This window comes from Erpetoichthys calabaricus, chromosome 9, assembly GCF_900747795.2.
Source record: "Erpetoichthys calabaricus chromosome 9, fErpCal1.3, whole genome shotgun sequence".
Taxonomy (NCBI): Eukaryota; Metazoa; Chordata; class Cladistia; order Polypteriformes; family Polypteridae; genus Erpetoichthys; species Erpetoichthys calabaricus.
The window spans coordinates 38313825-38450587 of NC_041402.2; the positions used below are offsets into that span (position 1 = coordinate 38313825).

Here is a 136763-nt window from a genome sequence, read left to right on the forward strand (position 1 = left end):
TTGGAGGAAACAGCCCAGACATGCTGGATTCTGGAACCTGCTTTTCTTTCATAAAAAATATCGATAACACTACTTCCATTTTAATGAAAGCCAAATCGCGTGGAGAGGAAGACTGAGCACATTTGTGCAAAGCCAATGGGGTATTTCCACCCTTTCAACATAACTGCTGCCTTTGTAGTTTCAAGGGGCTCATACTGTTCTCTGTCAGTAGTGCAGCAACTCTGGAAGAATTTAGTCTATCTTTGTAGAGGAAAAGAAAAATCACAAAAACAGAGCAAAGAAAATTTCCAGGGAGTGCTGCTGCCCATAGCTTTGTTTGCTGAAGAGCAAAACCTCTTCAGAATTAAAATGAGAATAGTGTCATTGGTTTGTTTAATTAGTTCAGCTATGACTGCTGCTAACTTTCTCTGATCGGTCCATTAATAACAGCCTAACCCTCCTGAGCCACTGTTAACACTTTGCGGCCATTTGCATATAGTTAACAGAAGTTACTGCAGAGATCAAAACTGACCATAACCCCAGAGGGCCTGGTGCACATTAACAAGGCAGGCATACTACTGACTTGTCCAGAATGTAGTTTGGTATCCACTGGCGAGAACAAACAAGAAAACTGGTAGGAAAGCAGCCTAGGCAATGGGGCAGTCAAACAGGCAGACAACAGGTCGTAACCCCGATTCAGAAAACAAAGCACCTAATTCAGGATTGCTAATAAAGATATAATGTTGGAAAAATGTTAGGACCAGAGATCCCACAATGAATCACATCACTGATAACCGTGTGTAAAAATGGTACACATCACGGTGTCACCCATGCAGGTCTGTCATGATCACGAAAATTTTATTGAGAATTAATTTTCATAAAAATAATTGTAGCTAACAGTTTGTCTTTTTCAATTTTTTACTCCAATGTAATGTAAGTAGAACAAGTCAATTCCATAAATTTGTTTAATATGGACAAGCCACCAACTCAACAGGCTGAGGATTCTAACTTTCCATTATAGCTTTCTGGTTCATTGGTATAACAGATAAAGGAGCATGGATGGAACAAAGTATATTGAAAGACACAAAAACTAAAAATTCAAGTGTAGCCAGATGATATGTGAGGTGTCAAATGTGCAGCATCCATTCTCCTGTTCTTCTCTCTCTTCTTCCAGTTCTAGCCTGTTATGATCGAGTTTTCTATTTAATTTTTCTTTGTATTTTTCTTTTCCTGTGTGTGTTTTTCTATCATAGAAATGTTGATTATGGAGTAAGTTTTTAGGTTTGACTTTTGTTTGGCTTTATGAAAATAATATTATGCAGTTTTATCACCATATTTTACTCTAACAGTCATTCCCATTTTTATATGTTTCCCAGAATCATATGGCATGTGATGTCATCTGAGCGATGGGATAAAAAGTCATTGCAAATGCACTGTGCCTATCTGAAATTGCAGAACTAATCTGTGCTTCTTTTTAACATAATCAATGACCAAATGGCTACATTTCTGTTACTGTTCATAAAATCAGCCCATTCTAAAGTCCCCAAGTAACCAGAAGTAGATGGCTTTGTCCTTGTATTTTGGTAATCATTTATCAGTTCTAGAAATTGGAAGACATAGATGAGAATATTCATTAAAACTAGGGGGCTCTACCCCCTGCTCACTTCGCTCGCCAACCCCCAGGTGGGTGCTACGCGCTAGCCACTTCACAGATCTGCCGCTCACGCATGGTGAAGTGGATGTACAATTGATGTGAAATAACAGATTGTTATTTCATGAGAATTGTTACATATGCATAATAGAACTAACTATTTTACATTACAGCGAGTAATTAACCATAGTTAAAAAGAGTAAAACATAATAAACTGAAAGAAAATTATGTTTCATGTTGCGTTAGAGGTATTTGTTTCGTTATACGTTTTTGTTCTGTTTGGCTTTGAAATTAACACGCAAATACTTTTTAAACTTACACTTTTACTGTAAAACTTCAGTAAAAACAATTTTTTTTATTAACTTTTCGTCAATAGCGCATTGAATTTTGATTCCGTGTTTGGACTTACATTGTGACAACGCAACGTATAACAGCCCGTGAGTGAATATTGTTTCTTTCTCTCTAATAAATAAACCGACTTTTTTCGAATGTTTGTCCCTGTGATTTGTTAATTGTCATAGCAAAAGCTATTCTAAAGGGAAACTGTAAACATTTTAATACAAATGGCATATCAAGTTCTCCTTTGGTGTCTAATGTTATATGAGGAAGATGTACTACTTTACCTTTCTTTTCGCCTGTTAAAATTTTACATGTTAGAATTGTTCAACCAATTTTGAATACAACTAATCTTGTCCTATTACATAGCCCATCACTCAGAAATAAATTACACAATAACATTACGATACAGCCTTCTTTTAACAGTAATTCGGCCAGTGTTAACAGTTGTCGATATTCTTTGGGATATTGTAAGTAAATGTTTTCATCTTGCGCACCATCACCACCAACTGTTTCAGCATAGTCTACTGATACACATTTAACCAATTTGCTGTGTAACCAATCCTCAATTTTTGCGTTAATTTGTTTGACTTCATTGTTTCTCTGTGCTAGGATTGCCCGTGTACTCATTTCTTTTGTCAATAACCCTTCGGGATCAAACTGTTCAATAAGATTTGGACATAATAAGTCTTCTTTTATATTTAAAGTGAGGAAGATGTAAAAATTTATAAGAGCTGAGAGAGCAGGAACTGTGTCTGACAAAAGCATTCACACAAATGAGAGGTGTGTGGCCCGTGGGCATGTTTGGAAATGGTTGTGAGGAGGATGGGACTTGAAAAAATCTCTTGGAAACAGTTTCGTCTTGTCTTAAGATTTTCTGTTATAATAGAGAGACATTATTTTTTTAATTATCTCAACCCATATAATTCAATATTAACATCAAGACACAGGAGACAATCCAGAAATGGGTGCCAGTCTATCACAGTGAGTCTGTCCATGTCATTAAATGTAACATCTTAATTAACTGCTGCATTCCTTTACTACATCATAAGAACATGATAAAACGGGTTGTGGCATAAAATGTCATGTTATTTTCCAACCCACTTATTCCAGACCAGGGTCATACTGGGGGCTACAGCCTATCCCAGCTAGCATAAGGCACAAAGCAAGAACAATCCCTGGACATGGCGCCAGTCCATCACAAGGCAGTCTGTTGCATGAAATGAAGCACAGTATTAAGCACAGTAATGAAATGTAGATGGTTCTCAGTTCTATTTAAGCCAAACTAAATGAAGTGACTAAAATCTTGAGGTTTGTTTCGATTTTTTGTCTTACGTTTTCTAATAATGTTGATCAGTGAAATACACCAAAGCATTTTTTTCACAGCGAATTTGCTAAGTTCACTGGTGACCTTGTACACTGAACGTTTCCCTGAAATTGCACAATGCAGCCAGCTTTGGCAAGCTTTTTTTCCAGTGCCCCGTGATACTTTGCAAGTCCAGTGTGACATCACAGAACTGTAGCAGCCAATGTTGTATGGGAAAGGGTATGTAACGCTGATCCCTTGCATCACAAGCTCAGAGTCTTCCAGTAGAAACAAGTCCTAAGCTGCAGAACAGAGAGCAGAGGCTTATACCCAGATGTGGCCTATGTGCAACTCTTCTTGTTTCACATCCTCCAGTACCCAACCTGTTAAGAGTAAAGTGCCAGTCTTCCATCAAACACCCTAAAGCAAACAGCACCAGCAATGAACCAAATCTGAACAGGGTAGCCGTCCATTGGAATCAGAATCAGAATTCAGTTTATTGGCCAGGTACACTAATGTATACTAGGAATTTGTCTTGATAGTATTAGTGTAACATACAAGCACAACATTTAATATATTTTAAGATAAAATATTAAATTATAAAATATGATGCAGCATTCAAGGGCAATGCAAAAAATAAAGGGATAGTAGGATTAAATATCCAGGCAGTCTAGTATGCGGGTATACAGAGATACTGAGTAAAAGGTCAGACCTGAATAATAAGAATAACTACACGTGGATAAAAACTCTTTAGGTGATGTGTTGTTTTAGCTTTCACTGCACAAAGACGTTTGTTGGAGGTGAAGTCTTTGGAACAGGTGTTGCTCTGGGTGAGTCAGATCAGCAATGACCTCTGCAGGTCACTTCCCTATCCTGGACTCATATAGGACTTAAATGTGAGGTAAGGAACAGCCTATGATCTTTCCACTGGCTCTGATGATGCACTGCAAATTGGCCTTAGTCTGAACATAGGCAGTGCCAAACAGACAGTTATAGTCGAGATCAGAAAGAACTTGATTATGGTTGTATAGAATTGAACCGATATTGCTTGAGGAAGATTAAATTTCCTCAGCTGATGCAAAAAGAACATTCTCTGAAGGGCTTTCTTAAAAAAACATGTGATGTTATTGTCCCACTTAAGGTTTTGTGACAACACAGTGCCCAGAAACGTAAAACGTAAAACATTCTGTCATCCCACCGTCTGAGCCATTTATAAAAAGTGATAGATGAGCAAGTGACTGTTTCCTGAAATCTATGATCAACTCCTGAGTTTTTGGAATGTTAAGGACCAAATTATTATGGCTGGACCGCAATGTCAGACTTTCTACCTCTTGTCTGTATGTGGACTCATCATTGTTTGAAATGAGGCCTATTAGTGTGATGTTATCTGCATATTTAAGTCATTTGTATGAAGTGAGAAGAGTAATGGGGAAAGGACACATCCCTGTGGTGCACCAGTACTTAAGGGTACATGGTAGAACTCCATCATGAAGACACACATAGAGCTCATTTAGCATCACAAATTAACCTTGGATTTGAACTAAGGTTACTGCCAAATAAAGTAGCAGCACAAAGCACTGTGCCACCATGAATACTTTCATTTTACCAAATCCAGGATCAATAGTGAAAATCTACTTTACCTCTGCCAGTCTCAGAAGGAGAAGAAGAAGGACAACAACATTTATTTCTATGGCTCATTTTCATACAAACAATGTAGCTCAAAGTGCTGTACTAGATGTCAAAGAGAAAGTTACAAGAAAAGAAAAACAAGTAGGATTAGACAATTATATTAATGAACAATTGACAAAGGAAAAACAAATCTATATGATCTTATACAACAGATATATAACTAGTAGTAGAGTAGCATCTTTATATACAATATACAAGTCTCTAAAGATAAATCCAATGATAAGGTCAGATGGCTGGGAGAACAAAAAAAAAAACAAAACAAAACTCTGGTTAAGCTGGAGAAAAAAGCAAAATCTGTAGGGGTTCCAAGGCCAAAAAACTGTCCGCCCCTACTGGACATTCCACCTAAAAGAAATGTTCTGAAGTCATCCCTGTATGTTTCCAGGTTTAATATGAAAGGATTTGATGAAGTTGGTCTCGTGGAAAGCTGGGCCACCTACCTTCATTCCAGTATCATAGGTGGCTGCACGATACCTTGTTCAGGTGGTGGTGGTGCCACAAAAATTTGTCACTATGCCCCTCTCAAAATTGATTCATTATGATTGAGTTTGTACGGGTAGACTTTGCAAGTGGCTGGAATCCCATCTAGGCTTAGTTCAAGCCTTCACTTGATGCAGCCAAGATATGCTTTAAATTCATAAAACCCTGAATTGGACAAAGTAAGTTAAAAAATTCATGGATTGCTGAAAATGGAAAGTCCAACAATACAGCCCAGCGGGCAATGCTGCATTTTGGGACAGATTCACAAGACCCTGAAATGGAAAAAGAAAGCCCATTAAAATGAGTCCTAAAAATGGCAAGTCTAATAAGGTACAATGCAATAGAACCCAAAGACTCATTCCAAACCAACAAGTGTACATTATTAGATTGAGCTGAATGTAACAAAAACAGCATCAACAATTAGACAATTTATTTTTAAGGCCTTATTTTTAATCTGTTCAGTTGCACACACAAAGACAGGGTAATAAAATCTATAAATTTAACAGAAACCAACCCGCCAGATATTTATAGCATTAACCATAAACGCCAAAGCCACATGTGTTTTCCCCACCAATCAAAATACAATAATGGTCTACTTACATGACCAATGAAGAAATGAGTTCTCATCTGCTTACAGCAGCTGGAGGCTGAACTGAGACCAACAGTTTATTGAATTTAAATAGGCACATGTTAAAGGGAACAAAATTGGACAGAACAAACCAAGGAATCTTTATTTGAAATGTTATTTTTACATGTGTTCTTGCTTACACACATGCAAGAGAAGAAAACAAAAGAACCAAAAAATGTAAAATAGCATATTTGTCCATAATCAGATGTTCCGATTTAACCCTGGAATTCTGGTCTGCCACATTGTGCCTAAGAGTCCCAGCATTTACTGAAGGTAAGCTGAGGGTGTACTACCCGAAACAAATGTATTAAAAAAAAACAGTTTTGCTCATAGTCCTACTGTTTTCACAAACTCCAGAATAATAAATCTTGTATTCATGACTTTTTATGTCTCTTTCAAAAACATCCTCCCACTGTTGCATTTTGAAAAGTGCCCTGCAGGTTCAAATGGATAAGCTAATGGAAGTGTAAATGGATTCAGTAAACAAGTCCGTCTCTAGCCATCCATCCATCTATTTTCTTACTTGCTTATTCAGTTCTCAGTTACTGTCAGTTTTCCCATGATTGATACATGACTCTAAATCTGTTTTTATTCAAATGATTAGACAAGATTGGTTTATAAAAACAGGCCTGTCAAAATGTACTTTTATTTTAATGCCCATTAATATCTGAATACTTGTGTTATCTTTTCTCATAAGAGTCAATGCTGTAAGGAAAGCAGCATGGTGGCACAGTGGTTACTGTAAAAGTGTTGACATTATAAGGCAGGTTAACATATTTCAATTGTATAATCTGTGAGTTTTTCCATTTCTGCCCATCCACCAGTTTCCAAACTCATTTAGTCCATTACAAGGCCATGAACAATCATAACCAACCATGGAAGACCATATTTATACACACATTATTATCAGCCTTGTCTGAATTCCTTCAGAATATGGGAGGAAGCAGGAGTACTATGAGAATTCTCAACTCACTTTAATGTACTTACTGTATATGTTTCAACAAAGCTGAAACTAATCTTGGTCACTAAAAATGGTAGCCAACACAGTGTCCACCTGCCTAAAAATATGCCAGATCTTTTCCAGGCTGTGTATATATAAAATGTGTACAGTACACAGTACACGATAGACAAATGAATGTACCCAAAACTAACATGTTTATCTCAAGAAATGGACCAGAATGTTCAGTACCTTCACTGGGCAAACTATTAGGAACACCTGTACACCTGCTTGTCCATGAAATTATCTAATCAGCCAATCATGTGGCAGCAGTGCAATACAAAAAATCATTCAGATCCAAGACAGAAGATGATGATGATGATCACATCAAACGCCAGAATGGGAGAAAAAAAGTGACCTCAGTGATTTTGACTGTGGAGTAATTGTTGGTGCCACGGAGCACCTGGAACACACCCAGGTGCATTATGAAAAGGGCCACCTCACTCCATTCGAGGAGCCAGAGTTGGGAGGTAGAAGACAGAGCTTGTGGAAGAGGAGTGGAGGTGGCAGAAGAGAACAGAAAGCTGAGGCTTCACTGGACACAGACTCATCAAAACTAGACAGGTGAAGACTGGAAAACATAGCCAGGTCTGATAAATCTCAATCTCTGCTGAAGCACACAGATGGTAGGATCAGGAGTTGATGCCAAAGGCATAAATCCATGCACCCAACCTACCTTGTGTTAACAGTCAAGGCTGGTGGTGGTGGTGTAATGCCAGGGAAAATGTTTTCTTAGCAAACTATGGACATGCTAATACCAACCAATCATTACCTGAATGCCACAGCCTGTCTGAGCATTGTTGCTGACCAGGTGTATCTCTTCATGCCACAATTTACCCATCATCTACTGGCTACTTCAAGCGTGATAATGCACTGTGTCAACTTAAGCTGGTTTCATGAACATTGACTTCATTGTTCTTCAGTGGCTTTCCCAGTCACCGGATCTGAACCTTTCAGATGTGGTAGAATGAGAGATTATCAGCATAAATGTGCAGATGACAAATCTGGACCAGACATCATCATGGACAAGAATCTCAAAGGAATGTGTCCAACATCTTGTGGAATCCATGCCACAAATAACTGAGGCCATGTTGAGAGCAAAAGTAGGCTATTCCCAATATTAGTATAGCTGCTCAGTGACTGTATGAAGATTTTTTTCATATACATCTACTCAGAAGAATATTTGGGTGCACACAAGCTCAAAAGTAGTGGGACACAAAAAATGGAAAACCAAAATGAAGGGTGCAATGAAAGATTTTTCAGGAAATTTCAGAAAAAGACTCAAGGCCGAGAAATTCTTTCATAGCAGAGAGCAGTTGCAGTGTGTTAAATGAAGTGAATTCCAGCACGTCTGCCGGTGAAATCCTAACCCACATTTTCACATGCTGTATAATGCCATCCGAAACTGCACATTTTCTCAATGTAATAGTTATCTTTGTGATTATATGTTACAAATTGCTCCTTACTATTATAAAAGATTTCATGCAGGTGGCAAATCAAGGAGGGAGATTAAAGGGCAAAATGATTTGAATCACTTTCTAAATAACATTTAAACACCATCCGTGCAAACATCCCAATTTATAAGCCTTGAAATATATCATTATTGGGATAATACCATAGATGAATTACTTTGCATACACTTCCAGTCAGGGGGTGACCCAGCAATATCCAAGATGACACCTCTCTGAAGCCTGAAGAATTCGTTTTCATTTTCCAACTCAGCTCGTCTAATCAACATGCCTTATTGTGACAAAGAGTTCATTGTTGCTGTTCAAATTGCTATTACCACCAAGCCCAGCGATTAAGAAAAGAGAGCCAGAGTCAGCGAACAGGAACTTCAGCCTGGTAACATGAAATTTAAAATGAAGTACATAAATTAAATGTATCATTATATAGGGAAATTAATAACATTGACAAATCACATTGTCATTTTTTACAACCATTAAAAATGTGATTGCAACTGGCCTAAAATATGAATTAAGTTAATTGCACATTTTGCACGAAGCTTCTACAAGACATGTTATAATAAACCATGAGAACAACAAATAGCATTTCTAGGTATGTAATATAAAGTTACAGTGCAGTAATGCAACTGCACATTTGAGGGAAAAGCATTGGAATTATCTTACATTATTACATTTTTCATTAATTTTTGAAGTACTGTAAATCTACTGCATACATGCTAAATTATCTCTGCTGCACATTAACAATATACATCAACTATTTTATTTTACTGAATGTGTTTTAAGTAGTAGTTAGTAACCCAGCCACAGGGGATGCACAAACCAGTGTGTTTCTTTGTGCCGGTCCCAAGCTCGGATAAATGGGGAGGGTTACATCAGGAAGGGCATCCGGTGTAAAATTTTGCCATATCAATATGTGGACAACAATACAAATTTCCATACTGGATCGGTCGAGCCCCAGGTTAACAACGACCGCCATCAGTACTGTTAGCCAACAGGGTGCTGGTGGAAATTGGGCTACTGTTGGGCGAAGAAGAAGAAGGAGAAGAAGAGGATAGAGACGTGTCCGTAGGCAGGAGGAGAGGAGGAAAGTAAAGAGAGTGGAACTGAGGGTAGGAACCTTGACTGTTGGCAGTATGACTGGTAAGGGGAGAGAGTTAGCAGATATGATGGAGAGATGAGAGATGCTGGGTATATTAGGAGAAGGATGCTAAGGATAGAGCTGCCAGGGAAAAGGAAAAGAGGAAGGCCTAAGCGAAGGTTTATGGATGTGGTGAGAGAGGACATGCAGGTGATGGGTGTAACAGAGCAAGATGCAGAAGACAGACAGATATGGAAGAAGATGATCTGCTGTGGCAACCCCTAACGAGAGCAGCCGAAATAAGAAGAAGAAGTTTTAAGTGGTAGTTAGTGCTACTGCCTGACAGTCGTGGGTGCACATCCTGCACTGTGGTGCTGCCTGTGAGGAGTTTTTATGTTCTCTCTGTGTCTGTTTGGGGTTTTATCATTGACTTCAGGAAGGTCAAGCCTACTCTGCCCCCAGTTCTGATGCTGAAGATGTAGAGGTGGTGAAGACATACAAATACCTCAGGGTGCATCGGAACGACAAGCTTGAGTGGAGTACCAGCACAGAGACTGTATACAGAAAGGGTCAGAGTCACCTCTGTTTTCTGAGTAGGCTGAGGTCATTTGGTCCATGACGGCTACTCTTATATGTTTTCTACCAGTCTGTAGTGGCCAGTGTTATTTTTTATGTGATAGTGTGCTGGGAAAATTGCATTAACACAACTGTTGCCAACAGACTAAATAAGCTGACTAAAAAGGTTGTTTCAATCTTGGGAGTCTGGCCAGAGGTCACTCAGGACGCTGCTTACTATCCTGGAAAATACCTCTCACCCCCTGTATGAGGTTTTGTCTAAACAGAGGAGCACCTTCAATAGTAGACTAAGGCAACTGCGGTGCTCCAAGGAGAGCTATGTGAGATTGTTTCTCCTCTCACATATCAGGCTCTATAAAGAGTCACCTCTCGGAAGAGGTGGTCTTGTTCCCTGTGTGCTGAATGGTACTGAACTAATCTAGCAGACATCTTAACAGATAATGATGCTACGTCCAATATTGTGTGCCAATGACCGACATCCTGTACTGTGAAATTGTTACAGATAAGTATGTGCAATTGGAATCACTTTACACCTAGTAAATATACACACTTTGTTAATCTACTTATCGATAAATCTTGTTATATGTGTATTTTTGCTTTGTTAGCATTATGAGAATTTTTGTTATATGAATATTTGTGTTTTTTTGTCTGCTGCTGTAATCCTGCAATTTCCTTTGGGATTCTATCTATATATCTGTAATAGAAGAAAAAAATAATGATTGAAATTATTCATACATTCACTAAATTGATTTGTACTGTTGTACTGTACTTTGCATATTGTCTTATGCAAAACAGTTAATAGCACTATGTTAATCTTTATTTATACAAAAATATATGTATATGTGGGCGGCACGATGGCGCAGTGGGTAGCGCTGCTGCCTCGCAGTTGGGTGATCTGGGGACCTGGGTTCACTTCCCGGGTCCTCCCTGCGTGGAGTTTGCATGTTCTCCCCGTGTCTGCGTGGGTTTCCTCCGGGCGCTCCGGTTTCCTCCCACAGTCCAAAGACATGCAGGTTAGGTGGATTGGCGATTCTAAATTGGCCCTAGTGTGTGCTTGGTGTGTGGGTGTGTTTGTGTGTGTCCTGCGGTGGGTTGGCACCCTGCCCAGGATTGGTTCCTGCCTTGTGCCCTGTGTTGGCTGGGATTGGCTCCAGCAGACCCCCGTGACCCTGTGTTCGGATTCAGCGGGTTGGAAAATGGATGGATGGATATGTATATGTACTAGCAGTCCCCCGTGGCTCCACCCATGTAGTAGTGAAACAGGACAAACTTTAAAAATCAATAAAAAAAAATGTCATTCTGGCCAAGCAGAAGGTAGGTACACTCCAATGTCATATTTTGGCACTGTATCTGATCGTGTTCAGGTCTGATGGGAGAGTGTCCCCCACATGGGGAGAAAAGCACATGGCTGTGATATCTCTGGCAATCAGCAGCTACCCGCTAAAACACATGGAGATCTGATCTCTATTTCAAAAACGTGAAACGTTACTCCTTAACGACTTGTAGATGATTATGTCTGTTGAACAAACAGGTATCTCTAGCTAAACAGAGGCAAGGCACACCCCAACACGTGGTGAGAGGTAGAGCGACTCAAACGGAGTCCATCCCCCTCCCCACAGTCCAGTGCCACTTTCTCAGATTTGCAGAAAAATAAATCGTTACCGCAGGCTAACTATGCTACTTAACGTGATGAGAGAAGTCGCAAAATCAACTGGAATGTTCAAGCAAATTATAGAAAAAAAACCCGATCTAAATCCATTAAGTAGTTCTCTCGTGAAAAGTGGACAGACAGACAGACAGACAGATGTTGGATCTTAAATACAGATAGATAGATAGATAGATAGATAGATAGATAGATAGATAGATAGATAGATAGATAGATAGATAGATAGATAGATAGATAGATAGATAGATAGATAGATAGATAGATATTGCTATTTTCTTGCATTTGCATTCATGTGCAACAGTAGAATCTTGTCAGTAGACTCTTAGGAATACCAAAACTAGTAAAATCAAACTACTTTTTCCAGTCTTTACAGGACAGAGCAAAGTGCATTAAGTAGACACTTTACTAAAGAACATCCGCCCTAAAGTGCATTGGTTACCCATTGGCCATTAAAACAGGTCTGCTTTGATCAGACAGCAGACTCAAGAAGTTGTCAAAAGTGCAGCAAAGGGTGAATCTAATGTATCCAATACACCACAACAAATCAGATCAGAAGTGTGTGCAGAACCGGTACTGGTCAATATCTGTTTGGTTCTATAAAAAATAGAAATAGATGTGCACAGTCTGGAATCACCACTAAAAGTGCTTGAAAAGACGTCTTTGTGAAAACATCCATATTAGTTTAAATTTAAAGGAAGGGGATTTCATTTTTTCCCAGTGCCTGCCTGGTTTTCCTCCACGTGCTCAAGTTTCCTCTCAAAATCCAAAGACTTGATAGTTAGGGGCCCTAGCGTGTATGTCGGTGACTGTGTGTTTATCCTGAGACGGATGCCTTGTGCCTTGTGCCTTGTGCCCAGTGACTGCTGGCATTGGCTCCAGCTGCCTCACATCCTGCCCTGGATAAGTGGGTTAGGAAGATGCATAGATGGATGGATTGGTTTTCATTTTTATTTATTTATATCAATAAAAAATTAACAAAGGAAAAACAATTCAATCTTTATATTAACTGAAAGTACTGCATGTTTCATGTCCATCAGGATTATCCATGTTCTAGCTGAAAACAAATTATAGATCACAAATTAAAACAAGGGAAAAACGAGTCTGGCAACATGCCAGACTAAAATGAACAATAACATTTATATTTTATTTATGTTGTTTTTAAGCCACTTATAAACCAGATTCTTAAAAGTAGATAACATGCTGCAATTGGTGATTATCAGTGTTTCAAGATGAGAAACAAAACATACAATGAAAATGCCTGGTAATCCCACATGTAAATTAAATGTTTCTGCTCACTTATTATCATGGTGTAATAGCCATAAAGCTAAGTGTTTTTTTTCACTATTTAAAGACAAGCATTGGGTACCTATAGAACCTTTACACATTAATCATTATAAAGAACAAAAAATAAGTGCTGTTTGAAAGTATCACAGACTGCAGGGGCTGTACGAAAATCAGGGCATAAATGTAAATGACAACAGATGTTACTTTGTGTTTTGTCAGATTAGTAATCATTAATGGACAACCACTCTTAATTGACATTATCAAGGAACACTGATTTATAAGACAAGAGTAAAATACTGATTTTACAATAAAAAACAGTAGATGACTCCAAGGCTACACGCTTCTCTAGACCAAAATTTTCAAAGATCAACCTTTTATTGGCTTAAGTGTCAGCTTGGATAAAGCATTGCAGGTTCTCGGAAAAATAATCATGACTGTCTTGTTACTAGAGGATTGGATATTGGGTCAGCAGATGTATTTTGGATGGGTGCTGCTTCTTAAATGATTTAGCACTCTGATCTGAGTACATCAAAAGCAATTTCATACATCAGTGACAATCAGTAACCAATTTCTCTGCAATCTTTATTTTGCATTACATGTTGTCATTATCCAACAGCAAATGAAATATTTCACTCAGATATGTGTGTACAGTGTATGTGTATGCATGTACAGTATTCAGTATATATATATAATATACATATGAGTAAATATACATATATATGTTTTCAGTATCTAGGTGTAAATATTTATATATACACCGTATTTGATAATATACATATTTATGGACGGTTATACATGTAGCATGTATATGTAAATAAATACGTACTAATGAACATTCTACACATCTAGTGTGTGTATATATAATATATACTTCATATACAGTATGTGTATATAGATTTATAAGTGAGTATTAGACTTCATATGTATGCATGTATAATGTATATGGTTGTAATATACAGTACAGTATATGCATACATATATACATTCACATATGTATACATACATATTGTTCTCACACACATTAATCAGACATTTATAAATAAACAAGAAGTACAAAAATAATGCATTGAATTTTACTTACTGATATTAGTCTTGTTATTCAACCATATTTGAATAACACAAAACACTTGTATTCCACTGGAATTGTGGGATTAATCTTACTGAGACTTAAAACATACAGATGGTCAGACAGAAAAAATTAGAAAAATATGAAAAATTACTACATTCTGCTTGTATAATATGAAATATGATTCATCTACTATGAAGATTATAGCTTGATGTATTACTGTACTTAGGAAGGAGACAAAGTTAATTTCTTTTTAGGCCAAATGTTGATATGAGGCCCAAGGAAGAATAATAATTCTTTTGAGAACCGCATAAATGAGGCCCCAGCCGGCGACTTTTTTCTGGTGCTTTAATGAGAAAGGTTTCTTCATGCTAACCCATTATGCTGTTGTGTGAAGTGCAATGAAGTGAAATGAAATTCCTCAGAAATAGGCATTAATACACTAATACAGAATGTGTGAAAGAAGAATTTTCACTTTCTTTATACAGTGTATACTATATATAAGTCTATTACCATAGAATGGGTAATAATGAATGTTAAATGTTAAAGCATTCTTGAACAAACACGTGAAAGTTTTAATGCAAAATATTTACAGATTACGGTAGTGTTGTAGGTACTGGCCAGATTGGCACCTGCCTTGTGCCCAGCACTGCTGTGATAGGCGCTGGACCTTATGACCCTGAGCCGCATTCAGTAACCAATGAAAAAATTAGCATTAGTTGGAAAAACGTCAGCCTTGTGACCATGAATTGGATTAAGCAGGATTCATAATGAACAAATGGATGAAAAAGTCAGGCTTCTGACACTATAAAGTAAAATGTTTTTAAAAGTGTGAATGAAAAATGAGATTCATTTGTATTGGATTAAGATGAAAGGGCAGTATGGCTGAAAATGGTGCGGGGCACATACTGTACAAGTAAATAATGCCTACTTGAAAACATTCTTAAACAGATGGCTGAATGGTGTCAAGCTCATCTATGTTTCTTATACATTTACATATAATTCAGAAATTATTATATTATTGCTCAAAGTTTTAAAGCTTAACAGATTGCACTAAATATATAAGCGAAGGTACAGAACAGGTTTCCTAGCTTACTGTGTGCATCTAATTAGGCATTAATTTGTTATTTGATGGCATAATGTACATTCATTCTTTGTAATTATTTTATGCCATTATGTTTTTGCCCAAAGCATATTTCTACCTCCAGAGAACTCAGCCGATCAGATTCAGAGGTGAGGACAGAGCCCACCACCTTAGGATTTGCAGTACATCATCTTAGCCACTAGGGGGCACACTGCGTGCAATTTGAAAAAACATCATCTTGGTATAATCAAGTCTATGTGGGAAAATATATGTGAGCCACACAAGATACTTCATGTATCTGAACACCGTGAGGTCATGCGTCATGTATTCACAAGAGCTAAAAGGTGTGCGTTATATTGGTGTCTTGTATGTAATTTATTTTGACCTTTTCATGCAATTATTTCTCCGTTTTGTGCACTCTTATAAGGCTGAGTTGAAAAAAAAATTCACGCACAATGTTGGTGACACTGTGGTAGCGCTGCTGCTTCACAGTAAGGAGACCAAGGTTTGTGTCCCAGGTCGTCCCAGTATGGAGTTTGCATATTTTTTCCTGTGTCTTGTGTGGGTTTTAATCCCACTGTCCAAAGACATACAAGTTAGGTGAAATGGCGACGCTAAATTGGCCATACTGGCTGTGTGTTCACCCTGCAATGGATTGGCACCTTGTCCAGGGCTTGTTCCTGCCTTGCAACCTGTGCTAGCTAGAATAGGCTCCAATTCCCTCAGCAACCCTGGTCTGGATTAAGTAGGTAAGAAAATAGTGTGAGATGACATATGATGTTATTTCTGGTTATGACTTTATGTAATGATTTTAGTATTTTTATTTTTGCTGTTTTATTGCCATTGCGTATGTTTATCATTGCATAGCCCGTGATGTCATAGAGGTGACCGGATAAAACATCACTAGTTAGGACATGTCTCTGTCCAAGATTGTGGACATCACCCTTGTTCCATGCAATTCAAAATTCTAATTTTGTTTGTAGTTTGGAAATATGTTTTTGTTTTGTTTTTTGACTTTGATGTTTACTTCATGCTGTACTACAGTTTTGGTGGTTGAAATACTGAACTCCTGGTTATGAGATTTGCTTGTCCTTTCACAATATCTCTTCTCCAGATCCCTTATCTCATTTTTGTGCTGTTTAATCACCTTAGCCTAACAGTCTGATGGTCATTCAAAACGTCACCAGTAATTGTTAACCAGGAAACTGTTGTACCTTTTCCATGGTAATCAAATTACCTTGTATTTGTGTTTGAATTAATGCAATGTTTGTATGGTGGAAGAAAGTGAACCCCACTTTGATGGACAAGGATGGACGGGCACCCTGGCCGGGACGGATGTTGTTGCTTTACCTGGCTGGGAGTCCACCATTACGGATGGCCAGCCAAGACAGATCAGAATTCCGATTAAGGATGGGTGCTGCTCCCTGACTCAATGGCGAGGCATGAACAGCAAATGGACATAGGGGGGTTTCTTCTGAACAGCAACTGTTCCCCCAGTATGCTAGGTGGTAGGGATGCTCAGATCAGGTTTTTTAAGGATGGTACCGATCACAGATTTTCATGTTACTTGATCGGCCGATTACAGTTTTTTTCTTTATCCCTTTAAAATACATTCCTGCATAGCCAGATGCACAGAAGCCTTATGCCCTATATTAAAGTGGATTTCTGTAATTAAATTATAGACTACAGGTGTTAACTAGTAATTTTTTATTAAAAAAATGAAATTCTGTAGGCTTATTTTTCAGTGAACATAAAATACTAAAATAAATAAAATTTCCTTAAAATAAATAATTTAATAACATACAGTATGTACAAAAATTTTTAATCATAATACTGTGGAAATGGCATAAAAGAAAATAAAATGCTTCTCATAATTACAAGCTGTCATATTCTTTCATTTTTTTCTATAATGTATCTGAAACAAGGCTTAATTAAAAAAGTAGTTTTCACCATTTCTCTAACAACAAATATATATATATACTAGGGGGTTCCCTCAACTTGCTTTGCTCGCCAACCCCCCTGGCCTGCGCTATGCACCAGCCACTTCGCGTCTCTGTCACTCACATTGTGAACAGGGGGGCTGAACGCACCAAAAGCAGACATGGTCGTTCCTCCAAAATCCCCTCTTAAACGGTGATACATTGGGAAACAAATACAGGGTTTTTTTTTTACCTCCTCTTTGATTGATCAGCTGCTGCTGCTGCTGTGCCGTGTGATCTGCATCTCGCGTGCGCTTCGAACATTTAAAAGCCTGTACAGCAGCTGTTCTACTCTTTGTTTTTTATTTCCAACCCCAGGCGTAGTTTAATCTTTTGGCACCAAGTCTCATCTCGCGGGACGTGGGTTCTTGATATTTTTTAGTTTATCATTTACAAACAGAATAAGAATCTGAAAATCTAACAACATCACATTAAAGTTTGATAAATTCTGAAAAGAATGACACCAAACATATATACTGTATGTAGGTTTTAAAATGAGCCCGATTTAAAGTGTGACAAAAAATGTGGCATAAAAACGTCACATAAAATCATTGCACAAAATCGTTGCACTTTTAGGCTTAGAATTTTATATACAGTATATAGGTTTTAATCATTTTAAATCATTAATTGCACTACAGCTTTTTGCTGTTAAAATATACATTTACTTTATTTATACAGGTGTGTTTTTTTCTTCAGTGTATAAGCTAGTCATTCGTAATTCTCAAGGTGTAATTATAAAATATGGATTACCATTTTAATTACGTAGTACTTGTTTCTTACTAAAATGTAAGCTGTATGATACACAGCAACAAATAATAAAAAGTAAAAATCTTCTTTAAAAAAGCCTATTGTTTACTAAGCAGCAATTTCAAATTTGTTTTTATATTTTACTTTTTCCAAATAAAAGTGTAAGCTTTGGTATTTTAAATAAGCTCACTGTTCAAACACAAGCAGTGTCCATTTTAATTTAAAAAACAAAATAAAGATCCAAATTCCTCAAAGTAGCTTTTCTTGCCGTTTGTCTGTTGGCACAGGACGACTTCTCCGATTACTTTTCTTCAGTTTATTACTCCACTTTGTTTAACGCAAAGGCTGTTGTTCACTCAAACCTCAACTCCCTGTTGTTTGTTTACACTGCAGGAAGTTTACTGCAAAAGAAAAAAAGAGGCTGCGTGCTGGCTCATCTACCATATTACCTCGCATAAAGGAGCACTGCAACTCTATTACCATAAGGCTTAGAAAAGTATGGACTGAAAATATCGGTTTTGGTAATCAACCTTTTTTCCGATCACTGGTCTAGTCTTTTTTTTAGTGAAAACTGGCCTTTTCTGAATGGTGGCCGATCAATCAGTGGCAGTGGTCCTCTGGCATGCCTCTTGTTTGGACTCCCACATAGGGTTACACAGGAAATGTACTTTCAGAAGGTGGCTGTGTTGGGTTACCTGGTGGCTGCCACGGGCCACCGCCAAGAGAGACCCCCCTAGTTTTATGGCCGTAGTTAAAGGGTGCAGTGCTCTGGCGCCAGAAGTACTCCCAGATCCAGCCTTACCTGGATAGTCGGAATCAGGAGGACTCAAAGTCCTGTGGGCAAAACTTGCTTCAAAGAAAGGGGAGTAGGAAGAGGAAACAACAAGGAATTTGTGAGTGTACTGAATCTGAAAAGATTTCTGCAAATTAAATATTAATTTAAATCCGGAACTTGTGTCAGTGCAGTTGTTTCTGAGGTTTAAGGGTCTGAAGTGTCCCCTTCAGGTCACATGACTTTATTTATTTATTTATTTATTTATTTTGGTCTGCTCTAATATCATCTAGGTATTATTTTCAGAAGTGCCACTTCTCATCTCAGGTCATGATAGTGCTGATGTCTCAGATACAAAGGTTCTACGTTATATACTACAAGAAACATGGTTAATGCAAAGAATTAGCACACTGCGGGGAGGTGAAAATTTTCAGCTGCTAAATTAAAAAATATCAGTCTATATTTCTATATAGTTTAATTGTTTTGTCATTTGTTGCTACATTAAATGGTGTATGGTGTATGTAAATGGTTGCTGCATTAAACGTAGCTGTTGTGGACAAGTCTGTTCAGGATGTATTTCACTTTATTACCAAAGACTCTTTGTATAAGATAAGACACACTGACTGGTGTTAGAAGGAGCACTAGACCACTGCTTACAGTCCACCATATTACAGTGTATTACTTTTGTGAATTTATTTAAAACTGCGATCTTTAGGGCATCCTAGCAGTGCAGCAGTTCTCACAGAGACAAGTTTAAGAACTCTGGGGGTCCTCCAAGCTTACCTAAATCTCTCAAGTCCTGACAAGGTAAAATTTATGACCATTATTTTAGTGCAAAGTCTTAGTAATGATTAACAAAATCTACAGGGAGGCTTTCCTCAACTCAAACCCTTTATTTTAACTTTGTAAAAAACAGATAATATACCTAAAACAACACAAAAAATAAAACATTTCTATAGAAAACAGAAAAATAATAACAATAGAATAAACTCAATTTTAAACAACTAAATGAGTACAAGTAAAAAAGTAAATAAAATACAAAATAAACATAGGATGCACATGGTAATTAAAATAAATGCAAATTACACTTTCTAATATATAAAAAGTGCACATAATAGAAACAAAAATAGCTCCTAAAGGTTTTACTGTAACTTTCAGAAGAGCTCTTTTATTACTTTGGCTGCAGCAAACGCAGCCACTGTGTCCTCTATATCCAAAGATCTCCGAACACTGAACTGTACTGAAATTAGAGCTAAGGCTGAAAGCCTCTCCCTGGCACATGGTAGATCTCAAGTAAGATTTAATCAGCTTTAAAGATGAAAAACTTCTCTCACCAGAGGCAACAGCAATAGGAAGAGTCAGGAGGAAAACACTGACAGATTCAATTGCTTTTTATCTCCAAATAAGTTCTCAGTTATTCTACTCTGTAGCTGTAAAACACTCCGTCCATTCCCTGTGTGAAATCTGCATGTTCTCTCGCTGTCTCTGTGTGTTTTTTTTTCCAATGATAATCTTGTCTCCATCCACATCCTGAAGATGTTCACGTTAGAATAAGTAGTAATTATAATCTGGCCTATGTGTCAGTGTTAATTGCGATAGACTGGCATATCACACATTGCCTTGTGTTAGTGCTGCCAGGGTAGACTCCAGCCCCCCACCACAGGTCTAAACTGGATTAAGCATGTTTGATATCTAGCAGCTTAGGATATGAAATAGAAAGGAGAAACTGAGATGGCGAGCATGGCTGATCTTATGAAAAAAAATCCATGTTTTTACTGTAATGAATGTACTGTACACCATCTTGGCAGATCTGCTTTGGTAACTCCTAAACCTCACATGTCTAGCACTGTGTTTACGACAAGGAAAAGACAGAAAAATATAAACATCAGTGGTGTTAGAGAGCTCTTGGGTTTAAAACTGGAGATGATTACAGGTACTCACCATGACTTTCACCAAAGCCTAAAGATTATTATTCTGGACATCAGGGCTAACCATGGAGCATACCGTGCATGGACCATAACATACTGTAGCATTTCTGTATCCCATTCAGTAAGTGTCCTTTTCCCTAGTCCTTAATTAATAGATAATTTAATTCTCCTAGTAACCCCAAATAGGAGAAAAACAAGCTTCTACAAGTGACAAATGAACAGAAATTTATCCTTCCATTTTCCATCCAAATCAAGGTCATAGAAAACATGTCAGGATCTAGTGCCAAATCTTGTACAAACTATGTAATAAAGTTCTCTTTGAGTGTTATCATCTTTATATCACAGAATTAGTGCTTTATTACAATATGGGATATCACTCATAACAATAAGCCCAGCGTACTATTATAATGCGTACAAATGCTTAGGATTTACAGCATTTCCATTTCCAGGAAAAGCTAGTGACTAGGAGGTAGCGAGGGGTCCACATGTGGAAAAGAGATTATCAAGCGTAGCCCCAATCCCATATTGGATCCATCTGTTGGGTCCTTAGATGCGTAGTCTCCTGCAATGTATTGTACTTCCCATCAAATCAAATTACTATGGCACTGTGTTCTCCTGTAAAGTAGATTAACTGGATTTACCTGGACCATAACATGCAGCTGTAGTCTCTCACTCCTGCATTGCATTAAAGGATTCTGTAAAGTTGTGAAGAAAGAGTTGATAAATTTGGGGGATCATAGGATCAACTCTCTTTGCAGACTAGGGAATTCTTTTTAACTATCTTCACACTAAAAGCAAATCTCAGAAGAGGGTATCAGCCCAGATTACTATAAATTATTCTGAATGTAAGCTGAATGTAAAATTTGAAGTATGACAAATAAAAACCTTATTTCCAGTCTGATTTGTCCAACAGCAGTCTAATGATAAGATACATAAAGCACTCTCCACGGAATTGAACGCAGCCTGACCAGCAGGTGAAGTAACACTGAATCAGTGCAGGCACACGCCTAGAGGGTACTACTGGATTGTACAGATTTTATCAGCAGGAAGCACCATGGCACAGCAGTTAGAAATACTGCTGTGCAGCTCCAAGGATCTTTGGTTAATTTCTGGCTTAGGTATTGTCTGTGTGGAGTTTATAGGCTCTCACTGTGCTCTCAAAAATCCTATCTGAGTATTTCAATGTTCTGCCGCATATCAAGAATTATTAATATTATTTATTTATTTAGCAGAAGCTTTTATCCAGGATCACTTACAAAGCAAGTTATAATATATTGTCACGCGTGTGTGCTTGGAAAACAGTTTAAGGGTTCTGATGATAGTAATTTCCTATCGAAGCAGGGGTGGCACTGTTATATGATGTCTTCTCTCTTTCTCCCTCTGAAGAACAGATGCATTAAATGGCCAAGTTCCAGCTTACTTGTCTGAACTTATCATGGCTTACAAACCAGAGCACACATTAAGATCTCAAGATGCCGGTCTGCTTATGATTCCAAGGATTAATAAAATAACAGTGGGGGGTTGAGCTTTTAGTTACAGGTCCCCTAAACTGTGAAATGGTCTGCCTGCTACTATAAGAGATGCCCCTTCGGTCTCAGCTTTAAAATCCCGGCTGAGGACTCACAACTTCAGTTTAGCATATCCTGACTAGAGCTGCTGATTAACTGTACAGACTGCATCTCTGTTCTTAGTCATTAGCACTAAAATATAAGTAACATGATAGTTCTAATTTGTTACTAACTCTCACCTATTCTGTTTCTCTTCTCGGTACTCAAATGTGGCACTTGGTGCCATGGCCCACCTGCCAAGTTGTTTTGCCTGCCTAAGGTAAAGTCATCCCTGATGGAGGATTGTAGGAATCATGAGAATGAGGGGTCCTTTCATCGGATTGGCTGGCCCAACACTGTCACCCGTGGAATGGCCAAATGGGGGAGGCAGCTTGATGGATGATATCTCCAGGAGTCTAAAATTATCCAAATCTTATTATGTGATATTATCTACTGTTAAATTCTGCTCCGTACTTCTAAAAAATTTTTATTTTTTATTTTTTATTGAGGATTTGTTCTGTTCTGTGTATTGTATTGTATTGACCCCCTTCTTTTGACACCCACTGCACGCCCAACCTACCTGGAAAGGGGTCTCTCTTTGAACTGCCTTTCCCAAGGTTTCTTCCATTTTTCCCTACTAGGTTTTTTTGGGAGTTTTTCCTTGTCTTCTTAGAGAGTCAAGGCTGGGGGGCTGTCAAGAGGCAGGGCCTGTTAAAGCCCATTGCGGCACTTCTTGTGTGATTTTGGGCTGTACAAAAATAAACTGTATTGTATTGTATTGTATTGTATTGTATTGTATTGTATTGTATTGTAAGATTGACGACCATTTCCACCTCTGGTGTCCACCCTCCTGAACCCTCTCCTTCCTTCCTGGAACCTATAAGACTGGAATCTGTGCCATTTTTACCAGTTTTCTGTTGGACCTGCATCTGAAAAGACGTTTCTATTACAGTATGTTTGTATAAAAGATTGAGTATTCCTTTTGCACCAAACCATTTTCTGTGTCGGCTCTCTCCTCTTACAACATACAAAAATGAAGGTAGAAGCATCAAAGCAACACAGAGCAAGTTAAAAAAGCAAGCACAAGGGAATTGGACTACTACATAATTATGCCCACAACTAGCCTAAGACAAACATGAGTATCTTAAACTCTTTGTGAGTATGACAGCAGCTATCCTGCTATAGAGATGCTAAGCAGATCTGTAATATTTAATGAAAAGATGCATTTTTAAAAAGATGCCTAAACAAATGTAAATTGGGTGCAGTACAAATAAAGGGAGATCATTCCATAGCTTTGGAGTAAGAATGGATAAACACTGTTCAGTCTTGGCACGTCTGGCAAAAGGAGGAACGGTCAGTAATAAGGCAGAGGGATGAATGGAGAGACCAAGGATTGGAGATATTGAAGAGCAGACCTGATCAGATCACTGTAAGTCAGGGCAAGAGTTTTCAACTGGATCCTTGCAGCAGCAGGAAGCCAGTAGAGAGACTGAAGCAGATGAGTAGTAGGAATGAAATGGGGAACCGAGAACACCAGACAAGCAGCTGCATTCTGAAAGAGCTGGAGAGGTCTGAGAGCAACATAACACACAAAACATCCATATTACTAACCGAGAATACACCAGATATGGACGCAGGGACACGGCGATGGGACCATGAGACATACTGCGTAGGCGCGCGTCTCATAAACCGCAAGCGAAGTCATATCCACTGCGAATGAAGGAGTCACAGCCCAAGAACGAAAGAGCTCAACTAACGTGAATGAGAAATGAAGCAACAACGCGCCCATAGCTACCACTAACGACACAACCACACAAAAAAGAGGATTCTGCGCTGCACCCCAGAGTCAAATGTGAGAGGCTACGGAGGCCCCACAGGTCCACAAAGATAGTACGAAAGGTGCAGGCTTCACCGCCAAATTGTGAGTGGCACTACTGCAGAGTGAAGTTAGGAATAATGTGCTGCTTGGGATTGTACAAACCGCTGAACGCTTTACACCAAATTCAAACACAATACAGCTCAACAATACAAACACGAGCCCGCCTGGATAAGATCAATGAACGCAGACGCCTACAACACGCGTCTGACACTGCGGAAGCAAAGCAGGCACGGGTTCAAAACGAACGACCTCGACTGACGGATATACAAACACGAGCCTGCCTGGATAAAAGCAATGAACGCAGGCATCTACAACGCGCGTCTTGAAATACCGCGGGCAAAGCGGGCACAGCTCCAAAATGAACGAGCTCGACTAATGTATTTCAGGATACCCAACGCCAGGGGTAGGCGAGCGAAGCGAGCAGGGGGCGGAGCCCCCTTGTTTATATATAAAGCACATTTTCATACAAAAGATGAAGCTCAAAGTATTTTACAGGATGAAGGAAGAGAAAAAAAGAAACAAAAAAAATATAAAAATAAAATTAGGCAATACTAATTAACATAGAATAAAAGTAATGTCCAATGGCCAGGGAGGACAGAAAAAACAAAAAAAAAAACTCCAGATGGCTGGAGAAAAAACAAAATCTGCAGGGGTACCAGGGCCGCGAGACCACCCAGCCCCCTCTAGGCATTCTACCTAACATAAATGATCTCAATCAGTCCTCATGGTTTTCAGGTTTCACGTGGAAGAATTAGACGATGATGGTCATGTGGACCTCTGGCCTTCAATCCATCAACATAGGGACTGCATGGTGCTTCAGCAGCTGAAGGAATCCCACCAGGAGACAGTTTAAATAGCAGAGCAGAGAGAGAACCAGTGTCTGAACAAAGAATTGCAGGGCATAATTAGAGAGGAAGGGTTGAATCCACTGGATATTATGAAGAAAGACACGACAGGACTGGGTCATTGAAGATATACGTTCGATGAATGAGAGTGATGAGTCCAAAATCAAACCAAGATTCCTGACCGTGACTGATGGTGAAAGGGTGACATCTCCAAAGGCAATGCTTAAAGACAAATCTGTGGAAGGAGAATCAGAGGGCAAGTACAAGATATCTGACTGTGAAAGGTTAAGTTTAAAAATATGTGCTTGTTAAGTTTCCTTTGCATCTAGTACTTCTATGATTTGCACAGAGTTCAATACAAGCTGAACGTAGATGAATGAGTAAAGATGTTATTATAGCTTTTCAACATAATTTGAATTCTGTGATCTTTACATTTTGAACAGTAGTTAATGCATAAAGCTTAGAAAAAAGGAAAGAAAAGAAGAAGCAGCACTAATTCACAAGTAATGCAGTCTATTGCAGTGATTTGTTAATATGAGGTCCAGTTAATTAAAACCAAAAAGAGGTAAAGGAAGGCAAACCCTTTGTTTTATACTGTATAGTACCCTTCCTTACTAAACAAATTTCTGTGACATTTTGGCTAAGGCTTTATACTCTAAATGTCAAGGTGGCCAGTTTAATTCCTGTCACTGCATGACCTTGAGCGAGTCACTTAACCCGACTGCAAACCACTTATAAAATATTCATGTAAAGAACTGTACTTTGTCCTGTATTATGTCACCTTGGAATGGCATTCATTATGTTATAAGGCTATTTAGTTTGTTTGCTTTAATGATATAGCAAAACAGCTTACATGGTTCTGAGGGCCACAGAGAAATATGCAATCAGAAGCTTTACACAAGGGATGTCTGCTTACAAGCAAGAGTATAAAATCCTCATAGGCTGTTAAACAGAAACTTAAAGGTGAAACCTAAACAAGCAGCTTTGTGGTTTAGAGTTCATTACACTAGCCTAACGCCTTTAGTGAGGATGTGTAACTATGGGAAATAGTGGCAGCTAAACAGTCTTGGCGATGTATCTAAACTTGCAAAATATGCAAAAAGGAAAACAAAAGTGATTTAATCTCAGATAACCCTAAGTGGAGTCATATTGGGCATTACCAAGCTCTCATATTTGAGTATGTAATTCTAAATACAGTATGCATCTATAGGCTCCAACTACTCCATGACCTATCTCGATGGATCAGTCTGTGGTATGCTAAGGAAACTACTTTATGCAAAAAAAAAAAACTGTTAACCATTCAGTTGTCTTAGAGCCTAAATGGCCACTAGATGGCAGGATTCCTTGCCTGTGGAAGTACTATTCCAGAAGTAGCTCTTTGAAATTCACTAAAATGAATTATTACATTTACAGTACATAGCACTTTTCTGTCCTTCTCAAAGCATTTTACATAGACAGTAGGGAATCACTTCTACTAGCACCAATGTATAGCATCCACCTGGATGATATGACGGCAGCCATTCATGCACCGGTACTCTTACCACACATTAGCTATTAGGATGGCACCAGTTATTTTTGAAGCACATTGTCTCCGTCATGGCACTGGTTCATTGGGCTCCACACGCAGACCACAGGGTAAGTGCCCCCTCCTGACCTCACCAACGCTTCTTCCAGCAGCAACAGAAGCTTTTTCTAGACAGTTCATGCTGTCTGTTTATGACTCATGTGAGTGCCCAAATAGAGTGGATTACCTAAAGGCTGAAACTTATAGGGCTTTCAGCTATGATTTTAAATATTTATTAAAGATCAATTTTAATATAAAATTATAATAATTTGGAAATCGCTTCCACATTAGCGATCAATATAACTAGAGCTATTAAACCTGGAAATTCTACAGTATAGGGTGTTTCTAAATAAAAACATTTAAGGCCAACAAGTACATTGTGACTATTTACTGTAGGTCATTTGTGATTAATTGTGATTACAACAACAAATTGTTAACTGAACATTGCCCAGCTGTGCTTTTTAAGCACAAAATGTTCATTGTTATTTATAATTAATAAATAAACAGTCTAGATTACAAATGCCCCCCACCCATGAACATGCTGGTTGAATTTTGTTCTCTTAAATACATGATATTTACTGGATACCTTAAGCTGATATCATCAAGGCAATCCGTACATTTTTCCAATGAGTAGCCATGCTTTTTCGCTAATTCTCCTTCAACTTATTCAGACCTCACTTAAGTGTCAAATCTTTTTAACATTAGTTTTCATTCTCAAAACCTAATTCCAAATGGCTTAACACATTTTCAGCCAAAAGCCTGACTCACTCACAGCTGCCATTTAAGCAACTATCAAATACATCAAGCATGTGCTTAAATATTTAAAGGTAACCAAAAGCAATTTAAAATATCCATGCATATTTCATGACATGGCTAAGGATAGCGTAAAGAGTTTAAGATCTTTCACTCAAAGCAAATATATTGCATAGGTATACTATACGATATGAAAAAGGTGTGCAAAATGGCAAAATTGAGCGACATCCTTGGTTTCCAGTATATACACAATGTACAATGATTAGTAAATAATGAAACATTAATAATGATTGCCATTGGAGCATAAAGAAAACAAAAGTTAAATTCTTTAAAAAAAGGAACATGAATATATACAGTATATTGTACTGTATATGAATGAATTTTAACATAACATATTATACCCAAGCCTGCGCAATCCAATTCAGGGTTATGTTTAAAGTTAATATGCTAATACTCTAAACAGAAACTGATTAAACATTTGCAGGGTGAACCTGTCTGACAAAATCACAATTCCTTAAATTTGTCTAAGGGCATATAATCTTATCATAGAATTCGAGGAAGACCGAAGCCAAGATTTCAACACAATGTTTTTAAAAGTCTAAAGGTGACTAATGCTAGCAGTCAACATATTATTACATGGTTATATTACATATACACTGAACACTGATTAGCCATTCTACAATGCAGACCTGCTCAATAAGTGACAGCATTGTGTGTTCAGACACTGCTATTTAATGGAGGTAGTGCCAGTAGAACACATGTGCGTGTGTGCAGTGAGTGAATGGCCCAGACTGAAATTGACCTTTATTGTGCCATATCAATGGATATCAGAGTCCACCAGAGCTTATCAAGAATAGCAATCCTGATAAGAGTCTTCACACATGAAATTGTCACTGATCTATTGAGAATGACAAAGTACCAAGAAACATTTAGTGAAAGGAGGTCCAGAAATCATGTAACGGCCAATGAAAGCTGACAAAGCTTCTGCAAAACTAACTGAAGGGCTATGATGATTGAACCAATGGCTAAATACAACACTATGCATAACAACTCCCTGCCACAGGTGTGATGAGGCAGCCAACAATCTACACAAGGAAAAACTAAGAGGTGAGATTGCAGTGAGCAAGAAGGATAGAGGGTTGTAACCACATTTCTGGCTGATCCACACTTAAGAATATATCGACTAATCGTTTCAGGAGTTAATCTTGCAGGCACAGGGTGATAGTGTAATGATGCAGGATGTATTTCATGTCACACATATAGCATGTTCTGTTGAAACAAACGGAAGAATGTTTACAGAACAGTCAGGTTCATCCCATCACGGCCCTACTGTAGCTCTCTACCAAATTACTTTTATAGTATGAATATGTTTTCTACCTAAAGTAACTAGGAAAATCCATATTACTAACCGAGAATGGTAAACCGGATGGCATGGACGCAGGTACACGGCGATGGGACCATGAGACGTACTGTGCAGGCGCGTACAGCGCACGTCTCATAAACCGCACGCGAAGTCGTATCCACCGCGCACGAAGGAGTCATGGCCCAAAAACAAAAGAGTTCAACTGACGTGAATGAGAAATGAAGCAACAACGCGCCCATGGCTAACGACTACCGACACAGCCACACAAAAAAGAGGACTCTGCGCTGCAGCCCAGATTCAAACGGGTCCATAAAGTACGGAAGGCGCAGGCGTCAGCGCCATATTGTGAGTGGCACTACTGCGGAGTGAAGGCACAGGCGTCACCGCCATATTGTGTGTGGCACTACTGCGGAGTGAAGTTAGGAATAATGTGCTGCTTGGGTCAACTAATGTATTTCAGAATACCCAACGCCGGGGGTAGGCGAGCGAAGCGAGCAGGGGGCGGAGCCCCCTTGTTCCAAGAAGAAAATAGTGAATACAGCGTAACGCAGTGATCCATAGTCGACAGATTATTTCAATTGGCCATTAACAGAATGAGACTGAACAAGTCATTGTAAGGAGAGATCTACTAACAATAATTCACAACAACTGTTAAACACATTGGAAGTCCCATTTGTCCATCTTTAAACTCACGTAGGAGCCTTTGCCCATCAGCAAGATAAAAAAAACACCACTCGGACAGTTCATTTTACAGTTGTTATGTTACAACACATTTTTGGCTCAGAGTTGCACAAATGATACTCATAATAGTTTTTAAAGTATACAACACCCAGGGTTTATTCCCTGCCTTATGTTCATTTTCCTTTTTATTGTTATTTTTGAATTATTATTTTTCATGTATCTTTTTGTATTTATGTAGATGTTATTAACTTTGTTATGTTTATTAATTATTTAATATTAATGCTCTGTATATCTAAGTTGTTTTCTAATGTTCCTTGTATTGTTTGGCTAAAACCCCAAGACCCTGACATCACTGCTGCTGGAAGCGCCCTCTGCTTTTATATGCTGATGGAAGAGTTGGTCACAGCAGAGGCTCATGGAGTGTTGTAGGAGTTGTCTTTTAAGTATTGTTTGCTCTTTTTTTGTTTCCTTTTTATATATTTTGCTTCTGTTCTTGGATTACTGCTTCTGGATTTTGTATTGGGGCAAATTTACCTTGGATTGCCTTTTTAGGCAAATCCTTTTTGCTCTTTTGGCCTTGTTTTTTTTTCTAATTTTGAGTCTTCTTTTTGCTTTTCTGGAATAAACTATTTATAAAAAATTTTGTTTTCAATTTGCCTATTCAGGCTAGAGGTTTTATGGTTCCTGTTCTGTGAAGGTCATTTTTGTGAATTTTGGACATTTAAAGTATATCTTGAACTTCTAATGCCAGAGCACCTTTGTTGGCCAGTGCAGGCCAGAGTCTGCCTGTGGTAATTAGGGCCTGGCTGCCTGGGGTGGGGTTATACCTGGAAAGGTTGGTGAGGAGCATGGCCTGCTTTGTGGGACTTTCAGGAGGCCTCACAGCCCCCTTTTTCCATGTTTGTGATTGCTATATGGAAAAAAGGGCATGCACCTGTATACCAACTCCACACCACAGGCCCAATTTCGGAACAGCAATCAATAAAACAAACCCAAGGACTCACTGGAAAATATGCAAACTATTCATATCCTATGACTGGCCTGAATCTGAACCTATACCTGAAGGTGTGAGCGGGAAGCAGTACCCAATGTGACAACTGGTCATTTATGTACTATACATCCATTTACTGAACCTGCTTATTCCAAATTTAAGGAAAAGGAGAGTCAGATCCCATACCAGCAGTGTTGGATGCAAAGCAGTAATCAAAACTAGACATTATTCCAAGTTTATTGCAAGTGACATTTACACACACCCACAAACACTCAGAGCAGGAAAATATGGAACTATGAATTAACCCAATAGCTACATATTTGGAATGTGTTGGAAGAACCAGTGCAGCAGAGCATGCAAACTTCATACTGATGCTGAACAAGCCAGGATTACAAATCAGCCTCCTTAAGCTGTAAGGCCCCAGAATTAACTATTGTGTCTGTCATATACTCTGATCAGCCACAGCATTAAAAACACTGAGAGGTGAACTGAATAATATTGGTCGTTTATTTACAATGGCACCTGTTAAGGGGTGAGATATATTAGGTCGCAAGTGAATAGGAAGTTCTTGAAGGTGATCAGTTGGGCAAGTGTAAGGATCTGAGCAACGTTGACAAGCCAAATTCTGATGGCTAGATGACTGGGACACAGCATTTCCAAAATGGCAGGTCTTGTGAGGTATTTCCCCAGTATGCAATGGTTATTACCAACCAAAAATTGTGCAAGGAAGGACAGCCGGTGAACAAGCAACAGAGTCAAGGGCTCCCAAGTTTAATTAATGTGTGTGGGGAGCAAAGCTAGCCCATCTGAGCTGATCTCACAGAAAACCTCCTTTAGCACAAATTGCTTCAAAAACATAATGCTGATCATGACAGAAAGGTGTTAGAACACACTTTTCACTGGAGCTTGCTGTGTATATGGGGCTGTGTAGCCGCAGACCAGTCAGAGTGCCCATGCTAACTCCTGTCTACCTCCAAAAGTGCCAACAATGGGCACATTAGTATCAGAACTGGACCATGAAGCAATGGAAGAAGGTGGCCTGATCCGATGAATCACATTTTCTTTTCTATCATTTGGATAGCCAGGTGCATATTCATTATTTACTTAGAGAAGAGATGGTAGCAGGATACATTACAGGAATAAGGCAAGTTGGCAGGGAGGCAGTGGGATGTTCTTGGCAATGTTCTACTAGGAAAACTTGGGTTCTGGCATTTACATGGATGTTACTTTGACACCTACCACCTAACAAAGATTTTTGTAGACCAAGCACACCCCTTCATGGCAATGGTATTCCCAGATGACAGTGACCTCTTTCAGAAGGATAATGTGTCCAGCCACACTGCAAAAATTGTTCAGAAATGGTTTACGGAAAATGACAAAGAGTTCAATTTGTTGACCAAGCCTCCAAAATTTCCAAGATTTCAATTCAATTGAGCATTTGTGGGATGTACTGGAAAAATAAGTCTGGTCCATGGAGGCCCCATCTCACAACTTGCAGGATTTAAAGGATTTGCTGCTAGGCAGGAGGTTTTAATTTTGTGGATGATCAGTATATACTTTTTGCAATACACTTAATCTTGAATGGGTGAATGGTTGCATTTGTTTTAACATTAAAATTCCAAAACTGTAAACACATACGGTTTTCCCAGTAGCAACATCTTATTTTATGTTTCTAAAATTTGGAGTAGCTGTACTGATAATGAACAGTGCAAATGTTGAACTTCATTTTCTGTTCTTAGGCAGTTATTAAGCAAACACCAAAACTGGAATTTGTTTAAAAACGGAGTTGAGGCCATTATGGGTTGCTAGTCCATCTCAGAGCATATTTACCGCACACACCTACACTCACAGGCAAATTTAAAATCAACAATTAATCTAAAAGTGACGTGTTTCTGAGGAAGGAGGAAATACAAAGTTTCAGTGGAAAAGTCATATGGGCAAGGGAAGTCAGGTTAGGGTCAGGCTGAGGAACATGCATTGGTACAGCGAGTTGCCGCAACCACCGCACGATAAAATAGCTCGGGATCCTGTTTGGCAACCCCCCAGGCAGACACAAGGTCCAGTCCCACCCTTCGGACATGACCATCTATATGCCGCAGCCAGGTGCATAATTCACACAGACAGTGACTAGGCCAGGATTCTGTATCTGGACTTTTCTAAATTTGGAATCCACCTTTGGCAAAGAATTTCCTTGCTCTCTATTGTGTTAGTGGTTTCCATGAAATGTTAATGTTGTTTTTGCACCAATTTGTAATGCAGTATTAAATAAAATATGTTGATGGTAATGGATTTATGTTTAATAATTTATTATTACATTCATTTAAGATAATATAATGTGCATTATCATGCATGTGCTAACAAACTACTTAGTAAAATGAAGTTCTTAAATGACTCATTGTTCCAGATACTGTCACATCTTTATTTAGCAGCCATTATTTGCCCACTGCTACAGTGCACAATCTGTTGGCAAGAATGCAGTCCTGCATTGATCAGCCTCATCTTGTGCTCTTGAGTGAGCTCAGTCCACGACTTGTACTTACAGTACAACACCTTACTAAAGCCAAAGTCACATTTTCCAAATTCTAGTTGTTGGGTGTGTCAGACCTGAAGACTGCTATTGCTGACCTCATCACTGGAGTAAAAATCACTGGACCCGTCACATTTACCAACTGTGTGTTGACCTTCCAACCAATTTTTCTGACAGCCAATAGCATGCTGCCTTATACAGCTGGTACTGTAGAAAGGGTTAACAGCTACTGCAAGTTCTGTGACAATCTTGACCTTTTTTTTATTCTTCTATTTGCAAAGTCCAAAATTCCTGCATTCCTTGTTCCTCATTGCTGCATTCTATGCATTGTATTTTCAGATGAACACTCATTGGTTGTCAGCTCTCACACATACAGAGCCTACCTTGTAACTAAAGACAAAATCAGACCTGGATTGTGTCACTAACCATGACACATTATACGACTGCCCTTCACAGGAGCATACCATCAACTGTCTCCAACTCACTAAGATTATGGAAATGAAGACTGACAAATAAGCTCTACTAATCTGATGATTTTCTCACATTTTTGAAGTAACAGATCTTGATGTCAAAGCTATTAATTCCATCCACCATGCAATCAACTTATTCCAGATGAAGATCACAGGGCATAAGCTTATCTTGCCTGTACTGGGTGCAAGGCAGGAGCCAACCAACTGGACACCAGAGGCATTTCCAATTTTTGGGGGCCCTAAGATGTGAATCTATTTTACATGGCCTAAAGGAGTGGCTCGGCTCACTTATGCCTAGAAAGAACAGTTCCTTTCAGATCTACCAGCCAGCAATGAGTGATAATAATCAGCAAAGTCAAGAATGAGATGTAAACAGAAATTCTAGCATGTCAGGACATTTGGCCACAACTCAGGGTGTTCAGTTATTTTCTACTGAGGTCTATGAGGTCTACCGATCCTGTTGAAGTGTACTCTGCCTGACTACATTGCCAATGAGAAAATCACAGTTCACACAGCCACAGAGACAAAAAACTAAGCAGTACAGAACAGAAGTTCACAATTTAAACTGATGTTCAGCCACTGTTAACAGCCTCACCATCTGTGTTCCTGAGCAAGTTAAAACACTTTCTTGAGCAGTCAACACCAGAAGAATCTTTTGTGAGTGAAAAAACAGCAGGAGACCAGGAGGTTCCAGTCCAAGCCCAAATAAACCACTGGCTCTTTCAAAATCCTTAAAACAATTTAACATCCCTGTATCCGTCACTAAATGCTGTGCAGTTCATGATTTCAAATCAATGAGGCCCCCACCACAGTGCTAAGCACAGCCACTGATCCCCCGTTCCCTCACTTCACATGCCCATTAAAGGAGATTCTTCTTAAATCCAATCGACTCACGAAGGTTCAAAATAATTGGCACTCTATCTAATAACCTGGCAGCACAAAAGGTATGTACAGTATATTGGCTTGAAAACAATAAGGGAAACCCTGCCGTCTGCAGGAAAGCCAGCAGTCAGCAAAATACGATAAAAGAGCAATTTGCATACAAATCAGAGTTTAGCACTTCTGTCTTTCCTCTCCTGTTTTCTACCACATTTATATACACAAAGACAGGGTTTTAAAGACAAAATTAACTTTTACACATTAGAATGAAAGCATGCATGTTCATTTAATAGAAGCTGTTCCCTCAAATCAAGCGAGTAGGTATCATGACAGTTAATAAAGCTGTTTTCTGTAACACAGTTATAGCTGTAATAGTGAAGCTGTAAACAGGCTTGGTAAGACACGAGCTGCCACCGTTTTTATTTTGTTCTTTCAATAGTGATATTTATGAATACAATTATATTCGTTTTTAGGCTTACTGTGCAGTCATATGTATCAGTTACATCCTCTCATATTCTGTTATTTCATTGCCCATTGTTCAATATTTCCAGGCAACATAAATTCATAAATTAATTTATCTGTTTCTTATTATTATTACAGCCTGAGGGAGAAGAAAATCAACTGAATAAAAAGACAGCAGAAATAAAATTGCATTAATAAAATTTACCACTAGAGGGTGACAAAAGTGAATATTTGCCAGGTTTGATTCTTTATTTTTAATTTTAGCTTTAAGTCATTATACGTGTACGGAGTACAGTGAAATTCTTTTTTGTATGTGCTAATCAACATGAAAGGTGTTGTCACTCACGGACATCATGATTAGTGAGTAGAACGACATTACCTCAGAATTAGACTTCCATCCTACCATTTCCCATCCACTTTTTTCAGTCGAAGTGTCACATGGAGTCGGGGCATTCCTGGCACTATAGGGTGCAGTGAAGAGGACACTACTGGTCCAATGCATCTCATACTCACTCATTCACTGACAAAAGGATGATTTTTAAGGGGTCTTAAATCTAGCATTCACACAAATCAAAATGGGGAGGACAACGAAATTGCAAATACAGTGGACGGGGCCCAGGAGCTGTGCCGTGGTCTTTAAGAGATTTCAGTTTTTAATAAATTTGCAAATCTTTGTAAAAACTTGTTTTCACTTTGTTATTATGAGTTATTGAGCATAAACCGATGTATAAAAATGGCAAATTATCAATTAAAAGTGAAATCGACAACACAGTGAAGTTTGCAGGAAGTGGTGGGCCCTGAATACTTTCCGAATCCACTGGAAGTCTTTTGATTAGATGAGCCCCTTGTGCTTCTCTGAAGGACATTACAATGTCATGTCAGGATCAGAGTTGCACAAAGTCAATCAATCAATCAATCAATCAATCAATCAATCAATCAATCAATCAGTTGGTTTCTAAGGCCCCAGTTTACAGGACTTAAACTTTACAATATCAGTTTAACACTGGCTTGCAACATTAGGATCTTCTAAGTGTGTTTTGCAGAGAATGTGCCAGTGAATAAGCTGGGTTTTGAGTTACTTGTATTTTATGTGTTTATTTATTGTAATTTGTGTCTATTTATTATTACTTATGTTTTTTTGTCTGAGACGAAATATAAGGGGAGTGACAGTGATACAGCTGCAAAGACTGGGGCTCAGATCCTGGGCCTATCTACTGCATTTGCAGTTTCTATGTTCTCAACATTTTGACTTGTGTGAATGCTAGATTAACTTCCTCTTATAAATTGTCTGTGTGGAGCTTGCATGTTCTCCCCTTGACTATGTTGGATTTATTCAGGCTAAATGACAACTATAAATTAGCCTATTGTGAGTTAGTGTGTGCATGTGTGAGAGTGTTTTGTGATGGACTGGGACTTTCACCTTGAACCCACTTCTATTCAGGATAGACACCAGCTTGCTGTGACCCTAAACTAGATAAGCAAACTAGAAAATGGATGAACACAACTCTATAACAATGGCTTTATAGTAGCACAAGCAGGAATGAAAGTCATAAGAGAGTGTTGCCTATCCCGCAGCTTCAGGTCTAAAATAGGAACCATCCTTCTTTGAGGCCCATACTGGCCATACAGCACACAGCCCTGGACAAGGACCCCTGTTCATCCCAAGTCAGTCACACTCATTAACAAAGATCCAGTTAGTTTTAGTAATCTTATAATGGAAAAATATAGTTTAGAAACTTAATGCATGAACGAGTGAGTTCTGGTCATAGCCATAAGTTAACTCTTCTTAAGAGTTTGCTAGCTTAGTAGATTTAATTAGAAGTGATGATAAACAAAGAGTGTGACATTGCACTTTAAGTCTAAAGAGGAGCAAACAGCTCAGGCTCATTTCTATCTTTGTATTCATTTGTTAAAATTAAGGAAAAGAGGAAAGTCTTGTGATAGGATGGAGTCCTGTTCAAGGTCAGTTCCTGTCTTATATTCAGTGCTGCCAGTATGGGCCTTGGCCTCCAGGGGCCATAATATTGAACTAGCAAGGTTCAGTAAATGGCAGTATAGCCTGATGGATGCCTTTAAAGGCAAAGTGAGAAAAACATCAACCCTTAGTTAAATGTCTCTGAACAGTAAAACCAAACAAAAACGATCTGGAATTATACAATAATTACAGATAAGAAATAATGAGCTTATTTAATTAATTAAAAGTATTTTTTAATCAGGTATAAGGAAATTGGTTGAAACAAAAACCTTTAACTACAAGGTCCCCTAAAGGGTCCTTTAAAAAACAGTAAAATAGAGCAACAGGTTTCTATTGTATCCACTAGGTGGTGACAAAATTCCAAAAAATTGGGCTTGAAAAAATCTAAACTGCATTTTTAAATGGCTCATATTGCAAGAGTAGTTAGTGCTGCTGCTTAGTGTTGCCACTTGTCTGGATGGAGTGTGTCCATTCTCCCTGTGTGTCCATGGGTTTATTCCCACATTACCAAAGACATGATAGTTAGGATAACAGGACACTCCAAACTGACCCTAGGTGTGCATTGATAGGTCCCTTACCTTGTCTTGTGACCAGTGTTGCCACAGTAGTGTCCAGGCCCCTTGTGACCCACAGCTGGGTTTTGAGAAAGTTATGTTATATTTAAAGTTCACATTTACTATAATGCATAGAGAGTACAGGAGAATTCTTGGTAGCGTGTCTGGCCAACAGGAAAAAATAAAACCATTGACCAGTTATCAATATCACTGAAGTCATTTGATTATTTAAGCATTGAAAAGAGAAGCAAATCTTTCAATATAAATAAAAAGAATTTAGAAATTTGCTAATGAACCCTACAAAAAGGCCTGAAAAGCAGCTAAGTAATATCATTGCCTAAAAAGAGGTAATGGGTGCATCAGTGAGATACTGGAAAAGACTCTTAGTATATAAAGCTTTGGAATGCACTACGTCATTCATCACATGGACGGGCCCAATTCCAGTCCTGCTTTTGTGGCTCTTATACTACATCTTGTAGGAATCCTGCCCTGGCTGTGGTTCTTATCATGTTTTACACTGTGTTTCTCTTGATTATTCTTGATTCTTTTATTTATGTTAATTATGTGCATCATTCTTTATTTTTGATTTTGTCTATGTATGCAAGCTACCTTTGTTATGTTCCATGTGTTTTTTTGGGTGGTCTCCTAAGAGAGGGAGAGCCACCTGACAATCACCACCAGGAACTGCCCTCCACCCTATAAATCTGGAGGGTCCACAGTTTCTTGCAGTTAATTTGTAATATGCTTAGGAGATGTAAGTTCTTGTGCTTTTTGTGAATTTAATTTGCTTACTGGATTTTTGACACTTCGCCGTACATTTTGGTTGTGTAGGACTGTGTTATGGTGTTGGGCAAGTCCTCTTGTATCTGTGTGTCGTGGAGCTTGATTGTTATTGAAGATCATTTTTTTGTGAAGAATCTTTTATTTTATAAAGATTCTGTGAGGCTCTTTTGTGTCTAGTTGGTGTTTTTGATAAGAGCTCCCCCTCTAGTGGGCATTTTTGGAAGTTGACATGCTTTAAGACTCCTAGTTCATTAGAGTTGCTGCTGGAAAAGGGCTCTCCATAACCTCTGACCAGGAAAACACAAGTATACAAAATGATGGACGAATGGATGGATTGCTTTAGAAACTTAGCATCTTTAAGATTACTACCAGAAACATCAACATATTCCAGAAATGAATATTCACTCGAGGCTCCAGTGCTCTCCTACACAATTCTTTCACCATGGGTTGTTTTGTCATTGTCTCTCACACTCTTTGTATGATCATTATTGTTATGTGTACAGAGTTCAGTGAAATTGTGTTAACACATTGCCACTCTCTGGCCAATGATTAGTGAATAGAGCTACCTTACCTTGAAACTGCTGTCTTGCCTCAAAACAACTCATTAATATTTCTTTTTGCAAAAGTGTGAAAAACATTATGTATTTCTATTGACAACATAAACAAGTGCTATTAAACTACTGGTAACTAAATTATCCTCCTATAAATGTTGCACGTTTATCTACACTGGAGAGCAAGCGCATCACACATTGAAAGAGTTAACATTCCTTTAATTTTATCATAAAATCAAATGCTTAAAAAAATGTATTAAAAAATAATTTATCATAAGAATAGGGCATATTGTATTCCATATGTACTGTATATGTTGATTAGTACATGGTAGTAAGAATTTTACTGCACTCTGTATAGGTGACAATAATCACCCTATAAACTTATACATGTACATGCACTACGTAAATGATGGTTCATGGGGTCAATATTGTCACAAGTACAATGAACTTTTTACTTGCATGGGCTAATCAACATGGTCAAGCACAGAAGATTTTAAACAACATGCAAAGTCTGAGAAAACAAAAGGAAATCTTTACAAAAAACTTGTACTTAAACAATAAATACATTTGGGATTAGATTTTGGGCTTGATTCAGCTTTGTTTTCTGACTTCAAGTCGTTAGAAACCTTGTTAGACAACATGCCCGGAGTCAGAGGCTAATCTCTAACAGACTTCATGCAGTCCAGACTCCTAGAGATTCCCGCCATAATAAGACTTTGCTACCAGATGACCTGATAAATCCCAATGCTTCCATCTGTGTGACTAGTTTGACTTTTGCATAGAATTTAAATTGCTAAACTGTTTAATTTCAGTATACTATTTGACATTTGGATTTCAGATAGGGAAAAAATATTTGACACACTTATTCATAATACACCTAAACATATAAAAAGCATTTGACATTACGCCCAGGAGTCTGCACAGTAGTGAATAAATAAGGCCATTGTGTCTTCTGTTAGCACTTCATTCTGCATTAACTGACATGCTAATCCTTCATTTATTATTCTGGGGGCACATGATTACAATTTTATTTTTAAACTCTTCTAAAAGGACTACTCCAATGTTTTTTTGCCTTTCTGTTTTGGTTCGTGAAATTGTCCTTTACAAACTACACAAAATCTCCACTAGGTGGCAGGTGACCACCACATAAGAGAACTTTGAATCTCACAGACTGCAAAAACAGGATTAAACTGTGCCGGCCGTTTATAACTAGCTTTAGAATTTAAAATAAACACAAAACCAGTACCATTTACTTGTCATTAGACACAAAATACTGCATTCCTTGTTTGTAATATATATCATAATTACTGTTCTTTCACTACGACTCTACTTACCTGGTTAAGTTGCAGCCGATTCTGAATGATATGTTCTGGACCTTAAGCTGTTTTAATGGAACTGCTAAATCAAAAATTTCAATATTTAGCACATTTCCAAAAAAAACATACTATTCCTATATTCGCTTAATTCTATTCTGGATTGCAGGGTGCTGGGTACCATTTCAACACAGGGCCCGTTTACACTTGAAGGGCCAATTTGGAAATGTCCTTCAACCTAACACACGTGTCTTTGGGAAGGTTGAAGGAAAGGGCGAAGGCCCGGAGAAAAACCTATGAAGACAGAGGGAGAACATGCAAACTCTGCACCAACAACAACCAAGCATGGCGGATCAATCTATGACTCGTATGAAATCAGGTAATAATAACCTAACATTCTTCAACAAAATTATCTGGGGCACATCACAGCTTCCACTAACACACACAAAGCTCATTTAGAATCTACAACTATCATATCTACTTCATCAATGGCAATGTGGCACAAGTTTTGGAGGAAAATCAACAAAATACAGAGAGGACAAAGCAAACTCCACACAGATAATGATTAGATATCGTACTTGAACCTGTGAAGCTGGTCTTGTCAGGTGACAGCATTAGCCTGAATTGAGCAGTGCTCATTGGAATGGCAGTGAAAATTCTTAAAGTGACTTCTAATAATTTTTTTTTTTTTTTATATAGACAGGCCGATTCTGCAATCGCTGCTAGAAAGTTCATCAATGAATGCTAAAGTCAATACTGTAGCTGGAAATGTCTCGACTGCTGTGTAAGTGAAAAGGTGTTCACTCTATGCTACCTAACATCAGTATGAAAAGGTTAATGGTGTTAATCATTCCTGCAGCTCCAAAACTTAATTTTGACTGTTGCTTTTTTGAGTAGTTTTTATGAGACATACTGTATCTCAATGATGGTGGTCATGTTTTAACTAAATTTAATTTAATTTTACATGAGGGTGGCCTAATTCATTTTTTTACACAGGGTCCATCAAGTTCTGTTTACACCATTGGATCAGGTTTATTGTCATGTACAGCATTGTTGTCTTCAGAACAGTAAGTGATGCAATACAAACTGAAACAACCCACAAATGAACAAAATGGCATATATAGAATATAACACACATACTGTATATATAGTATATATATATATGCAATTATGTACAATTTATATATATACAGTAGCAAAGAAAATGGATGGGCTTTCATCCCATCTGTGATGGATAATGCTCCCTACCCCAGCTGGGAGGCCTTTACAGTGGATGGTTCAGGTGGATGAATGGATGTCCAAGCTGGGATGGTGAGTGTTCCCTTTTCCAGTTGTGATAGCATAATGGAAGGATGGAATGAGATTGCCTCATGGAGACGTGTTCTTCCCTAATACACTGAGTGGCAGCATCCCTCTGCTGGGATTTCCATCTGCACAATGGCGGGGCTGTCTAGGAGTTGTACTCCCAAAGGGTGGCCCATCTGGGTTCCTACGGTGCCACCATGAGGAAGCTTTCCTGTATAAATGAAGCTCTGCCTGACTTGGAAATGCTTCCTGTGTGCAATATTATGGCACCAGAATTAATCCTGGGTCCATCAGAAATGAAGCCACTTCACTTCAAACAGTGAGTTGGGAGTCAGGAGAGGAGGAGGACAAAGCCTGCCTGAAAAGGAATGGACAAGGAAAAGGGGAAGAAATGTTCTTGTCATGATTTTGATAAGATGAAGCCTGGTGAAGGCATTTTGTCAATAAAAATAATAATTTTAATAGGTAATTAACATGAATGGTGCATTTTACAATAGTTCTCTAATGTTCTTTAAAAGCACTGAATTAGCTCTAATCATTTTTATTTCTTATTTAGCACTTATCAAAATAAAGTTTTACAATAAATTTACCTTATTTTTACTTTTTATCTAGTGCCTTTCACAATAATTTGTTTATTATAAACTTACCTTATTTTCTGTTTTTATATAGTGCCTTTCACAATAAATAGTTTAATTATTAATTTATCTTATTTTCAGTTTTTATATATTACCTTTCCTGCTAAATAGTTTTTATTACAAAGTAACTTTATTGTCAGTTTTTATATATTACCTTTCATGATAGTTTTCTTATAAACTTACTTTATCATGAGTTTTATATAGTGCCTTTCACAATACTTAGTTTTATATTTTATATAGTGCCTTTCACATTTATTAGTTTTATCCATCCATTATCCAACCCGCTATATCCTAACTACAGGGTCACGGGGCTCTGCTGGAGCCAATCCCAGCCAACACAGGGTGCAAGGCATGAAACAAACCCCGGGCAGGGTACCAACCCACCGCTGGGCACACACACACGCACACAAACACACACACAAACATCCATACACACACTAGGGACAATTTAGAATCACCAATGCACCTAACCTACATGTCTTTGGACTGTGGGAGGAAACCGGAGCACCCGGAGGAAACCCACACAGACACGGGGAGAACATGTAAACTCCACACAGGGAGGACCCAGCAAGTGAACCCGGGTCTCCTAACTGCAAGGCAGCAGCGCTACCACTTTGCCACCGTATTATTAGTTTTATTATAAACTTATCTTATTTTCAGTTTCTATATATAATTGTCCTTCTAAGGCAGTGAGTTTTGTGTTTGTCCGCAAGAGGTGGCAGTTGAGCTTTGGTCATATTCTTTGCCACTTACATCACCCTCCATAGTGCGTTACAGTCTTGAGCTGAGCAGGTGCTGTATACCAGGATGTGACACATCCAGTGAGGAAGGCCTTTACTTGGCACCTGTGGACGTTCTTGAGCACAGATGGACAAATGTGAGCTGTCCCCAGACATCTGAAGTACTAGAGACACTGAAGCACCTTCTTGATGATAGTTACAATGTGTTGTACCCACTTCATCTCATCAGAAATGGTTAGCCCTAGAAATCTAAAGGATCCCAGCTTCTTAACAGCATCCCCTCACCACCTCCTTAGTTTTGCTCACATTAAGATGAAGTTCTTGTCTTGACACTACTGAGTCAGCAGGCAACCTCTTTTCTATAAGCTATTTCACCAGGCCTGTGATGGGGGTGCCAGAAGAAAATTTAAATGATGTAGAAGAAGCTGTGTTTGGCTACACGGTCAAGGGTGAACAAGGAGCCTGCCAGCCATTAATATGTCATCTTAGGTTGAGAATTTTGAATATGCACGCAGAGGAAGCAAGTGCCAAAATAAGAAAAAATAATAATTTTACTGATTTAGTGGGCACCAATCACTCCCCTAAACCTGCTGCCATATCCCTAACAAATAAAACAACACTGGGCTCAGTCTAGTGCCAGGTGGGTTTGCCTGCTAAGGCTCAGAATGGACGATTGATGCTAATAATCTGCATGTACAGGGGGTCTACCAGTTTGGAAGTCAAAACTCTAGTTACAGAGTGTGGTAGTTAGTCTCAAACTTAGGATCAGTATACTTTTGCATCTATCACAGTGCCGGAAAGTGGTGAAGTGTTGCATGTTTGTTCTCTTGCATTGTAATAAACTCCATTATTTGTAGTTGTGTGAAGCACCTGTACTTCGCCAATCAGTAGCCCACCAACAGAGATATGAGGTAAACTTTGCTTAAAAGAAAATTGCACTTTCTTCCAGTCAAACTCCCTAAGGCTAACAGTAAACTCTTTAATTACAACACGCAAATCCATTCCTTTTGCGTCACAGAGCAACTTTTTCCCCCCAGATCAGATTTTGATTCATGGTGTATTGTGAATGTGATTTGGCAAGAAAAGTTAAAGTTATTAATTTCTGATAGCAAATGTATTTATTTATTAGTATACATTTCAGTTTTATTCTCCATGACAGGATCAGGAATCTAAAAGGAAAATGTTGAAACAGAAACATTTTCTGTAATGTGGGTGAAGAATTTTATTAAACTGGTATCTGTTACTTACCTGGAAGGTGAGGGCTGAAAAGGTGAACTGATTTGTTTCTGGCTGACAGTTTGCCATGATGGACGAATTAACCGCATCTGAATCCTCTGGGTAAATTTGTCATCATCTGGTGTAAACATGTCAAAGCCTACTTTTCATCATAATACCTAAAGGATTACATAGGCGGCAGCAGCAGCACCAGCACCACCCATGTTCTTGAGTAAACTGCCTTCTGTTTGGAACTTGCATGGTCTAAATGTGCGCGCGTGAGGTTCCGCCCATCGCCACAGTTAAGTAGCTGAATGGCTCCAAACTGACCCCATGTGAGTTCGCATCTGGGTCTACTCCGAGAAAGATTGGTTTCCTGTTGCTGTTTTGACAAAGTCTTGCCAACAAAGTATCCATTTCACCATGACCATATGCTGAAGTAGTGTTACAAAATGCTGAAAACGTCTTCCCTTTCTCAACATTTATAATCAAAACAAAGCTTATTGTAAAGCTAGCACAAAAATAAATATTACGACCATTATTCATTTGGATTATTTTGCTCTAGGCAGCGACTAATCATCAGAAAGTCCGAATTTGTATCACAAGTGATATGCATCATGGCAATTTCGTTGTAAAATCTCATCCCAGCCGTTTTCAGTGACTTTTCTTGGGCAGCCTTCCCTTTTTGGGGGGTGAGATCGAGACTGCGCAGTGTAGTACACACTACACTGAGGTAGCCTACAAAGGAATTGCTAATGCAAGCAAAAACAGCAATTTAGCAAAGAGGCAGGATGTGGAGATAAGAGGAGCCGAGTGACTCCAAAGAGCGCAGTACTGTGGAAGAAAAACAAAAGAGAAGCCAAGGAAGACAGACCCTGAGAAGGCGCACACGGAGATCGTCCTGTGTCTGAAAGTTGAAAAGAACATAGAAGAGAGAGAGAGAAATAAAAAGTTTTCAAAATTAAAATAAAAAGTGTCTGTATATCCAAACGTATTTAGTGCAGCAATATTCGCAGAAAGAGACGCGACTGGAAAAAAATAAACCGATATTATAAAATTACGAAAGTCAAAAGCGCAATCATCTCTGAAAAACAGAAGACCAGCGCAAATTCTGGCGAGATAAAGACACTAGTGGAGACGCACAAGTACGGACCAGAAAGATGAGAAGTCGGGTTTCGAACGCTTGGAGTCCATTTGGGCTTTTGTTTAATGTAGTGCTACTTCTTTACATTGCTGTTCGGAGAAGTTCAGCGGCGCCCAGTCCAATCATAAAGTTCCCGGGGGATGACAGCACACCGAAAACGGACAAAGAAGTGGCGTTGGTAAGTCTGTAATGTTTGCGCTCGCCACAAGAAGGGCTACGGACAGACCTTGCGCTTTTAAGTTGTTTAGTTTTACAGAGTTCTACAACTTGGCACTGACTGGCTTATGCTTGGCGACGTATTTTCGTGTTAACATCGTCATTCTTCGTTGGTTACTCTTTTATTGCAGGCGTCTTAAGGCAACACTTAAACTGGAGCGAATGTTGTGCAGTGCTGATTGTCACAGAAGTTAAAGGACAAGTACAAAGCCGTGCTCAAAGGCGTCAGTGTCCGTCGTAATGTTTTTCGTGACGAATGTGTCTTTTTAACACTTTGTATAACGCGGATGTCTTTCCTTGATTTAAATCGTTTCGATATCTGCGTCTATTGATCATTTGATATTCTTCTCAATGTTTTCCTACTTTTGATCAATGTCTTTTACCATAATTTGTTTCTTCCTTTCACTAACACGTCTTAGCTATTTTTTTCTGGTACCTTATACTTTTGATGCCAATCTTTTAATTTATTTTCTTTTTAATATACTGTATATTTTCTCAAGATCTCTATTCCTAACAGCATTGTTAAATCCAGTATCATCTCACAGCTTTTTATACACCATCCTTCATTAATATTTTTTATTAATTTGGACGAGATGTAATAGTAAAAGAAATAAAAGTTTGCATTCAAAAGAAAGCGGACTGAAACCATGACATCACATATTAGTAGTGCACACTCAAATCTTAAGAGACTAGAGTTTGAATTCTCTCTCTGTGTGGAATATGCATGTTCTCCTCAGTTTCGGAATCTCGAGTTCCCTCCCACATCACAGAGACTTCCATGTTATGCAAACTGACGAATTCGAACGGGCCTTTTACAAGTCTGAGCAGCCTGTGACGAACTGGCCTCCCATCCAAGGATCTTGCTTTGTGTGCTTTCCTCCCGTTATATATTCCAGTTTCAGAAAATGTGGTTATGCATATTTTTAATGTATTCAACGTTAGGTATTTTAATAATAACCTAACCAGTAGTTAAACTTGCAATTTTCTTGAAACAAGATATACTGCAAACAAGTTATTCAAATTGCCTGAGCTTCTGAGTTAAGACTATCCATCTTGGCCTGATATGTGCCACTCCTTGGGATTTTGCTTAAATAAATCCACCTTCCAAGAAATTCTAGCATGTGGTTTCTAAACCAGCCAATGGTCACACCCAGCACATAAACAATGCAGTAAGCGTATTTACCTTATTCCACATTAAAACTTGAGGCATTCCAGGAAGCTGCTGACAGAATGCATTTTTAGTCAAATGTGATTATAAAAGGCTTAAACATGCTGTATTTGCATCTGATTTTCTTCAGTAGTAATTTAGGGATGAATGAGTTACAAGTTTAGTACCAGTTTGAGACACTAAAATAGTATTTTTTTTATCACAAACATACAAGCTAACAATGGTGTTTTTTTTTGTTTTAGAATTAGCTTTGTTTTATCATACAAAGACAAACAGAGAAGGTTTAAGAGTGTATCATGAAAGCTGCATGGTATTGCATGGTCAAAACTAAATGCCTTCAGCAGTCAAATGTTATGTGATAAAAACGTACACTGAAAGGGAACTACCGGTAGATATCCTACAACAATTGTAACGGTAGATTTTACCAAATATCAGCTGTAAAAGTAATCTGGATCAGTGCCTGTATCAGCAGTAGGTGAGGCACATCTCGAACAGGAGGTCTGTCTTAACCTGCTCCAGAAGAGATGCCAGATAGAGACACAGGCAAGAGAGTCCCTTAAATCATTCAAAGGATTTAAGCATAATGGAAGGATGGTGGGGAATGCACAATAGATAGATAGATAGATAGATAGATAGATAGATAGATAGATAGATAGATAGATAGATAGATAGATAGATAGATAGATAGATAGATAGATAGATAGATAGATAGATAGATACTTTATTAATCCCAATGGGAAATTCACATTCTTCAGCAGCAGCATACTGATACAATAAATAATATTAAATTAAAGAATGATAATAATGCAGGTGAAAAATAGACAATAACTATGTATAATGTTGAATGTTAACGTTTACCCCCCCGGGTGGAATTAAAGAGTCGCATAGTTTGGGGGAGAAACGATCTCCTCAATCTGTCAGTGGAGCAGGACAGTGACAGCAGTCTGTCGCTGAAGCTGCTCTTCTGTCTGGAGATGATACTATTAAGTGGATGCAGTGGATTCTCCATAATTGATAGGAGCCTAATACATGACTATACATTCCCCACCTCTATAACTGCTGGAAACAGGAGACAGCTTTTGAGGCCAATACAGGGTGCAATTTGTCAGGAGCTGCTAGAGGGAGCTGTGGGCAGACACAGTCCTACAAAACCCTGTGGATCAGAGCTTCAGAGAAGACCAGAAGTGACCTTGGAGGTGCTTCAGGAATCCAACTTAAAACAGGCCATTGGCCACTGCTCCAGTGAACTTAGCATCAGATGGAGAGTAGATGAGAATTCAACCTGCAGAGGAGCAAAAAGAAGGGTAGAAGGTATTGACATGGGGGGCAATGAAACATCTTTTAATTTTGTTTTATTTTCTCATTTGTCAAATATTTGCCTCCAAAGTTCTGTACCTTTTTTGTTATTTCCTTTAGCCATAATGAATATGATTAATTTAATCATATTTTTAGTTTCTTAGACATTTTTTTGGTTTGTGAACTTCAACAGCATCCGACAGGTCACAAAATGTACATCAGTTTTGCTATAAGTGGGTCATTCTTCCTCTGAGGAAATTTTCATTACCTAGGACTTTTGTATCCTCCTGTTTTCTGATGTTATCATCTGCATTTTGTTTTACAGCATTACCTGAATAAGTTCTATGGATGTCCCCAAGACAGATGTAATCTAATGGTGCTGAAGGACACTTTAAAGCAGATGCAAAAGTTTTTTGCCCTACCAGAGACTGGAGAGATTGACCAAAAGACAGTGGATATCATGAAAAAGCCAAGATGTGGTGTCCCAGATGTGGCAAATTACAACTTCTTCCCACGCAAACCAAAATGGGAGAAAAATTTAATCACATACAGGTTGGTGGTCAAACTCTGCTGTTCTCCTTAAGTTTTCCAAGCCTGGAAGCAGTAACCATCAGTTAAATGTCATTAAGTATAATGAAATTCTCCCAAAAAAAAATAAAATGGCAGACGTACTTGAAGATCATTCACTAATTAAACACACAATTTAGGCAAACCTTGGCCTTTCTACTGTACCATTCTCTGGCTTCAGCTTTTCCTTTGTTCATTGACTAATATCATATTCCTAGCTCCTTCTGTTTTGTCACTTGTATCACTTGGCTTTTGTGTTCTGAATTTGATTGTTTGTACACCAGTTTTGATATATATGCATGGCTAGACTAGCTTGTCCTGTACATCCTTGCTACCAGCTTCTACTTGTTTACAACTTTGCTTGTCTCCCAGTTGCCCATCATCCATTTATCAGATTTAAATTTAGAGCTATCATTATACACATATTGAGACACATCCTTATAGACCTTTCTACTACCTAAGGCACAGATCATGGCATAGTATGGGTGTTTTTATAATAAACACCTCTGTTGTAGGACTGCACATAGCATATGCATTGTTTAAAATCAGTATGATCATTAACTATTTTCTAACAATTCCAATATTAGCCTCAAAGCACTGATATTTAGTGGGCTTTATATTGATATTTCTCTTGTTATCATAGGACTATATAGTAAGTGTTTTGAGCATGGGGAAATGCTCTAGAAATAACATTATTATTACTGTCCACATTTATATTTATACGTAGTTTTGATTTTTTTCTGCATTCACAAGACAATACACTTAGAAGTAATACTTGGGAATACCAGTCCTTTTACACAGAGTTCAGTTATTTTAAATTTTGGTAACACTTTAGTTTAGGTACTGCTAAAACACATCTATTTGTCATTTACCCTTATGTAACAAGACCTCAACAAACACTTCTTCGGAGCTTCATAACACTTACAAAACTTGACTTTGGAGACGTCTGAGGTAGCTTAACTGAGACACATTTCTGAGTTCAAAGTAGCACATATTTTTACCATTATGCCAAAGTGCCACACTGCACTGAGATTATTAACCTACCTACTGATAAGTGTTATGAAGACCAAAAGAAGCCTTTAAGGTCTTGTTACATAAGAGTACATGAGTAATAGATGCATTTTTGCAGTACCTAAACTAAAATGTTAGCTACATTTTTATAACAAGCCAGTATGGCCTTGTTTCCTATGCATAGACTATACAACAAACACTTTAAGAGTGTCAGTATTAAAAGATTTAAAGTCCCAAAAAACAAGAAAAATTAAATCACCGTCGGTAATCCTTTTGAGTTCCTTATTAACTTTCAAGTCCTTGTACCCATTTTAAAATCAGATGTCTTCCACATTTTAGTTTATTTAGACCACATGGCATAGAGTATTTGCTGTTGCATGATAAATATATGCTGTATATATATAAACTTTTACTGTTTATACTGTTCAGGATTTTGGGCCACACTCCAGATTTGGCTGAGGATGTGGTTGATGATGCATTTGCACGTGCTTTCCAAGTATGGAGTGATTTCACACCTCTCAAATTTTCTCGGATTATGGATGGAGAAGCAGATATTATGATCAATTTTGGACGTTGGGGTAAGTTATATTTTCATTCGCCTTCCTACCCTATTTTTATAACTTCATAAACATATACAGTATGGTCGAAACCTGCAAATAGTAGTTTTAGCATGATTTAGCATGCAAGAGTTATCCCTTTTTTTTTAAAAGATATCTCAAGTAGAACTTGCTTACCACTGCCTTTCATTATAATACTCCTCTACAAAAGAAACAGGTCTGGCCTTTTTCTCTCTCTGTCTCTGTTATGTGAAATTTGTCCCTACTTCTTCCCAGATTTAGAGACAGGTTATCAGGTAAGGCTGCTTGTAAAGGTGGACTTTGTGGGGTGGACAGTTGGGTTGATTAAAATCTTTTTCAGAGTCAGTGGTGTCGGTTGTCTAGAGGCTCCAGCCCTCTCCAGTGTCCCCTTCAGTTATTCTCCATAATGATTATATGTCTGACTGCATAAGCCTATTTACTTTAATAGTAGCTGTGACTTCTGTTTGTCAGATTGGTGTAATTAACCCATTTGCTTTAGTTTAAAAAAACAAAAACACTTAAAAAACTCCCACGACAGCAATGTGTGATGTTAAGCAAGTAATACAACCTGTCGGGTGTAAAAATTATCATAACAGGTCTGCTGTGCATGCTACTGATTGATCTGCTCCTGGACAAAAAACCTGCTACATCATAGTTTGAATAAAGTGAAAAACATAGCCTGCTAAGCTAATTCAACATTCCTTTAGCCTAGCCCTTTCCAATGTTTTTTGAGTGTGAAGTTTGCACACTGAAAATTTCACTGGGGAGATTTGAAGCATGCTGCTTCTTTCTTCTAAAAGTATCTGCTCTCTGGAGAGAGTCTAATATATACCAGCCTTTCTACTATAACATAGCCTGCCAAACTAATTCAACATTCCTTTAGCCTAGCCCTTTCCAATCTTCAGCTTCATCCTAAACCTGAAAAATGTTTTGACCAGATAGGCAGTATGACTTAGTGGCTGTAAAACTGGACAGTAAAGCACAAGGCTAACACTTCGGTCTGTAGTTAGTCATTTGATCTATCAGTACTGTAGTTTAAAAAAAAAAAACAAAACGTTGTAATGGGTTTGCACAATGCTTAACATTGGTGGACCTTCCTTCCATGTATTTAAGTCTATGACTTCTTTACTTCCCAGAAGAAGTAGAACACAAAGCGATTAGCCTGCTGAGGTAAGTTAACCTTTTTGTAGTCCAAGAAGGTACTATCATTCATCATCAGTTCAGATGTCACAATAGTGTGTAGTTATATGATCATTTAGTGCTGGATGTTCCCTTTTTGTTTTCTTGTTAATCATTTGAGATTAAGTGAGAATATAAGCCTTCTGTCAGTACAATTTGACCAGAGCCACCAATAGCACTGTTTACAATTAGAATAAAAATGCAGTTCAGGTGGTGAGGGGACATAATAACATGGTCAAACAAAGAAATAGGTCAGTAAGATGAAAATAATGAGAACAGGAAACAGAAGAAGGCATAGTTAAAAAAAAAAAAAAGTAAAAATTCCAAAAACATGACCTTGGCTTAAGTCAGACTGGAAAAAATCTAACAATGCAGTCAAGAGAGCCAAAATTAAGATTACTAACAAAGCATGACAATCAAAATTTAGAATCAATAACATACTGCCAAACCACTGTCAGAAACCTATCTAAATAATTTTACAAAGTAAAATAAAACAGGTTTTAGGTGACAGCTGTGTAATTTCCATTGTCAAGTAATGACAGGCAGGAGGAAACACATGAATAATAGGAGACACAGCATGCACAGAAGACAGTCAAAACCATTGTGAGGTGATGTCTCAACACTGCTTGTAAATACAGTATGTTCACTCCTTCACCCAGTTCCCACTGCTTTCCCCCTACTCCTCCAACTAAATTTCCAGTAAAGACACTAGAGTATTATATTTTGTTGCATCTGTCCGGAGTATATAAAAACATTTTATTTATGTTAATTTATTGGTTTATATATTTATTTATTTATTTTCACCATTATTTTAGTTGGGGCGGCACGGTGGCGCAGTGGGTAGCGCTGTTGCCTCGCAGTTGGGAGACCTGGGGACCTGGGTTCGCTTCCCGGGTCCTCCCTGCGTGGAGTTTGCATGTTCTCCCCGTGTCTGCGTGGGTTTCCTCCGGGCGCTCCGGTTTCCTCTCACAGTCCAAAGATATGCAGGTTAGGTGGATTGGCGATTCTAAATTGGCCCTAGTGTGTGCTTAGTGTGTGGGTGTGTTTGTGTGTGTCCTGCGGTGGGTTGGCACCCTGCCTGGGATTGGTTCCAGCCTTGTGCCCTGTGTTGGATGGGATTGGCTCCAGCAGACCCCCGTGACACTGTGTTCGGATTCAGTGGGTTGGAAAATGGATGGATGGATGGATTATTTTAGTTGTGTTAAATTTTCAAGGCCACCACCATTTTGTATTCTTACTTGTGTGGTGTGTGAAACATGGTAAGAAACACTATTTTTCAAATTAAAATAACAATTCAAATTACTCAAACCATAACAAATCCTCCCCAGTCTGACAGAGCACCAGAAGTGTAACAAAACATAATAGAACAGAAGTGAAGCACTGTGAACCAATAAATTAACAACTGACTCCATCATATTTAAATGGATTCTGACAGTTTGTTGACCATTAATTTAGCAAACTCCCTTAAACCTGACAATTAGTCTCTTGACTATTTTATGTTTTCATTAAAGCAACATATGGAATGTAATCTATCCTGCTTGATTTAACTGAAATTAGTCCATCAGGATAAATGGAAAAATCCCAGGGTCCCTAGACCACCAAGATTAATCCTTTTTTGTTATAATCCGATTTCCAGTTAACATGCAATGTGGAAATTAAGCAGTTTGGGTGACTGTAATTTCTCTTTAGTGCAGAACATTACAGTCATGGTTATTTTCTATACTATCAGCCACTATACATTAGCAACTAAATAATTATAGGTATTAGACAAAGTATACAATACTGTACATATTTTAATGTGTGGTAACTTTTGCCAATAACAATTGTTTGGTTTTCCACAGAACATGGTGATGGATATCCTTTTGATGGGAAGGATGGCCTTTTGGCACATGCTTTTGCACCTGGGCATGGCATTGGCGGAGACTCTCATTTTGATGATGATGAATACTGGACTCTTGGAGATGGCCCAGGTATTGTGAATTTGATGGCATTAAAGGCTGAAGTTTGCACACTGAAAATTTCACTGGGGAGATTTGAAGCATGCTGCTTCTTTCTTCTAAAGATATCTGCTCTCTGGAGAGAGGCTAATATATACCATTCCTGTCACCCAGTGCTTTTCCATCACACAGATCTTTTTCTTCATCCTAGGACATAATATTATGTAATATTATGATTCAGGCTCACCCTTTTTGAGTTGTTCATATCAAATGCAAATGTTTTCATTGATTCATTGAACAGTACACTGCACGTGCTACACTTTGCCAACAATAAGCCTATTGTAGCGTCCAACATGTTTTTGTTCCTTAAAGAACAAAAGAAGACTGCATATTTCCTGAAAGAATTGATTTGTTCTTTGAGAGTGCCAGTTATGATTAGAATACCTGATTTGGTTTCTTTCCATTGTATGGCTTGGGCATCAAGAAGCTGAATTCTCAGATTAGAACCACATATTTTAGAAAATACTTTTAATAAGCTTGTCTTAATGATAAATGATTTACCAACTAAAATTATACTTTGATTTTGTCAAATGAATGGAAGAAAATGATTGATAAATCAAAAAGCCAATCTTTCATAATTTTACAATATTCTTACTTGCAGTGGTGAAAGTAAAATTTGGTAATGCTGATGGAGAGTTCTGCAAGTTCCCATTTTCATTCATGGGAAAAGAATACAACAGCTGTACACCTGAGGGTCGTGAGGATGGGTTTCTTTGGTGCTCCACCACTTACAACTTTGATGACGATCAAAAGTATGGATTTTGTCCCCATGAATGTAAGTTTCTTTTTATCACTTAAGATAGAAGATCTTTCTGCTTTTTTAAGAGTTACTGGGAATAAGAGTACTGTATGATCCCTACAGAATAATATGATTCCTGCCTGAATCAATATATACAGTACATAAAATGCTAATGTCTGTCCATGTCTCACACGATTACTTGTGAACTAATGGGTCTACGACCTTGACTTTAGTCTTAATCAAAAGTTTATGACCAGATATGTTGCAGAAATTCAAAAATATATAGGTAGGGTCAACCTGGTCCGCACTTTACTGGTGGGCAGAAAAGTGTATTGCAGTTAAAGCATGATCCCACAAGCCCATTCATTGATAATACCTTAGGAGATGGTGCATATGTGTTAAGAATTCATAATTAAGTATAAGTTCTTTTGTTTGTAAACAGTGGGTGGAGAATTTACTGTTGTTTACATCTAGCCTTTAGTAGCATTTTATTGTAGGACCATAGGACCACATGTTTCACTAGCAAGCAAATATTTTTGGGTCATTCAATGATAAATCAACCAGTGGCCCACGCACTTCGGACTCAAAAAATTCTGGAAGCATTTCCAGGAGAACCCATGTTAGTCAGTTCAGCATTCTTGATTTGAATTCTTTGTCCAGTTGTTATATGTTAAAAGTATGCTCATTCTCCCTGTGTTTGTCTGGGTTTTCATCCAAGTGTTCCAGTTTTATACCTACATCCCCAAAGATATGTGTGTTAATTGGAAATATCACATTTGCTCTTTCTGAATACGAGTGTGAGTGTTGGTCAGTGCGCAAGTCAGGCCTATGATCCACATGTGTCTTGTTCTAGGCTGTTTGCTGCCTCACATCCAGTTCTAATAGGATGGTCTGCAGCCTTCCATATCCCTGAATTGTTTAAAAAGTTAATGTTATATTTATAAGGTGTGGCAAGCTGGCATAGTGGCTAATGCTTTTGCCTCACAGATTCAAAATCCTATCTTTGAATCCCATGTTTTCTCACCGACTCTGTGGGTTTCCACTTTATCCTTATAGCTGCACAGGTTTTGCCACAGGGTTTATCAGTTTTCAGTTTTGCAATAGACTGCAACCCCATATATATACAATTCTAGCCTGTCATGCTTACTGAAAGCTTAAGTTTTTCCAAGCTGTTTATTATAATCTCCAAGCTTTCTCCATTTTTGTAAATGGAATGTTTCAAACTTCATGTCATTAGCTGGTTGTTAACCACAGTGACTACTAACACACAGTGATATTAATAAATTTGCTTAAATATGCTCTATTTTCACACAACCACGCTTAAGAGCTTCACAGGTTGCCATCTAGCAGCCAGTAAGTGAGTTTCCACGATATTTAATAGTGATTTTCATTTTTTAGATGAAGCAATTGATGATTTTTACTTATTTTTTTACCAGTTGGAACATTATAATGGAAAATTTTGGATTGAATATGAAATGTTTGTAGATCGAGTGAGGGAAGAATGGAGCGTGAGATCGACAGGCGGATCGGTGCGGCATCCGCAGTAATGCGGGCGTTGCATCGGTCTGTCGTGGTGAAAAAGGAGCTGAGCCGCAAGGCGAAGCTCTCAATTTACCAGTCGATCTATGTTCCTACCCTCACCTATGGTCATGAGCTATGGGTAGTGACCGAAAGAACGAGATCGCGAATACAAGCGGCTGAAATGAGTTTCCTCCGCAGGGTGTCTGGGCTTTCCCTTAAAGATAGGGTGAGAAGCTCAGTCATCCGGGAGGGGCTCAGAGTAGAGCCGCTGCTCCTCCGCATCGAGAGGAGTCAGATGAGGTGGCTCGGGCATCTGATCAGGATGCCTCCTGGACGCCTCCCTGGTGCGGTGTTCCAGGCACGTCCAACCGGGAGGAGGCCCCGGGGAAGACCCAGGACACGCTGGAGGGACTATGTCTCTCGACTGGCCTGGGAACGCCTTGGGATTCTCCCGGAAGAGCTAGAAGAAGTGGCCGGGGAGAGGGAAGTCTGGGCATCTCTGCTCAAGCTGCTGCCCCCGCGACCCGACCTCGGATAAGCGGGAGACAATGAATGAATGAATGTTTGTAGATTGTGCTAATGCCTGGATTCATCAAGACATTATTGTTTTTTTTTGTCTTCAGGACAAATAATAGCCTGTACTAAGTTGTAGTTATTTATGAAAAAAGTATTTGGACAGATCTCTTGAAACAAATGACGATAAAAGATGGACATTTTTTAACCAAGGCCTTTGAATCCATGTGAACCTGTGATTGCTGTTTCATCAGAAATTAATAATGTCAATGAGTCTTTTTTATTTCTTTAAAAAAACTATAAATGTAATTGTTACCATATCTGACAGGATGCCAAAGCCTATAAATTTTAGGTTCTGGTAACTCATGCCCTGTGACAGCTAAACTGAAAACAGCTAACAGCTAGATGTGATTCAGCTATGATGTAGGCTTTGTATTTCCCATGGACATTGCTACAGATTGCATTTTTTCCTTTTTGTTTCTTTTGTTTTTGCAAGATATTGTTCTGAAACATTTCTGTGGGCTTTGCTAATAAACAAACTCACATCTGGTCTGTGTCAAATATGCCTGGACAGATGTTTGTTGGTTGCAATGAGTTTATACTTGGGCAGGTTAGCATATGCTTTGATGAAATTAATAAAAAAAAAAAGTCTGAATATTCTGACAGCCAGCCAATCAATGGACAGCATTAGATTCATATGCCCAGGATACTGCCAACAAGTTCTACAGATACATGAAAAAGACCTTTATTGATTACACACTAAAGACAGAGATGGTGATAGGGAGAATACAAAGGATCAATGAACAATAAATCCTTCCTACCTCACCTGACATAAATTTAGATGCTAGCACCTTCAAGGAAAACTAAACCTCAGGGCTTTAAGCAGCCTTGGGAGAGGCCAGATATGCAAGGAAATGTCTGAGCCTACTGCTCTCTGGGTTGGATAGCAGGATTTGCTGTACATCTATTTGTCTGGCATTTGACAGGTCCTTCAACTATCCTGTGCCAGTCTGATACCATAAAATGTAAGAACATAAGAATTTTTACAAATGATAGGAGACCATTCAGCCCATCAAGCTAATAGCTAAGTTGTCTTAATACATACCATCCAGAAACGTTTATAAAAGTTGTCAATGTTTCTGCTTCAGATACAGTACAAGAACTGATAGTGCCAGATTTCCACATTTGTTTGCATGTAGAAGAGCTTCCTTTGTATGAAGAAAGCAGTACTTCACATTGCACTCTTCCCTTTATTTCCAAAAGTGTTCTGAAGTACATGATTTGGCTATTCTGGTGAATACTAAAGAGATAAGGATATACCCTTTAATCCTGGGGTGCATTTGGTTGATACATTGCTTAAAGTCCACCTGGCACCAGACATATTTGGACAAGTCCCAATAATATGCAATTTGAAACTCACAGTCAGTTCAACAACCTACTGTATTTTCAGAATCTGGGATGAAACCATATAATTACCAAACCAATTATAGAAACCAAATAATAATAATTATTATTATTATATAAATGGGCACTGCTTCTAACCAGATACCCAAGGCAATAATACAGCAACAATTATATCCACAACCCATTAAATTAATTCAATATTAATTTGTAATAAGCAATGCACCTTTTTACTGCCCACTGTAATAGAGTTCTTTGAGCCTACCCAGAGCAAACCTACAAGATATAAATCAGCAAGCCAAATACAGTATTTGTCAAAGAGGTTAGATATTTATGTCACAGCCATCAGGACCACCACTGAGAGTGTATCTTAAACAGCCTTTTACACATCCTCTGCCTTGTCTATACTGTGACACTCCCAAACCTGGGCAACCATCCTTTATTCATTATATCGCCACTTTCAGTTGCTTGTTGGTCCCCTTTGCACTTTACCCCAGTGCCAGCCTTGCTAGACAGCACAACAACAACAGCACAAATAGGCATCAAAAAGTATATGAAGGATGACTGGTGCATGTGTCAGCAGTCTTAGTAGCATTTTGGAATAACCCGAAGCTCTTAAAAATGTCTTTAAAGCAAGCATTGACTAATGTAGTTCAAAGAAAACAAGGCATACTGGATTTGCCAAGTTCTAAATAAGAAAGGTGCTTTCTGCAGACAGTGGCAAAATGTCCTTTGCCTTATGAGAAGTAAACTGCCCCAGAAAACTGCTTAAACATCCTAGTGATGAAGAATACTTGGATATGAACTAAACTGGCTGCTAGGATTTCTCTCTTAACATTTGCAGAGAAACGGAGAGCTTTTTTTAGCACAGACAGAACCAAGTGATGAAGCCAGTAGTTTGAGGGAACCCACACAGTGCTAACAGCCACTATACATAGTTTTTTTTTTCTCCTCTTCTTTTTGGCTCAAACCGTTTCTTTCATAGAGTTATGGAATTGTGTTTACAAAGAAGCTTTTTGGTTTGCATGCCTATTATAAATCCTGACACAACCCAAGTAGCTCAGTTATAAATGTTCTTAAAGTTCTGATCTTTTTAAAATTTCAAAGAGTACTATTTCTAGGGTAAATACTTATCATTTGTTTTTACTTGTGTCTCCTTTATAATATTGTATTAGTACTTTCTTTTCTTAATAATAATAATGGACACTTAAGTCATAGTTTTTTCAATCCAATACCTTATCATTTTTGCTCTTGTTCACACCCTCCATCTTAGAACTTTTTTTTTCTGTCTTTATTAGTTTTATAAGAATACATCACGATAGTACAAAACAATTGGACATACAATAAATCTTTATATATAATACGCAACCGTGGCTGTTCATTTGTCTGTCCAGGATTTTAAATCACCTGTAGCTCGCAAACCGTTTGACCTATTGAGCTGAAATTTGGTACACATATACTATGTGATGTTTACTATCCGCTTTTGGGGTGATGATTGACCTCCAAGGTTATTCCTCTTTTTATTTTTATTTTATTTTATTGTAGAATCAACTCTCTGCAGCGGCCAGCAGGGCTGTAGTGCGGCGCATGCATACGGGCGTCGTTCTCATCCCTACCACCTTCGCCGTCACTTCCCCTACCTCTTCATATCTTAAATCATTCTTGAGGCAGATTGAAGACTTAAGTGCCAGCTTAAGTGAAAAATTAAGGAAAATGTACTAAGTAATTACAACACAAACACTGACTTAATCAGTTTTAACGCGAAAAGATGCTGACGAAAGAAGAGAAGAAGCGGGCCTCTATGGTCGAGAAAATAAGAGCTGCTCAGGAAGCAGCAAGCGCATCAACCACTGAGCATACGAACACTAAATGTACAGAGAAAGAGGATTAAAACTATGAATGCTCAAGTCAAGTGTATTCACTGCACGTTATCGTACAGTGCACCGTTACTGGTAATTCAATAATTCACATTACATTCAATTCGGGTTCAACATCATCCCCAGAGCTTTTAGAGAGCTGAGATAACCCATTTTGTAAATGTCACTCAAAGATACCTAAGCATTTAAAGGGTTAACTGAGGCCTAGAACACTTAATGACAGTATTAATAAACTCTTGTCAAGTTCAAAAAGGTGCGGAAATTTCTTTTTATACAATTTTTTTTCAAACTTCACATGGAAGAGGGCGTCCTTTTCTTGCATTGGCAGGATTTTATTCAGTTGAATAAAATAAGGCAAGTGAGCAATGTTGTATAAGATACCACAACAGGGTTGTCCCTATGCAATTCTCTCCCATCCAGAAGTATTTTATCCACTGCTGTAAGTGGATTGGGGGCTGCACTGGTCCTAATACTGAGTAACAGGTAGGCTAAATGTTCTCCAGTGTAGTTCAGCATCATGTGAGACAGTCCAAAACATGTAGCTGAGCAAGATGGGTGCCAGACAACGTTACTCCCAATTAGTGTCTTGGCCTGGGTAAATTGTAGATACACTAAATTGAAGTAATTGCATAAAGAGTAGAACTTTTTGTTGAATTATAACATGCTTTGCACAGATTAGAACTGTATTTTGCCAATACCGATCTGTTTTCCTTGTTCATACTGTTTGTACTTTACTCACTTCTTTGAAATTTAATTTTAATTTAGTTTTACATTAACTGGATATTTATTTTGGTTTTAAATTCAGCTATTTATTTCTATCTATTCTGAAATGAGCTATATAAAATATTTTTGAAAGCATTGTGAATTGAGGAGTTTTGAGACTTCTTATTAAACATGATTTAGGATGAGTTAATTTTTTTCAAAGTTGGATGGCATTGCGGCATAATGAATAGTGTTGCCAATTCACAGCAGTTGGCCCCCAATTTAATTCTGTCTCTGGTTGCTTTCTGTGTAGAGCTTAGATGTTCTGCCAGTGTTTTGTGTGGAGCAAAATCTCCTGCCATACTGCAAAGACAGATGAGGTTGATGGTAGATTTTAAATTGCTCCATTGTGAATGAGTGTGGATCTGAATGTGATAGTGCCCTGTGATAGACTAATATTTTGTTCAGCACTGCCCTTCTGGCAGGATAGGGTCCAGTTCCTTACAATCCCAAGCTAGACAAAACTGACAAAAAAATAAACAAATTATATGGTTGCTTGATCTTTCTCTCTACTCTTCTTAATCTCTTTTTCTTTTTGCTCTTCTCTGGTCCACCCTCCCTTCCTTTATTCTTCCTTATTCATACTGCATCTGCCTCCTCCACCTCATTCTCATTTACTAAGCATTATTTTTTTGACACGACAGCTGAATGTTGTTTTTTGTAGGGAACAGTGCAGACTGTGGGGTAATTTTTAAGGAATTGAGTGGTTGCTTTTTCAGGAGTGCATTCAAGAACAAAAACAGGCTGACTAAAAAATATAACTACAGTCAAAACATTTTTTCAATGTACAACCACAGGCACTTCCTGAATGAATTAATGCAGCTTGCACTAGAAATGGAAAAGTCATTTAGTTTAGTTTTTCAGCCAGATCTAGCGGTCTAGCACTAACTGTTCAAATTTGATCCTTTCTTGTATTTTTATATCTGCAAATAAAATTGAAGTAAGTGTTCTTTGTCCCTTAATGTAACAAAAATAAGATTTCTAAATTGATTCGCTAACTGCACGTTTTAGGCACAAAAATTCCTAATAAAGGCACAAAGTGGTACGCTGACCTGCGCTTTGAAGATTTGTTACTATGGACCCTGCTCTAAATGTGGGTACATAACAATAGACACACACATCATTCCTTCACAGAATACATAGCTACTTGCCCCCATATATGCTTGTCATAATAGATCATCATTGAAGAGCTATTTACACAGGTACTATCAACCACATCAGAGACGCGTAAGCTATTTATGTGCAAAGGTTATCAGTTATTTCAATGTTGCTCTTCTAGAAGAGAAGCTGGATGCAAAATGAAGATGAAGTTCTCTTTTCCATCAAGCCACTGTTTCATTGGACCTTTCTGCAGCAATACCCTCTGATGGCACTATACAGTTACAGATTTGTGATACAACTGTTTATGTTTCTTGCAGTCTGAGCACAAGCTGGAAACAGGAATTGAACCAACAACAATGAAGATTAGGTTACAGGTTTTTTATAGTAGATCACACTGCCTTTTACAATTGTGAACAAATCTAGTCAAGTTTTTTATGTACTTTGTAAACCAATGCAGCGTCACAGAGAGCTGCTGTTTATACAAGAATCACCCAGCACAAGGCAGGAATCAACTTTTGGACAGAGTGCCAGTCCATCTAAAGATACACTCTCACTGTCACAATTGTTCATACACGGGGATGGTCAACCATCAAACTAATACATACACTACTGTAATGTCGCAGGAAACTAGAGCAGGAGAAAACATTCACAGGCACAGGTAAAACATACAAAGTCCACAAAGACAATGAGCAGGCTGGGATTTAAACCCAGGTTCCTGAAGAGGTGAGGCAGCTGTGATGACCACTGCACTATACTGTCTTATATACTTTATTGTTAAAGAATGTGTGCATGACATGACAGTCAGGGTCATTTCAGGACTTAGTTAACAGTTTTATAAGTTGGGGCATTTTTATTTTTTCTTTAAATTCATGTCATCAAAGAAATAAATGTATAATTTTTGTTTAATAGATATGTTTGTAATAAGGAGTCCTGCTCAAAAGTAACAGCAATGATACAATGTAACTACATTTACTATTAAAGGAATACTCCATCTAAAAATGATTTTTTTAAAATGTTAGCTGTAGTGGTGGCCGAGAAAAATGTTTAGTCTCATGTGTTCATAAACAAAATTACATATTGAATGTTGAAACTCAATGGGGGCCCTGCCGTGGCCAATTCTGGATAATAGCAAATGATATGAAAAATGTCCATGAGCAACGAAAAAAAATTATCACAAAACTCATTATCACTCAATCGCATTATCCACATCTCTGATATCCGTTTGTACAGTCAAAACATGAAAAATGAGTACCTTTTTTGCTTAAACATTATTTTCTGTTACTTCCTGGAAAGGCAGCATTCATGGTACACAGGAAAGATGTCATTCCCACAATGATGTGCGTTTGTAGTGAAGACTGCACTCTTGACCAATAAATGGGGGGAGACACAGATTTCAGTATGTTTGGACTAGGTCCCAAACACTAAAGAATGACATTGCATTTTTCTGACCACATCTCTTCACCCAGTCCTTTTTCATTACAAAGACCCTATGTTTCATTGCGAGGCAGAATGCCTTTTGAAAAACAGGATAATGAGAGAGACAAAATTAATGAACTCTGTCAATGAAGACAGCAGATTTAAGATTGTGTCAGAAACAAATGCAAAATAAATCAGTTTGAGGAAATTAAAAATATTGATTCAACCAAAGCCGAATTTCAGAAGTTAGAAGTTAAATTAAAAGGACAAAATAGAAATCCAAAATTTAAAAAATACAATGAAAACCCAAGAAATAATGAACTGGAGAAAAGAAAAGACTAGCTAAAACAAGAAAGCCAATTATTAGTCAGTCAATCAATAAGGTAAAAAAATACAGAAAATAAAAAATGTAAATTTACAAAGGCCAAAATTCTTAGTCCTTGAAGAAAACAAAAAGGTTTACAAGCTAAAAATCAAAATTGAATTGTCAGAGTCCAGAATATATACAAGCAATTGAAGGACAAAGTGAGTGGAGAACATAGCTAGTGGTTAAGTGATGCTGTGGTAGAAAGTACATTAAATAGTCCTCAGGCTGTAATCTAACTAAATGAAAGAAAAGAAAGAATGTGATTAAACAAACAAAGGAAACTAACAAAAATATAATTAAAACAGAATATCTTAGGAAAAATAGCAAAACTCAAAATTCCAGGACAAATCTCACAATAGGCCAGGGCAGGCAAAAAGAATCACATCCTTGAAGAAGAAAACAATCGTCATCAAATTCCTAAATTTATAATGGTCATTGGAAACTGTAATAGTGCCTTGAATTCCTAATCATCAACTAGTTAGCTTTCGATTACTTGAGTGAGCCTGGACCATAGCACAAAATTAATTATTAAGGACTGCCCAATAATATGTATTATGCTCAATAGTATATACTCTGTTTTATGTTGTATCGATATTCTGTCTGTGGCCATTATGGTTTGGTGGTTATTTCTAGGTATCACAAATCAGTGGGAGTAAGAAGGAAAATAATGCATGTTGCTTATTTTTATGTGACGTGAAGTAGCTGACTGATTGAGGTGGGAACTCTAAAAACATCTTTAGAAAGGTCCTTGTGATATAGTCTGAAAAGTTCATCTATTAAGCCCTTCAAGGCTAGAAAACCAATTAAATTAACTAAAAAGATCTCACAGCTAACAACATCAAAAAAATTAAAGATCAAGAAATACAGAAGACAAAAACCAAAAAGAAACATTCACAAAATCAAGTAGAAGTAGAACTGTTACAACAAAGTTTCTAGTACACAAGTGAAAGTATATCAAGCAATTTTGAGCCATCAGAGAAGCCAAAAACCTTTTTTTGCCTGTTTTTGTTCTTAGTTAGGGGGTAATGTTAGTGTCATATTCTGTTGGATCTGGAGAAAACCTGGAGACCCCAGACTGATGTAAGCCCATTGGAAATCTTGGTGGCAGGATTTCTTTTACCCTTCAGCAGGTAATGGAAAGTGAAATCTTCATATACTGTATTATCTTTGTTTCCTATAATATTATATTTCTTTCCTATACCAATTGTATGTAAGGTTGTTTGAGAGATCTGATCGGTATTTCATATTTTTTATAGTACACCCATTTTTGATATAGGTTTAGCTTTATTTCTTAATGATTGTATTATTATTAACTAATTGTCATCATTTTACAACAGTGTTGTTTACCCTGGGAGGAAATGGAGAAGGAGCACCTTGCAAGTTCCCATTCACCTTTCAAGGCACAACATATAATAGCTGCACAACAGAGGGGAGAAGTGATGGCTACCGTTGGTGCTCTACAACGGAAGATTATGACCGTGATAAGACTTATGGATTCTGTCCAGAAACAGGTAGGATATGACACATTTTTCTTATATATGCAAATTATTTTGAAAGAATTTAGCATTTAAAGTATGAAATGTATTAAATTAATTTACACAGTTCCTTTTGTAGCAGATATTATCCTTAAGCTATCCAGTTGATTGTAATACTACATTTAAATATCATTATTAATAAAATTAGGGTATGAGTCTCTTATGTGGCTTGATCAGTGTTATATTTGATCCTGTACTCATGAGGTTAACAACCTTCTACTATATGAAGCATCTTTATGAAGGAATAGTACAATGTGAAATCGTTAAGGGGAAAGTTGAAGGTAAAACCTGGTGTTTTCCAATGTAGATGATTGAAATATGTTGCATAATGGAAATGAAGAAATTGTCAGGTGAAGAAAAAGTTGATTTTTCTTTTTTTTAAATTGTTTGCAAACATCTAAAAGAAGAAAGACATAACTTTTTATATGATGGGTGACACAGTGCTTAGGGCTTCTGTTTCCAAGGTTAGAATCTTAAGCCTGTCACTATATAAAAAGTTTTCACATTATCCTTGTGTCTACATGTGTTTTTCTAAATGTGCAATTATTTTTCTACAAAGTGGCAAAGATGTGTAAGAATGTGTTAAATTAATTGATGATTTTTATATTGGCACCATGTGAGAGTGGATGTGGTCATGATTGGGCCGTGCAACTAAGTGGTTCATACTTCATCCAATGTAGATTCCTGCCATGTGCCTAGTTCTGTTGGGACATTGTCACTAAATTTAATTTACCAGGTTTGAGAAAGCCATAAGGTTATAGAAGTACAGTATGTACAATACTCTTCCAGCCTGCTACAGTGGAGACATTAACATAGGCAAGTCATGCAAGCCATAAAATTTACACTTGTTATTTATCATGGAAATTATGAATTTTTCTAAGTAGGTTGATAATGCGGAGTGCTATTGTATGCATGGGAACTGTGGAAGAGTCATGTGTTACATAAAGGCCACAATGGTAAATCTGGAATTACTCCTAAAGTAATATATAATGGGTGATTAACAGGAAAAGAATGACCCAGATAAATTGGAAAAAAAAAAGTCTTGTGCATATTATTACAGGTAGTCATCGACTTACGACCATTCGATTTACCACCTTAACCGTGTCTCAAGTCACGGGCAAACTACACTTTTTGCTATGCCAGCTTCACGGGCCGTGACTCATTCATCTCAACCTTCAACTACGTTCAGTTACATGTGTCTTACAATTACAGGAAAAAAATGCAATGGATCTCGATACAAAAATGAAAGTGATCGAGCAGTCTGAGAGAGGAAAGAAAGCAAATGCGATTGCATGTGACTTTAAGTTATCCCATTGTAACCAGTGTTTACCACACATACTGTGGCTTTGAAACTGGTTAACCTCCTAAGCTTCTGCATTGTGACTTGCGATGTGCAACTTTGTGCATACTGAACTCCTTTATTTGTTAATGTTCTTATTAACAGGCTGAAATATTAAAACAGAAAACATATGAGTGCTCAAACTCTGTTGGTACAATTTCTCCTCTCACAGTTAACTCAATGAACACTGGCAGAAACTCATACTGATGATGTAATATAACACAGACAAAGAAATGATTTGTGAAGCTGTTAAAGGTTTGGCACCTGTTTGAGCAACAGTAATAACGAAACAAAATAATAAAATAAATAAATAATTTACAAAAAAAATGATAGAAAATCTGCACAGTGTTCTAAGAATGATGATTAAAAGGGATATAAAACAAACAGTATGACTTAAGAGACTTATTATATAGTACTATACATACAGTATGGTCAGGTTTGAATACATATACCGGTCCATCTTGAGTCCAGATCAATTTATGACCGGTCCATCAATACATGGTCATAAGTCGGCAACTACCTGTATATTATACCTCAGATAAAAGAACAGATAGTTTAACTGGTAAAGAAATTGTATTGTAAGCTTATAGACCTAAGCTTATGCATGAGAAATTTCATGGATAAAATATAACCAAAATCATGCTTGCTCTTTGCGTTTGCCACTGCTCATCTGCTATTCTGGATCAAACTCTGGCTCTGGCACTTTCAGTTTTGCCATGGATTAGACAGTTAGGTCAGGGGTAGGCAATGTCGGTCCTGGTGAGCCACAGTGGCTACAGATTTTCATTCCAACCCAATTGCTTAATTAGAAACCAATCATTGCCAGTCTCAGACCTTATTTAATTTTATGGCTTGTTAGTCTGTGCAATGTAAGGCTTTTATATCGTAGATTTTTTTCCTTTCCAAGGATATCATCCAAATGATTTGAAGCCTAAAACAGATCATTTTCAGTCTGTCACATTTTTCTATTAAGTGTTTTATTAAATCAAACTGTGCATGATGAACACACACAGATGTAATTGGAAAAAAGCTAGCTGGAGAACTGCTGGCTGCTTTGTCTTTTACATCTTATTGCTAATAAGGAGCAATTAAAACACTGAATGCAGCAGTTTAAGATTGAAATAAGCAATTAAGGTTGGAGAACCTTAACAAGCGAGACCACTAAAATGAAGCATCAAAATGTCACTTAAGCAATATGTGCTTCATCAGCAATAATTGAGTTCTCGTTAAGGAACTGGGTTGGAACAAAAACCTGCACATACTGTGGCACTCCAGGACCAACGTTGCCTACCCCTGAGTTAGGTGATTCAGCATCATTGTTATCTTTGTAATTAGTAGCATTACTATACTGTACCAGGCTGGCACAACAAACCCCAGTACCCTCTACTTCTCCTAGGTTTTCTGTCTTGGCAAATGGCATGCCTACATCTCACATTTGTATACCTGAGTTCTGGTTCACAGTTATCGTCAACTCCTACTTATTCCTAACCTGAGATTGAACTGGAGATGTGCTTCACTAAGGGCTGCAAATTACATAAATGAAAAGTGACTTTGAACATTTTACTGTGCAGTGATGTTAGTGGCCCGCAAGATAACTGCATTACTAGTTGCTCATCCTATAGACCTTTTTTGGCTCAGCCAGTTAGATTACTTGTATGTCCAGGCTACAAACAGGTTCAGAGCAAGAGACCGTTGGTTTTAACCTAAGTGAGGAACAAGCCATGGCATGGGCTATTGGTGAATATCCTTTTGATTAAAAATGTGCAGTATTTGCCTTTTGCAACACTGACAATGCAAGTGTTAGCATTCACTGAGTAAAAACTTATCTGAATTGTAAAAGGAGAGAACATAGCGAGGGGTTTGGCCTGGCCATCACAAATACAGTATATATAATATTTATTTTCTAGAGACTAAAAAGTTCATTAAATTATAAACAGAGACTTTTCAAGAACAGAATGAATATAGCACAGTTATTCTAAGTATAAAGATTGAATTGAAAAAGTTTGGTGTTGGCGAAGGTGTTTTTGAATAGAAACTGGAGAAACCTCCATGGTTTGGGCTTGTTCCATTGCATTGTATGCATACGGGTATAAGAAGAGCACTGCATTGGCACAGTGCAGTTTCCATTGTATAAATCTGGCTCCTCTGAGTCCTAAGGGTATAGTGTAATGGCGAGTGCTCATCTGTTTCAAATTGAAATTGCTCAGACTCAGGGTTTCCGATTTTACATTTGTGTGGGGATTTTTGCCAGAAGAGAGCTGCAAAATACATAAACAAAGTGGTAAAATAAAAATAAGAAAAAGCCTGTTTGTATACCCCACACCGTCTGTAGATATTGTATATACGTCTTGATTTTACCTACAGTATTGTAGACTTTTTAAACCATAAATACAAATAATTAGGGTTCTAGCTGCTTGAACTTTATATTCTTTTTAGGTGATGCAGAGGCATTTTTCTCAAGGAATATAGAGAATTGTTTTAAATAAAAGAGAAGTGTTGAGCCCTTCAAGATCATTAGGTTAACTAACAGATAATTTGCCATATTATCTAATCCACATGGTTTTAAAGACAGCTAAATATATATTTCTACTACATTGAAAGTGGAGACAGAGCCAGTGGCACAAAAATTTAAAATACAGCATTTCTTTCACCATAGACTTAAATGCAGTGCCTGAACTGATCTGGAGGGGACTCTTGTAAATATCTGCCATCTTGACAATTTAAATATTTGGATTTTTAGTGGGGTTATGTAAGGCTTCATGGAGCCCTTTCAGATATATTGTATTATTGAGGCCATTTTTAAGTTTTCTTGAGTATATCATGCAAATACTGTGATGCATATGAAGCTATAGTGATGTCTTGTTGAGCATTGTTTATTCAGCTAATAACATAATATTCTCAAGACATCATAATCCATTCATAGTCACTGTGGGCTAGGGAATAATCTAGCAATGTTGCATTTAAGCCAGGAAAAACCCAGGACAGGCCACTACTCCTTTGCATGGCCCACACATGTATACACCTGCACTTGGGACCAATTTAAGATCACTAATCTACCAAATATTCCAGATATTTATAGATTTTTTAGGGTTATTATAATGACATATAGAGGGTATTTTTAGAAATTCTCACTAACATGTGCAAATCAACATTTAACACATCACCACTCTTGTATCATGATTTTGGAGGAAAGTTGGAGTATCCAGGGGAAAAGCCCATGCACAAATTTGAAGAACATGCCAACTCCACATAGACAGTGATCGGACATTGTATTTGAACCTAGGACCCTAACCATTACACTGTTGCGCCAACTTACTTTCAAATTATGATGCAATTGTTGAAAAAGTTGGCAAATTAGGTGGCATACTCAGGGTCACACAGTACATTAATGGATGGAACTGAACTGGAAATCTTCTAGTTTACATGTAAACATATTGGCTACATGGCCTGACTTTCAGTATTTATTTAATGTTTCTGTTATACAGTTCCTTTCTGAGTTGTTACCCTCTTAAAAAGTTTTCAAACAACACAATACATTAATCCTGGCAAATCAGCTTAACAAGCAAATAAAACAAAACACAAAATGTTACTATTATAATTAACTAGCTGTGATGCAAGTAACCTACACTTTTGTGACTATAGCAGCTTTATTCTGGTGTCTCTGAATAATTGTTTTGTATAGATTAGGATTGAAATAAATATGGCAAAAGAGGATTTAAATAAAGTTAGCCAAAGAAACTCTTCAAGTCTTTTTCAGGAGTGCTGTAACCATTTCAGCAAAAGCTGTTACATTTTAATAGTGACAATTACAGTTGGCATTATAAGCAATTAATGTTGAATTAGGGGATTCTAGAATGGCCTACTTTATAAGAGAGAGAGAGAAAGCCCAAACCCAGTCCGGCGTGACAAGGCTAGGATACTGGCAAAGAGGACACAGTATAAAGACCAATTGTAAGAATATTAATACTTACAACACAAGACTTGAGAGAAAACCAAGGTGTTACTATTACTACTATGGTATCTACAAAGTAGAGAATAAATATGCTATCTTTAACAAAATGCATCATAGAGTTTCTATAAATTATGTTACTGTAATGTCCCTTTATATATTATTTAACAATAAGACAAATCTGTTTACTACCATAAGGTACAGTGGATTATTTGAGGAGATTTTCAAATTTATTTTAATTATAATTATTATTGCAAAGTGTTATGGCTGGAGTATCATGTTGTCTTCTATTTGCAGCACTTTGCTTATTTAACCTTGTGTCATGTTACAAATTTAGGTATGAAGAAATAACCTCATTTTGTCTTAAAAACACAAGGCATCTTACTCATCAGCTCGGTACATCTATAACTTGGAATTTCTGAAAAGCCAGCACTTTTCATGCTGTGTTTCAGGAATGTTTGTTTCCTTTCTGAAGCAAAGATCACATAGGTACCCTTAAACATAAGAAGCTAACACAGCCATTCGTGTTCAGCTGCTATAAAAGTTCACAAACAGTCAGAACATTTATGGAGTGCAACAGGATGTCAACCAGATGTTCCCTGTCTGTGTGGATCTTTTTTAGTGTTTTGAAAATAATGCATGACTCATACAAAGCCCACATTTTGCAACTGTAAAACTGTGTCACTGAGGCTGCTGTTACCCTGAAAAACAAAACATGACCGGGTTGCAGAACATTGTTGTGTATACAGTATATATATATATATATATAATATATATATATATACACAGTTAGGTCCATAAATATTTGGACAGAGACAACTTTTTTCTAATTTTGGTTCTGTACATTAACACAATGAATTTTAAATGAAACAACTCAGATGCAGTTGAAGTGCAGACTTTCAGCTTTAATTCAGTGGGTTGAACAAAACGATTGCATAAAAATGTGAGGCAACTAAAGCATTTTTTTAACACAATCCCTTCATTTCAGGAGCTCAAAAGTAATTGGACAAATTAAATAACTGGAAATAAAATGTTAATTTCTAATACTTGGTTGAAAACCCTTTGCTGGCAATGACAGCCTGAAGTCATGGACATCCCCAGATGCTGGGTTTCCTCCTTTTTAATGCTCTGCCAGGCCTTTACTGCAGCAGCTTTCAGTTGCTGTTTGTTTGTGGGCATTTCTGTCTGAAGTTTAGTCTTCAACAAGTGAAATGCATGCTCAATTGGGTTAAGATCAGGTGACTGACTTGGCCATTCAAGACATTTCCACTTCTTTGCTTTAATAAACCCCTGGGTTGCTTTGGCTGTATGTTTTGGGTCATTGTCAATCTGTATCATGAAACACCGCCCAATCAATTTGACTGCATTTAGATGGATTTGAGCAGACAGTATGTCTCTGAACACCTCAGAATTCATTTGGCTGCTTCTGTCCTGTGTCACATCATCAATAAACACTAGTGTCCCAGTGCCACTGGCAGCCATGCACGCCCAAGCCATCACACTGCCTCCACCTTGTTTTACAGATGATGTGGTATGCTTTGGATAATGAGCTGTTCCACGCCTTCTCCATACTTTTTTCTTGCCATCATTCTGGTAGAGGTTGATCTTGGTTTCATCTGTCCAAAGAATGTTTTTCCAGAACTGTGCTGGCATTTTTAGATGTTCTTTAGCAAAGTCCAATCTAGCCTTTCTATTCTTGAGGCTTATGAGTGGCTTGCACCTTGCAGTGCACCCTCTGTATTTACTTTCATGCAGTCTTCTCTTTATGGTAGACTTGGATATCGATACGCCTACCCCCTGGAGAGTGTTGTTCACTTGGTTGGCTGTTGTGAAGGGGTTTCTCTTCACCATGGAAATGATTCTGCGATCATCCATCACTGTTGTCTTCCGTGGACGTCCAGGTCTTTTTGCATTGCTGAGTTCACCAGTGCTTGCTTTCTTTCTCAGGATGTACCAAACTGTAGATTTTGCCACTCGTAATATTGTAGCAATTTCTCGGATGGTTTTTTCTGTTTTCGCAGCTTAAGGATGGCTTCTTTCACCTGCATGGAAAGCTCCTTTGACCGCATGTTGTCTGTTCACAGCAAAATCTTCCACATGCAAGCACCACACCTCAAATCAACTCCAGGCCTTTTACCTGCTTAATTGATAATGACATAACGACGGACTTGCCCACACCTGCCCATGAAATAGCCTTTGAGTCAATTGTCCAATTACTTTTGAGCCCCTGAAATGAAGGGATTGTGTTAAAAAAATGCTTTAGTTGCCTCATATTTTTATGCAATCGTTTTGTTCACCCCACTGAATTAAAGCTGAAAGTCTGCACTTCAACTGCATCTGAGTTGTTTCATTTAAAATTTATTGTGGTAATGTACAGAACCAAAATTAGAAAAAAGTTGTCTCTGTCCAAATATTTATGGACCTAACTGTATATACACACACACACACACACACACACACACACACACAACCCTAGTTCCAAAAAGGCTGAGACACTGTAAAATGCAAATAAAAACAGAATTCAGTGATTTTCAGATCTCATAAACCCATATTTTATTCACAATATAAAACATATCAGATGTTGAAAGTGAGACATTTTGCTATTTCGTGAAAAATAGAAGCTCATTTTGAATTTGATGGCAGCAACACATCTCACAGAAGCTGGGATTGGGGCAACAAAAGGCTGGAAATGTAAGTGGTACTAAAAAGAAACAGCTGGAGGAACATTTTGCAACTAATTAGGTTTATTGGCAAGAGGTCAGTAACATGGCTGAGTATAAAAATAGCATCTTAGAGAGGCAGAGTATCTCAGAAGTAAAGATGGAATGAGGTTCACCAATCTGAAAAACTTCATCTAAAATTGTGAAATAATTACAGAATAATGTTCCTTAACGTAAAATTGTGACGACTTTGAACATCTAATCATCTACAGCACATAACGTCATCAAAAGATTCTGAGAATCTGGAGGAATCTCTGTGCACAAGGGATTAGGCCAAAAATCAATATTGGATGTGTGTGATTTTCGGGCCTTCAGGAAGCACTGCATTAAAAATGGCCATGATTCTGTCTTGGAAATCACTGCATGGGATCAGGAACACTTCCAGAAATCATGGTCTGTGAACACAGTTTGCCATACCATCTACAAATGCAAGTTAAAGCTCTATCAGGAAAAGAAGAAGCCATATGTGATCATGATCCAGAAAAGCCGCCGTCTTCTCTGAGCCAAAGCTCATTTAAAGTGGACTGAAGCAAAGTGGAAAACTGTGGTCAGACAAATCAAAATTTGAACTTTTTGGAAAACATGAATGCTGTGTCCTCTAGACTAAAGAGGAGAGGGACCATCCGACTTATTATCAGTGCTCAATTCAAATGCCTGCATCTCCAATAATCTGGGGGTGCATTAGTGCCTATGGAATTGGCAGCTTGCACATCTGGAAAAGGCACCATCAATACTGAAAGGTATATACAGGTGTTAGAGCAAGATATGCTTCCATCCAGATGACATCTTTTTCAGAGAAGGCCTTGCATATTTCAGCAAGACAATGCTAAACCACATACTGCATCTATTACAACAGCATGGCTTCAAAGTAGGGGAGACCAGGTGCTGAACTGGCCTACCTGTAGTCCAGACCTTTTACAAAATAAAACATTTTGCGCATCATGAAATGAAAAATACGACAAGGACATGGGACTGTTGACCAGCTAGAATCCTATACTAGATAAGAATGGGACAGCATTTCTCTCCCAAAAGTCGAGCAACTGGTCTCAGTTTTTGAGACGTCTACAGACTGTTTTTAAAAGTAGAAGGGATGCTATACAGTGGTAATCATGGCCCTGTCCCAACTTTTTTGAGAGTTGTTGCTGCCATCAAATTCAGAATTACCTTATTATTTGCTTTAAATCATACATTTTCTCAGTTAGTTCTCCCATTTGAAATGCTTTCTTTGTTCTATACTAGGGGGCTCTGCCCCCTGCTTGCTTCACTCACCAACCCCCGTGTGGGCGCTACGCACTAGCCACTTTGCAGCTCTGCCGTTCGCGTATGTGGAAGCGGATGTACAATTTAAACAGATTGTTATTTTCATGGGAATTGTTACATATGCATAATAGACCTAATTATTTTACATTATACTGAGTAATTAACCATAGTAAAAAAATAGTAAAACGTAATAAATTGAAAGAAAATTATGTTTCATGTTGCATTAGAGGTATTTGTTGCGTTGTATGTTTTTGTTCTGTTTGGCTTTGAAATTAACACACAAATATTTTTTAAACTTTCACTTTTACTGTAAAACTTCAGTAAAAACAATATTTGGAATTAACTTTTTGTCAATATTGCTTTGAATTTTAATTTCCGTGTTTGGAGTTACGTCGTAACAACGCAACATATAACTGCCTGTGAGTGAATGTTGTTTCTTTCTCTCTAATAAATAAACTGACTTTTTCAAATGTTTGTCCCTGTGATCTGTTAATTGTCATAGCAAAAGCTATTCTAATGGGAAACTGTAAACATTTTAATATGAATGGCATATCAAGAGCTCCTTTGGTGTCTAATGTTTTCCACAAAAGATGTACTACATTACCTTTCTTGTTGCCTGGATTGTTGTAGATATTCTTCAGGATATTGTAAGTTGATATTTTCATCTTCTACACGATCACCACCAACTGTTTCAGCATAGTCTATTAATATGCATTTAACCAATCTGCCGTGTAACCGATTTGGCGTTAATTAATTTGACTTCATCGTTTCTCGGTGCTAGGATTGCCTGTGTACTCATTTTTTCTTTTGATAACCCTTCGTGATTAAATTCTTCAGTAATATTTGGACATAATAAGTCTTCTTTTACTGGGAACTTAAAGTGAGGAAAATGTTAAAATTTATAAGAGCTGAGGGAGCAGGAACTTTGTCTGTCAAAAGTATTCACACGAATGTGAGGACCGTGGGCATGTTTGAATATGGTTGAGAGGAGGGCATGACTGAAAAAATCTATTGGCCAAAGTCTCGTCTCGCGGGACTTGAAAATATCTCTTGAAAAAGTCTTGTCTCATTCCAGGATTTCTTTATATAATACAGAGATTTATATATACTGTATATACAGTATATATACAGTATAATATATATACAGTATAGTGTTGTATAGTTTGTAAGAGAGAGAGAAGAAAGAGGGCTGCACAGTGGTTCAAGTCCCAGTTCTCCCTGCATGGAGTTCTCTCCCCGTGCCTTCATGGGTTTATTTTGGGTGTTCGATTGTTCTAGCACACTCAAGAATATGCAGGTTAGTTGTATTGGTGATTGGCCTCTGTGTGTATTCACCCTGCAATGGGTAGGCACCGTTTCCAAAGATTGTTCCTGCTTTGCACCCAGTGCCTGCTAGGATAAGCTCCAGCTTCCCTTGACCCTGCTGTGTGTGAGTGAATTTAGAAAATGGAGGCATACATTTACATAAATAAGGAGAGAAAATATAAATATAATTTTATCAAGCCTTTTGCATCCAGTTCAAGGTCATAGGGGGCTGAAGCCTATCCTGATATGACAGTTTGCAAAGCAGGAAACAACCCCGGAGAGTGCTGGCCCTGTGATGCACACATCCACAGTGACACTCACATTGGGGCCAATTTAGAGCTGCCTACTGTAGCATGCCTATGGGAGTGTGGGTGGAAAACTAGAGTTCCCAGAGAGAACAAAGTATGCACATATATATTTGTGTGTGTGTATGTTTTGCAAGTTTGCCTAAGTTTTTCTCGAAGTACTTTAGTTTTCCTCCCCATTCCTTGAGACAAACTCATTAGCTTACTTGGTGATTCCAAACTGGCTGTTACAAATGAGTGTGGTTGTGTGCTTAAAAGTACAATCTAATGGACTAGAGGCTATCCATTGGTGGATCTATCCCCTGTACTGGATTTTACTGGTTCACTGATGGATGGCTTGATCTATGTATATAGTGAAAGACTTTGCAAATGGGTGAATCATATTCCAAGAATTACAAATAAGTTATAAACATAACAAATAGCACAAGAGTGCAGTGATTGGTGTGGCCTCCTTGCAGTTTCAGAATCATGGACTCATGTCTGTTTTTTACACGTTCTTTCCACATCTGCATATGTTTTCTGCCAACACTACATTGATCTATTTTGATTAAGCGTGGTAGACACATTGGCATCTCTTGAAACGGACCAATGTCTCATCCAGGGTTGTTACCTGTCTTGTAAACATTACTGATAATTTTTTGGCAAACTCTCAATTAAAATAATGGATGAATATAGACATTACTTCCAGCAACTGATTTAATCAAAACTTGAATATTTATACTGAATAATTTAATGTGTTGACTTAATTCAAGTGGGCAGCACGGTACTGCTTCCCGGGTCTTCCCTGTGTAGATTTTGCATGTTCTCCCCATGTCTGCGTCAGTTTCCTCCGGGTGCTCCGGTTTCCTCCCACAGTCCATAGACATGCAGGTTAGGTGCATTGGCGATCCTAAATTGTCCCTATTGTGTGCTTGGTGTGTGTGCCCTGTGGTGGGCTGGCGCCCTGCCCAGGGTTTGTTCCTGCCTTGCACCCTGTGTTGGCTGGGATTGGCTCCAGCAGTCCCCCGTGACCCTGTGTTAGGATATAGCGGGTTGGAGAATGACTTAACTCAAGGGTGGCAAGGTACTGCATAGTTAGCACTGCTGCATGGGAGCTACGGAGTTCTGAGTTCATATCCAAGCCCAGGCATTCTTTGCGTGAGTGCACCCTTTTTATTGTATGAGAGTTTCCAATTTTCTCCCACTTCCCAATATTAAGTAAAATGCCATGTCGGAATTAATTGAAGAAGTGTGGATGTGCAGTGGACTGGCACCCCATTCAGGATTGATCCATATTTTACATCTGATGCTGCCAGGATAAGGTCTGGCCCATTATAACCAGGTCAACAATTCATCCATTTTCTGAACTTGTCATTTACATTTTAAAATATTTGGGGGTGGGGTGGGAAGGTACTATTCCTGGAGCTACAGTGAAAAGGCAGGAATCAACCACAAACAGAACACTAGTCCATCAATGAGCATTATATGAATTGTGATTTGTATAGATACATCTTAGCCACTAGGCTAAGATTTGCATACACTTTGTTTTATCCTTTTCTCTTGTCAATGTTGATAAGCAGCACAGTCTCGGTTCATGATGAGCATCCCAATATCTTAATGGCTGTAACTTATATCCTTGGCAGGAGGAATAATAATGACTGGGTGATACATCCTACTGGGTCTGTGCCAAGCTTTGTTTTTTGTAAAAGTTTAAACACACTATTTTTTTCTTGTCATCATTTTTTTCACTCATCTATTATCTGTTTTACATCCATATAGCTATGTCAACAGTGGGTGGAAACTCTGATGGGGATCCTTGTGCCTTCCCTTTCACCTTCCTTGGTAACAAATATGACTCCTGTACAACATCAGGCCGCAGTGATGACAAGATGTGGTGTGCAACTACTCAAAGCTACGATGATGATCGCAAATGGGGCTTTTGTCCTGACCAAGGTACAACAGAATATAACCTTTTTTGTGAGCACTTTTTTCCACACTTTTGCCTACTCAGCTGCTATACTCTAGAAAGAGTAGGAACCCCTCTGAAATAGTGTGCTGGGTATGTCTTGACTGTCTGGAAAAAAGCATCTTATCTCAATAATTCTCATTTGTACAGGTATATGAGTACAGGTACATAGGAATTCTTATGTGGAGAATCACTCAGTTGGTTTATAGATACATGCAAAAATAGAACATGAATATATGTGCAATGTATGTGTATTTGTTCAACAGAAACACAGTACAGGGATATAAAAATTATATACATACTGAATATAAAGAGAACACTTAAAAAAAAGAATAGTGCTAAAGTACTGTACATAACAACAAATATATTAAAGTATCTCAAAGTGCTTCACAATAATCATAGCCAAAGAAAAAAAACTTAACAAGTGAAAGTAATATGAACTGTCATCAAGATAATTGGGGAGGTTTTTTTTTTCTTATAATCTGAGTTAACAACATTTACTGAGATGTGTGAGCCGAAACAGGTAGAGACGGGTCTTTTCAAGAGTGGCAACAATGTGTAACATTTTCATTGCTTTTATTTATGGAAAGATATACTTAATTAAAATAATAGTTTCTGTCTTTGCTCAAGTGTAAATATGGAAGTAGTCACATCTCTGAAGTAGAAAGGAAATTGCTGCGGTGAAAGACATGTAAATTGTAGGAGAGACATGACAGGAAAACGATTTACTTAAAAACTGCATTAATATTAGTGCTAGATTTTTTTTCAATTAACGTGTTTTCATTAAACAAATATGTTGTGTTTATCTATGTAGTGTCCTGCAGAGAGATACAAAGCCCCTGCTTATAGCTCTAAAAGAGCAGTCTGCATATAGTCACATCACTAAACTCTGTTATCCCAACTTTGAGAGGTCTTATTGTGAGCACTGAAGAGTCAGCCATGCTTGAGAGAGCTGGTGGAACTGTTTACTATAAATCCATTGTTTGATAATGTTATCAGACAAAAGGAGGTAAAATGGTCAAAAATAGATAAAAGGGTCAAATCAGTATTTTCAGTTTGTTTGAATATAGTGTACATCAATAAAGATAATCCATAAAGAGGATATGATTTACATACAAGCATCAAACAGAACACAAATATAAGTGCAGAGATAATATTGCTTTTTAATCTTGAATATCGCCTAGTCTGTGAAATATTGCCCTTACCTACATATTAAAGGTCTTTGTTCATGCAACCATGTTTATGGCTTGCCAAGCCTATTCTTTTTGTGAAATGAACTTTGTTTTCAACAGAGAAGTAATCAGTCATTATCTGTAGATGATCATGCAAAAGATGTGCTGTTTTTTACATTAATAATTTTTAAGGCCATATTGGTAAAATAGTGGTCAAACTAGACAACCCATGCTTTGATTGCTATCACTTTGAAATCTGTACATATAACAAATAAGTGTTCTGTATATTATGTAGGGTGGCACGGTGGCACAGTGGTAGCGCTGCTGCCTCGCAGTTAGGAGACCCAGGTTCGCTTCCCGGGTCCACCCTGCGTGGAGTTTGCATGTTCTCCCCGTGTCTGCGTGGGTTTCCTCCGGGCGCTCCGGTTTCCTCCCACAGTCCAAAGACATGCAGGTTAGGTGGATTGGCGATTCTAAATTGGCCCTAGTGTGTGCTTGGTGTGTGGGTGTGTTTGTGTGTGTGTCCTGCAGTGGGTTGGCACCCTGCCCGGGATTGGTTCCCTGCCTTGTGCCCTGTGTTGGCTGGGATTGGCTCCAGCAGACCCCTGTGACCCTGTGTTCGGATTCAGCGGGTTGGAAAATGGATGGATGGATATATTATGTACGATTATGAACATTATATATAATATATATGCAGTATTTCAGAACAAAGTGGCAATGAATAGCAATATGCACAAGAGGAAAAGCCTTTCCAACCAGCTGTGCTGGCCTGGAAAGCAAACAGAATCACTCTTTCACAGAAAAGGTCATTAAAGCAGAAAAAAATTTATAAAGCATCTAGAGTGCATGGTGAAATAAATCCTGACATAATGATGTTCCAGTTAAAACTACATTACAGTGGCCACTGTTTTCTCTTTTCTGTTATCCTATTCCATTTTTTCACATGCTTATTAACATTACGCCCAAAATTAGTTGAAATGTAAAATGCAGGGAAACAGTGATGCTGGGCATATAGCTGTATTCCCCATTTTACCAAGCATGGATTTTACAACAAGCATTGCTCAGAAAACTCTCAAATACTTACCTTTGTGGAAGATGACCCGGACACAGACAGGCAGACACGTTAAACTCACCCAACACACGTTTATTGTATTGCTCCATATTTACAAAGTGCCACACAAACCCCTAAAGTCACCCAAAAGTCCAGGCCACAACACCAATGCCTTTCTCTTCAGGCCACCTCCTTGTCTCTCCTCCCGAGCGCCGTTCTTCTCCACTTCGAACTCAAGCCACAATATGAAGGGAGGCGGCCCCTTTTATATTCCCCCGGATGTGCTCCAGGTGTGTTCCGGCAATCTTCCACCGACACGCCCCAGTGTGGTGGAAGTGCCAGCTGCATCCCCGGAAGCACTCCGGATGTCCCTGCACCTCTTCCCCCCAGCACTTCCGGGTGTGGCGAAAGTGTCGAGGTCCAGGGCTCCAGAGGCATAGGGGCGCCCCTGGCGGTGACCACGGGCCCCTACAGGGTTGAGCTTCAAAGCTCTGTACCTGTGGCCCCCAAAGGCACCAGGGCGGTCGCCCCCACATGGACTGGGGAAGGCGTAAGCCCTCCTCCGGTCTTCCTGGGCGTTCCGGCCGGGTCGTAACCCCCAGCCATCTCCAACACCTTATAAAAAAAATATAGGCTTTAAGGACTGTCAGTGGACCCACCCAAGCAACAGCAGTAAAAAAAGGGAACAGGGAAATGTTAGCAAAGAGCCTTTTCCAGTTGTACAGAAAGGCTCAACCCTTCTTTCAACCCAGTTAAACTGGTGGCCCTACACTGCACTAAAACCAAATAAATAATAAAAGCACTAAAACCAACCCTTTCTTAAAACAAAACTCAAGCCCCCTTGTAAAAACATGACAGTAAAAGAACAGGAACTTCAAAATGATAATAAAACCCACCATTCAATGAATAGTCCATTAAAAAGTTCAAATCTTAAAACATCCTCTTCAGGCTTGTAACTTGCACGTCGCAGGCCATGATTAATTATTTAAAATATTCACAAAGCCATTGACCATCTAACACAATGTCATTTATCATAAGGAAAAATAACCTTTAAACAGCCAGGTTAATTATAGTCACTCATTGTCTAAAGCTCTTATCTGCTTCTTAGAATTTTAGCTTTTAAAACAGAAAAATAATAAACATCACATGTTAAATTGTGTGTTATAAGTCAATAAATGAGTCAATATACACATACTTTCTTAACCTTTTCTAAAATGTCCCCATGCTGCACAATATTTGGGGGTTAAACATAAGACAAATTCTCAACCGGCAACCAGCGTAGTAAATGTCTGTTTATGGTCAGTCCTCATGTTTTATTTGCTTGTGTCGTCTTTAAGGGTTCATTTATTTTTTAATAGGAATGATCTCTAAGAACAGTGTAATTGTCATACTACACATCATCTTTCTTTGTCCCTCTTTATCCAGGCTACAGTATTTTCTTGGTTGCTGCCCATGAATTTGGCCATGCATTAGGCCTGGAGCACTCACAGGACCCAGGGGCATTAATGGCTCCAATCTACACCTACACCAAGAACTTCAAGCTGTCATACGATGACATCAAAGGAATCCAAGAGTTATATGGTAAAACAATAAAAGCGAGTGGCAACTCGCAGGCTGGTGTATCAGTCAATTTTGCCAGTTACCAAAAGAACAATATGAAATCGTCAAAAATAATAATGCCAGAGTGTTTGTAATTATATAAAGCATGTGATCTTAAAGACTAAGCAGTTGAAGATGATTAGACTGGACATGGGGGTCATTTGGTGGAATGGTCTAAGGAATGCAATTTAAACTCTTATTCTCGATTATACTGGTAGTCCTGCATAATGTCCCCCCTTTGTCTGCTTTAATTTCCACTGAAGAGTCTAGTTTTTGGTTTAAATGCAACTCTGAAATTTCTCATTTGTCCCAGGGTAAGTAAATGAGTGTCAACTTTTTAAAGTAATAGGCATTCATCCAGGGCTGGTTCTGCCTTTTTCCAAAATAATACAGCAATGGCCAAAGGTTGAATTTTAAAAATATTTTGTGAACTTTATTTTTATGTGTGATGAGTGACTGCCTAGACAGGTTTCCACTCTGTAAGGATTCCGCACAAACAGAATAAGTTAGAAAACCTTTGTCTTCATTGGACTAATGTAATGCACAAGGTAATAAAGCAACTAAAAACACATATACTTGACCACAACACAAATAGAAAACCAAACATAAATTTGCACATCTGTAAACAGAAGAAACCATACTGTTTTACTTATAATTCACCATATCAGATTTATGTCTTTTTCATAGTGTACATTTTATCAGACGTAAATGCTACGTATTTTCATAGTTAATATAGTTTGTAATTAAAATTGGATTTGCTAATAATCTATTCATAAATATCACTTGCCTTTGGACTTATCTCAAAATACAAAACATCTTCACACTTTAGAACAGTAAAACTGTATTAAATGATATACTGTATATGCACTGAATGCCACTTACTAATTAACTTATACCCCTACCCTTAATCTCTACCGTGTATGTTATAATTACACTTAAACTGATAATCTCAGAAATATATTCAATAGATATTCTGTTTTATAAGTATTACAGTACCATCCACAATAAGTTTCAGGCACCATGCTAGACTTCAATCACACATTTAGTACAGTTAATATAAAATATTGGTGTGTATTACAATGCAACAAAATTTGTTGCTTATCTCCAGAATCCTGAATTCAATATCCAGCCTAGTCTGTTCCACACTGTGAGGAGGTTTGCACATTCTGTCTTTCTGTTCTTCTCGGAAGGTGAGGATGTGCAGGTGGTGACTCTTAATTTGCCATACCCTGTGATGGACTAGTATTCCACACAGGAAGAGTTCCCACATTACTCTCAATGGCCCAAGGATGGGTACCATCTCTCTGCAACCTTGAATCAGATAAGCTGGTAAGAAAATGCATGGATGGATTAAAGGGGTTAAAATGCAGATGCCAGGAACAGATAAATAATTGTCACCTTAATTTTAAAAATATTCTTGAAGTATCTTGGGAAAAACGTAATTACTGGAAAAAATACACTAAAGAAAAATGTTATGCTCAGAAGATGTTCTGAATTTGTCTGCTTTAGGATTCCCAACAGATAAACCACTTCCGCCCACCCAAGGACCTGTTACTCCCATGGACCTCTGTCAGGAGGATATTGTCTTTCAAGCAGTGGCTCAGATCCGTGGAGAAACATTTTTCTTCAAGGATCGGTAAGAAAATTTTTTTTGTTTGCTTTTTCAAATTGCCACTCGACAAACAAAGCTGTGTTTAGTTGGTATCTGGGATCAGTTGCCATTCAGTTTTTCTCCGCAGTTCATCTCTACTCAGTTTCATATTAAAAGTTACAAATGAATGAGTGTGTGAGTGTGGGTGTGGCCCGTGATGCACTGACATCCCATTCAAGTTTAATTTAATATGGCAAATGCTTCTGATAAATTATGCATCCCTGTGACTTTGTTGTGGAAAACGGGTCTTGAATCATTGATTACTGACTGGATTATGGAGTATGTAAATTACAACAGCAATCATGTGCTAATTGTATCTGAGTATGCTGTATTTACCACTGTATACAGTATCTCCTATGATCTATGTACTGCTACTAATTTAAACACTCCCTAAACAATGCAGACTCAGTCAATTTCTAGTTTCTAGTGCCTGGTGAATTTTTTTTATTTAGATCTATTCTATTTGTTGCAGTGGCCTCAATCATTTGTTAATAACGGTCATTCTTTGTTTTTCGAATTGTGCCTTCACTTGAAAAATTCTTCAGTTCCTGTTTCTTCTTCGAGTGACCAAATTCTCCTTTTGTGCTATTTGCCAAAATCACATCAACAAATCTTCTTTAAATAATTACCTCAAAAAAAAAAAAGCTGTAGTATTGGCTTTCCATAGAAAGTTGAATCATTTTATTAACCTCAGAAGGTCAGCTCATGATGGCCAAGAAAGAGAAAAAGAAAATGAAAAATCACAGCTGAATGGAATCATCATTGCCACATCTGTAAGTAGAAACTTGTAGATGAGAGAGAGAATTCGAGAGTGAGAGAGAAAGAGAAAGAAGTCAGCACTGGTAAGGTCAAGATGTGGAGGGGATTAAGTGAAAAGAGTAGTCCGGCAATTTTAGGATGTTAAGGTAGATATTCAGTTGCTTATAGCAATGTCTGTCTGGAAGATTTTCTTTTGGGAAAATACACATACAGTATATTGGCAAATGATAGTCACAGGGTACCACAAACAGCTGAAATGACAGGTCGGCATTTTTTTTTTCTTTTTCATACATTTCATATTTCTCTAAAAACTGAATCTGTGTCAAATGTGTAGGAAAAAACAACATTGATTAGCAATACAAACAGCTATCTGTTTAATCTTCCAATGTAAAAGGTAACTTAACAGTGATGGTGACAACATAATCATAATCTTAATCATAATGACAATCAACACAGAGCCATAAACTATAACTATATACATTAAATTTAGGTCACTGAAATAAACTGAATAGTTCAATATAATTACAGTATCGAAGTATAATGAATATCCTTAAACATTTACACATGATGCCTGTTTCCTTACCCACTTTTGCAAAGAGCACAGCATCTGGTATTTGGTCAAGGAGTTTTTCAATGAGAAGAAGTCTTGAAAGAAGTCTATAGTAAGCAAGATATGAACATAAAGACTTTCATCAGTCAAATCATAGGTGGTGGTGAAAAAAAGAGGAAGATATTTTTCAAGCTTTACTGCAAGTTTACGTGCAACCCATATTGAGAGATACTTATACTTTTGATTAAAACAGCCTTTAGCAATTCATTCAAATCGTACGGCTGCAGTCTTGTTGCTGTGTTGATTGATAAATTTTGTTTTGCTGCATCTGTGTGCTCTGCACTATTCCAGTTGGAGGATTATTATTATTATTGATGTTGTTGCTAGGTTATTACTAACATGTTTTATGCACCATAGTTGTAGTGTTATTTGTAACTTAGTTTCGCAATTTCAACAGAAAAATCTGCACCTATTATACATCTTACCCTTCGAAGGAATTTTTAAATTTTCAGTCAAGAATTTATGATTTAAACCAAACAACTCTTTAAATCACTTGTGTCTTTATTTCCTGAGTGAAGCTAGACTTTACACTGAAAATACAATGATGCAGTTTGGCTGAATGAAACTGATATGGTTTGCTAATCAACTATTTGTATGCTGTAGAGTATGCTTTACAATATAAATTCAGTCATCAGTATTTCCAAAAACATATTACCTTCAAATTAAAGATGAAGCAAAGCATTATATGTAAAATTAAAGGAATCAGATAAATCACACCAACTGCATCATTAAACAGTCTCATATTGGAGAAACATTTTAAACTGCTTTATCGTGGCATAATATAAAAGCATTGCTTGAGACAAATAATTATGTATAGTTTTGTCTGAAAAGACTTTTGACTAATTGACTTTTCCCAGGCAGATGATGAAATACTATACCTCTCTTATGTGTCTATGTTTCATTCATTGTCCAAACGTCTTTATTCAAACAGAATATAATTTTATTTTTAAAACTGATTTAAGTAGGTTGAAAGATCAAAGGATGGAAAAATGTAGTTAACAAGAGAAAGATAAATTATGTCATTGTTAACTGATTTGTATTTGTTTCTGTGCTAAACTCATATAATTTAATGCTACACTCTAAGTTGACAGTGGTTTCTCAGTTATTTTATTTAACAGGTTTACTTTTTGTAAAGCACACGTATTACAAAACAAAACAAAACAAAATAATTTTAAAAAAAGTGTCCAGCCATCAGCAACATGATGATAATGGCTTTCTCTCTTGGTGATGACTAATACTGTATGAAGCCCAGTGCAATGTGGCCAAAGAAGTATTTATTCCTAGGCAACTGAATTCACAAAGGAGTTCCAAGGAAAACATCATCGTAACAAGTATACTTATAATCTACAGACAGGCAAAAATACATTTTTAAATAAACCATTTACTCAGGAAATAATTTAATGGGGCCCCAAATGATTTATGGTGAAAAGCCCAGTCATTTATTTTATTTATAGCTTTATAAACCATGAGCAGAGAGCTTCTATAGGAAGTGTTAATAATGAATAATCCCTCAAGTCTAATATTGTACTTTGCAGTAACTAACTATAAATAAAGCTTAATGAAAACAAAGTACCTCAGTGGATTCCCTCTGTAGAAGTCTTAGGATTAAATTGTAGATAGAAAATAATACCAAAATAAAGTGTATAGTCAAACTAACCAAGTCTAATGACTAGAGGTAAAATGTTTTTAAATACAGCACTACACAGTATAACTGAACAGGATTTGGTTGGACCTGATCCCATTAGGAAGACAAACAATAAAATATTAATATAGATCTATACAGAATGCTGTCCTTTTGTAAATCCTGACTGAAAGCCAGTATCGATAACCTTACAAAAAGTGAAACTATTTCAGAGACCTTAGCTACAGTAAAACTATCTATCCACCCAATTTCTAAATCTATTTTATCCACCACAGAGTTGTAGACTGCCCCAGGAGTATAAGAAGGTACACAGAAACCTACCCTCGAAAGCATACCACACTCTAATGCACTCATACTAAGCTAATCTACTGTCATCAATTAAAGTAATTTACATGTCATTTCAATGAGAGGAAACCAGGATACCTAACAGAAACCCACAGGATTAGAGAGAGAGTGAATACCTGGGGACCTGGGTTCGATTCCCTGGTCCTCCCTGCGTGGAGTTTGCATGTTCTCCCCGTGTCTGCGTGGGTTTCCTCCGGGCGCTCCGGTTTCCTCCCACATTCCAAAGACATGCAGGTTAGGTGGATTGGTGATTCTAAATTGGCCCTAGTGTGTGCGTGGTGTGTGGGTGTGTTTGTGTGTGTGTCCTGCGGTGGGTTGGCACCCTGCCCAGGATTGGTTCCTGCCTTGTGCCCTGTGTTGGCTGGGATTGGCTCCAGCAGACACCCGTGACCCTGTGTTCGGATTCAGCGGGTTGGAAAATGGATGGATGGATGGATGAATATACACTACACAGACAGTGTGAATGCATGAAGCTGTAAGGCATGGCACTAGCTGCAAAAGTGCGCCACTGTGTTACTACAATAAGTCTGTCTCACTGTATAAATAAATGTAGTGTATGATACTGATTTGACTTTGAAAAATGCCACACATAAAACTGGAATAATTTGTTGTTATTATTTCCTTAAGACTGAGATGCCTGTTGGTAAATATAGTTTATTTTAATAGCATTTCTCTGTATCTCTATATCGAGCTGCCCTGTGGGACATCCTGAGGGTTTGCAGGATCCCCTCAAGGTTGCTGGATATCATGACCGGCCCATACACTTGTACTGTGAGTGCTGTGCAGAGTGGAGGCAGAACCTCTGTGTTTTTCCCAGTTGATTCTGGGGTTTGTCAGGGGTGTGTTCTTGTTTCTACTCTGTTCAATGCTTGTATGGACTGGGTGTTGAGCAAGGTTGTGGGGACCAGCGGCTGTGGGGCATCTGTTGGTGAAGAAAGATTCACGGATCTTGACTTTACTAACGATGCTGTGATCTTCACAGAGTCAATGAAGGCTCTTATCGGGGCTCTCGAGAGACTGAGCGAGGAGTCTGAGTGTCCGGGCTTGCGAGTGTCCTGGATAAAAACCAAGATCCAGGCTTTTAATGACATCTTGGGCACAGGCATCAGCAGTGTGTCTGTTTGCGGAGAGAGTGTCAACCTCATCGAGAGGTTTACTTACCTCGGCAGTGACATTCATGTCTCTGGTGACTCTTCCTATGAAGGAAGGCATTGGAAAGCCCAGACTTATGGTGATTGGTGCTGGGGCACTGTGTGCTGTGCGGGACTTGGCAAGTGTAAATACTGTAAATAAACACGTGTGTTGGACTTATTGGTGTCTGTCTGTCTGTGTCCGGGCTGAACTCCCACAATATCCTAAAGGGAAAAAGAACAGTTCAGAGACATAAGTGTTAAAAGATAGATTAATGGAAAAGGCAACATCTAAATTGTGTAAGAGTAAAATCAAGTTTAAAGTTGACAGTATTTTGTTGCTGTCCACACTGAGATAGGTTAACTCATTCTTGTTATCATCAGCAACACCCTACAGCCCTTCTTGGGGAACATCCACATGTCCCCATGGTAGTCAAGAGATATATTGTAGGTCTTCCAGCATATTGGTCATTTATCAACCCCCTCCCCCACCAAGTTCACCTCCAAGGAAGGTGTCCTAGTACCATCCTAAATACGGTATATGCCCAAACTACCTTACATGGCATCTCAACTAGTTGACTCTCTGCTCTCTATTGCCGAGCACTTCAACCTTTTATGGGAGTCATCCCAGCAACCTTGTGCAATAAATTAATTTTTGCTGCTCATTCTCAGTCACGTTCTATCAGTTACTATACAGAGGTCATGACCCTTGGATGGAGATGTAGACCAACTGCTCAATCAACAGCTTCATCCAATTCACCAACATAGTCTGGTAGTGCCTTTGTAGAAATGCATCTGGTGCACTGATGTTTCATGATTTTACAATCATCTTTATTCTCATTTTGGAATAACACTGCATTGTACTTGAACTTCTTCATCTGAAGGATGCACAATCTTTAGCTTCAAGTAAGATCACATTTTTTCCAGGAAGGGACCGTAACCTCTGATTTAGAATTGCTAATTCTCATCTCAACCACATCACACTTAGCTAAGTGCCATTCTGTTATTCACCAGTAATCAAAGTCTGATGAGGCCATGTAATTAGAAACATAGCTGTTAGGCTGACCGTGAAAATCATGAGCAGTTGAGGACACTATATGAACCCAATCCGGAGTCCAGCCTCCACACTGAACAGTCTTAATGTAATAGTAAGTATGTGAACACATGTTCTGCTGTACAAATATAGCAACTGAATGGCAGTAGCCCCAGAACCCCATACTCTTGTAGAACCTTCCAAAGATGCTGTGGGCATCCACATGTAGGCAGGATTAACAAATGCCCAACACCTTCAAATATCTGTGCAAGGACAAATACAGTAGTTGATCCACTGTTCAAAGGCCAGAAAATACATTGCACATTATGAAGATGAGGTTCATGTATTGGTGGAGTTGACATAGGTTTTGTAAGTGGTATAAGGAGAGTTTCTCCATTGGTAGTTAGAAAACGCCCTCTTGCCCCATTTTCTAGAAATGTGGTCTACTATCCAAGCTTGCCAGTCCCAAGGCACTACTCCTGCCTTCCACACAATTTCCACACAATACCCAGCCCTTTATAATTTCAGCTACATAGCCTTTTAATCACCCCAGTGATTTTAATTACAGAGATAGACCCTAGTCCCCAACCAATGCTTCTGGTAACGCCTTCCACCATGGGGTGTATCCAAAAGGAGTTCATTCAGATGCTAATAACCCTCGGCTGAGGATCACAGTTGGTTTACCAGAACCTGCTTGATGTTGTTTGAAAGGCATTCTCCATGGTCTCACTAATTTCCGCCCATAAACAGGCTACCATTTTTATGCCTCTCAGTAACATCAGGAGCCCCGACTGTTAATATTTCAGAGGCCAGTTTCTTCAAGTTTATAGCTTCCTTTACTATAGGTGTCCATCACTAGGGTCCATGGATTGCTACCATAAAAGACCCTAATAGCCTTCTGGCCATAGCTCCTTCCAACTTCTTCAACTACTAAGGTCTTGAACAATGTCCATTCAGATTATACGTCTCTAACTTCTGCTGAGATATGGGATAATCTCTTCCTGAAGGGATAGCTGAGCTCATTCTGTACAGATGCATATTAAGAAAAGCTAGTCATCAAGTCTTCATGAGTTCACAGTTCAGCATCCTTCTTTACTCAAGTGTTGATTATGTGTTGATTATTGTTCCATGTATTTCTGTTACTCCACATTTGGCTGTTGAAGTATCTTAGGTAGGACTACAAAGTCAAGCATGAATCCAATGTCTCTTAAAAGACTGGCTACTCTGAATAATTGATCAGTGCATACACGTAAACAGTTAAAGATTTTCCTCTTTGCAATTCAGAGTCACATTGAGGCAACCTTCTTGTCCATCAGAGTAAACTTGAACTTTACTGCAACCAGGATGGGCAGAGAATTACTTCCTAGGAATGCTGTGTGATGCAAGATATAATCATGACTTCTCTAAACAGACCAAATCGCATTTGTAAAAGTTCCACCAATTTACAGAACCTAAATGCTTTACCTCAGTGAAACAGCAAACTAATGAGACAATTGAAGAAGTGTCTTCAGGTTTGATTGAAAAATACAGAGGAGTGTCACCCACATAGTGTACAAATCAAAATGAATGATAGTTTCAAATTGAATCTCCTAATAGTATTATAAAGAGAAAACAGTATATGTCCCCATTTGCAGAGCCCTGAGGGATACCATATCTGCCTTCATGCAGGAATGATGGAGTACTGTCATTAGATTTGTGTACATATTGAAAATAGTTTGATATGTATGAGCAGTGCCTGACTGCCTAAAATAATTATCAAGCCTCTGTAAGAGAATGAAATGTCTCACACTATCAAGAGCAGTGCTTACATACAAAGGCATACTTGTTTTTACATTTTGCAATTAACGATATTAGTATATTACTAACAATACAAGTTAAGGCACTTTCTGCATCATGATCAGTAAAGGCAAACTGAAACATTACAGACTGAATGTTTATTGTGACATTGAAAGTGCAAGGTTATTTTTCATGCACTTTAGAAAGAAAATGTACAGTACGTCTGAAATTTGTCACAAACAGTTCCTAAATTAGTTAAACGTTGTTCTACATATGTTTGATACATTTAAAATTCCTTCCTTCTTAATATAGGATCCTAGCTTCTCAGTATTCTTGTAACAACAAACAGTAGGCTGAACTGCTTCATAAAAATGTTTTTTGTTAAATAATAATGTACACTAGGCTTTTGGGATTGAATCCATAATCTTGGACAACTATAAAGTGCTTAACACTGACATTTATACAGTCATCATAATACTATAATGTGTCATCTACTTAGCAACATCATAGAAATTGTCTGCAACTGAAAATGACAACAACCATGAGGGAACAACATGGTGTCAAGGGGAGAAAAAATAAGACATTTTAGAAGAGCATTATTTATTTTTACAATTATTAAAATTGATTTGAAATACAAAATTATTATGACCAGTGGATTCCTTGGTCTCTAAAATCTCAAACAATGTGAAAAGAACATTTGGAGACCAGGGAACTGTCAAAGTTTTTCAAACACCCCACCCATACCCCATTAGTTAAGATCTGGGGCTATTTGAGTGCTTCTGATACAATTTTAGGGATTTTTGATGTCTTTTGGACTTTTTTCATTTTTCTATTTGCTTTCTAACCCTGAAACTCTGTAATGCTCTCTAATGTTTTTGATAAAAAGAGAAAAGACAAGAGAAAGAAATAACTTAACTTTTTTTTAGTGCTTGGTATCTTCTTTAATTTTTTGTGATCTGAGTAGGAGCTCCAATAAATATCTAGTGTAGAGATTGTTGCTTAATTCTGTTGATTTAGAAAGACATGAGGCCATATTGTATTTATTTGTGTTTCACTGTCCTGCTGACCCACTAAAGCAGTTACTCTCTTTGCCTTGAAATATCTGATTTTTGGAATCTTGTTTTCATTGATATGTTTTCTACATTTTATTGAACAGTATTAAATAATTGTTTAGGATCCTTAAAAAGAAAACCTTTTTGATTTTTTGGCTGTACTATACAGATTTGGGGGACAGTCAGTAGTCAAGGGTGATAAATGTAAAATGATAAATGTAAAAATAGAAAGCAGTTAGTATTATGCTTAAACCAACTTCCTATAATGCCCTAGGATACCTGGTAATTGTTAAATTATAAGAATAATTTTACAATAGAGGTTGAAGCAGATATGTGCATAGTCCCATGTTGCACTTAATGACAGTAATATTCAGCAGGCAATGATAGCTATTTTTTCCCATAATTTAATTGTAGATGCTGTATCCTACATTCTGGGCACAGAAACATTTAACTGTATAGCCCAGTAATGTTTTATTGGTGTCTATGAGTAGTCTCCTCTCTTGTGGCAAATAAGAGTATGGCTGCTATTGATCATAATTTTTTTTCCCGTAATGAATTCTCTAATTAAAAAAACAATTGAGTAGAGAAGATAATTGTGTACTGTAAAAGTCTGTATAAAGCCATATACTGTATACATCTTCCCAGAAGAAGTTAGGTGAGCAGCACTAAGTCATGTACATAGTATGTGAATTTCCCCTTGGGGATTAATAAAGTCTATCTATCTATCTATCTATCTATCTATCTATCTATCTATCTATCTATCTATCTATCTATCTATCTATCTATCTATCTATCTATCTCTCTCTCTATCTGCCAATTATGTCTTGCTTAGAAAGATAGCAAAGTAATTAAAAATTAGTTACATTTATTGATATTCATTGCAGATGCAAACTTTATTAATGATACAAAGAGGCTCATATGTGAACAAAGACTAGTGACAGTAAAATACACAAAGATTTTTCCACAGTATGCCAATATAAAAAATAGGAAATTAGAGCAGAATGGAGATGGGTTACAAATACCTTTATAGTTGAATATAGTTATGCTCTCAATTAAGAACAATTTTAAAAATTTACCTTAATCAGTTTTATTCAGACTCTGGTGCTTGTCAAACAGTTGTGAAATGTGAGAGTTTGAAAAAGTTGATTGTAGACTGGTAAAACATGCCAATTGTGAAATCTTACCATGTGCTGCCATGATGGTATAATGGCTCTCACTGCTTCTAATCCACAAGGTTTGATTTCCAGTCCTATCAAAGAATATGTGGAGTTTTCACATTTATCTGGTTGTGTGTCAGTAATCCTCAAGTAGTTCTGCCCAAAGACAAGACTGGTAGATTAACTGGCAGCTACAAATAGGTCTTAGTATGAGTGTGTCTTGTTATGGACTGGTATCCCTTCTAGTGTTTAAAATCTTGATTTATCTACTCACCAGTCTTGGCCTAAAAGGACTCGCAATTTTTAAAATATATCTACATACTGTTTATATCATTGTTGATTTACTGGTTACCATTACTTTGCAATAGGGAGCCCTGTCTGCACAGTGTGTCGTAAATTGATCAAAGACTTTGGGCAAGCCCACGGTAAACGTATTTAAAAACAGGAATGTAGTTTTTGTCCAATAGACCTTTTTGTTTATCTGCTTCCTCTAATGCTCACTTTTGTTGTAAGTCTTCTAGAAGATCATCTCAGACTAACTCTTGCCATAATTGAACCCAACGTTTTCAAACTACAGCAATGTCTTTTTTGCCATTTCTCTAAGTTTTTTAAAAGCAGGATTTCCCATCCACTTCTACACAGCATTGCCGAGTTCTAATTACCAGCAACATTTTAATCATTCGGTAATTATCAGTTAAGTGAGGGTGAATTAAAATATCGCAAGGGGTTGTCTTTAAATAACCATTCGTCTCCACACTTTCCTATTCATAATTAGAACTGTATTCATAATCATAAACTCTAAATGGAAACATTTTTCAGTACTGTTTCAATGTAATAGTGATAATGTGTTTATGTTACAAGTTGCATATCCTGTTCAGAAAACTATTTTTATAAATTTCACATTCTTTGTCACAAGTTGCATTTCAGCTATTTACTTTGATAGATATGTGTTACTTTAATTAAAAACTCTTATTAAATTCAGTGAACCCTTTTTAAAATGTTGTATACATGATGGATTGAAGTAGATTATTGCCAACATTCTATTTCTTTCTGGAAGAAAATGAATATTGCAGCTGTGACAAAAGCATAAAAGCACACTTACAAGAAATGCCCTTTGTTTAAATATTCATGTGCTCTCCACAGTATTGAGAAGTTTCTTTCCAGAAACAAAAATGTGAATTAGAACAGATGTCTGTACTGTTGACCTACCAAAAGACCTGGAAAGAACTGACAGTTTGACAAGTTGTCTATTATTAAGAAAAGATAAGGGAAACAGCCTGAGGTTTTAGCTTTGCTTTGTTATGATAAAACAGTGGTTCTTCAGAACGCAATTTTGACTTTTCCTAGAGTTACAACAAAACGTGACATGAAGCAATATCTAGATATTCCTTTTGTTGTTTAAATATTTGGTGACCTACTGTAACACTCGGCCTAATGAACATAGCTGCTTTCACTATTAGCACATAAAATTACAGTTAAGCATGAGGGTATTAAAGGGGTAAGGGTAAGTATCAGTTTGAAATTACAAATGAAAGAGAACTGCATTTTGGTCTAAAAAATTAAAGTGTATATCTAAACTAGTACAGCAACAACAATATTTTAGTTGTCTTTACCTGTTCTTACTCTGGGTGGATTGTTGCCTCCAAATTATCTTCCTTTGATACAGCCAATTTCCTATTAAGTGAATTATATATGTTCTGTCTAAGTGTTTATTTATTTCAAGAAATGCAGTAGAGACAGTAAATGATTAATAATAAAAAGTTTACAAAGACTTTGTGCTCAGATTGGAAAGCTGAAGTCCAATCAAACACTTTTTTAATTTTTAGAGGTGACAGAGATTAGCAAACATCTAGATAAGTAGAATTAAAATTAATTAGTCAATAAGTACACGGTGGCACAGTGGTAGTGCTGCTGCCTCGCAGTTAGGAGACCCGGGTTCGCTTCCTGGGTCCTCCCTGCGTGGAGTTTGCATTTTCTCCCTCACGTCTGCGTGGGTTTCCTCCGGGTGCTCCGGTTTCCTCCCCAGTCCAAAGACATGCAGGTTAGGTGGACTGGCGATTCTAAATTCTCCCTAGTGTATGCTTGCTGTGTGTCCTGCGGTGGGTTGGCACCCTGCCTGGGATTAGTTCCTGCCTTGTGCCCTGTGTCGGCTGGGATTGGCTCCTGCAGATCCCCGTGGCTCTGTGTTAGGATTCAGCGGGTTGGAAAATGGATGGATAGTCAATCAGTAGGTCAGAGGTCTGTTACACGTGAAGCCAAACAATCTTTTGTTAAAATCAAAATGCAAAACAACGCCAAAGTCTAAAAGTATCATAAGCAGCTTTGTTTATGTTCAATCATGGCAAGGTCTTAATGTTCAAATACTTTGTTGAGTTCTCTCCCAGTGTAATTATGCCAACATCACATGTTGCTTGGGTGCAATCCACACTGCCCAGCAGCATGCTGTGCCCACAGCCACAAAATGACAGGGCCCATTGAGAAACACAGGTAACAAAAAATATTTTTAAAAAGAGAAAAAAAAATGAATAATGTCTGCAAACAAGACAAACTACACAGATGTTTCTTGCATTCCTAATAACAGAACATCCATGGTGGTGGATTACCTTGTGAGTCCTGATTCTAGATTACTAAGATGCACTGTCATCATCTATAGTGCTTCTCTTGACAGTAAATCAATCAGAAAAAATTTACAGTTTCCATTAATGGAGTGATTTAGAGAATCCAAATTAAATAATGCAGACTAAACACTGAGGTGGTTACTTTTAGTATTTTATAGGAGAACTGCTTGGAATACTTTACCAATATAGACAAGCCAGGAAAAGGAGTTGCATCATCAAGCTATTTGATACTTGCCTTTTTAAGCCTGTTTGTTTTTTTTGTTTTTCTGCATTTAGGAAACAATTGCTATAATAGGATCATTATCGTTCATCCTGTTGGTCAGTTATCACAAAAAAGGGAGCTAGCGCTTGGCAAAGAAAAGTTAGATTAAAAATGTGATAGAAACTAGAGCAACTGTGTAACAGTTCAAATTCTTTTAGCACAGAAACACATTTTGCAGCAGCCACACAAAGAACCAAGCCAGACATCATTAAATCAACAGGGAAGAGAATCCATAGAAAAGATTGTGCTGTATGTGTGTAGTTAACAAGAAAGCCATCAGAATAAAAAGATACAGGGAAGCTGAAAAGGTAAAAGGACATGGGCAACCATAGAAAATGGTTGCAACAAAAGGGATGGCAACCTTTTTTTGGTATTTATTTTCTCTGAACCACACAATTAAATAACATTGACAGAAATCAATAATACTAAGAAGACTGGGAGGTAAACCTAAACAGTACTTCTGCCTGACAAAACAGGAATAACAGAAATTAAACCCCATATAACATCTAAATTCTCGATTATAAAATGCCAACTTTATTTACAATAAGCATGTCTGTAGGTAACATATACCAATAAATTGATGAAGTCCAAGACAGTGCAGAGGCTGCTGTGTGGCTTGTTATTTTCACATATAAATAGTGGAACATTTCTGGGTTAACTTTTCCAGCAGTGCTGGCAGATTCCCGCTTTCATCCTTTCAGCCCATTGAAATGTCAGATAAACATCCTGGTGTTCTGAATCATGTTTACATAACTTGCTAAAGTTACATTGTGCATATTAACTGCATCACAAAAAAAATAATTTCTCTTGCCTGTATACATTAAAAAAAAAACAAAAAAAAAACTTGAACACGTTTAATTTAGAATTATTAAATGTGACCACATTATCTTGTACAAAGGTAGGTGAAGTTAAGTGGTACAGAGAACTCCATGATATGCTGCTGCAGTGTGACTCTGTAGCCACCAGGAAAAGGTTTGAGCAGAAGAGTAATGAGAATGGAGAATAATCATTTATAGTGAAGCAGTGAAAAAATTAATGTTGGCATCACTGACTGCTAGACTGGTATCTACAATAAAGTAAGTACAATAAAAAAAGATAATGAAAGGCTCTACATTGCCCTGTTTTAGTCTTGCTCTCAGCATTCATAATTAGTAGACAAACTAATGTGTAATTACTGACATTTTCATTTTTCCTGATGTTTCTGTCAAAAATAAATAACTTCTACGCAATTAAGCAGTGATGATTTATGTACACACCCTGTATAAAAGCATAGGGCGGAGTGGTGTCTCTGAGGCTAGAGAATCCTGCAAAAACCAAAAGTGACTCTGCTCTATTGGGCCCTTGAGCAAAGGCCCTTAACCTGCAATTCCTTCATCCTGAGTATGACGTTAATCTCCAAGCAGGTCCTCCAACTTACAGGGAAAACATGGGGGTTGGTGGGAGAATTGGCACTCCAGCCACAGTAAAAAAACCTTACACTGTTTCAGTGTGGTGCTGAGGTGTCACCCAATGCACTCAGGTCTCAATTAGGGTGGTTCATCATGTGGTGGGTGCGGCAAAGTGCTATCAGCACATGCTCCCAACCTCTCCTGCCTCCTGTATAGCAAGGATGTGTTACTATGAGACTCCTTTTTTTAAACAGTTTTGTTTTTCTTACGTTATTTTACATCTTATTGGTTAAAAAAATGCACATTTGTGTAACTAGGGAGGAGAGTAGCCATGTCAACTTCATACTTTGTCACATGTAAACAAAGAAAGACACTGTAGAACCTTTATTTTCAAAATAATGGTTGTGTTGTATTACTTTACTTGAAATATGTCTCACACTGGATGTTTCAGATCTTAAAAGGCAAAATGCACCATTCATATTCTAAAAGGACAATATGGAAAATAGAAGATTCTCAGTTGAAATTTTTATATGAATGCACCATCCAGATTTTATGCACCAGTATAAAAATCCAGGAATAACTTAGATACCTAAATTTACACAGTTGTTACATGAAGATGACCACTCATTTCTATAAAATAAAAATTGTCAATAAGTTTATTGATCATATGATTTTTATAGCAATGTAATGCTTGATTAATGATTTTCCTTTTTTATTTTCACAAAAAGAGAGTAAATCTTTAAATGATTTTTTTGTGTCGATAAAGAAGCAAATCAACAGAAACTCTCCAAACTCAAACCTGAAATTCACATGAAAATTATAAACTATTAATTATGAAAATGTGACTGCAGCAATTATTTAATGCAGCAAAACCATTCATTGCAATGAAACTTTGTGCCTAATTAAGTGATAAGCACAACTGGTGTGATACCAATGATTTAGATTACAGTATTTGTGGAGACCTCCAAACCTGATACCACAAATAGAAATTATTTTAATAATATATAAGAATTGTTCATTAGAAGGGGTGACACGGTGTGCAGTGATAGCACTGCTGCATCATACCAAGGTTCACATTCTGGGTACTCCCTACATGGAGTTTGACTTTTCTGTGTGCCCGTGGGGGTTTCCTCCAGCTGTTGTGGTTTCCTCCAACAATCCAGAAATATGCAGGTTAAGTGGACTGGCAACGCTAAATTGGCCCCAGTGTGTGTGTGTGTGTGTGTGTGTGTGTGTGTGTGTGTTGACCCTGAGATGGAATTGCACCCTGTTACTGCCTTGTATAAGATGCTTGCTGGGATAGGCTCCAGTTTCCCTGCAACCCTGCTCTGGATAAGTGGGTATTGAAGATGGATGGATTTTATTTAGAAAGACAAAAGGATAAAAAAAAAGTGAAAGCCTTAACAATGTTTCTTGTAAGTGCCGACTTCTGTATCTTTACTAGGGAATTTAAGGCATTCCTTTGGGCTTAAATATTATGCCGCATTCTAATTCATTAGGCTTCTCTAAATTAGGGTCCCAGGCCAGCATGGTATTTTTGTAGATGTTTCTAATCCACTAACAAAGCAAGAAATAAAGAAAGCACAAATTTTTGCTTCTTTATGTCTTTTGTGGAGTAATTGCCTCCAGTTTGTAGTTTTCTTTGCCCGCATGCAAGCAGTGATGAAAAACAGATGTACAAATGAATCAGACATTTGTAATTGTTACTGTAAAATGCTTTCATTTCCCCTAGATTCCTTTGGAGGACCAGTAATCCCAGATCTAAGCCTACAGGGCCTATGCTTGTTGCCACTTTCTGGAGTGACCTGCCAGACAAACTGGATGCAGCATACGAGAATCCACTAGAAGAAAAAACAGTCTTCTTTTCAGGTATTTCACCCAGATAAGGTGGGGGATGGTTGCACACTGCACACATATGGACAGGCTTTCACCTCCAGACGTAAATACATACCTTGGCGCATACATTCACATTATGACAGTTAACGCCAGACACCAGCCTTACTCATAGCAAGTAAAAGGCAATTATGAATTGTGGAAGCACTTAGCGTAATACAAGTTTACCAAGTGATCAATGTCAGTTTTCCGTCTCACTTTAATATGACGGTTATCTTTTTTATAACATGGTAGGGCCTTGAATCTGGACATCATTGCTGGGGACAAAGAACACCACTGTTAGCATCAGAGGCTTAGACTTAAGACACCCAACACCTGAAAGGAATGAATCATCTATATAGTAGACTAGGTGTAATGTATACTGAACACACAGAAAGATGCTTGTAAATATAGTTAAGGCTATAGTTGTTAGTGGTAATATGGAATATAATTGTAAGCATTTTATGTTGACCATGCAGTAAAGTGGTATAGCAATTAAAATGCCTGCAAAGTTTAACCAGAGGGATGAAAGCCTTCTAAGTGGAATTTTCCTACCCTCCTTGAGTCCACATATATTTTTTTTGTTTTCCTTGGAACTCTGGGCTCCTCCCCTACTTTAAAGATGTGCCATCCAGATGGATTACGAGATATTCGATGTCCACAGTAATGAAAGCTATTTTTAACACAGATTTTTTTTTTTAATTCATCCTTTTGCAAGTAACCAAACTTAGCTATATTTTTATAAAACAAGTAGAAAACCTCGTAAGTTTAATATCCTACCTGAATAGATCTTGATATGAGTACCTTTTGTAGCCCTACAAGCATTATTACTAGTGCTTTCACCGCCTCATATTGATTCTCTTTCAAGTTTGTAAAGGAAAATGTGCATTTTGAATGTGTTCTCACAATCCCAGAAATAAGATGTGCAAAAAAAGGATGAATGGCCGAATTTACTTTCTGTCATGTCCCTAATGTGATGATTTATGTGGGTTATTAGGAAATCAAGAAGTATCAAGAACAGGTGCCATTTTTTTATTGGATGCAGCTGTTATAAAAAAACACATTTAGGGAAGTAAGACTTGAGTTTATCAAATTCAACGTACTTCTATGGAGCAAACCAGAGATGGCTTAAAGAAGTGGTTCTCGAAATGTTTCAGGGCAAGGACCCTTTTGCTAATGTTTAAAAGTAGTGTATACCGCCTACAGCATTCCACATACCTCTTAGCATAAAGTCCACACTACACTTACTACTATTTGTATTTTTGTGTATGTCACTAATATTTTAACTGACAAATTGCATATTATACAAAGATGTTTCTTCATTGCAATTTCATGTGAGCAGTACAGTTTCTTTTGATGGTAAATTCTAGAGCAAAGTTGGAGAGCTGTTTTCTTATGTCAGGCCATGTTTAACTGGTTACCTTTTTATTTTCTGTATCAAAACTGTAAAGTTTGTGTTAATGACACTAGACACTTCAGAAAGATGTAATGCAAGTAAAAGGATACATTCAGTCACACATTTTTATCAGAAATCAAAATAATTTAGAGATTAAGGAAGCATAGTGATGGCACAAATAGCATACTTAGAAATAAACAAGAAGTAATTGCTATGCATTTTCAAAGCATGATAAATAAGGTGATTTGAGACTACGGTGTCATCACTATGACACAAGTTGGTAAGGTGAGGAATTTATGTGATATTTTATGTTACTTTATGTGGACAATCAACCATATTTATTATATAACCCTGACTCTGCTTTCCTCAGGCAATCAGTATTGGATTTACTCTGCAAGCACATTAGAGAAAGGGCACCCCAAGAAAATTTCCACTCTGGGTCTGCCAGCTGACCTACAAAAAGTTGATGCTGCATTTTCATTTGGGAAGAATAAGAAGACATATATCTTTGCAGAAGATAAGTTCTGGAGGTGAGTTTTTGGCTGTCCAGCTCATCTTTGACAGATAATCTTATCTGCTTTTTATGATAAATTCTGCTGGAACTGTTGTATTTTCAAGTTAGTTAATCAGATGTCTGAGAAATATACAAAATACCGCCAACTTTGAATATTACAAATTTTAGCAGTTTCGTAGTTGGTCATTTTAAACTAAAAATTTTAAATAATGTTAAACAAAATACCGGTTAACCATTGGGGCACAATGGTTAACCCTCTCACCTCACAGCTCCAGAGCCCCAAGTCTCAATTCCAGCCCAGGGGGTGTTTTTGTGGACTTTACAAGGTTTTCTGGTGTTTCTCCCATATTCCAAAGATGCATATGTTAGGTTAATTGACCACTCTAAAGTAGTCCTGTATAAGTAAGTGAGTATGAATTTATTAAAAGAAAATTGTGCATGTGATAGATTAGTGCCCTGCCTTGTGATGGGTATTACTGGGATAAGTTCCTGGCCACATAATAAAATTGGAATGAACAGTTTACCTAGCTTCTATGTCTTTTTAGAGATAGGAAAATCCACATGAACATGGCAAGTAGGAGTGTGCGATATGTATCGTCTAAGATAATATTTTAATCACTTTGCAAAAAACAATCAAAAACACGCCTTGAGAGTCCACGCATTCACTATCTCATGTAGCCTAACAGGTCAGACTGCTGTGAGGATGTGGTCAGCACACCACAAGTTAAGCTAGCCTAGCTGATTAAAAATGAGTTGGCAAACAGCAGCAGGGGATAATACAGCCTCACAATCTACGTCATTAGATTTAATTGCAAGACATGGATCATTCTCACTTGCATGGAGGTGGTTTGGCTTTGAAAAAAAACTGATGTTGCTTAAAAGACAACGAACTCCAGAGCCCCATAGGTGTCGGGGTATGTGTGGGGGAAATCAGTTTGAACAAATTATTAATCGGTTCAAAAAATCTATGTAATTATTTTTATTTCCATAAGAAGCATATGCCTATTGGGCGGGTTTTATTTTGCAAGCTATCTTTGCCTCCTCATCTCGTCCCTATGGCTTCAGAAGTTGGAGCAGGTGATGACACAAGGGAGGGAGCAAAAAAGAAAAAAAGTCTTTTAGCAGCAATTTAAAACCAACACAGACATTCAGAGAAGTCAAGTCTCTGCACACTGCCATTGAAAAAGAGATCAAGAGCTACTTGATGAAACCTGAGGTGGACAGTGATGGTAATCCACTTGAATGGTGGAAAACACAAGAAGTACATTTCCTCAGATTGGGGAAACTTAAAAAAGTACCAGTGCACCCCTGCCCCAAGCAGCTCTTCTGAAAGGGCTTTTAGGACTGGAGGAAATGTTGTACCATGTAACTGTGCTGCTCTAAAGCCGTGATGCTGTGGACAAAATGTCCTCAGTAGAATTTTACAATTGTATTATTTTTGTTTTCTGTTATCTGCAATATCAAACAGAACTTGAAGTCAGTAATTTGTTTAAAAATGAAGGTTTGGATGTTTTTGTATCTCTGTGCAATATATGACAGAACATGTCAAAAAATTCTATAGTTTTTTTTTTCCTGTGCAGTATTTGACAAGACTTTGGATTTTTATACTATAGTATGTTAGATTTTTATTCTTGCTCATATGTTACACAATTCATGTTTATCCAGACTATAATGTTCATGCCCTGTAGTTCAATTATGATTGGTATTTTATTCCCTTTCTTCATGTCTTGTTTACATTAATAGTAAATGTCCGTTTAAAATGTTCACATTATAATTGTTTTGTTGGCCTTAGTGCAATTTTTTGTGTAAATCCTATAGACCACTTTGAAATGGTTTACCCATACTTACACTCTTTGATCCCAGTAACACTTTGACTGGTGATTTTAATGTTTTTGTGTTATTTTACTTCAGTTTTAAGTAAATAAATAGGACCTGTTTTCCTTAACAGTTGTTTCCATTAATCTCATTAGTAAGCAATAATTAATATCCTATTAACAAGACCAAGCTAGAGCAATAAGCTTTTACAAACACATTTTTAAAGGAGGCAAAATATCGTCTAATTATCGATATCCATCAAAGTGCCGGAAAATATCGAGATATATATTTTTTTGCTAATATTGCACACCCTTAATGGGGGTAGCATGTACAAACTCCACCTAGACAATATGCAAATGCAGGATTCAAAACCAGAATGATGATATGAGGCAACAGTATTATCCACTACTCCACTATACCACCCCAGAAAATTTGGAATTTGTAACAATATATAGTCTGAATTAGCATAATCCACTTCAATTTGGGGTGATCATAAGAGATACAATAATTTAGTTCATGAGGTAGTAGTACATTATAAACAATAGCTGTATCAAATATTTGAAACATTAAAATGTGTGCTTCAATTTAAAAGCTTAAAGTCTAAATATTCTCGATTGAAGTAGAAATTCGTAATTTTTCCCCATTTCATATAGGCCCATAGAGAACTGGCTGCCTAGTAAAGGATCAAAAATCAGAAATATCATATTTGTAATCACTAACCTTCAAACCAGTAACCCATATGCTTATATTTAAAATTTGTCATTTTTAACCTTCTGGGAGTGGCTTTTAGAGAGCTGGACCACTGATAAATAATCAAATATCAAAAATATCATATGCCTGATCAGCAACCTTGAAATACCATAAAACAACACTCCAAATGCCTATATTTCCAACCACCATACTTACATTTCTAATCACCATTTTTTTAATGTACAGTATTTTGAAAAGGAGTTTTTTTTTTATCTCTCTTATCCCATTAGGGGGTCAGTTGATGTGACATGCATAACTTCAAGTCTTTCTGATTATTTTTGCTAAAGACACCTATTGGTTTACTCTTTATCATAAGAGTGTGATTTCCTGCATAAAATTCGGTCCAAAAATGTCCTACAAATGAGGGTTTTACAGGTCTAAAGAGCCACAAATATGGGGGAATCCCAAAAGCTTAACATTTTGCATAACTAGATATCAAGACGTGTTAAATGGTTTACGTATGGGAAGATTTTATTGTGAGTCAGGAGGTACAGGACGAAAGAAACAATTTTAAAAGCATATATTATTTTTATGACCACAATATTTTATGAGTTAATACATGTGTAAAATATTAAACATTACTAATACTGAAAATAAATATGAGATAATCCAAGTCTATTGTCCTTCCATACAAAACAGTAGGATCCCTGCTTCACTGTGTAATTATGGGCAGCTTTCTCAACCTAAATTCAACTACTTGATCAAGAAAAAATGAATACATAAAAAAGCTAGCTCAAGTAAAATGAATCTTTTATCACCTGGGCTCTACCAGAAAAGGCACAAGTATTCATTAAGCTCTATGACTGTTAAGTTTGCTCATCTGGATATGATTTTACTTTTAATGCTCTGTGGGGAAGGTCAAACTAGAGTCAGAATTTCAGAGGGCTTGGCGCCACTTAAGTAGATTGTACTCTGCTACTCAGTCACCTTTTAATCATTAGCAGTACTAGCAGTGTACCTATAATGTGACAATAATGAGGTAAAAAGTAATTAGCTGCATGCTTCTAATAATACAGTATTGGTCATAGTGGATGCGTATTTAATTCCATAGTTGATCTTGAACCAATTTAAGGAGCCTCAGCTACAAACAAGCCACATACTACGCCACTACCAAGATGCTTTGGGTTTCCTTTTGTTGAAATACCTTGTATTTTTTCCTCCAGTAAACACTCCATAGTTCTTTCATTAACTTCTGCCATGGATATTGAGTAGACTACACAGTGACAAGACATATTGCTGCTACAACACTTTGTGTAAAGAATCTGTTTCCTACTTTTAATGTATTTGTTTTGCATTTCTTTTCTGCAGATATAATGAAGCAAAGAAAAAGATGGATCCAGGCTTCCCCAAACTGATTGCTGATGCCTGGAATGGAGTGCCAGATAGCTTAGATGCAGCCTTGGAGTTTCAGGGCAGTGGTAAGCTGAATACTGGGCAAGATTCATGGGCTGCATAGAGACGGGATCACTGCTGTCTGCTCCCCAACTTCCTGGAGCCATGGTTGTCAGTGGTTTCAAAGAAGGCAGCCAGGCTCTTATTAGATCTGGCACATTGCCTCCAGAAACAAATTCTGAAGTTGCCTTGTATAGCTTGGTCTTTTTGCAAGCAAAACACAAACATGGACCAAATATATATGCACAAGGTGAATGAAACTGATGTGGGTCTTTGCAGAGTGTTCTGGATGCATTCACCAAAATATATTTCCCCTCTTATGCATGATGATAGCATACAGAGTCCATCTGTATTACTTGACAAAGATGCCTGTGTCTGCTTGTTAAATAAGAAGCTAAAATGCACACCTCAATGATTCCAGGCCTCAGTGCTTTTAAAGGGGCAACTTAAAACTTTATACTCCAATGTTCAACACACTAACACAGAGTTCTGCAGAAAAATGAGTTTTGACCACTTTTTTAGGATAATATACATTGAAGCAAGTTAATCTTCTATTCAGCTTCAGCTGCACGGTTTTAAATGCACATGGAAGAAAACAATTAAATATTTCAAGTAGTTTAGATAAAGCGCAAAGATGCATTTAGATTCAACAGCTCAACAAGTAACAAGAAATTAAATCTGAGACAAACACAGTAAAAATTAAAAAAAAGAATTACCGGTACGCTTATCTTATCAGTTCTCTCCTGGGGCAACAGTTTTATGAGAAGCCCTGTCACAGTATCTGCACTGTTTATAAATTAAAATAAATATTTTGGTGAGAAGCAGAAGTTATAAAAACAATGATTAAAAGTTTGAGCCAAGTAAACAAAGAACATCATTAGCAAAGTTTGGGCTTGAATTTTTTTTACGTATAGTCTACCTTCTAAATTATCATCAACTGTTGTTTTCATGGGCAATTTACTATACTAATATAACAGAGATAAAGTGGGTGTAGAGACATCACCACATCCAAATTAAGAAAGAGCAATTACAGCGTCCTGTGCCAAATACTTTTTCCTTTCACTCAGCAAGACAGGCTGCGATTTTCTTCCTGCCAAAGTAAGTGTCAAAATCAAAAACTTACAGTTTAGAAAACTACTGAGTGGACAACCTGGGACGGGCACAGGCAATCTCATTATATTAATTTTAGAAATTAGATCAATTCATGAGAAATGGGAATTTTAAGAGGAGGGGGGTACGTTGAAGTTAAGGTGGGACGGATGAAGTGACATCATCAGCCCCACACTAAGTAGTTTTATGTGCCTGGAAAAAAAAGAGCTCATAAGTTTGAAACAAGGGCTGGATGACCATTAACAGACGCAGTGCAAACTGGTTATGTTGGTATCAAAAGTGGTAAACCCTTTTTGTCAGATGGCATCTTTAATGCACCCCAACCACCCTACAGAAGGGTAATAAGAGCAGCTTTCCACTTTAATGAAGACCAGCTGGCTTTTCTGCTGAATGGGAAGACTGAGAATAAAAAGGTTATGGGTTTAAGCAGGTGGGGCATTTACCCATTATGCTATGGTTTTCAAATGCTTTTTAAGAAATAACTGCAACAAAGTCACTTACCGCTTTATAGCTAGTGTATGTTAACATGTTTTACTAAAGCATTATAAGGCCAGAGTCGGCCAAGAGTAAAATCAGGAAGCACTTTCTTTTAGTTTAGGATTTTTATCTTTATTCCATGCCAGGAGCATTGTGCAACTTGTTTCCAGTAATTATTGTTTAATCGGGCAGCTGATTTTTGAAAACAGCAGGTGGGTGTGGACCCCATCTGTTTACAATAAGAATTGCAATAAATGGTTAAGCTAGTTAGAAATTCTTGATTTCATGCCCTACCTGGACATATGATTTAGCTTCATTTATTAATTATGTTTGTTCTGAAATCATTGATGTTGTATAGATAGATAGATACTTTATTAGTCCCAAGGGGAAATTCACATATTTATATATATATATTTATATAATTTATACCTTTTGTAAACAGCTGAAATATTGACATTCACCAATGTTTTTTCTCCTTTTAACTGCAGGATTTAGTTACTTCTTCAAGGACTGGTACTATCTTAAATTGGACGACCGGACTCTGAAGATTGTTAAAGTAGGCAATGTGAAAACAGACTGGTTAGGCTGCTGAAAAGTGTAAAATACACTGTGCTATTCAATTCCTTCTACATATCTTTAGACCATCATTAAGAACTTGCTGGTAAATAAAACCAAATTAATGGTCCAGTCTGGAACTGGTACCTGCAAACTACCAAAGAACTAGCAAAAACATAGCAGCAGAAGAACCAGCAATTATAAGAAATCCAAGATAAAAACCATCAAGCCACTTTATACATCAGTTACAATTGTGTTTCTGCCCAAGGCTCACGTGAGTCAGGAGCACAGTGCTATTTGTATTTTAGCAGCAGTGAGTCACTTTCCTAGGGTTCTAGGTCTTTTTGTTTTCAATGAAAGGTGGTTTTATAGCACTTTGGATTTTATAATAAATGCCTTTATAGGAAATGTTACTGTGGTCAAAAATGTCATGACAGTTGAGGTTCATGTCATTATGTCTTATACAGTATTTTACTAACAGTACGGAATGGTTTATGGCACAGGCTGCCTAAGGAATAATTGTAGTCAAACAAAGAAGTCATGACAAGCAGCTGCTCGGTAGTCTTTTGTTTCATCCTTTTTGGCACCTTGACAATAAGTAGATTTGTGTTACTTGCTTTCATGCACTTTCCAGTATGCTTCCTCAAAAAAGATTTAATAAAATTTTGTAAACTACAAACAGTGTCGCAGTTCATTTTAATCATGTTTAATCATTCCTCACTTTACTTGTATCTTGCGCACACTAAATTGAAGTTTTTTGGTAATTTACAATGCCCCCTTGTGGATACTCAGATTTAAGAAAATACAATTTTGTTGCTTTGTATTCAGTTTATCACTGATGCTGGTTTTGAGATGCAAATTAATACAAAACACACACACACACATATATATATAATATAGCTGAGTGGATTTGCATTTTTTTTTATCTTTTTTTATTTTAAAGCTGTAGTGTATGCATCTTAAAATAAGTCCAATGGTACAGTGACTTCATGTTTTGCCTGGAAGCTCTTTAATGGCATATATTAATCCTTCTTAGCTGCTTTATGTATTATAATGGGGATTAATTGTGTAGGCCATCATGACCCAGAACAAAAATCTTATCAAACCAACAAAGGTCCAAAATATCTAGGATAGTGTTACATGTTTGTTAATCAATTTACTTACTGAACCTTATACCACTTCAGGCTTGTTTGGAGGTCAAATCTGAGCCTATCCCAGCAACTTTAGAGTACTAGATCTGCTGAAGAGCTCACTCTTATACACATATACTGTATACTCACTCTCACTGGTTTAGAGTCACCAGATAACATGTATATCTTTAGAATGGGTAAGAAGAATGTTGTACTGTATTCTGCCATGAAAACATTGCAGCAATCCAGTCCTTTTTTAACATTGCTGCATCCTTTGCTGGGTGAAAGAGCCATCAAACCTTTCTTAGTACCACTAAGACTCAAATCTTTGCCAGAACATTAGTCCACTACATGGCAAACTTATGCACACACCAACACTCAAACACACCAGGACAATTCAAAATTATGACTTAATGTAACACATAAATCTTTGGGATGATTGAGGAGAACCACAGCATCCAGAGGAGAAATGTACTGTATATGGGGAGAATATGCAAAATACACATGGGTAGTAGCTTGGGCAAAATTCTAACTCAGGATAATAGACCTGTGTCTAATTATTATTAATTTAATAGTTAATTATTAATAAACACATATGTAATTGCTTGAATATTAATTGCTTCTATCAGTTTTAAATGAGCACTTTTTTCTAAGTTTAGATTTACAGTTAAGGTCCCAGTGTCTTAATGTGTACCACTATAAATGGTAACATTATATTTTATACATTTACAATTTTATGCCTGAAAGCCTATTTTTAACCTGTTTGTGTAATTTGTTTTTAGCTTCTTCTCAGTTTATGTTTATGTACTATATATTCTGTATTAAGAAAACCCAACTTAAAACCACACTTTTGTAAATTTTTGTCTGGCGAGTTTTACCTCCCACTGTCTCTCATACCAATCACACTTCTAACGTTTGAAATAAAGTTGGCCCATCATACCTAGATTTTATCTGATGTTGGTATGCCTGAGGGAGAATCTACAGCAAATCCTCCAATTGCCTTCAAGATGTAACATTGCAGGTATGTAGTTCCTGTCAAAGAGTTGGACCTCACAAATGTACGTATATGGTATAACATTGTATGATATCCATCTATCCACTCCAGTGTTTTCTAGTGCACAATCCTGGTGTGTAAGGAACAGGATTTCAGACCACTGCAGGACACATTTATGCACATACCTGTAATGCCACTGAGGTACTGTCATCAGACACTCTTAACAATGTATTTGGACTGTGAGGGGAAAAACCAGGTACCTAGAAGTGATTTGTGCAGACCTCTAATAAACAAAGTATCCTCTGTCATGAACATGTTATTGACTCTATCCCACATCTGTCCACGTCTAGCACGTTATCAACCTTTATTTTTATTATGCATGTAAGCATTGTCATTTTAGAGCTTTTGGTCTCTACCATATGATGCATGGCAGCCATCATATAAAAGATAGTGCATTTACACATTAATCATATGACACTGCTTGAGACTAGCTCTCAAGCACTCCTTCATTCTAGGGAAACATAATTTTGGTTTTGATTATACCTTTGGTGATGCTGGTAGAATAAAAACGAGACTTAGGGGTCATATAGTTATTTGGGTGTACAGTAATAGTTATTGTGCATAACATTTTTTGGTATACTTTCCACATTAAAATATAGTATCTATCTTATAAGTAGTATAAAAGGGTTAATAAATGTCAGACACTTGTTAAAGCATATCAGAAAACCAGATAAAGGTCAAGTGAACAACAAAGAATAAGAAGGTTCTAGGTGATGGTTCAAGAAGTTGGCTGACTATCATGTAACCCATTAAGACTGTCTTTACTTTGTGACCATTCCATCACAGGCTACTGTCATGGAGCTTGTGATGTACTGTATCCCTCCCTCTTCATGATGAGAAATAAAGACTGGATGGACAAGTTCCACATGCCTGGTTGTTCAGGTTGATTATTAATAGATGTATATATTTAAGGTTAACAATTTCTACCACATGCTTTATAAAAACTTAACAATTTACCAACTAGTGTGCACTGACCCTGGCAAACATTTTCAGTCAATCTTTGGAAAAGGCTGCAAAAAAGACCTTATTTTATCTCAAACATATTGATAGAATAAACTTTATTTGTTCCCATGGGAAATTCGGGTTGTAGCAGAAGCTCATTAAATAAATAAATGAAATGCATAAACACTTTATGGTCTAACCATACACCAGAATGACTAAATATAAGAAAATTAAAAAAAAAAAAAAAGCTTCTGATCTTCTGATTTGGCAGTAACAGTGAGGCATTATGCAGGTGTTTTAGTGGTGGTATAAAGGAGCCCTCCCAGTGTTTCTACTTCTGCTGAATGATTTGTTGACTAAAAGTACTCAGTATTAGTGTGCCAGAGTGTGCACCATTGTTCTTAATGGCACTCAGTTTTGTTTAAAATTGCTCCTCTGCTACTACCTCCGAGGGGTTCACAGTGTGTCCCATAACTGAGCCTGCTCTTTTAATTAGCTTGTGGACCACTCTTGAAGTGATGTTACCATCCCAGCACCGCACAGTGAGAAAAAAAAATCTCACTAGCCATCACAGAGTTGTAGAAGATGTGAAGGATGTCACTACCCACATTAAAGGAGCCCAGTCTCCTAAGAAAAAAAGAGCCTGCTCATATTTTGTTCCTCTGTGTTACAAGACCAGTCCAACCTGTCATTGATATGGACCCCCAAGTACACAATTTTTAAAAAGAATATATAACATATTTGCTTGCTATACATAACCTATAAATGGGCAAGATCAGATAATGGCGAACTCATGACAAATGTACTCCCACTACAAAGCACCAGCAATACCTTGATGATGATGAATCGGTGGTTTAAGCAAATTTGTGATTGTAATAGGAATATGCTAGTAATAACAGAAGTAACAGTGGGAATGATACACAACAACATTTGTAGAAGGAAAAACCTCATGTCCTTCTGGAAGGTTCTGTGTGGCACAGATTAGTACACAGTATGGAAGAGTAGGCTTGTGTGATCGCAGATCCTGTGATGGATTGGCACCCCATTCAGGGCTAGTTCCTGGCTGGGATAAGCTTGGCTGTCAGCTACCCTGAATTGGATTATGCAGATCTGAGAATATTATCTTTTTAAGTAAAATATATTTATCTACTTATTTCATAACATCATTAACTTACTTTTAAACATGAATTTTAATTATATTTCTTTATCTTTTTACTATTAAATTATTCACTATTTGAGAAATGCATAATATACATAATTATTTATATTGTATAAATACTTTTTTAATCCATTCCACTTTGACTTTCCAAAATTTGGACATTTGTAAAAGTCTACTATCTGTTTATCAATATTGTAAAGATGAAGTGTCAAGTGAAGAACGAACTTTTAAGAACTGGTAATTCATAGGAATTTTCCACATTCTTATACTTCTAGTGAATTTTTTTTTAGTACTACAGGATTTCAGAATTGGTCAGTGTTGGATAAAGGTGGCATTCTCTAAACATATTTACAGCAATTCCTTGCCGTATTTCTTTATTTGAAGTCAAATTCAGCATTACACAATACCACATAGCACTTGTTTCATTTTAACACGCAGTAAGCCGATTTTAATGAGAATAGGTAAAGCTATCAGGAGTGCATTATAGCAAATGAGAAACATTTCAAGGAGCATTAAGACCATGAATTAGTTGTACTGCTGCCTAACAGTGTTGCTTTGGTAAATACAGTACACTAATTTCTTAGACTGCATATGTATGTAAAGGGATTTGCAAATGAGTGAGCAGAATTTTGAAACTTTTTTTAAACATTTTTTTCTAATGCCTTTCAAAATTGTTTATTGATTCTTCAATTCATTTTAAAAACTTCTTTTTCCAATATGGTGTCACATGCCCAATCCATTTCAGAGCAGACTTACTCACAGCCTCACATACAGGATCAAATCTTTAATTAACTTAACTTGCATGTCCCTGGAATGCTGGGAGTAAATCTGAATACTTGACAAATTCCTTTGTGGATAACATAACAAAGACAGCGTCTAGGCCAAGAATTCAACCCAGATCTCTGAAGCTATAAAGAAGTGTCAGTAATCACTGCCATGCCATGCACTCTACTTGACAGTGTTCCTCTGTTACTGCTCCCAAAGATATATTTGGGTTGTCACTTTTGTGTGGAGTTTGTGCATTCTCCTTACATCTTCATGCTTTTGTTGTGTTCAGGTACTCTGGCCTTCTCTGTGTTGTAAGTTAAGTAATGACCTTATATTGTGCCACACATGTGCACATGGGAGACAGCTAAAAGGACCAAATGAAGGTAATTCCACACCAGGCCAAGGGGTGGCAGGGTGCGCTAACTCGTTCTCTGTTATCCCTGCAGACCAAACACAGGAAATTCTCCCTGATTCCGGCCACGATGACGTCACTTCCGGGTCAGGCCACATTGATGTCACTTCCAGGTCCAGCTATGAAGACGTCCCTTCAAGTTCCAGCCACCCTGACATCTCTTCTGATTCCCTGCCTTAAAACCCAGACCACTTTCTACGTTTCCTCAGTTCTGTGTTGAACTCAATTCTGTACACATATGTGCAACCTATTTTTCCTTTTGCAGCCAGGGCTCAAGTATACGGGTGGTTGCCCCAAACATTTTTTCTGTGTGTCAAGGCTATTTATTTCACAATTGGCACTGTGTTAGTGGGTGTGGATGTGTTCCTAAGTCCATACTGTATGTCCTGTAATGAACTGGCACTCTGTCAAGGGCAGATTCCTGCCTTGTGCCTAGTGTTGACTGGGAAGCATTCTACTTCCCTTGATCCTGAACTAGACATGACAGGTTCAGAATTTAAACATTATCGTATATGATTTTTAAAATGCAATCCCATCATCATATATAACTTTTTATACCTACATTCTGTAGTACCTACAATTGTAACACATGTAATGACTGGTAAAAAACTAAAACGCAACACAGTTCCAGTTTATAATATTTTCAAATAATAGGTAAAATACACACAGCAGTAAATGTAGTGCACAAGCAAAAGAAACAAAATATTTTACAAAAGCAGTAAAATGTTTATTTACAATGATTTGGATGTATTATCAAGGCCCCATATCGATCCATAATAATTAGTTTATGTTAAGGAGGTATAGCCTTATCAGGGGCTTTACTTATTAATGCTGAAAATACATACTCTATAAAACACTGCATTACATTTTTTTTACCTTTACCTTGTTATAATTTTGCTGGGTTTTTTTTCCACATTCTACTTGTGACGCTTTTATTCCCTTATGCATTCCCATTTTCCCTACTAATTAGAGAAAAACTGTCATACTACCTAAATTAGTGCGCAAACCTTTGCAAATTTATTTGACCTTTCAATACAATAACACAGGTTGAAGACTAGTGTGTGTAAACAAGTTGAACATTCAGTTATTTAGGTAATATTAATTACTAAGTTATTAGGGATATCTAGCTCAGATAATGTGCTTTCAACTTAAACATGGAGATCGCAGAAACATTATTATACTCACTGTGGAGCACATCCTGTTCAAATGATGTCATCAGTGTTAACTGTATCCTTGTGTAATGTCTGCTTGTGTACCTTGCATATACAGTTTATCTTGAATAAGATTATTAGACTCTTGTGAACATTAAAGGCCTTCTAAAAACAAAAAAAAAAACAAACACACCACAACAACAGTAAGTCCACACACAAACGTCTTCTTCCTTCAGGTAGAAATGTGTAATTTGTCACTTTCTGGACTACTTCAAAGTTATTTTCAAAATGATCTTCCTTATAGTCTCAGTAATATATGTCATATCCATCCATCCACCTATCCATTCCTTTTCTAACTCCCCTTTTTCAGCCCACTATTCAGTGGGATCCAAAGCAGGAGCAGGGTGGCAATCAGCCCTGGACAAGATGACAATCCACTGAAGAGGACACTCACACATACACAATTTTTCAAATTGTTCTAATTACAGGTGCCAAATAACGTAACATGCACATTTTTGGAATGTACAAGAAATACCCAGAGGAAAAGTCATACAAACACCCGCAAACTCTAAATGCAGGGCTCTGAAGATGTGAGGTAGTAACTGTAGTACAATCACGCTCCTGTTAGATATTGTAGGATAAAACATATTCAAAATTAATATATTAAAGACCTGATGTAAATCATAACTATTAAAATAAAATTTGATAATCAATTACGTGTATAATAACCACACAGGATTCAAGTGAGATATAATTTGACCTAGCAGCAGATATTTGTATGAAAGAAAGAAACTGGAGTCCCTGAGAAAACCAATGCTAACTCCAGTCTGAAGTAAACACCACGGAGGAAGTGCATCACCTCAAGATACAAGTACTTTGTAGAATACATTTGGTTATTTATGCTGGACTATCCAGAAAAAATAAAGAGGAGTAAGCAGAGACTTTTCCATTTTTACCACACCATATAGTGTCCTAGCTAGAGGGACCACTATGGTAACACAATGACAAAATAAATAAAACAGTACAAAAGGGTTATAATGTCTTCTGTAAAAATTAGACCTTACTTTTCATGAATTATATGGATTCTTTTGAAACTCTACTGTAATAAGGAAAATGTCATAATACAAAATTCCTAACACTCCACCTCAAGCTGGTTACATTTCTGTGGTCTATCAGCTTATTTAACAGCAGTTTTATCCCTAAAGGGGATATGTCATATAGAGTTAATGCACCCCAATTACCTGTGACCTAGTAACCTCAAAGATGTTGTACTAAAGTCATACTTTGCAGTGCACTATACAGTCATTTTCTGATTATTTTCTAATTTTCTGAATATTTTTTAATTTTGATTTTCCATTTTTATTTAACTGAAACAGCAAACATAAATTAGAAATGCAAAGCACTGAACACATAGGAGGGGGTAGTATTTTGGCACAGTGGTTAGTGCTGTTACCATACCATACAGAGAACTCCAAAAAGCTTGCTTTAAATCTTAGGTCTGGTCACTGCATGTTTGGAGTTTCCACATACTACCAGTGTTGTCTGGGTTTTTCTTTGGTTACTGTGCCAGTTTCCATGATTTTAAATTGACCTGACAACAGTAATTGTGTACGAGTCCTGAGATGGACTGATGTCCTGTCCAGGGTTGGTTCCTGTATTGTATCTAGAACTGTTGGAATAGCTTTCTACTCCCTTCGGCCCTAGATTATGATTATACCCGTAAACAAATGTATGGATGCAATATTATATATGATAAATAAAACTTGAAAACTTTAGTCTCTGAAAATTAGGAGCAATAACAACAGTGTTCTTTTTGTGTAGTCTAGCATTGAACTATATCAACATGACAGTGCAAAGTTGCAAATCCAATTCAAAAGACTTTTTTACATCCATCTGTCAAAGTTCTGGGTTTTATGATGCTGTGCAATAAAGGAACCAACCCCAAACAGATGGACAGTTTTCTGTAGCACATCTGCACTCACTCATACCAAGGTAAACTATATTTATCAGTTAACATAAGCATACCTTTCAACTGAGGGAGTATTCTTGAGTTCACAGAGAAAACATAAACACAAGAAGAACTTGCAAATAGCACACAAAAAAGACATAAATTTTACTTTTCATGAATTTTAGAGATGCTTTCTAAACATTACCATAGTAAAAACCATGCCATACAGGATTACTAACATTCTGTCACAAACTGGTTATAATTCTGTGGTCAATTAGCTTATTTAAAAGCAGATTCCCACAGAAATAAATTGGAAACCAAGAAAGTATCAAAGGTAACCAGCGAAACTACTAGAATAGATCAAGAACATGCAGGTGTCCAAGTGAGGCTCTTCATAGGAAAAGGCAGATTCTGCATTCAGAACTCAACCTCTTGACAACTAAAGAAACTGAACAACTCGTTTTTAAATCAAGACATCACTACTATGAACATAGAGAGAAAGCTAATAAGCTCTTAGCTCAACAAGTCCACAAGCAAGAACTTCACAATGCAAATCCCAGCAATTACCAACACAAAAGGAGACAAATTCATTGACCATAAAAATATAATGCAAACATTTAGAGACTGCTATAAATCCTTATATTCTACTAAGTTTAAAGAAGACAAGACACAATGTGATGCATTTCTGGATGCATTACAGATACCACAAATAGATACTGTTAGTGCAGAGGAATTGGATAAACCTCTGGCGCTACCAGAATTACTAGATGCTATAAAGTCACTTCAGAGTGGGAAAGCAGCAGGCCGTGGTGGCTACCCTGCCGAATTTTATTAGAAGTTCTCCACTCAGCTAGCTCCACTTTTATTAGCAACAAGCTAGAGACAATAAAATTCTACCTCAAGTTTTTCACCAAGCATTAATCACAGTCTTTCCTAAACAAAATAAGGATGTATTACAATGATCATCATACAGACTAATTTCACTTCTGAATAATGATATTAAGATACTCTCCAAAGTCCTAGCTAAAAGGATGGAGAAAGTGCTGCCTTCGGTAATATCACAAGATCAAACTGGATTTATTAAAGGCCAACACTTAGCATCCAATCTTCAATGCCTGTTTAATGTAATATATTCACCCGCAAAGTCAAACATCCCAGAGATATTATTATCCTTGGATGCAGAAAAAGCATTTGATATGATTGAATGGAACTACATTGACTACATTGGAGAAATTTGGGTTTGGCCCGAACATTTGTGCATAGATCAAACTACTGTATACTAACCCAGAAGCTTCAGTTTGTATTAACAACATTAATTCAGACTACTTTAAACTAGAACTTGGTACCAGACAAGGATGCCCCTTGTCACCACTACTTTTTGCAATCGCCACTGAGCCACTGGCAGTTCACTGTTGAAATGCTTATGAGATAAATGGGATTATCAGAGAAGGACTTGAACAGAAAATTTCTCTATATGCAGATGATATGGTACTGTATATATCAGACCCACAAAATACTGTGCTTGCAGTCCTAACAGCACTAACAGAATTTCAAAAGATTTCTGGTCTCAGAATTAATTTGAATTAAAGTGTGCTCTTTCCAGTGAATTCTCAAGCACACAATATTAGATTGGACACCTTCCCTTTTATCACTGCAGATCAGTTTAAATATCTAGGGGTAAACATCACAAGTAAACATAAAGCTCTTTATCAACAAAATTTCGCCGTCTTTATGGAAAAAATTAAGCAAGACTTACATAGATGGTCAACCCTTCATCTCACTATAGCTGGAAGAATTAACATTGTTAAGATGAACATCCTCCATAAGCTTCTCTTCTTGTTTCAAAACATTCCAATTTACATCAATAAATCGTTTTTTAAGAAATTAGATTCAACCATAACCATATTTATGTGGAATTCAAAACATTCACGTATCCAAAGAGCGACCCTACAAAGACCTAAGGTAGAAGGTGGCATGGCTCTACCTAACTTTCAATTGTATTACTGGACAGCAAACATACAAACTATAAAAATCTGGACACAAATAGATGAACATATACAGGCTTGGTCCACAATAGAAATAAAATCCTGCAGTACTTCTTTATATTCCTTGCTTTGTGCCCCAATAAATGCAAGTTATTGCCATTATACTAACAATCCAATTGTGCTTCACTCACTCAGAATATGGAACCAATGTAAGAAGCATTTTAAGATTGAGAATCTTTTATCGGTGGTACTCTGCATGAGAACCACCTTTTTCAACCCTCGCAATCATATGCAGTTTTTAATGTATGGTAAGCATTTGGGGTTAAATCACTTAGAGATCTGTACATAGACAATGTCTTTACATCCTACAAACAATTACATTGTAAATTCAACTTTCTAGCAACACATTTCTTTCACCACCTTCAAATTAGAAGCTTTGTTAAATAGAATCTGCCCAATTTTCCTCACCTCCCATCTCCCTCTATGCTGGAGAAAATATTGTTCAGTTTCAAGGACTTAGACAGCATTTCTGCAATATATAAAACCATTTACAGTCCCTCCCTTTCAAAGATCCAAGAGGACAGCGAGAAAAGGATCTCTCACTCAACATATCAGAAAAGGAGTGGAAAGTAGCAATGCAGAGAATTCACTCGAGCTCCATACGCACAAAGATTACAATTATTCAACTCAAAATTATATACCGAGCACATCTGTCTCGTTTAAAATTGTCCAAAATATTTCCAGGGCAACATCCAACCTGTGAACGCTGCAATCAAGTTCCAGCCTCACTGGGTCACATGTTTTGGGCCTGCACTGAATTAACATCATTCTGGACCAAAATTTTAAATGCCTTTCAGACAGCCTTGGTGTCACAATCCCTCCTAACCCATTAACAGCTGTGTTTGGTGTACTCACAGATGGGCTTAAAGTGGAGAAGGACAAAGACTTATCTTGCTAAACTGGAAGAATCCTAACTCTCCTCTTTTAAATCAGTGGGGTAACTGATGTTATATATTATTTGAAATTAGAAAAAATCAAATTCTCACTTAGAGTATCTGTGCAGAAATTTTTCAAAACCTGGCAGGATCTAGTCAATAACATTTTAGAATAAGCTTTTAAAGCACTGAGGAAACAGATTCTCCCCATTTCTTTTTCTTCTCCATTTATCTTTATTCACTTATTAATTAATCTATTTACTTACAGTTAGGTCCATAAATATTTGGACAGAGACAACTTTTTTCTAATTTTGGTTCCGTACATTACCACAATGAATTTTAAATGAAACAACTCAGATGCAGTTGAAGTGCAGACTTTCAGCTTTAATTCAGTGGGGTGAACAAAACGATTGCATAAAAATGTGAGGCAACTAAAGCATTTTTTAACACAATCCCTTCATTTCAGGAGCTCAAAAGTAATTGGACAAATCAAATAACTGGAAATAAAATGTTCATTTCTAATACTTGGTTGAAAACCCTTTGCTGTCAATGACAGCCTGAAGTCTTGAACTCATGGACATCACCAGATGCTGGGTTTCCTCCTTTTTAATGCTCTGCCAGGCCTTTACTGCAGCGGCTTTCAGTTGCTGTTTGTTTGTGGGCCTCTCTGTCTGAAGTTTAGTCTTCAACAAGTGAAATGCATGCTCAATTGGGTTAAGATCAGGTGACTGACTTGGCCATTCAAGAATTTTCCACTTCTTTGCTTTAATAAACTCCTGGGTTGCTTTGGCTGTATGTTTTGGGTCATTGTCCATCTGTATCATGAAACACAGCCCAATCAATTTGACTGCATTTGGCTGGATTTGAGCAGACAGTATGTCTCTGAACACCTCAGAATTCATTTGGCTGCTTCTGTCCTGTGTCACATCATCAATAAACACTAGTGTCCCAGTGCCACTGGCAGCCATGCACGCCCAAGCCATCACACTGCCTCCACCGTGTTTTACAGATGACGTGGTATGCTTTGGATAATGAGCTGTTCCACGCCTTCTCCATACTTTTTTCTTGCCATCATTCTGGTAGAGGTTGATCTTGGTTTCATCTGTCCAAAGAATGTTTTTCCAAAAGTGTGCTGGCTTTTTTAGATGTTCTTTAGTAAAGTCCAATCTAGCCTTTCTATTCTTGAGGCTTATGAGTGGCTTGCATCTTGCAGTGCACCCTCTGTATTTACTTTCATGCAGTCTTCGCTTTATGGTAGACTTGGATATCGATACGCCTACCCCCTGGAGAGTGTTGTTGAGGCTAGGGATCTGCACTGGCAATCGGAAGGTTGCCGGTTCGAATCCCGTAAATGCCAATAGGGACTCTGCTCTGTTGGGCCCTTCAGCAAGGTCCTTAACCTGCAATTGCTGAGCGCTTTGAGTAGTGAGAAAAGTGCTATATAAATGCAAAGAATTATTATTAATTATTATTACTTGGTTGGCTGTTGTGAAGGGGTTTCTCTTCACCATGGAAATGATTCTGCGATCATCCACCACTGTTGTCTTCCGTGGACGTCCAGGTCTTTTTGCGTTGCTGAGTTCACCAGTGCTTGCTTTCTTTCTCAGGATGTACCAAACTGTAGATTTTGCCACTCGTAATATTGTAGCAATTTCTCGGATGGGTTTTTTCTGTTTTCGCAGCTTAAGGATGGCTTCTTTCACCTGCATGGAGAGCTCCTTTGACCGCATGTTGTCTGTTCACAGTGAAATCTACCACATGCAGGCACCACACCTCAAATCAACTCCAGGCCTTTTATCTGCTTAATTGAAAATGACTTAACGACGGACTTGCCCGCACCTGCCCATGAAATAGCCTTTGAGTCAATTGTCCAAATACTTTTGAGCCCCTGAAATGAAGGGATTGTGTTAAAAAAATGCTTTAGTTGCCTCACATTTTTATGCAATCGTTTTGTTCATCATACAGAATTAAAGCTGTTTAATTTAAAAGAGTTGTTTCATTTAAAATTCATCGTGGTAATGTACAGAAACAAAATTAGAAAAAAGTTGTATCTATCCAAATATTTATGGACCTAACTGTATTTTTACTAGCTTTAAGTTTTATTCTGCTGCTCATGCTCTCTTTCTCAGGGGTGGGGGTTGATTTATTTTCAATCCTATTTTCGTAAAATTGATCTACTTATATGGAATGTTGTGTGATTTCAATAAAATTATAAAAAAAAGCAGATTTTATCTCTAAGGGATCCAAATGCTATAAATACAGCATTACCTGCTGCATACCAACATTCTGTAGGAGAATTATATCTCCATTATTTGCACTATTTACAGTATATAAAAGTGAATGAGCAACTTAGGTATTTCAGGGATAAGAGTAGCTGCAGGTTATTAGTAGTCAATTAATTAATTAATGTCTGCAAATGCTCTCTTTGATACATAGTCTTTGAATTAGGAACACCAAAATCACTTGGTGTAAAAAACTATCTCTTTAGCTTCAGTTTAAAATATTTGTTCGATATTTCCTCCCATCTTCCATTTTCCCAAATAAATAATGTATTTCATAAGAGCCATCCATTCTCTGAACCTAATGGGAGCTATAACAGGTGCAGTACAAGAGTCAACCCACAGCCTGACACCATTCCAATACATGGCACATTTTTTTATACTGTCACATATGCGGGATTAGGGAGCAGCCAACAGGCCCGACAGAACGCAAAAGAATGTGAGCTGGAGATATAAAACAAAGTATTAATGCCTTTCTCCCTTCCTCACCAGAAACAGAAGATTAAAAACCAACACCATTTGGAATTCCATGCACGCAAACACCGTCCCAAGCCCCGGAGATGACTTCACTTCCACATCACGTCTATCTGGTTACACTCCCGTCCTCCCATACTGACTTCACTTTCGGCTCCTGATGATGACGTCATCTCCGTCATTCACTCTCCACATCATACCCATTTCCTCTGTCTGTTGTACTTCCTGCCACAAACACACAAAAGCTCAGTTGAAGATTGTTTTGATGTCAACTGTTTGAGGTATTCACTTTTGACTGTAGTATCAGTCCCAATTGATTGCCTGGACCACCGCCATTATATGGGGACATAGCCCTAACCCTTAATCTGTTTCTTGTCTTCTTATTTTTTCACAATGCATATACACATATATTCATATGTTCCAGTTAACTTATGAGTATGATTTTGTGATATGAAAGAAAACCCACAAACATAAGGAGAACTGAAAGTATCTTAACTGTGAACTGAAGAACTCCATGGCTAAGGAAGCAATATTAACCATTACATCATCTTGTGTTGCAATTTTTATGTAGAAAGTTTACTTAGAATTACAGTAGCTAATTTGTGAATAGCAACAGTGCTTCCTGATAATGAGGTTTTCTTATGGCAAGGTTCCTGTGTTAATGAACCTTACCTTTTTCTCTGTTTTTATGGGGTGGACATCTGAGCCTTATACCTTTGTTTTGAGAGAATAACCAAAACACTAATTTGATTGATCAAGAAATATTTATAAGTACTGTAAGATAATGTGTGCTTATATACAGACACATAAGACTATGAAGAAAACAAAATTTGGAAGCACCGGTTCTTTATCTGTTTGTATTATATAGGGAACAACATTTTGCAATCTATCATCCTTCCATCTAATTTATAAACCCAACCAGTCCAATTCTGGCCTGTTGAGAGTCACAGTCCACTGCTGCAGCACTAGGTACAAAGCAGGAACCAACTCTGGATAGGAAACCAATCCAACCAGGGATATATATATATATGCACACACCCCAACACTCACTCATACTGGACAATGTGGAGTCACTAATCATGCACATGTTTGGTATCTTGAAGAAAATCAAAAGTAACTAGAGAAAAGCTCATACAGCTCAATAGAGATTCCATAATAGACTGCTCAGTGTTTATATATGGGTCTGTGAGTGGCATGCAACTGACTTTTGATCTTGTTGTGGGTTGGTTCCTGACTTTGCTTCCAACTCTAGCAGTATTAAGGGTTAATAAATGGGTTATATATAACATTATATACAACATTATAAAGCTTTAGGTTGACTGATGCACTGATTGTTCTAATATACGGTTAAAATGTAAAATATGGAGCAGCTTTGAAAAATTTTCCAACACTTTACTGATTTTGTTTTTCAGGCACGTGTTCTTTAGTTCAACTACAAGATGTAGTTCATCTACAAGAAGTAGTACACTTTGTAGACTGTTTTTTATTGTTTTATTGTTGTAACTTCTTATTATGGGCTTGTGGATTGTTTCTTGTATAACCTCAATATCCATTTGGTCTCTGGTTAACTTAAACGCACTGAACAAAAACACACATTCAGTACTTTTCATTCACTACTCTTCACTCTTCTCGATTCTTCCCTCATTTATACTGTATACACTGCAAAAAATGCATATACAAAAACTAGACAAAAAAACTATGGGTTAAGCAAAATTTACTTGACAACATTTCTTAAATACGGAAGCCGAGAGGAGACGTACAATATTGTTATTTTTTAAATCATCTCCTTAAGATAACAGACTAATTTTATCGAAAACTTTGTTTTCTCAAGATAATGGAATAATTTTATCTCAATAAAATTAGTCTGTTATCTTGAGGAAACAATTTAAAAAAATAACGCTATTGCACGTCCTCTCTCGGCTTCTGTACTTAAAGTAAGATAAATAATTGTAAATACAAATTTTTTGATAACTCAATAAGTCTTACAGTAAGGAAAACAAGATTTAATGTCATGATATAAATACTTTTCACTTCCTTAGATTTCATTTTTTGCAGTGTTGTTGGGTCTTTTCTGTCTTCTTCACCAGTTAGACTCTATCTTGATACAAACTGTGAAGTTCTCAGTTTCAGAAATTCCAAATTTCATTCTTTAATCATTTCTTCTCAAGACTTCTTCTACCATTTCTATGCTGATGATGCACAGATCTTCCTTCCTTTTCCTTCCTGCAACCCACAGGTTTCAACCCAGATCTCCAGCTGTCTCTCTGCCATCCCATCATGGCTGAGTGATCATCACCTTAATACATAAACTTTCAGAGTCATATATCTTGTACTTGCCCTGATTCTCTTTCCTCAGATTTGTTTCTTAGAGTCATCCTTAAAGATATCTCCCTTGAACAATCAGTGACGGGTCAGAAAACTTGGTGTGACTCTAGACTCATTGCTTTCATTTATGGAACATTTATCTTCAATGACCAAGTTGTTTCTTTCTTCATAATATTCAAGGGATTCAACCCTTCCTCACTAATTATACCATGCAACTCTTTGTTCAGGCAATGGTTCGTTCTCATTTGGACTATTGCAACTCTATCCTGGTGGTACTTTCTTCAGCTGCTATCATACCTCTCCTCCAGAATTCAGCTACTCAACTGGTGTTTCCTCATTTCACTCCTACTATTTCTCTGCTTTGGTCTCTTCCCTTGCTTCCTGTTGCTGCAACAGTGTCGTAAGCTACAGTTCTGCACCTCAGTATCTCCAATCTTTGGTCTCTTCATACGTCCCTTCAAGAAATCTCCATTCCACCCTTGCCTGTCCGCTGACTGCTCCTCCTTTTGCCATATGTATCAGGACTGCACAATGTTTCCCCGTTCTGCTCCTAAACCGTGCAATGACCACCCTTTATCTTTATGTTCTGCACCCAATTTACTTGTGTTTACGTGGCTTTTGAAAATGCACCTTTTTATTAAATATTTTGGATACGCTTAGCTTCTCTCCTACAGGATTGCTGCTGGTGTACTCATAAAGAGTTTAGGATACTGATGTTTTTCTTAGTCAACTTGGAGGTATATGTGTGTAGTAGTTCTGCATCCTTGTGCTTACATTTTATGTTGTTCTCTGACGCTTTGATGCTTACATCTTCATTCTGTAATTATAACTTGTTTTGTAGGTTGCCTTAGATAAAGGTTTCTGCTAAATAAAAATAATCATTATAACCAGGCAGAAGCTATCTGATAGGTTACCCAGAATATCCCAGCTACATGCTAAATGCTGATATGCCGACTTCAAATTGTTTATATTACCAAACATCTGTGAATTCTGAAGCTAACAACTAATTAAAGATGCTTTGAGTAGAATCATCATTGTCATATAGACAGAAAAGTTGAGGACACAAGAGATGAGCCAGAACTGGTGGGCACAAGATGTAGAGGGTGCTAATGTAAAGGAGTGATCTGATAATTTCAGAATATTGAGAGGAGCATTCAATTAAGGCAAAGTCCGACTGCAAGACTCACTATAGTAGTAATATACCTTGAGACAGAAAATTGCAGAAACATTCAGCAATTGGCAGGCTTTCATTTTCATACTTATCTTGAAAGAAGTATGAAACATTTCTCAGAAATCTGTAAAACACTTAGAAGTGACATTAGTCTTTCATCAGTTGTTAACAGTCTCCTTGGCTCCCATATTAAAATATTAATAATGTTAACTCTTACCGAGTACTGATTTCTTTCTTTTTTTGTTATTAGGGTTTGGAACTTACCCATACAGAACTTCTGTGTTGATTTGTATCCTATATACAAAGGTTTGGGGGAGTAATTCCACACTTTTTGGTTATAGTTACATCCCCATATCACATACTGTGTCTTCAGCACCTTTGCAGCGTTTGTCACTCTGAATGAGTTTCCTTAAACTCACTGTTTCTTGGTGTTTAGGGTTTTGGGTGTCGTTTCCCAAATCTGTTGGGTATTACTTTACTGTTAACCATTGGCCAAACGCATTTTTGGATTTGCTTCTGGATATTTCTTCAATCCATGTTAATTTTCTTTTGGAGATTCCAGTTGTTCAAGGTTCTTTCTTCTGGTTAAAGATTGTATATTTCATTTATCTTTATATTCTCTTTAGATGTTTTTGTGCTTAGAAAGCTGTAGGTTTATTATTGTGGGAATTTACAGAGACCGTGTTTCCTCAGCAGCAATTCAGCTTTGCATGTCATTATGTCTGTTACTTACTCTTTGGCTTTACCCCTATTACAACTGCTTTATACCTGTGCATAACTATGTCACTTAAACAAAAAAAAAGTTGACTTAGAGGTCCACCACACTGGTAATTTGTCAAGGGTAGCGTGGTGTTTAAATCACCAGAGGCAAAAGTAGTTTCCAATGGTGGAGACTATATAATTATCTTCTTTTTTTAATCAAGTAATTCCATAAATAATAAACATATAAAATACACCAATATCTCTGAAATAAACTTAATATCCTAAAATAATCAGAAATGTAATGAAATCAAAGTATCCTTAAACATTTACCCATGAGTCCTCTTAAGTGATGCTTGTCAGTTTATGAAAATTATGAAAAATCACCATCAGATCAGTGCACAATATTAGACAGGTTCTCCTTTTTTCCCTGCAGTAACAAATAAAGTCACTACCAAGTCCACTGATGTTCACTCAACAAAGAATGAAACTGCTTTTAACAAATCACAGGCTGTCTTTTGAGACCCAATAAAACACAGGAAGCTGTAACTGCAGCTGAGGGTAATAGTTACAGGTCAGTGGAATGTACAACTGACAGTCATTTGATTGTAAACGTAAAAATAATGGTTCTGAAATGGTACTTTACTGGGTTGTTTGCTTTCTAGAACTATTGTTTGGCAAAGAGACATTTCAATCTGGGAAGAATTCTTTGATGGGAAATTACTTTGAAAAGGTTACTAACATGTGGACAAAACAGTAATCTTAAATGCATAATGGACTACCTGGAAGAATACTAACAGATCAAGAAAACCTGAACTTAGCCTGTGTTATTGCATGCAGCGAGAGTCCTTTTAAAATCAGGAACCCAGTGGTATTTCATAAATCTGTTATTACCTATTTATGGAACCTGTTACAGATTTAAATAAATAAAGATTATTCCTGGAACCTTCATGTAGATCGCTCCTTTAGGAACCAAAAATCTTTCCCTAATGGCTTCCTAATGAAAAATCACTTTGGCACCTTTATGAGTGTACGTACGCCTTGGCTATTTTTATGGTGATAAGATATGACATCTCAAAATGTTTCTTTAAAGTTTTTACAATCAATTAGGATTTTATCTAAATTATGATACATTCTACAGTTTATTTCAGCAGATGCTAAGGCTTTCATTGTTTTAAAAGGGGGAAAACAAAACTAAGGAAAAAAGGGGAATGTTTTTTGTTGTTTTTTGCCATTATAGAAAAGAAATAATGATATTGGAACTGTTTAAAGGTTTATTAAGAAATTTAAATTGATGATTTTTTATTAAAAAAGTAATAAAGATTCACTATTTTGTAGTTAGTTATTGAATATCAATTATGATCCTTAGACAACAACAAAAATGTATTTGTTATATAGCCTAAAATCACACAAGGAATGCCTCAATGGACTTTAACAGGTCCTGATTTTTATAGCCCCCAACTTTGGCTCCATAAGAAGACAAGAAAAAAACAACTTGATGAAATCTTGGGAAAGGCAATTCAGAGAGAGGCCAGGTACTATATGTTGAGCGTGCAATGGGTTTCAAAAGATGGCTTAAATACAGTACACAAAACAGAATACAAGAAATGTTCTTCATAGATAGATGGCCAATCTACCATTGTCACCTTAGAAATACAACAGTATAAACTACTTTATTGTTGCACAGCACTGATTACCAATTGCAGGCAAAAAGTACCTCAAGGCAAAATGCAAGAATAGATTACACCACTCACTAAATACAGAACTATCACATATAAGACACTAGCCATCCCCTGCGTCTCTGCCCATGTAGTAGTGAAACAGGACAGGGAGGAGGGCCCTGCCTGGCTTCCCACTTCTGACGTCACGCTTCTTCCTCCCCTCACCCCGCAGCCTCTGTCTCAGATTAGCGCGAATATATTGCTCCTGCAAGCAAACTATGATTCTTAGCACAATGAGAGAAGTCGCAGAATCAACCAGAATGTTCAAGCAAATTATAGAAAAAAACAGATTTAAATCTGTTAAGTAGTTCTCTCATGCAAAGCGGACAGCCATACAGACAGACAGACGTTGGATATGATATATATACAGATATAGACCACCACCCCCAACAACTCCTTTTTGAAAAATAAAATATGGTCACCCAATAAATCACCTTCCATTTGTAGGTCCATTTCCTCCTTCTTAAAAAGAAATTACTTTAGAGCTGGTATCTTTTTCTTACCTATTACATCATAATTTAACCTTGGCAATCATTCATTTTACTACAGTCTGTTTACTTATACAAATGATTTCTTTCTTTTATTATTCTAATGGATTTTCTGTACTAATGACGTGCGGTGAGGTTCATGGCTGGTGAGGCACTGACTTGTCAGAGTCAGATTTACAAATGTATGAACCCAAAAGAGTAGCTTATTCACTATTCAGTTGGCAGCATGCACATTGACTACTGGTTATGTTTCATAACTCATCAGCATTCTTTACACACACATCGGTAAGGCGCATATTTCAGTAAGAAAGAATGTTCTGTTTATAGCGGCGACAGAGAGCGGAGAGAGTGCATTTGCTCCTCACCCTCCATGTGTTCTAAATTTTCCGTTGCAATTCCACATTTCATACTCATTCAATACAAATGAAAGTATAGAGTGGTGTACAAAAAAACAAATTTCAATTTTGACCTTAATTGAAATATTTAGTTGTTTTTAAAAGCTTTTAATTCTGATGCTTTAATCAAATTTAATGCAGACTGTTCAACAAAAGGATAACAAGAAAAACAAAACAATATTTTATTTAAGATCAAAATTTATCTTTTAAATACTGGATTGTTTTTTTTTCTTAGTCTGATCCCATTTTTTTATAAAATTAAAAACCGTTTGTGGTATTAGCTTTAGTCATAAATGAAGTCCATGCCCCTATCCTTCTCCACAAAAATCTCCATCACTTTCTTGTAAAAGTCCTCCTTATTTTCCTTTAGTTTAAAAAATCTTAATCTTCCATTTTGGCAGTCAGTTGGAACAAAAAATAAACATAAACGGACCACTGGAGTGCACTTGACTTTCTGATATCGCTAACTTAATGGTGCCTAGAGACTCTGTGTAGAAGAACAGCAGCAATGAACACCTGCTGGGCTCACATCTGCCCCCTTAAGGACAGAACGGTACTGTCTGCCTCACCTTGTGCCTTTTCACTGCAGTTTTATGTCCGATCAGCAAGACTAAATACTGGTATGTCACACACATTCCTTAAAGATATTAGCCAGACTGGAAAGTCAGGGTGTATAATAAACGTGTCTGCAAACATTATATTGGTGACATACAGAGAGGCAGCAAACGGAACACGCCAATAGCATGCATCAAACCAGTGTCTGAGGGATAGCACAGTCCGAGGTGAGGCGAGGCTCATTGCTGCCGCACCTTGCATTCTCACCTGTATTTGAACAGGAAATGTGCCAATTCATCGATTTTGACTTTAAAAATGATAAAAATTATTGGAATCATACAGAAAATATATTTATAGTACAGAGCAGCGGACACTTATTTTATATTATCATTATTCTTTTTTTACTTTTCTTGATGACAGGTGAAGTCCCCTGACCGTACGTCCCTGTACTGTTAACATCCTTTTCATAGTATGCTGAGGAGTATTATGGAGTGATGCAAACATGTTCTCACAGAGTACAGTATGCAGAGCGTAAACACTTAAGCACAGGGTTTTCTAAGATGCCTATTATGTATAGTACAACAACCGCATAGCTCTTGTAATCATGTTTGTATACCGATAGAAGGCCACTAGGATTTGAAGTCTTTTTCAGTAGTAGCGTGTTGTACCATGTTAGCCATAATGGATGCAATGAAAAGTCAAGCAAAATGACGCCTTTAATTGGTTAACTGAACAGATTACAATATGCAAGCTTTCAAGGCTGCCAAGGTCCCTTCTTCAGGCAACTTGTACTCGGAAAGCTTGCATATTGTAAACTGTTCAGTTAGTTAATAAAAGGTGTCATTTTGCTTGACTTCTCATTGGAAGTCTTTTTCAAGAAAGCATACTTTTTCTACCTATATACAGTATACTTGCACATTTACTTTTATTAAGCTTAACTGTCCATGCATTAGTCTGAATCTTAATTAGCCTACTGTGTTAGCATTCACTTTATTTATTTTACTTTATTCCAGAAGGGTTTAACTGCAGCCTGCAATACGTATGACATAGGTCAGGTAATGCTCACGTCAGTCACAAAACGCCCTTTGAGTCAGATAACCTTCCCACAACCCTAATCTTAACCATAGTGTTAACGGGGTCCTAATGTTAACTGTAATCTGATGCAGTGGGTGTTACGTGACTGACTTTGAGGTGTTCGCGAAGTTGGGCATTACGTAACTTGCCTCACTGGTACTGCGGTATGCAGTTACACTCTGTTGGGCTTTATTCGCTTATTATTATTTAAGGCGCTGCACGGTGACGCATTGTTTAGCACAACTGCCTCCAGTAGACTGTTCTGGGATTTAATCCAGTGCTTGCCTGCCTTGAGAATGTCTTTATTATTAACATTACGATCTTTACATTCATGAAGCTACCACGGCTGCTGTGTCTTCATATATTACTTGCGTATGCAGGAACAGGGCAAGTCATTCTAACCTTCTCAAGTCATCACATGAAAGAAACGCCCTCGGGCACAGGCAGGGTTTTTTTTTTTGTGCGCATGCCCCAGATGGAGCGCAGGCGGGGCGGGAAGGAAATCTGTGTTTCTCTGGTTCTGTATGCGTGAGGGCATGCGGAATAAGTAGCAATTACGAGACCAGAAGCAGCGTAAAATTAAACTCAGTGTTCCTCTTGCTTTGGCAGCGAGATCCAGCATGCCACCGCAAAGGCTTTTCACTTTACCAAGACAGGAATCTTTGGTTCTTCCGGCCGTACTGAATCCCTTCTTACACGAACTGCACCTGACGGCGGGGAAGACGTTTAAAGTAAGACAGTGCTTGCAGCTAAGAACATCACTCTCCTTTGTAGAATTTATATTTTTACTTCGTCGCTTTAGTGGGCTTACCGTGAGTGGGTGGGTGTTTGTGTGCGCCCACGTGTAAGTTTTTGCGGTCGGGAAAAGTATTAATCTATTTAGAGATCATGAAGGCATATAAGTATTCGACCGCCTCAAGGCATCGCTTAAAACCTTTCCGGGAGATCAACGTAACTCCTGAAGGACTGGCAGCGCTTGGATCTGCATAAAATCTTCAGTATACTGAGCATCCGGGTATTTTCAATTATTTTTCTGATAATTTTTTCATTATTTGGCAAAAGAGGTAAACTGCAGAGAAAATAATTTTTTTGATGTTTTGATCTTCCCTTCTACTTCCTCACTTTCACATTTTACAGTAGTAGCTAAATATTGCACAAGTTGTTTCGAAACATGCCGCTAAATGTTCTTTATAAGTGTCGGAACTTGCAAAAACACACAAAAATTGAAATAATCAACATTATGTTCTCTGATTGGCATTGTACAGAAATTAGTTAGGTGACGAGGTTTAACAATGTTGTTTTTCTGATTTGTGCCGTTGGTTAAGTTGCGAAAACTATTCTTGACAGCAGTTAATTTGAAGTCAGGTGTGAAGCGCTTGGTGTTGTGAGAAGAGCGCTATATAAATGTAATGGTACCATGTAATGAATTACTAATATTATTATTATTGTATAAGTACTGTGCAGTACCAAATTAAATCGCATCATGCTATTTATGATAGAAAGTGTGCAGTATATGTTTCATAAACCCCGTTTGGCTCAAGGCAATGAAATTAAGCAGTGAATGACAGGATGAGACGTGCATGTCATTGTGTGATCTGCGATTTTCCAAGCATATAAAGTTTTGTGCTTTTGGCAGGAACTTCTTAAGAAGTAAGGCAGTACATATTATTTATTATACAGTACTGATAGAGTCCTTTGGCTGTCGTAAGGTAGGTAGCATATGCTTTGACTTGACAATACATTTAAAAGAACAATAACGGACCTTCTCTTGGTAGGATTCTGTGGAATCAGCAGTGTCTTAAAAGCATTTTCTTGATAGTATGTTTGAAGAGAAGTTTATGATCGATTTGTCTAAAAGAAGCCCAGCTTAAGTGAATATTGTATTAGCTATATATAAAGTACAATAGTGTGTGTATATACAGTGCATATGGAAAGTATTCACAGCGCATCACATTTTCCACATTTTGTTATGTTACAGCCTTACTCCAAAATTGATTAAATTCATTTTTTTCCTCAGAATTCTGCACACAACACCCCATAATGACAACGTGAAAAATGTTTGAGGTTTTTGCAAATTTATTAAAAATAAAAAAACTGAGAAATCACATGTACATAAGTATTCACAGCCTTTGCTCAATACTTTGTCGATGCACCTTTGGCAGCAATTACAGCCTCAAGTCTTTTTCAATATGATGCCACAAGCTTGGCAGACCTATCCTTGGCCAGTTTCGCCCATTCCTCTTTGCAGCACCTCTCAAGCTCCAGCAGGTTGGATGAGAAGCGTCGGTGCACAGCCATTTTAAGATCTCACCAGAGATGTTCAATCAGATTCAAGTCTGGGCTCTGGCTGGGCCACTCAAGGACATTCACAGAGTTGTCCTGAAGCCACTCCTTTGATATCTTGGTTGTGTGCTTAGGGTCGTTGTCCTGCTGAAAGATGAACCGTCGCCCCAGTCTGAGGTCAAGAGCGCTCTGGAGCAGGTTTTCATCCAGGATGTCTCTGTACATTGCTGCAGTCATCTTTCCCTTTATCCTAACTAGTCTCCCAGTCCCTGCCGCTGAAAAACATCCCCACAGCATGATGCTGCCACCACCATAATTCACTGTAGGGATTGTATTGGCCTGGTGATGAGCGGTGCCTGGTTTCCTCCAAACGTGACGCCTGGCATTCACACCAAAGAGTTCAATCTTTTTCTCACCAGACCAGAGAATTTTCTTTCTCATGGTCTGAGAGTCCTTCAGGTGCCTTTTGGCAAACTCCAGGCGGGCTGCCATGTGCCTTTTACTAAGGAGTGTCTTCCGTCTGGCCACTCTACCATACAGGCCTGATTGGTGGATTGCTGCAGAGATGGTTGTCCTTCTCGAAGGTTCTTCTCTCTACACAGAGGACCCCATGAGCTCTGACAGAGTGACCATCGGGTTCTTGGTCACCTCCCTGACTAAGGCCCTTCTCCCCCGATCGCTCAGTTTAGATGGCCGGCCAGCTCTAGGAAGAGTCCTGATGGTTTCAAACTTCTTCCGCTTACGGATGATGGAGGCCACTGTGCTCATTGGGACCTTCAAAGCAGCAGAAATTTTTCTGTAACCTTCCCCAGATTTGTGCCTCGAGACAATCCTGTCTCAGAGGTCTACAGACAATTCCTTTGACTTCATGCTTGGTTTGTGCTCTGACATGAACTGTCAACTGTGGGACCTTATATAGACAGGTGTGTGCCTTTCCAAATCATGTCCAATCAACTGAATTTACCACAGGTGGACTCCAATTAAGCTGCAGAAACATCTCAAGGATGATCAGGGGAAACAGGTTGCACCTGAGCTCAATTTTGAGGTTCATGGCAAAGGCTGTGAATATTTATGTACATGTGCTTTCTGAATTTTTTTATTTTTAATAAATTTGCAAAAATCTCAAGCAAACTTTTTTCACGTTGTCATTATGGGGTGTTGTGTGTAGAATTCTGAGGAAAAAAATGAATTTAATCCATTTTGGAATAAGGCTGTAACATAACAAAATGTGGAAAAAGTGATGCGCTGTGAATACTTTCCGGATGCACTGTGTGTGTGTATATATATATATATATATATATATATATAATATATTACAGTATATGTGTGTGTATACTTTTATACTATTGTACTTATATGGACCTTTTGTGGACAAAGCAGCAATTTTAAAGTTTAATTTGCAGAATTCTTAAAAAAATGTAGAAAATTAGCTCATGTAATATTTTTGAATTTGGCACAAGGGAACATTAAGGTGTCTTGTAAAGGGTTGAGGAAACAGGTGCATTATAAGTTGATACCTTGGAGAAATGTTAATATGTACACAGTTAAAATCAATATAAACTTCAACGGCAGATAGTGCTATGTTAAAATTATTGAGATTGCATGATTATTAGTACGTTACTGAAGTACAAATGTATTGCATATTATAATAAGAAATTCCAGGGCACATTCCTGAATTCACTAACCAGAAATTCACAATACAATAACACACTTGAAAAGAGCCAAAAATGTATTACCTCATTCTTAGTATATCTACTGATTCGCTGTATATATGGCTTTAAGCCTCTGGCAATAGTCACATTCGTATTGTGTTATAAAAAAGAAGCTTTTATCTCTTTCATTTTAATGGACTATACAAGCTAATCTGTATCTTCTGCCCCTTATCTTTATTCCACACGTCTGGCTGTCAGTCAACTCCCATGTAATATTAGTTCATGTTTACTTATGTAGATACAGTATTTCAAAGTTTGTTTCTTTGTTACATATTATGTGCTGCACTTTTTATTGTTACTTGGAAGTGTACATTTGTTTGTTTTATTTTTGAGCCTTGTCAGTCAAATATTCATGACATTGTTATCCAGCAGAATTAAAAGAAAAAAATAAGAACACGAAGAGCAGTTTTCATCAGAGTCTGCCATTCACCCCATCATAGCTTGAAGTTGTCAGTCCCTATTCAAGTATCTTTTGCAAATTATCCTTAACTTGAGTTTTGAAGGCCCCCAAAATTCTACAAATTACCACCTTATTTGGTAAATTATTTCAAATATCTATGTTTCTGTGAGTGAAGGAAAAGGTTCAAACATTTGAGAAAAAATTACGCTTAGCTTCTATCAGGGGCCCTGTGTTCTTGTTGAAGAACTGATTTTAAAATGATGGCTGTAATAACACTTTGGTCATATCTCCTTTTAAATGTTGGTGGCATAAACTGAAAAGATTAAACTCCTCCTCTGGACTTCTCTACAGTCGTTTGAATGTTTGGAGGATGGTGTGGTGTCAAGAAGGGCAGCAAAGAAGCCGCTTCACTCCAAGAAAAGCATCAGGAACAGACTGATATTCTGCAAAAGGTACAGGTATTGGACTACTGAATATTGTGGTAAAGTCATTTTCTCTGATGAATCCCCTTTCCAATTGTTTGGGGCATCCGGGAAAAAAGATTGTCCGAAGAAGAAAAGGTGAGTACTACCATCAGTCCTGTTTCATGCCAACAGTAAAGCATCCTGAGACCATTGATGTATGGGGTTGCTTCTTAGCCAAGGGAGAGGGCTCACTCACAATTTTGCCTAAGAACACAGCCATGAATAAAGAATGGTACCAAAACATCCTCCAAGAGTAACTTCTCACAACCATCCAAGAACAGTTTGGTGACGAACAATGTCTTTTCCAGAATGGATGGAGCACCATGCCATAAGGCAAAAGTGATAACCAAGAGGCTCGGGGAACAAAACATCAAAATGTTGGGTCCATGGCCAGAAAAATCCCCAGACCTTAATCCCATTGAGAACTTGTGGTGAATCCTCAAGAGGCAGCTGGACAAACAAAAACTCACAAACTCCAAGCATTAATTCTGCAAGAATGGGCTGCCATCAGTCAGGATTTGGCCCAGAAGTTGACTGACAGCATTCCAGGGAGAATTGCAGAGGTCTTGAAAAAGAAGGGTAAACATCATAAATATTGACTCTTTGCATAAACGTAATGTAATTGTCAATAAAAGCCTTTAAAACTTATGAAATGCTTGTAATTATACTTCAGTATACCATAGAAACATCTGATAAAAAGATCTAAAATCACTAAAGCAGCAAAATTTGTGAAAACCAGTATTTGTGTCATTCTCAAAACTTTAAGCCACGACTGTATTACTGAAATATATGTATATATACAGTCATATGACAAAGTTTGGGAACCCCTCTTAATTCTTTGGATTTTTGTTTATCATTGGCTGAGCTTTCAAAGTAGCAGCTTCCTTTTAATATATGACATGCCTTATGGAGTATTTCAGCAGTGACATTAAGTTTATTGGATTAACAGAAAATATGCAACATGCATCATAACAAAATTAGACAGGTGCATAAATTTGGGCATCCCAACAGAGATATTACATCAATACTTAGTTGAGCCTCCTTTTGCAAATATAACAGCCTCTAAACACCTCCTATAGCCTTTGATGAGTGTCTGGATTCTGGATGGAGGTATTTTTGACCATTCTTCCATACAAAATTTCTCCAGTTCAGTTAAATTTGATGGCTGCCCAGCATGGTCAGCCTGCTTCAAATCATCCCATAGTTTTTCGATGATATTCAAGTCAGGGGACTGTGACGGCCATTCCAGAACATTGTACGTCTCCCTCTGCATGAATGCCTTTGTAGATTTCGAACTGTGTTTTGGGTCATTGTCTTGTTGGAATATCCAACCCCTGCGTGAATTCAACTTTGTGACTGATGCTTGAAGATTATCCTGAAGAATTTGTTGATATTGGGTTGAATTCATCCGACCCTCGACTTTAACAAGGGCCCCAGTCCCTGAACTACCCACACAACCCCACAGCATGATGTAACCTCCACCAAATTTGACAGTAGGTAGTGGGTGTTTTTCTTGGAATGCCGTGTTCTTCTTCCACCATGCAAATCGCTTTTTGCTATGACCAAATAACTCAATTTTTGTCTCATCAGTCCAAAGCACTTTGTTCCAAAATGAATCTGGCTTGTCTAAATGAGCATTTGCATACAACAAGTGACTCTGTTTGTGGCGTGAGTGCAGAAAGGGCTTCTTTCTCATCACCCTTCCATACAGATGTTCTTTGTGCAAATTGCGCTGAATTGTAGAACGATGTACAGATACACCATCTGCAGCAAGATGTTCTTGCAGGTCTTTGGAGGTGATCTGTGGGTTGCCTGTAACCATTCTCACAATCCTGCGCATATGCCGCTTCTGTATTTTGCTTGGCTTGCCAGACCTGCTGGGTTTAACAGCAACTGTGCCTGTGGCTTTCCATTTCCTGATTACATTCCTTACAGTTGAAACTGACAGTTTAAACCTCTGAGATGGCTTTTTGTAGCCTTCCCCTAAACCATGAGACTGAACAATCTTTTTTCAGATCTTTTGAGAGTTGCTTTGAGGATCCCATGCTGTCACTCTTCAGAGGAGAGTCAAAGGGAAGCACAACTTGCAATTGACCACCTTAAATATCTTTTCTCATGATTGGACACACCTGCCTATGAAGTTCAAGGCTTAATGAGCTAATCCAACCAATGTGGTGTTTCAAGTAATCAGTATTGAGCAGGACATGCATTTAAATCAGCAAAATTACAAGGGGGCCCACATTTTTGCACAGCCAGTTTTTCACATTTGATTTAATTTCATAGAACTAAATACTGCTTCACTAAAAATCTTTGTTAGGAAAACACCCCAGTACTCAGATGTTCCTATGAAATGAAAGACATACCACTGTTATCTTTTTTTGTTGAAAGTAAAGTAAATTATTATGCAGGCTGAGAGGGGTTCCCAAACCTTTTCATATGACTGTATGTATGTATATATGTATATGTATGTATATGTGCATCTGTATATATATGTATGTATGTGTATCTTTATATATAATACACTGTGTTTGTGGTGGCTCTGAGGCTAGGGATCTGCACTGGCAATCGGAAGGTTGCTGGTTCGAATCCCGTAAATACCAAAAGGGATTCTGCTCTGTTGGGCCCTTGAGCAAGGCCCTTAACCTGCAATTGCTGAGCACTTTGAGTAGTGAGAAAAGCGCTATATAAATGCAAAGAGTTATTATTATATATACTGTACATACATACACTAGCTGAATACCCCTGCTTTGCTACGGGATAGTAACAGGAAAAATGTATTCTAAAATATACAAAGTGACAGTATACGTTCTGTAAAGGTCATAAGAGAAGATTTAGCACATAAACGAGAAACGGTTGCTAATTATTTCTTGAAATGGTTTATTTAAAAAAAAACTATTTCTAAGTATAGAAGACTTAAACAGTGATGATGAAAACTTGTTTTGGATTAAAGCCCCAGTGATCCCATCTCCCGCCGCCTTGAGCTCACAGGAAGTACCATAAGTTGCGGGTCTAGACATTTCAGAGAAGTACTGAGGCTTGGTGTGGTAGGTGTCGCTGGTCTGCGTCATGGTGTATGGCTTGAACATCCACCAGTTATTAGAGACGTGGCTAACAAAGTCAACCTGCATTTGAGTGGCTAGAGAGGCGGTGCACAAGGT

The 136763-nt window shown here is 37.6% G+C and overlaps 2 protein-coding genes across 2 annotated transcripts in view; both read left to right on the forward strand.

The window, feature by feature from the left end:
• Positions 1-44419: 44419 nt before the first annotated feature.
• mmp2 (matrix metallopeptidase 2) lies at positions 44420-106760 on the forward strand. Its single transcript, XM_028809317.2, has 13 exons — positions 44420-45066; positions 47894-48120; positions 49576-49724; positions 52745-52873; positions 53502-53675; positions 63935-64108; positions 76769-76942; positions 80604-80759; positions 82287-82413; positions 97933-98069; positions 99839-99998; positions 103856-103965; positions 106015-106760. Exons 1-13 carry the CDS (start codon positions 44905-44907, stop codon positions 106116-106118), a joined length of 1983 nt encoding a protein of 660 aa, XP_028665150.1. The 5' UTR covers positions 44420-44904; the 3' UTR covers positions 106119-106760.
• Positions 106761-129222: 22462 nt separating this feature from the next.
• Positions 129223-136763, forward strand: part of lpcat2 (lysophosphatidylcholine acyltransferase 2) — a 66320-nt gene continuing 58779 nt past the window's right edge. Inside the window, exon 1 of the mRNA XM_028809318.2 lies at positions 129223-129477. Coding sequence (XP_028665151.1) covers positions 129367-129477 — 111 coding nt within the window. The 5' untranslated portion in view covers positions 129223-129366. The remainder of the gene's footprint in view (positions 129478-136763) is intronic.

Excerpts from the sequence above, each read along its gene's own strand:
- mmp2 (XM_028809317.2), top strand. The coding sequence starts at position 44,905 with ATGAGAAGTCGGGTTTCGAACGCTTGGAGTCCATTTGGGCTTTTGTTT. Across the intron at positions 53,676-63,934 it reads TGGATTTTGTCCCCATGAAT|TGTTGTTTACCCTGGGAGGA; the intron begins GTAAGTTTCTTT and ends ATTTTACAACAG. Across the intron at positions 98,070-99,838 it reads AAAAACAGTCTTCTTTTCAG|GCAATCAGTATTGGATTTAC; the intron begins GTATTTCACCCA and ends TGCTTTCCTCAG.